At 41.0% G+C, this 129,479-nt stretch overlaps 2 protein-coding genes and 1 pseudogene across 3 annotated transcripts; all 3 read left to right on the forward strand.

Annotated features, from left to right (window-relative positions):
- Positions 1-22,544: 22,544 nt before the first annotated feature.
- Ifgga2l1 (interferon-gamma-inducible GTPase 2 like 1) lies at positions 22,545-31,265 on the forward strand. The gene is made up of 2 exons (NM_001012353.1): positions 22,545-22,644; positions 29,770-31,265. Exon 2 carries the CDS (start codon positions 29,791-29,793, stop codon positions 31,042-31,044), a length of 1,254 nt encoding a protein of 417 aa, NP_001012353.1. The 5' UTR covers positions 22,545-22,644; positions 29,770-29,790; the 3' UTR covers positions 31,045-31,265.
- Positions 31,266-32,926: 1,661 nt separating this feature from the next.
- Ifgga2l-ps2 (interferon-gamma-inducible GTPase 2 like, pseudogene 2) lies at positions 32,927-55,363 on the forward strand (annotated as a pseudogene). Its single transcript, XR_010059854.1, has one exon. The product of XR_010059854.1 is annotated as an interferon-gamma-inducible GTPase 2 like, pseudogene 2 (transcript).
- Positions 55,364-99,509: 44,146 nt separating this feature from the next.
- Ifgga4l (interferon-gamma-inducible GTPase 4 like) lies at positions 99,510-115,940 on the forward strand. The gene is made up of 3 exons (NM_001394984.1): positions 99,510-104,079; positions 104,986-105,047; positions 112,511-115,940. The coding sequence occupies exon 3, from the start codon at positions 112,531-112,533 to the stop codon at positions 113,776-113,778; it is 1,248 nt and encodes a 415-aa protein (NP_001381913.1). The 5' UTR covers positions 99,510-104,079; positions 104,986-105,047; positions 112,511-112,530; the 3' UTR covers positions 113,779-115,940.
- The last annotated feature ends 13,539 nt before the right edge of the window (positions 115,941-129,479 follow it).

The following is a 129,479-nucleotide window of genomic DNA, read 5'->3' on the forward strand; positions in this document are numbered from 1 at the left end:
TACCTTACTGGTTGCTGCCGCTGCAGAGAGCCCGTGGGCAGCACCCCACGAGCGAACTTGAGCCTTGGGACCACAGGTAAGACCAACTTTTCTGCTGCAAGAAAGCTGCCTGGTGAGCTCGGGACACACGGAGGCAGAATTCCTCTAGGACCGGGCATGTCCTGTGTTTACCTGAAGTCCCACACCTGCGGATCCCGGCCTGCAGCAGCTCTCTGCTCCCAGACCCCATGAGAGAGAGACCCAACCGCCTGGTCAGGTGGGCACTCCTGAGGCTGCAGAGCGGAAGAGACCACCAACACTGACCACCCCTGCCCACATCCCTGGCCCAAGAGGAAACTGTATAAGGCCTCTGGGCTTCCGTGGGGGAGGGCCCAGGAGCGCAGGGACCCCTGCCTGAGACACCGCTGGAACCTGAAGGAAACAGACCGAATAAACAGTTCTCTACACCCAAATCCCATGGGAGGGAGAGCTAAACCTTCAGAGAGGCAGACAAGCCTGGGATACCAGAAGAGACTGCTCTCTGCACATACATCTCGGATGCCAGAGGAAAACACCAAAGGCCATCTGGAACCCTGGTGCACTGAAGCTCCCAGAAAGGGCGGCGCAGATCTTCCTGGTTGCTGCCGCCACAGAGAGCCCGAGGGCAGCACCCCGCAAGCGAAATTGAGCCTCAGGACCACAGGCAAGACCAACTTTTCTGCTGCAAGTGACCTGCCTGGTGAACTCAAGACACAGGCCCACAGAAACAGCTGAAGACCTGTAGAGAGTTAAAACTACACGCCCGAAAGCAGAACACTCTGTCCCCATAACTGACTAAAAGAGAGGAAAACAGGTCTACAGCACTCCTGACACACAGGCTTATAGGACAGTCTAGCCACTGTCAGAAATAGCAGAACAAAGTAACACTAGAGATAATCTGATGGCGAGAGGCAAGCGCAGGAACACAAGCAACAGAAACCAAGACTACATGGCATCATCGGAGCCCAATTCTCCCACCAAAACAAACATGGAATATCCAAACACACCAGAAAAGCAAGATCTAGTTTCAAAATCATATTTGATCATGATGCTGGAGGACTTCAAAAAAGACGTGAAGAACTCCCTTAGGGAAACACAGGAAAACATTAATAAACAAGTAGAAGTCTACAGAGAGGAATCGCAAAAATCCCTGAAAGAATCGCAAAAATCCCTGAAAGAATTCCAGGAAAACACAATCAAACAGTTGAAGGAATTAAAAATGGAAATAGAAGCAATCAAGAAAGAACACATGGAAACAACCCTGGATATAGAAAACCAAAAGAAGAGACAAGGAGCTGTAGATACAAGCTTCACCAACAGAATACAAGAGATGGAAGAGAGAATATCAGGAGCAGAAGATTCCATAGAAATCATTGACTCAACTGTCAAAGATAATGTAAAGCGGAAAAAGCTACTGGTCCAAAACATACAGGAAATCCAGAACTCAATGAGAAGATCAAACCTAAGGATAATAGGTATAGAAGAGAGTGAAGACTCCCAGCTCAAAGGACCAGTAAATATCTTCAACAAAATCCTAGAAGAAAACTTCCCTAACCTAAAAAAAGAGATACCCATAGGCATACAAGAAGCCTACAGAACTCCAAATAGATTGGACCAGAAAAGAAACACCTCCCGTCACATAATTGTCAAAACACCAAACGCACAAAATAAAGAAAGAATATTAAAAGCAGTAAGGGAAAAAGGTCAAGTAACATATAAAGGCAGACCTATCAGAATCACACCAGACTTCTCGCCAGAAACTATGAAGGCCAGAAGATCCTGGATGGATGTCATACAGACCCTAAGAGAACACAAATGCCAGCCCAGGTTACTGTATCCTGCAAAACTCTCAATTAACATAGATGGAGAAACCAAGATATTCCATGACAAAACCAAATTTACACAATATCTTGCTACAAATCCAGCACTACAAAGGATAATAAATGGTAAAGCCCAACATAAGGAGGCAAGCTATACCCTAGAAGAAGCAAGAAACTAATCGTCTTGGCAACAAAACAAAGAGAATGAAATCACACAAACATAATCTCACATCCAAATATGAATATAACGGGAAGCAATAATCACTATTCCTTAATATCTCTCAACATCAATGGCCTCGACTCCCCAATAAAAAGACATAGATTAACAAACTGGATACGCAACGAGGACCCTGCATTCTGCTGCCTACAGGAAGCACACCTCAGAGACAAAGACAGACACTACCTCAGAGTGAAAGGCTGGAAAACAACTTTCCAAGCAAATCGTCAGAAGAAGCAAGCTGGAGTAGCCATTCTAATATCAAATAAAATCAATTTTCAACTAAAAGTCATCAAAAAAGATAAGGAAGGACACTTCATATTCATCAAAGGAAAAATCCACCAAGATGAACTCTCAATCCTAAATATCTATGCCCCAAATACAAGGGCACCTACATACGTAAAAGAAACCTTACTAAAGCTCAAAACACACATTGCACCTCACACAATAATAGTGGGAGATTTCAACACCCCACTCTCATCAATGGACAGATCATGGAAACAGAAATTAAACAGAGATGTAGACAGACTAAAAGAAGTCATGAGCCAAATGGACTTAACAGATATTTATAGAACATTCTATCCTAAAGCAAAAGGATATACCTTCTTCTCAGCTCCTCATGGTACTTTCTCCAAAACTGACCATATAATTGGTCAAAGAACAGGCCTCAACAGGTACAGAAAGATAGAAATAATACCATGCGTGCTATCGGACCACCACAGCATAAAACTGGTCTTCAATAACAATAAGGGAAGAATGCCCACATATACGTGGAAATTGAACAATGCTCTACTCAATGATAACCTGGTCAAGGAAGAAATAAAGAAAGAAATTAAAAACTTTTTAGAATTTAATGAAAATGAAGATACAACATACCCAAACTTATGGGACACAATGAAAGCTATGCTAAGAGGAAAACTCATAGCGCTGAGTGCCTGCAGAAAGAAACAGGAAAGAGCATATGTCAGCAGCTTGACAGCACACCTAAAAGCTCTAGAACAAAAAGAAGCAAATACACCCAGGAGGAGTAGAAGGCAGGAAATAATCAAACTCAGAGCTGAAATCAACCAAGTAGAAACAAAAAGGACCATAGAAAGAATCAACAGAACCAAAAGTTGGTTCTTTGAGAAAATCAACAAGATAGATAAACCCTTAGCCAGACTAACGAGAGGACACAGAGAGTGCGTCCAAATTAACAAAATCAGAAATGAAAAGGGAGACATAACTACAGATTCAGAGGAAATTCAAAAAATCATCAGATCTTACTATAAAAACCTATATTCAGCAAAACTTGAAAATCTTCAGGAAATGGACAATTTCCTAGACAGATACCAGGTATCGAAGTTAAATCAGGAACAGATAAACCAGTTAAACAACCCCATAACTCCTAAGGAAATAGAAGCAGTCATTAAAGGTCTCCCAACCAAAAAGAGCCCAGGTCCAGACAGGTTTAGTGCAGAATTCTATCAAACCTTCATAGAAGACCTCATACCAATATGATCCAAACTCTTCCACAAAATTGAAACAGATGGATCACTACCGAATACCTTCTACGAAGTCACAATTACTCATACCTAAACCACACAAAGTCACAACAAAGAAAGAGAACTTCAGACCACTTTCCCTTATGAATATCGACGCAAAAATAATAAAATTCTGGCAAACCGAATTCAAGAGCACATCAAAACAATCATCCACCATGATCAAGTAGGCTTCATCCCAGGCATGCAGGGATGGTTTAATATACGGAAAATCATCAACGTGATCCATTATATAAACAAACTGAAAGAACAGAACCACATAGTCATTTCATTAGATGCTGAGAAAGCATTTGACAAAATTCAACACCCCTTCATGATAAAAGACCTGGAAAGAATAGGAAGTCAAGGCCCATACCTAAACATAGTAAAAGCCATATACAGCAAACCAGTTGCTAACATTAAACTAAATGGAGAGAAACTTGAAGCAATCCCACTAAAATCAGGGACTAGACAAGGCTGCCCACTCTCTCCCTACTTATTCAATATAGTTCTTGAAGTTCTAGCCAAAGCAATCAGACAACAAAAGGAGATCAAGGGGATACAGATCGGAAAAGAAGAGGTCAAAATATCACTATTTGCAGATGATATGATAGTTTATTTAAGTGATCCCAAAAGTTCCACCAGAGAACTACTAAAGCTGATAAACAACTTCAGCAAAGTGGCTGGGTATAAAATTAACTCAAATAAATCAGTTGCCTTCCTCTATACAAAAGAGAAACAAGCCGAGAAAGAAATTAGGGAAACGACACCCTTCATAATAGACCCAAATAATATGAAGTACCTAGGTGTGACGTTAACCAAGCAAGTAAAAGATCTGTACAATAAGAACTTCAAGACACTGAGGAAAGAAATTGAAGAAGACCTCAGAAGATGGAAAGATCTCCCATGCTCATGGATTGGCAGGATTAATATAGCAAAAATGGCCATTTTACCAAAAGCAATCTACAGATTCAATGCAATCCCCATCAAAATACCAATCCAATTCTTCAAAGAGTTAGACAGAACAATTTGCAAATTCATCTGGAATAACAAAAAACCCAGGATAGCTAAAGCTATCCTCAACAATAAAAGGACTTCAGGGGAATCACTATCCCTGAACTCAAGCAGTATTACAGAGCAATAGTGATAAAAACTGCATGGTATTGGTACAGAGACAGACAGATAGACCAATGGAATAGAATTGAAGACCCAGAAATGAACCCACACACCTATGGTCACTTGATTTTTGACAAAGGAGCCAAAACCATCCAATGGAAAAAAGATAGCATTTTCACCAAATGGTGCTGGTTCAACTGGAGGTCAACAGATAGAGGAATGCAGATCGATCCATGCTTATCACCCTGTACAAAGCTTAAGGCCAAGTGGATCAAGGACCTCCACATCAAACCAGACACACTCGAACTAATAGAAGAAGAACTAGGGAAGAAGCATCTGGAACACGTGGGCACTGGAAAAAATTTCCTGAACAAAACACCAATGGCTTACGCTCTAAGATCAAGAATCGAAAAATGGGATCTCATAAAACTGCAAAGCTTCTGTAAGGGAAAGGACACTGTGGTTAGGACAAAACGGCAACCAACAGATTGGGAAAAGATCTTTACCAATCCTACAACAGATAGAGGCCTTATATCCAAAATATACAAAGAACTCAAGAAGTTAGACCACAGGGAGACAAATAACCCTATTAAACAATGGGGTTCAGAGCTAAACAAACAATTCACAGCTGAGGAATGCCAAATGGCTGAGAAACACCTAAAGAAATGTTCAACATCTTTAGTCATAAGGAAATGCAAATCAAAACAACCCTGAGATTTCACCTCACACCAGTGAGAATAGCTAAGATCAAAAACTCAGGTGACAGCAGATGCTGGCGAGGATGTGGAGAAAGAGGAACACTCCTCCATTGTTGGTGGGATTGCAGACTGGTACAACCATTCTGGAAATCAGTCTGGAGGTTCCTCAGAATTTTGGACATTGAACTGCCTGAGGATCCAGCTATACCTCTCTTGGGCATATACCCAAAAGATGCCTCAACATATAAAAGAGACACGTGCTCCACTATGTTCATCACAGCCTTATTTATAATAGCCAGAAACTGGAAAGAACCCAGATGCCCTTCAACAGAGGAATGGATACAGAAAATGTGGTACATCTACACAATGGAATATTACTCAGCTATCAAAAACAACGAGTTTATGAAATTCGTAGGCAAATGGTTGGAACTGGAAAATATCTTCCTGAGTGATCTAACCCAATCACAGAAAGACATACATGGTATGCACTCATTGATAAGTGGCTATTAGCCCAAATGCTTGAATTACCCTAGATCCCGAGAACAAACAAAACTCAAGACGGATGACCAAAATGTGAATGCTTCACTCCTTCTTTAAATGAGGAAAAAGAATACCCTTGGCAGGGAAGGGAGAGGCAAAGATTAAAACAGAGACTGAAGGAACACCCATTCAGAGCCTGCCCACATGTGACCCATACATATACAGCCTCCCAATTAGACAAGATGGATGAAGCAAAGAAGTGCAGACTGACAGGAGCCGGATGTAGATCACTCCTGAGAGACACAGCCAAAATACAGCAAATACAGAGGCGAATGCTAGCAGCAAACCACTGAACTGAGAATAAGACCCCGGTTGAAGGAATCAGAGAAAGAACTGGAAGAACTTGTTGGGGCTCGAGACCCCATATGTACAACAATGCCAAGCAACCAGAGCTTCCAGGGACTAAGCCACTACCTAAAGAATATACATGGACTGACCCTGGACTCTGACCTCATAGGTAGCAATGAATATCCTAGTAAGAGCACCAGTGGAAGGGGAAGCCCTGGGTCCTGCTAAGACTCAACCCCCAGTGAACTAGACTTTGGGGGGGAGGGCTGCAATGGGGGGAGGGTTGGGAGGGGAACACCCATAAGGAAAGGGAGGGGGGAGGGGGATGTTTGCCTGCAAACCAGGAAAGGGAATAACACTCGAAATGTATATAAGAAATACTCAAGTTAATAAAAAAAAAGAGAATGAAAAAAAAAAAGAACTACCTTAAAGAAATGCAGGAAAAAACAAGTAAACAAGTAGAATCCTTTAGAGAGGAAACACAAAAATCCCTGAAAGAATTATAGGAAAACAAAATCAAACTGGTTAAGGAATTGAAAATTGAAATAGAAACAATAAAGAAAACACAAAGGGAGAACAACCCTGGATATAGAAAACCAAAGGAAGAGACAAGGAGCCATAGATACAAGCATCACCAGCAGAATACAAGAGAAAGAAGAGAGAATCTCAGGAGCAGAAGATACTATAGACAACATTGACACAACTATCAAAGATAATGTAAAGTGGAAAAAGCTCCTAGCCCAAAACATACAGGGAATCAAGGCCACAATGAGAAGATTAAACCTAAGGATAATAGGTATAGAAGAGAGTGAAGACTCCCAGCTCAAAGGACCAGTAAATATCTTCAACAAAATCATAGAAGAAAACTTCCCTAACCTAAAGAAAGAGATGCCTATAAACATACAAGAAGCCTACAGAACTCCAAATACATTGGACCAGAAGAGAAATTCCACCCATCACATAATAGTCAAAACACCAAATGTACAAAACAAAGAATGAATATTAAAAGCAGTAAGGGAAAAAGGTCAAGTGACACATAAAGGCAGAGCTATAAGAATTACACCAGACTTCTCACAAGAGACTACGAAAGCCAGACGATTCTGGACAGATGTCATACAGACCCAAGTTACTGTACCAGCAAAACTTTCAATTAACATAGAGGGAGAAACCAAGATATTCCATGACAAAAGCAAATTTATACAATAACTTTCTACAAATCCAGCCCTACAAAGGATAATAGATGGAAAACTCCAACACAAGGAGAGAAACTACACCATACAGAAAGCAAGAATATAATTTCCTTGCAATGAAACCAAAAGAGAGACAAACATAATTCCACCTCTAACAATGAAAATAACAGGAAGTGACAATATTATACCTTAATATGTCTCAACATCAATGGACTCAATTCACCAATAAAAAGATATAGACTAATATATTGGATATGTAAAGAGGACCCAGAATCTTGCTGTATTCGGGAAACACACCTCAGAGAAAAAGACAGACACTACCTCAGAGTAAATGTCTAGAAAACAACCTTACAAGCAAATGGCCCGAAGAAAAAAGCTGGAGTTGCCATTCTAATATCAAATAAAATGGATTTTAAACCAAGAGTCATTAAGGACCTCCACATCAAACCAGATACACTCAAACTAAGAGAAGAAAAAGTGGGGAAGCATCTCGAACACATGGGTACTGGAGAAAATTTCCTGAACAAAACACCAGTGGCTTATGCTCTAAGATCAAGAATCGACAAATGGGACCTCATAAAACTGCAAAGTTTCTGTAAAGCAAAGGACACTGTTGTTAGGACAAAGTGACAACCAACAGATTGGGAAAAGATCTTTACCAATCCTACATCTGATGGAGGGCTAATATCCAAAATATACAAAAAATGCAAGAAGTTAGACCAAAGGGAGACAAATAACCCTATGAAAAAATGGGGTTCAGAACTAAACAAACAATTCACAGCTGAGGAATGCCGAATGGTTGAGAAACACCTAAAGAAATGTTGAACATCTTTAGTCATAAGGAAATGCAAATCAAAACAACCCTGAGATTTCACCTCACACCAGTCAGAATGGCAATGATCACAGACTCAGGTGACAGCAGATGCTGGCGAGGATGTGGAGAGAGAGGAACACTCCTCCATTGTTGGTGGTATTGCAGACTGGTACAACCATTCTGGAAATCAGTCCGGAGGTTCCTCAGAAAATTGGACAATGAACTGCCTGAGGATCCAGCTATACCTCTCTTGGGCATATACTCAAAAGATGCCCCAACATATAACAAAGACACGTGCTCCACTATGTTCATAGCAGCCTTATTTATTATAATAGCCAGAAGCTGGAAAGAACCCAGATGCCCTTCAACAGAGGAATGGATGCAGAAAATATGGTACATCTATACAATGGAATACTAATCAACTATCAAAAACAATGCCTTTATGAAATTCATAGGCAAATGGATGGGACTGGAAAATATCATCCTGAGTGAGGTAACCCAATCACAGAAAAACTCACATGGTATGCACTCATTGATAAGTGGCTATTACCCCAAATGCTTGAATTACCCTAGATGCACAGAACACATAAAACTCAAGAAGGATGACTAAAATGCGAATGCTTCACTCCTTCTTTAAAAGGGGAGCAAGAATACCCTTGGGAGGGAATAGGGAGGCAAATTTAGAACAGAGGCAGAAGGAACACCCATTCAGAGCCTGCCCCACATGTGGCCCATACATATATAGCCACCCAATTAGATAAGATGGATGAAGTAAAGAAGTGCAGGCCAACAGGAACCGGATGTAGATCTCTCCTGAGAGACACAGCAAGAATACAGCAAATAAATAGGCGAATGCCAGCAGCAAACAACTGAACTGAGAACGGGACCCCCGTTGAAGGAATCTTAGAAAGGACTGGAAGAGCTTGAAGGGGCTTGAGACCCCATATGAACAACAATGCCAACCAACCACAGCTTCCAGGACTAAGCCACTAACTGAAGACTATACATGGACTGACCCTGGGCTCCAACCTCATAGGTGGCAATGAATAGCCTAGTAAGATCACCAGTGGAAGGGGAAGCCCTTGGTCCTGCCAAGACTGAACCCCCAGTGAACGGGATTGTGGGGGGAGTGTGGTAATGGGGGGAGGAATGGGAGGGGAACAGCAATATAGCAGGGGATGGGGAGGGGTTAGGGGGATGTTGGCCCAGAAAGTGGGAAGGCAAATAACAATCAAAATGTAAATAAGAAATAGTCAGGTTAATAAAGATGGAAAAAATGAAAAAAGATAAGGAAGGACACTTCATATTCATCAAAGGAAAAATCCACCAAGATGAACTCTCAATCCTAAAAATATATGCTCCAAATGCAAGGGCACCTACATTCATAAAAGAAACCTTACTAGAGCTCAAAACACACATTGCACCTCACAAAATAATAGTAGGAGATTTCAACACCCCACTCTCATCAATGGACAGATCATGGAAACAGAAATTAAACAGAGATGTAGAGAAACTAACAGAAGTTATGAAACAAATGGATTTAACAGATATTTATAGAACATTCCATCCTAAAACAAAAGGTTGTACCTTCTTCTCACCACCTCATGGTACCTTCTCCAAAATTGACCATACAATCGGTCACAAAACAGGCCTTAACACATACAGGAAGATAGAAATAATCTCATGCATCCTATCAGATCACCATGCACTAAGACTGGTTTCCAATAACAACAATAATGACAGAAAGTCCACATATACATGGAAGTTGAACAATGCTCTACTCTATGAAAACTTGGACAAGGAAGAAATAAAGAAAGCAATTGAAGATTTCTTAGAATTTAGTGAAAATGAAGATGCAACACTTATGAGTTCCCAAACTTATGAGACACAATGAAAGTAGTACTAAGAGTAAAACTCATTATCTCTGAGTGCCTGCAAAAAGAAACAGGAGAGAGCATATGTCAGCAGCTTGACAGCACACCTAAACTCTAGAACAGAAAGAAATAAATAAACGCAAGATGAGTAGAGGCAGGAAATAATCAAATTCAGAGCTGAAATCAACCAAGTAGAAAGGAAAAGGACTATACAAAGGATCAATAAAACCAGGGGCTGGTTCTTTGAGAAAATCAACAGGATAGATAAACCTTTAGCCAGAATAAACAGAGGTCACAGAGACTATATCCAAGTTAACTAAATCGAAAAATGAAAATGAAGACATAAAAACAGAATCTGAAGAAATTGAGAAAAATCATCAGATTCTACTACAAAAGCCTATATTCGAGGAAACAGACCGGATAAACAGTTCTCTGCACCCAAATCCCGTGAGAGGGAGAGCTAAACCTTCAGAGAGGCAGACAAGCCTGGGAAACCAGAAGAGACTGCTCTCTGTACATACATCACGGACGCCAGAGGAAAACACCAAAGGCCATCTGGAACCCTGGTGCACTGAAGCTCCCGGAATGGGCGGCACAGGTCTTCCTGGTTGCTGCCGCCGCAGAGAGCCCGTTGGCAGCACCGCACGAGCGAACTTGAGCCTCGGGACCACAGGTAAGACCAACTTGTCTGTTGCAAGAAAGCTGCCTGGTGAAATCGGGACACACAGAGGCAGAATTCCTCTAGGACTAGGCACGTTCTGTGTTTACCGGAAGTCCCACACCCGCGGATCCCGGCCCGCAACAGCTCTCTGCTCCCAGACCCCGTGGGAAAGAGACCTCACCGCCTGGTCAGGTGGGCACTCCTGAGGCTGCACAATGGGAAGAGACCACCAACACTGCCCACCCCTGCCCACATCCCTGGCCCAAGAGGAAACTGTATAAGGCCTCTGGGTTCACGTGGGGGAGAGCCCAGGAGCGGCAGGACCCCTGCCTGAGACACCGCCGGAACCTGAAGGAAACAGACCGAATAAACAGTTCTCTGCACCCAAATTCCGTGGGAGAGAGAGCTAAACCTTCAGAGAGGCAGACAAGCCTGGGAAACCAGAAGAGACTGCTCTCTGCACACACATCTCGGACGCCAGAGGAAAACACCAAAGGCCATCTGGAACCCTGGTGCACTGAAGCTCCCGGGAGGGGCGGTGCATATCTTCCTGGTGGCTGCCGCTGCAGAGAGCCCGTGGGCAGCACCCCATGAGCGAACTTGAGCCTCGGGACCACAGGTAAGACAAATTTTCTGCTGCAAGAAACCTGCCTGGTGAACTCAAGACACAGGCCCACAGGAACAGCTGAAGACCTGTAGAGAGTTAAAACTACACGACCGAAAGCAGAACAACTCTGTCCCCATAACTGACTGAAAGAGAGGAAAACAGGTCTACAGCACTCCTGACACACAGGCTTATAGGACAGTCTAGCCACTGTCAGAAATAGCAGAACAAAGTAACACTAGAGATAATCTGATGGCGAGAGGCAAGCGCAGGAACACAAGCAACAGAAACCAAGACTACATGGCATCATCGGAGCCCAATTCTCCCACCAAAACAAACATGGAATATCCAAACACACCAGAAAAGCAAGATCTAGTTTCAAAATCATATTTGATCATGATGCTGGAGGACTTCAAAAAAGACGTGAAGAACTCCCTTAGGGAAACACAGGAAAACATTAATAAACAAGTAGAAGCCTACAGAGAGGAATCGCAAAAATCCCTGAAAGAATCGCAAAAATCCCTGAAAGAATTCCAGGAAAACACAATCAAACAGTTGAAGGAATTAAAAATGGAAATAGAAGCAATCAAGAAAGAACACATGGAAACAACCCTGGATATAGAAAACCAAAAGAAGAGACAAGGAGCTGTAGATACAAGCTTCACCAACAGAATACAAGAGATGGAAGAGAGAATCTCAGGAGCAGAAGATTCCATAGAAATCATTGACTCAACTGTCAAAGATAATGTAAAGCGGAAAAAGCTACTGGTCCAAAACATACAGGAAATCCAGGACTCAATGAGAAGATCAAACCTAAGGATAATAGGTGTAGAGGAGAGTGAAGACTCCCAGCTCAAAGGACCAGTAAATATCTTCAACAAAATCATAGAAGAAAACTTCCCTAACCTAAAAAAAGAGACACCCATAGACATACAAGAAGCCTACAGAACTCCAAATAGATTGGACAAGAAAAGAAACACCTCCTGTCACATAATTGTCAAAACATCAATCGCACAAAATAAAGAAAGAATATTAAAAGCAGTAAGGGAAAAAGGTCAAGTAACATATAAAGGCAGACCTATCAGAATCACACCAGACTTCTCGCCAGAAACTATGAAGGCCAGAAGATCCTGGACTGATGTCATACAGACCCTAAGAGAACACAAATGCCAGCCCAGGTTACTGTATCCTGCAAAACTCTCAATTAACATAGATGGAGAAACCAAGATATTCCATGACAAAACCAAATTTACACAATATCTTTCTACAAATCCAGCACTACAAAGGATAATAAATGGTAAAGCCCAACATAAGGAGGCAAGCTATACCCTAGAAGAAGCAAGAAACTAATCGTCTTGGCAACAAAACAAAGAGAATGAAAGCACACAAACATAACCTCACATCCAAATATGAATATAACGGGAAGCAATAATCACTATTCCTTAATATCTCTCAACATCAATGGCCTGTTCTCCCCAATAAAAAGACATAGATTAACAAACTGGATACGCAACGAGGACCCTACATTCTGCTGCCTACAGGAAACACACCTCAGAGACAAAGAAAGACACTACCTCAGAGTGAAAGGCTGGAAAACAACTTTCCAAGCAAATGGTCAGAAGAAGCAAGCTGGAGTAGCCATTCTAATATCAAATAAAAGCAATTTCCAACTAAAAGTCATCAAAAAAGATAAGGAAGGACACTTCATATTCATCAAAGGAAAAATCCACCAAGATGAACTCTCAATCCTAAATATCTATGCCCCAAATACAAGGGCACCTACATACGTAAAAGAAACCTTACTAAAGCTCAAAACACACATTGCACCTCACACAATAATAGTGGGAGATTTCAACACCCCACTCTCATCAATGGACAGATCATGGAAACAGACATTAAACAGTGATGTCGACAGACTAAGAGAAGTCATGATCCAAATGGACTTAACGGATATTTATAGAACGTTCTATCCTAAAGCAAAAGGATATACCTTCTTCTCAGCTCCTCATGGTACTTTCTCCAAAATTGACCATATAATTGGTCAAAAAACGGGCCTCAACAGGTACAGAAAGATAGAAATAATCCCATGCGTGCTATCGGACCACCACGGCCTAAAATTGGTCTTCAATAACAATAAGGGAAGAATGCCCACATATACGTGGAAATTGAACAATGCTCTACTCAATGATAACCTGGTCAAGGAAGAAATAAAGAAAGAAATTAAAAACTTTTTAGAATTTAATGAAAATGAAGGTACAACATACCCAAACTTATGGGACACAATGAAAGCTGTGCTAAGAGGAAAACTCATAGCGCTGAGTGCCTGCAGAAAGAAACAGGAAAGAGCATATGTCAGCAGCTTGACAGCACACCTAAAAGCTCTAGGACAAAAAGAAGCAAATACACCCAGGAGGAGTAGAAGGCAGGAAATAATCAAACTCAGAGCTGAAATCAACCAAGTAGAAACAAAGAGGACCATAGAAAGAATCAAAAGAACCAAAAGTTGGTTCTTTGAGAAAATCAACAAGATAGATAAACCCTTAGCCAGACTAACGAGAGGACACAGAGAGTGCGTCCAAATTAACAAAATCAGAAATGAAAAGGGAGACATAACTACAGATTCAGAGGAAATTCAAAAAATCATCAGATCTTACTATAAAAACCTATATTCAGCAAAACTTGAAAATCTTCAGGAAATGGACAATTTCCTAGACAGATACCAGGTATCGAAGTTAAATCAGGAACAGATAAACCAGTTAAACAACCCCATAACTCCTAAGGAAATAGAAGCAGTCATTAAAGGTCTCCCAACCAAAAAGAGCCCAGGTCCAGACAGGTTTAGTGCAGAATTCTATCAAACCTTCATAGAAGACCTCATACCAATATTATCCAAACCATTCCACAAAATTGAAACAGATGGAGCACTACCAAATTCCTTCTACGAAGCCACAATTACTCTTATACCTAAACCACACAAAGACACAACAAAGAAAGAGAACTTCAGACCAATTTCCCTTATGAATATCGACGCAAAAATACTCAATAAAATTCTGGCAAACCAAATTCAAGAGCACATCAAAACAATCATCCACCATGATCAAGTAGGCTTCATCCCAGGCATGCAGGGATGGTTTAATATACGGAAAATCATCAACGTGATCCATTATATAAACAAACTGAAAGAACAGAACCACATGATCATTTCATTAGATGCTGAGAAAGCATTTGACAAAATTCAACACCCCTTCATGATAAAAGTCCTGGAAAGAATAGGAATTCAAGGCCCATACCTAAACATAGTAAAAGCCATATACAGCAAACCAGTTGCTAACATTAAACTAAATGGAGAGAAACTTGAAGCAATCCCACTAAAATCTGGGACTAGACAAGGCTGCCCACTCTCTCCCTACTTATTCAATATAGTTCTTGAAGTTCTAGCCAGAGCAATCAGACAACAAAAGGAGATCAAGGGGATACAGATCGGAAAAGAAGAGGTCAAAATATCACTATTTGCAGATGACATGATAGTATATTTAAGTGATCCCAAAAGTTCCACCCGAGAACTACTAAAGCTGATAAACAACTTCAGCAAAGTGGCTGGGTATAAAATTAAGTCAAATAAATCAGTTGCCTTCCTCTATGCAAAAGAGAAACAAGCCGAGAAAGAAATTAGGGAAACGACACCCTTCATAATAGACCCAAATAATATAAAGTACCTCGGTGTGACTTTAACCAAGCAAGTAAAAGATCTGTACAATAAGAACTTCAAGACACTGAGGAAAGAAATTGAAGAAGACCTCAGAAGATGGAAAGATCTCCCATGCTCATGGATTGGCAGGATTAATATAGTAAAAATGGCCATTTTACCAAAAGCAATCTACAGATTCAATGCAATCCCCATCAAACTACCAATCCAATTCTTCAAAGAGTTAGACAGAGCAATTTGCAAATTCATCTGGAATAACAAAAAACCCAGGATAGCTAAAGCTATCCTCAACAATAAAAGGACTTCAGGGGGAATCACTATCCCTGAACTCAAGCAGTATTACAGAGCAATAGTGATAAAAACTGCATGGTATTGGTACAGAGACAGACAGATAGACCAATGGAATAGAATTGAAGACCCAGAAATGAACCCACACACCTATGGTCACTTGATTTTTGACAAAGGAGCCAAAACCATCCAATGGAAAAAAGATAGCATTTTCAGCAAATGGTGCTGGTTCAACTGGAGGACAACATGTAGAAGAATGCAGATCGATCCATGCTTATCACCCTGTACAAAGCTTAAGTCCAAGTGGATCAAGGACCTCCACATCAAACCAGACACACTCAAACTAATAGAAGAAAAATTAGGGAAGCATCTGGAACATATGGGCACTGGAAAAAATTTCCTGAACAAAACACCAATGGCTTATGCTCTAAGATCAAGAATCAACAAATGGGATCTCATAAAACTGCAAAGCTTCTGTAAGGCAAAGGACACTGTGGTTAGGACAAAACGGCAACCAACAGATTGGGAAAAGATCTTTACCAATCCTACAACAGATAGAGGCCTTATATCAAAAATATACAAAGAACTCAAGAGGTTAGACCACAGGGAAACAAATAACCCTATTAAAAAATGGGGTTCAGAGCTAAACAAAGAATTCACAGCTAAGGAATGCCGAATGGCTGAGAAACACCTAAAGAAATGTTCAACATCTTTAGTCATAAGGGAAATGCAAATCAAAACAACCCTGAGATTTCACCTCACACCAGTGAGAATGGCTAAGATCAAAAACTCAGGGGACAACAGATGCTGGCGAGGATGTGGAGAAAGAGGAACACTCCTCCATTGTTGGTGGGATTGCAAACTGGTACAACCATTCTGGAAATCAGTCTGGAGGTTCCTCAGAAAATTGGACATTGAACTGCCTGAGGATCCAGCTATACCTCTCTTGGGCATATACCCAAAAGATGCCCCAACATATAAAAGAGACACGTGCTCCACTATGTTCATTGCAGCCTTATTTATAATAGCCAGAAGCTGGAAAGAACCCAGATGCCCTTCAACAGAGGAATGGATACAGAAAATGTGGTACATCTACACAATGGAATATTACTCAGCTATCAAAAACAACGAGTTTATGAAATTCGTAGGCAAATGGTTGGAACTGGAAAACATCATCCTGAGTGAGCTAACCCAATCACAGAAAGACATACATGGTATGCACTCATTGACAAGTGGCTATTACCCCAAATGCTTGAATTACCCTAGATGCCTAGAACAAATGAAACTCAAGACGGATGATCAAAATGTGAATGCTTCACTCCTTCTTTAAAAGGGGAACAAGAATACCCTTGGCAGGGAAGAGAGAGGCAAAGATTAAAACAGAGACTGAAGGAACACCCATTCAGAGCCTGCCCCATATGTGGCCCATACATATACAGCCACCCAATTAGACAAGATGGATGAAGCAAAGAAGTGCAGACCGACAGGAGCCGGACGTAGATCTCTCCAGAGAGACACAGCCAGAATACAGCAAATACAGAGGCGAATGCCAGCAGCAAACCAATGAACTGAGAATAGGTCCCCCGTTGAAGGAATCAGAGAAAGAACTGGAAGAGCTTGAAGGGGCTCGAGACCCCAAAAGTACAACAATGTCAAGCAACCAGAGTTTCCAGGGACTAAGCCACTACCTAAAGACTATACATGGACTGACCCTGGACTCTGACCCCATAGGTAGCAATGAATATCCTAGTAAGAGCACCAGTGGAAGGGGAAGCCCTGGGTCCTGCTAAGACTGAACCCCCAGTGAACTAGACTATGGGGGGAGGGCGGCAATGGTGGGAGGGTTGGGAGAGGAACACCCATAAGGAAGGGGAGGGGGGAGGGGGATGTTTGCTCGGAAACCGGGAAAGGGAATAACACTTGAAATGTATATAAGAAATACTCAAGTTAATAAAAAAAAATTGTCTTGAACCACAGGCCTTTCAAGTAATAAATGGATGGAGTGGACCACCCAAAAAAAAAAAAAACTGCATGGTATTGGTACAGAGACAGACAGATAACCAATGGAATAGAATTGCAGACCCAGAAATGAACCCACACACCTATGGTCACTTGATTTTTGACAAAGGAGCCAAAACCATCCAATGTAAAAAAGGTAGCATTTTCAGCAAATGGTGCTGGTTCAACTGGAGGTCAACATGTAGAAGAATGCAGATCGATCCATGCTTATCACCCTGTACAAAGCTTAAGTCCAAGTGGATCAAGGACCTCCACATCAAACCAGACACACTCAAACTAATAGAAGAAAAACTAGGGAAGCATCTGGAACACATGGGTACAGGAAAAAATTTCCTGAACAAAGCACCAATGGCTTATGCTCTAAGATCAAGAATCAACAAATGGGATCTCATAAAACTGCAAAGCTTCTGTAAGGCAAAGGACACTGTGGCTAGGACAAAACGGCAACCAACAGATTGGAAAAAGATCTTTACCAATCCTACAACAGATAGAGGCCTTATATCCAAAATATACAAAGAACTCAAGAAGTTAGACCACAGGGAGACAAATAACCCTATTAAAAAATGGGGTTCAAACAGATTGGGAAAAGATCTTTACCAATCCTACAACAGATAGAGGCCTTATATCCAAAATATACAAAGAACTCAAGAAGTTAGACCACAGGGAAACAAATAACCCTATTATAAAATGGGGCTCAGAGCTAAACAAAGAATTCACAGCTGAGGAATGCCGAATGGCGGAGAAACACCTAAAGAAATGTTCAACATCTTTAGTCATAAGGGAAATGCAAATCAAAACAACCCTGAGATTTCACCTCACACCAGTGAGAATGGCTAAGATCAAAAACTCAGGGGACAACAGATGCTGGCGAGGATGTGGAGAAAGAGGAACACTCCTCCATTGTTGGTGGGATTGCAAACTGGTACAACCATTCTGGAAATCAGTCTGGAGGTTCCTCAGAAAATTGGACATTGAACTGTCTGAGGATCCAGCTATACCTCTCTTGGGCATATACCCAAAAGATGCCCCAACATATAAAAAAGACACGTGCTCCACTATGTTCATTGCAGCCTTATTTATAATAGCCAGAAAATGGAAAGAACCCAGATGCCCTTCAACAGAGGAATGGATACAGAAAATGTGGTACATCTACACAATGGAATATTACTCAGCTATCAAAAACAACGACTTTATGAAATTCGTAGGCAAATGGCTGGAACTGGAAAATATCATCCTGAGTGAGCTAACCCAAACACAGAAAGACATACATGGTATGCACTCACTGATAAGTGGCTATTAGCCCAAATGCTTGAATTACCCTAGATGCCTAGAACAAATGAAACTCAAGACGGATGATCAAAATGTGAATGCTTCACTCCTTCTTTAAAAGGGGAACAAGAATACCCTTGGCAGGGAATAGAGAGGCAAAGATTAAAACAGAGACTGAAGGAACACCCATTCAGAGCCTGCCCCACGTGTGGCCCATACATATACAGCCACCCAATTAGACAAGATGGATGTAGCAAAAAGTGCAGACCGACAGGAGCCGGATGTAGATTGCTCCTGAGAGTCACAGCCAAAATACAGCAAACACAGAGGTGAATGCCAGCAGCAAACCACTGAACTGAGAATAGGACCCCTGTTGAAGGAATCAGAGAAAGAACTGGAAGAGCTTGAAGGGACTCGAGACCCCATATGTACAACAATGCCAAGCAACCAGAGCTTCCAGGGACTAAGCCACTACCTAAAGAATATACATGGACTGACCCTGGACTCTGACCTCATAGGTAGCAAGGAATATCCTAGTAAGAGCACCAGTGGAAGGGGAAGCCCTGGGTCCTGCTAAGACTGAACCCCCAGTGAACTAGACTGTGGTTGGGAGGGCGGCAATGGGGGGAGGGTTGGGAGGGGAACACCCATAAGGAAGGGGAGGGGGGAGGGGGATGTTTGCCGGGAAACCGGGAAAGGGAATAGCACTTGAAATGTATATAAGAAATACTCAAGTTAATAAAAAAAAGACAAATAATAAATTAAAAAAAAAGAGTTCAATTTACCTAATCAGAATAGCAAAGCTAAAAAAAAAAAACCAACCGACAAATGCTGGAGGTGGGTATAGGAAAGGCTGAGAAACCCTCAGCCACTGCTGGTGGGATTGTAAACTGGCACCACCACTCTGGAAATCGGTGTGGGGAATTCTCAAAAATAAAAAACTAATTATCACATAATCTACCTGTACCGCTCCTTGGCCCATGCCCAAAGGACTCCACATCGTGGTCCACAGACGCTTGCTCAGCCTTGTTCATTGCTGCTCTCTTCACAACAGCTAGGGAATGGAAACAGCATAGATACCTTTCAACCAATTAGTGGATGATGAGTGTGTATTCACTGTGGAATACTATTGATCTGTGAAGAAAAATGAAATCATGAACACTGCAGGTAAATAGATGGAACTAGAAAAGGTCGTATTGAATGAAGTAACACAGACCCAGAAAGAAAAACCGCTAGATGTTCTGTCTCTCATTTGGGGACCATTATCAGTTTAGTTGTCTGAATGAAAATCACCCCCGCCCCAGACTCAGAGGCATTGTTGAAGGCATGGCCTTGTTGGAGAAGGTATGGCCTTGTTGGAGAAGGTATGGCCTTGTTGGAAAAAGTGTGTTATGGAGGGGGGTGGGGGCTTTAAGGTTTCAGATACTCAAGCCAGGCAGGCCCAGTAACTCACTCTCTTCCTGCCACCTGCTAATCCAGATGTAGAAGTCTCAGCTACCTCTCCAGCTCTCTGTCTGCCTGTGTCATGCTGTTTCCCGCAATGTTTCCCACCATGACAATAATGAACTGAGTCCCTGAATTGTAAGCCAGCACCAGCTAAATGTTTCCTTATAGAGTTGCCATGGTCATGGTGTCTATTCACAGCAATAGAACCCCTAACTCAGACAGGCTGTCTTCCTCATATTGGCTATAGCACCGCTGAGAGATGACTGAAGGTTTGCAGGTGTAACAAAGCAGAAGAATATTTTTCCCAGCAGGGAGCAGGGCCTTCATTTCATTCCTGGACATCACCAGAAGAAGGAGAAGAAGGAAGAAAAGGAAGGACAGAAAAGAGACAGTTGAGCTCCTCATACTACCAGAATAATCCTCACTAGCACATTCTGAGTTAAAGGAACCATCCCAATTACAAGGCACTGAGCTTTAATGCCCCCAAATAAAAATGTGAAGTGTGTGTGTGTGTGTGTGTGTGTGTGTGTGTGTGTGTGTGTGCACGTGCGCACATGTACGTGCACACACTCGCTCACACACATGTACCTTTGTAAGTCTATTGCCACCATGTGGGTACATGGGACTGCAGAAGCCAGAAAGAATCAAATTCTATGAAACGAGTTAACTGATAGTGTTGCTGGAAACCGCAGCCCGGGGTCCTCTGCAACAACAGGAAATGCTCTTTATGACTGCGCCATCTCTCCAGTGCCCATAACATATGCTTTTATTGGTGTTTGGCTCATAGCCTGACCTTACTTGCTATCTACTCAGGAGATCTTTCTTGAGGTGCCCATTAGACAACAGACTGGATTATCGTTAATCACAGACGTTGTCCCTCACTCGATTCCATGCAAGGAAAACCAGTGTTTGCTGGTTTTGTTTCCCTCTGGCTCTCCACCCACAAAGGTTGGTTTTATCAGACAGAGAGCTTCAATTAATAATTTTTAAATGATGGAAAATTCTTCCTCTGTGCTGGCTAGTTTTATGTCAACTTGTCACAAGCTCTAGTTATCTGGGAAAGGGGGAACCTTGGTTGGGGAAGTGCCTCCAGAACCTCTAGCTATAAGCAGACAAGCCTACATTTTCTTAATTAGTGATTGAAGGGGGAGGGCCCAGCCCATTGTGGGTGGGGCTACTCCTGCACTGCTAGTCCTGGCTAGTCCTGGCTTCAGGGATGAACAGTGATGAGCAAGTGTAAGCCGATTAACCCTTTCCTCCTCAGGGCTCTTTGCTCATAGTGTTTCATCACAGCAGTGATCAGCCTAAGACACCATCCTATGTGATTTAGGGTAAATGACTCAATTGTTAAAGAGACTCAGTTACTTTTGCTGAAGTATTAAACACCACCCACTCCTGGGTTTATAAGGAATTGTAGAGAAGGGACAGGAGTGCGGAACTCCATGTGTGCAGTCCTGATGAGATGCGTATCTTCAGCCACACTGACTTTCCAACCCTGACTGTCTTCTCATCCCCAAATTCTAAGCCCATGGTCCAGTTCTCCCTCCCATCTGCTAGAGTAGTGCTAACAAGTAAAGAATATGACACCATGATGGTGAGAAAATAGGGTTATAGTCAGAGGGCCAAATAGGATCATAGTCTGAGGGTCAAAATGGGGTGGGGGTGGTGAGATTGGCAGTTGCACAGGACCCAGGAATTGTGCTATGTAACTTCAACTCAGGATGTGTTTGTGGAATCAGGGGCTGTCTTAGTTAAGGTTGCTGTCGCTGTGACGAAACACCAAAACCACCTTGAGGAGGGAAAAGAGTCCAAGAGAAGATTTGCACTTCCACATCTCATATCTCTGTTCATCATTGAAAGAAGACAGCACAGGCATTCAAGCAGGGCAGGAACCTGGAGAAGGAGCTGATGCAGAGGTCGTGAAGGAGTGCTGCTTGCTGGTTGCTCAGCCTGCTATATTATAGACCCCAGACCACCAGCCGAAAGATGACGCCACCCACAACAATGTGCACCCCTCCCTCCCCAATCACCAATTTTAAAATGTCCCACAAGCTTGCCTGCAGCCTGATATTAGGAAGACATCCCTTAACTGAGGTTCCCTCCTCTCAAATGACTTTAGCTTATGTCAAGTTGACATAAAACCATTAGCACAGGGGTACGAAGGAAATGAATTCTAAAGGGCCATGGAGGATCTTCCAACCTAGGTAGTAAGTTGCTTCTGCAGCTACTACCGCTCGCTAACCTGTGTTAATACAGCTTTGTTAGGACAGCACAGTTTCTACTTCCTAGAATCCCTTTAGAGCAAAGAAAACTAGTTTAGTTTCACTTTCCTGTTCTTAGAAATGCAGGGTCTCCTGAGTCTAGATACACCCTCCCCTGTGATTGGCTAGCACACTCTGAAGGGGAGACAAAAGCCAGAAGAGTGTAGGAGCCCTGCCCAACTTCCTTTTTTCTCTGAAGAAGCAGAGTAGACCTCAAGCCTAGAGCACACCGGAGAGCTAGAGGGCTATTCCTTTCCGGAGCAGTGAGCACGCCCACTGGACACAGGATTTTCTGGTAACTCAGCACTCAGATCTGGTTTTTCACTATCATCATCTCTTTCCTAAGGAGCTTGTGGGTGACAAGGCATCTAGAGATCTAGCCTGAGAGCTGGGCTCCTCAGGTTGAAAGCCACTGGGCTTTGGGGGCTTTGTTTGCAGGTACTGAGGACTTGTTTATAGATGTTCTTCAGAGAGGCCTAACTAAATGACCTGAGTATTATTTAAAACTTACACAGTTTTTTTTTGGGGGGGGGGGCGCGTGGGGGTGTTGTTCCTTTGTTCTCTACTTCCTGTAAGAGTTGAAAATGAACCTTGCAGGGTATGTGTTATGAAGTATCACTACAGAATATATGAAAACTGTTTTTTTCTCAATCCTACCGCTTCCTACTACTATTTTCTTGCCTCTTTCCACCCAGCTCAGCATATTTATTCTAAAGTCCAGTGGAAGTTAGACTGCAGTAAAAAAAAAAAAAAAAAAATGGCCACTGTGCAGTGCTTCTGCCAGAACATGCTGGGGAGAAATTCTAGGATTTGTTCGTTTTGCTTAAAAATATTTTTTATTTATTTTACAAAGATTTCATATGTGTATATAACATTTTGACCATCTTCCCCCATCATTCCTCTCTCTTTTCTCACCCATATTTTCTCTGGTATTCTTCCCCTTCCCAATGACTGCTGCACTGTTCTCTTTTCTTCCTTTTTGTTTTTTGTTTTGTTTTGTTTTGTTTTTTTGTTTTTTAATACACTGATTTTAGGGTCTCTTGCATGTTCTGGGTGTAGAGTCATTTACTGGATTCTGGGCAATTTTCTAGTAGCTACATCTCTAAAAAGAAAAAAAAAGATACTCCCTCCCCCACTAGTCAATCTAATATTAAGCTAAGGATAAAGCCTCCTGTACCCCTAGTCTCAGGAATGCTAAAATGTTGACAGGCCAGATCTCATGTAATTCTGCTGCAGCTGCCATGAGTCCAAATTCCACATGACATTAATAAGACTTCAAGTCACACCACCCCTCGGGCCTCCTCCCCTGACTCCTCCACTGTTTCCTGAGCCTGACTAAGGTGGGGGTTGATCTAGATGTCTCTCCCAGTTCTATTTAGAACAAGCACTCAACAGTCTCCTCTTTTCGGCCCTTTGACTAGTTATGAGACTACGAATTTAAATCCTCCCCACTGCAAAAATGAAACAAATGGGACACAAAGTACAGCAACAAAACCCTTGTCTAACTAAGGCTGAGATATCACTAATCTCTGGCATAATCAGAAATATGCAGAAGGGCAACTTGAAAACAAGTCGTGCTGGGAACATTTTTAGCTGGGCAATCCTCTTTAACTTCGTGGTTTTTAGTTTAGAGTTGGAGTGCTAATGAAGAAATGTGTCCTTCTGCAATGATTGATGGTTCCTTTCACTGTCATTTGCTGTGGTCATACGCAACGCAATGACATTGAAGACCACTTTTTGCTGTGATTTATTTTTCTCTTTATCATTCTAGCAATTCTTTGAGAATTTTGTACAATGCATTTTACTTATTTTCATTACATTTATTTATTCATTTTGTGGATATTCGTGGACTGGGACTGGGTGCTCTCATGCCACAGTGTGCACAAGCTGTGGTAGTCACTTCTCTCTCCCCACTGTGTGACTCTCGGGACGAGAACTCAGATCACCTAGCTTAGCAACAAGCACTCTTATCTATCCAGCCATCTTGCTGGCCCAAGACAAACGTTAGTGTGTAATGGGAACAGAGGATGGGTTCTAAAAGAATGGAAAGCTTTGGTGGAACAATCCTCTGCATCTTTTGTCTTCCTTCCTCCCCTCAGACTAAATACAGTGTGTCCAGGCTCATGGTTGCACTGATAGATATAATTGTGCTCAATTCCATCAGGGTCCAGTTAGCTTTTGTGATTGGCCAAATTTATTATCCAATAATTAATTTCAGTAACTATGAGGAAAGCTTCAATCTGCCCATCGATGCATCCTCCTCCCCATTAGTTTTATCTAAAGCTGAGTGATTCAAAGGGGAATAGATTATGGAGTCTCTTGAAGTTATCCTGAAAATGTAGCAGGAATTACCAAGCCAGGAGGCTATGGGCTTAGCAACCCCCTACCTGTGCATGATGTGTTATTTCTCTGTAAGGACACCCCTTTTTTCTGAATATGGGGAGCAGAGCTCTGGTTTTGTCACCACTGTTGCTTGGCACTTTGTTGTGTTGCTAACAACAGCGCTGGGGCAGAGGGCCTGTGCTTGTCAGCAGTCACATGTCAGGAGAAAATGCAAATAGTTACCTTAAGGAAGCATCAAGCTCAGATAATTTTACAAGAACGGTATATATGAATTTAGGTATTAGGATATTGTATCCCATAACATTAAATAAAAATGTATGCTCTACTAGCCCCATGAATTGCTGGTCAAATACAGTTTATTTTGTAACTCCTCACAATCTTTACATTATGGCTGTGGTGAATGATATTCTACTTTTGTAAGTGAAACCAAAACCATATCGATATCTCAATGGAACCACGTTGATATAAAGAAGACTAGATTTCTAGATTTGTTTCAGTGAATTTGACCTTGGGAACTTTTAAAAACCTTTTATTATAGCCAACTGAGTCATACCCATGGACTTTTTAGCTTTTACAAAACAGTTATGGCAGGTTATATTTTGGGGTTTTAGTGTGTTTCATCTGTCACCCTGGAGCCATCCTCTTAGAACAAAACCAATTTAAAAGCTAAAATTTCTTCTCTACAACATTTTCTTTAAAAATGTATCTGCATACTTATGACCTCTGAAACACCTTTTCATCTACTTATTGGATCCTGTTTTTATTTTTAATACTGTAAAGCATATTGAAACGCACACACACACACACACACACACACACACATACATACACACACACATACATACATACATACATACACACACACATACATACACACATACATGCATACACACACATACACATACAAACATACACACATACACACATACACACATACACACATACACACATACATACATACACACACACATACATACATACATACATACACACACATGCATACACACACACATACATACATACATACATACACACACATACATACACACATACATGCATACACACACATACACATAAACACATACACACATACATACATACATACATACACACACATACATACACACATACATGCATACACACACATACACATAAACACATACACACATACACACATACACACATACACACATACACACATACATACATACATACATACATACATAATGTATTTGTTGCCCCAAAGAACTCTCGGGGTTGAAATGATTGCTTTATCATAGGGTCATAAGCATCATTAGACCAATTTGTCAGAACAGGCCCCGTGGAGTTACTATCAAAATCAGACTATGTCCCCCATTGCAACAGTCAGGACTCTGGAAGGAAGCAGAAAACAGAACACATGGATACCTCACAAAGGCCACACAACTGTATCCTCGGAGACAAAACAGAATAGATGTGTGCATTTAAATTAGAAGTCAGATAAGTTTTAACTGGATACATTCATAAACCTTAAGAAACATGAACAAAACAGTGGATGTCATTCTGGGCCGTGTCTGTGCTCAGTTTCATTGCTTATGCTATTGTTCTGTGGCAGGGCAGGCTCAGAGAAGAGCCTCCATTGTCTCTGGGCAGGAACTTTATCTTAGAGGGAATTAATCATAATAGTTCTAGCTGCAGTCTGTCTCAGGGAAGCAAAGAGCATTATAGCATTTAATAGACAATTATTAACCCAATCGGCCAGCACCCCGGGAAGAATACACATTAGCAATTCTGAAGGCAGCCTCACCTTTTACCAGCAAATCTAAGTTATTTCTCAAAGATTTATTTAAGTTATGTGAACTAGAAGGCATTTATGTTAATCTACCACTTATAATTTAGATTAATGCCCACTACAAGGCAATTTGGTGCCACATAAGCAATACATGAGCATAGGCATACATGTAGATGTGACACAACATACACATGCATGAAAACATACATCAAACACATTTTAAGAAAACCACAAGAATTGTTTTGCTAAATTTATCACGTCAGGATTTTTTTTTAAAGTCTTCTTCTCTGGTTATTTTTCTCTAAGTCTCTAAGTAAGCTTCAATCTTAAATCTGTTCTTTAAAAGTTCTCAGTTCCAGTAGGAGAAAATTAGGAAACTTGTATCCCAGTATGTAGCCTTTACCTTAAACAGGATAACTAAACAGGAAGTGGTGTGACCCTGGGGGCTTGGGGGGCAGGGAAGGCTAGTCAACATGCAAACTCTTTTCTTTACTCAGTTGAAATTTGATTTTGGTGTTTACAGGACTGAATTGCAAAAATCATGTACCTGGACAATCTGGAGCATGAAAATGAAACCAACCTACTAACACACACACACACACACACACACAGAGAGAGAGAGAGAGAGAGAGAGAGAGAGAGAGAGAGAGAGAGAGAATGGCTTTACCTTGATGCAGATGTATAGGATGAGATATTCCACCTCCTTATCATCAGAAAAAATCCCAAGTCTGAGGTTCAAGAAGCACACTGGGGTAGATAAGGGATTGTGTACGCCATAGAGGAACAGGCAGACAGCAACACAGCGGAGGATCTGAGATCAGGCCCACGTGGAAGAGTGGGAAATCCCTTCTTAGGCTCTCAGGGGAAGAGGGGATTTCTAGCTTGGTGAGGAGGACTCAAGCAGTCTACAAGAGTGTGGACAGCAAAAATCTGGATTGGGTTTTTCATTGAGTTGTTTGGATTTTTGATGGTAAACTTCTTGAATTCTTTATATATTTTGAATATTAGCCCTCTATTGGATGTGACGGTTACTGAAGGTTTTTTCCCCAATCTGTAGGATGCCCCTTTGTTTATTGACTATGTCCTTTGCCTTACAGAAGCTTTCCACTTTTATGAGGTCCCATTTATCAATTCTTGATCTTAGAGTGTAAACCATTGGAGTTCTGTTTAGTTCTTATTTTAGTCATGGAGACCTATCGTACCTGAAATTATAACAATTCAACATGAATGTGGTTGCTTTACAAAATGATTTGGCCCTGGCTAACATTTTAAATTGCTAGAAGTTAAACCCAGAATCTCTTCCAATCTTCCCAGAACTCCTTTGAGGCTTTCACAGTCAAGTTTCCCTGACTAGACTCCCCATTCCAGATGCAGCAGACTCCTGTTAGTCTCCCTGGAGCCTGTAAGGACAAGAATATCTCTCAGTTCTCCAGACCCCAAACTCAAGATGCAGTCTAAAACCTGTGGCTGAGCCCTGCATGCTTCTCTGATCCATCTGGTCTTTTTCCCTCTATCACAGAACTGTTAGCTGGCTCAAGGGTCCTACAACATTAGCAAGATTGAAACAATTTCTGAAGATTCTGAGAAGCTACAAAGCTTTCTCAGGACCACCTGGCTGTGCCTGAGCTGAAATCCAGGTCCCTGACCTGCTTCCCTTACCTGTTTTATATCCAGCAGTACAGAGAGGTCTTTCCTGAAAGGGGTTCTTTAATGTAACCAGCAATTCAAAGCTTCCCTGGGGTAACACCAATGAGTAACCTGATCCAGCAAGTCTAACTCAGAGCCAAAATAAACAAGGAAATAGGACACCAGTGGAGAGATACTTAGTGCCTGAATCAGGCAAAGCTGGTACAGGAGTCATTTCCAAAGCAGAGCTCTGACTCCCTCCCCAACAGAGGAAGCATAGGAATTTTATGTAAGGTGCATACATCTCCATAGAGAGGGGTGTGAACTTTCACTCATGAGCATGTTAGGATCACATTCCCTGAGCATGCTCACTTTAAAGTGAGGTACAGAACTGCCTCCCGGAGTCCTCAGCTTTCATGATATTTTAGTTGGCAATAAAAGAAAGGATAGGTTGAAGGTGCTGAGTGAAGGGATCTGTCCATGAAGGTGCCTGCCTCGATTGATCAGTAACAGATTGACACATCTTGTTGTCCTTGGTGGCTTTTTTGTTTTGTTATTTTTTTGTTTTCTTTTGTGGTGACCCACTTTTTTATTTATTTATCCCCACCTGCCCCCTTTTAATTTATTTTTCACCTCCTGGTCCATACCCCTACCCCTGAGAGTTCCACATCCTATAACTCCTCCCTGCCCCACCCCACCCACCCCACCAGACGTCTAAATTTCCTTCTGCTGTGAATGTTGGAGACTTCATCTCACCTGGTATATGCTGCCTTCCTGGTGATCCAGTATCTGAGAGATTTCAGAGGTCCAGGTTAATTGAGACTGCTGGTCGGCCTACAGGGTTGCTCTCCTCCTTAGCTTCATACAGCTTTTCCCCAATTCAACCAGAGGGGCCAGGAGTTTCTGTTCATTACTTGGGTACACATTTCTTTTTTTTTTCTTTTTTTCGGAGCTGGGGACTGAACCCAGGGCCTTGCGCTTCCTAGGCAAGCGCTCTACCACTGAGCTAAATTCCCAACCCGGGTGCACATTTCTATATCTGACTCTATGAGCTGATTGTTGGGTCTTTTGGAGAGCAGTCATGGTAGACCCCTTTTTGTAACTAAGGAAGTAACTTCCTTTAAAATACCGTAAGAACTGAATACTTCATAAAGGCCAAATAGCATAGATTATAAAGAATGATGGACACAGTTACAGACATACAACCCAAGTAGGGCAATTGAGAGTCCATGACCAGATACAGATGAATAACACTGGAAGCTGGAAGGGGAGGGACCTCTGCTGGCATGGTCTACATGTCACAGAGACACAGAGGGGTTTGAAAGGTAAAGTAGACCTGTGGAGAGACAGTGGAGAATAAACCATTCAAATCTCATGTGCTAGTCTCAGCTATCTGCAGAAGGAATGGTCCTACACTGTTACTCATGGGTGAAATCTAAAGTATCCAAACTCAAAGAAGTGGAAAGCAGGGTGGTGGTCTGTCACGCAATGAGATGAGAGAAATGGGATAATGGTAGTCAAAGGACTCAAAGACCCAATTGTGTGAAAGGAACATCTGGGAGATTGAATGCACAATTACAACCACTAAAAATAGTGTATGTGCCAATGTGCTTGAAATTGGCTACAATTAAGATCTTAAATTTCATGCATACTCTCTTGGCTCTCCTTTCATTCTTCCAGTGGCTTTATTTGCTTGAAGTCATGGGTCAATGGTTCTCTTCGAAGAATGAACAGCACCAAGATTTGGCCTCCAGTTTTAAAGAATATTTTAAGAAATTTAAGACGGGACACAAAATCATTTCTGAGGAAATCATCACTTCAGTTGAATTAAGCATGACAAAAGGGAACATTCAAATGGCAAACTCTACAATCAGTGAGGCATTAAGAGATATCGATGGTACACCGCTCAATGTTGCTGTCACCGGGGAGTCTGGAGCAGGAAAGTCCAGCTTCATCAATGCCCTGAGAGGCATTGGGCATGAAGAGGAAGGTGCAGCTGAAATTGGGGTGGTGGAGACAACCGCGGAGAGATGGCCGTACAAACACCCCAGTATGCCTAATGTGGTCATTTGGGACCTGCCTGGGATTGGAACCACAAATTTTCCACCAAAAACGTATCTAGAAAAGATGAAATTCTATGAATATGACTTCTTCATTATTATTTCAGCCACCCGCTTTAAGAAAACTGATACAGACCTCGCCAAAGCAATCAGTATGATGAAGAAGGATTTCTACTTTGTGAGAACCAAGGTGGACTCTGACTTACGAAATGAAGAGAACACCAAACCACGATCCTTTGACAGAGAAAAAGTACTGCAGAACATCCGCCTTAACTGTGTGAAACACTTCAAGGAGAATGGCATGGATGAGCCACCAATCTTCTTGATCTCTAACATAGATCTTTCTGACTATGATTTCCCAATCCTGATGGACAAGCTGATAAGTGATCTCCCTGTATACAAGCGACACACTTTCATGCTCTCCTTACCCAATATTACAGATTCAACCATTGAAATGAAGAGACAATGTTTGAAGCAGAGGATTTGGCTCGAAGCCTTTGCAGCTGACCTACTGAGAATCCTCCCTTCACTGACCTTCCTCTTGGACAGTGATTTGGAGACTCTGAAGAAATGCCTGAAGTTCTATCGCACTGTGTTTGGGGTGGATGATGCAGCTTTGCAGAGTTTAGCTAAGGACTGGCAAATGCCGTTGGTTGAGCTCGAGGCCATGATGAAATCTCCGATCGTGTTCAAACCTACAGATGAAGAAACAATACATGAAAGGCTTTCAAGATATTATCATGATTACTGTTCGGCTAATGGACATTTATTTACTGATGATCGTGATCTTAGAGAAATATCTTACCTGAAATATTATTTCCTTGACATAGTGACTGAGGATGCTAAAACTCTTCTCAAAGAGATATGTGTAAGAAACAAGTTGGTTTCTAATTAGCATGAAGTTGTGTGGCTGTAAAAAAAATCAGGATCGATGACAGAAAAGTAGGATGGCGATATTAGAAAACAATATACTGTGTTTATTCAAGCTATTCAGACTTTATCCATATTTAGTGATTACATATCCACACTAGCTGTAGCAAGGGGATCAGATTTGTATAAATAAGGTGATAACTAAAAACTGTCTCCTCACTTTAAGTAAACTCTCAGATCAAGTAATTCTACTTGCATTTTAATTTGTTAAGTACAAATTGACATCCACATTCAGGGTTAGCATTGTGGTGGTTAGTATTGTCAACTGGACAGACTCTAGAATCACCTGAAAGATTAATCTCTGACCTTGCATTAGGGAAGTTATTTTACTTAAGTTAACTGAGGTAGGAAGCTCTGCCCACTCTGGGAGGCACCATTCCCTAGCTTGCATTCTTTGTGTATATGGAGAGGGGGCTAAGCATCAGCATAGTAGCATTCTTTAATAGCTCTTCAGTTGCTTTTTATTTAAACTGTGCACAAGTGACACTAGCTGCTTCAAGGCACTGCAGGGACTTCTTGATAGTAATGGGCTGTATAAACTTGCACATGATAATGTAGGTGCTCTTTACAGAGATGTTAAAGGAGAAACCATAACCAGGCTGGAGAGATGACTCCGTCAACAAAGTAGACCATGCAAGTCTGAAGACCTGAGCTCAAATTCCCAGATTCCACATAAAGCCAGCATCTGTCATTCATGCACTTGTTTTTTTTTTTTTTTTTTTTTTTGGTTCTTTTTTTCGGAGCTGGGGACTGAACCCAGGGCCTTGCGCTTCCTAGGCAAGCGCTCTACCACTGAGCTAAATTCCCAACCACCATTCATGTACTTCTATGGTGAGAGGGGAGGCAGAAAGAAAAAAGTTTTGGAAGATCACGGGGCCAGCTATCCTGCCACATGCAGGAGTGAATAAGAAGCCCTGAAACAAGCAAGTGAAAGGTAAAAGCCAACACACAAGCTTGTTCTCTGATCTCTGCATACATGCCATGTAATAATGTTCATGCCTGTATCACACATAGAAATACACACACACACACACACACACACACACACACACACACACACACACAAAGATTTTTCGTTAAAAAAAGAAGGAAGATTTGAGGCACTACTAGCTCAGTGGTATAATATATGCCTCACATTCATAAGGCCTCAAAGTCAATCCTAGCACTCAAGGAAAAGGCAAAAAGTGTGTCCAGGGATGGCTCCGAGGTTAAGATAGATGGATCAGAGTTTAAGAATACTGGTTGTTCTTCCTGAGGACCAGGATTCAATTGCTAGAACACATACAGTAGCTCAATGTTACCGGCACCTCCCATCCCAGGGAATCTGATATCATCTCTTGATCTCCACAAGATTAGGCATACGTGCAAGGCAAACATTCACACAATAATGGTAAATACAGGAAAAAATTTAGATATGTGGTTGAATTAAAAGGGTAGAGAAAAACGATAACCTAGAAATCAAAATAGCCTTAATAACGACTAAGAATTTTTAAAAAAAATCTATTTAGTCAGAATCCTTGAGAAAATAAAGAAGCTCTCTAATTCTATACCAGAACTAGAGGAGAAGAGGAAATTTCTCTGCTTTATACTGATCGGTGTTTGGGATGCTGTGATAGAAAATGGTTGCTCTACTCCACATCAATACCAAAAGTCATTTAATAAATTCTTCCTGAAAAAATACAAAAAAAACAAAAAAACAAAAACAAAAAAAAATGCGTATCTACTTGACATCTCCAGAAGCCCATAATAGCTTCAGAGTGATCTGGCCTTAGTATTACTGTTGGATGCTGATTGTCTTGTTGCACATTCGCTCATCTCTATCATATCTTCCTTAAAATAAAGCACAAATAAACAGCATGTGTAAGTAAGCAGTAAGACAGAAAGGCAAACACAGAAGGAAGGGAAAATTTATTCATGGTGGGGAATGATTTCTTAAATAGTTTGAGCTGCTATACGCCTATGAACTAGGTGGCTTAAAGAATAGAATTTTTTTTCACACTTCTAATGACTGATGTCTGAGATCTGGGAACCAGTGTGGCCAAATCCTGAGTGAAAGTGTCCTTCCTGGTAATACCTTCACTTGGTCTTCCACAGTATGCAGAGAATGAGTACCTGTCGATCACATCATTTGGAATCCATTTTCATGACCTAATCTGAGCATAGATGCCTCCCAAAGGCATTCCTCCTAACATTTTCCCACAGAGGGTATGGGTTATTAACATATGACTAACATATTAACATTCAGACAAAAACAATCAGTCCTGAACAGGCTATGAAAATTATGCTGGTGATTCAGCTGCTTTCTTATTAGAAGCTATGTCACTCACAAACACATTGCTCCAAAGTATTTTTGCCATAAATGGAGATACAAAATTGCCAGAAAGATAGCTAATGAGAATCACCAGACAACCCCTGCTTCATTTAAGAAATAAAACCAGGGTCCAAACACCACCCAGACATGAAGGAACCTGGTCAACAGTTCTCTGCACCCAAATCCCATAAGAGGGAGAGCTAAACCTTCAGAGGGGCAGACACGCCTGAAGGAAGCAGAGAAAGGACTGGAAGAGCTTGAAGGGGCTCAAGACTCCATATGAACCACAATGCCAACCTACCAGAGCTTCCAGGGACTAAGCCACTACCCAAAGACCATACATGGACTGACCCTGAGCTCCAACCTCATAGGTAGCAATGAATAGCCTAGTAAGGGCACCAGTGGAAGGGAAAGCCCTTGGTCCTGCCAAGACTGAACCCCACAGTGAACGTGATTGTTGGGGGGAGGGCAGTAATGGGGGGAGGATGGGGAAGGGAACACCCATATAGTAGGGGAGGTTTAGGGGTTAGAGGGATGTTGGCCCAGAAACCGGGAAGGGGAATAATAATCGAAATGTAAATAAGAAATTCTCAAGTTAATAGAGATGGAAAAAATAAAATAGAAAAAACAAAAACAAAGAAATAAAACCAAAGAACATGTACACAATGTCTACTGATAATATTTAGATACTACTAGAATACAATGCACGTGAAAGAGAATTACGGCAAATAGTAACTCCAGGTTGTAAGGTCAAGAAAAGGAAAAAGCACCCTGCATAGAAGGTGCTCTTGATTCCCAGCCTGGATTTGTCTGAATGCGGAAAGTCATCTCACAACTCAGGAACTATAAATGGTAGAGCCTAAACTGACCACATCAGCACCATAGAGACAAGGCATTTTTTTTCTTTAAAGCAACACTGCAGCCATCAATGGTTTATAGCTCTGCAAGGAGTTGGAATGGAATACACACCATCGCACTGTTTCACATGGATACCTCTACTTACATAGTTCCCTCCCCTATGTAAGCTATTACTGCATGGTGGCATTGTAAGACTGAATATAACCACACCTCAACCTGACTTCCATGTGTGGTGTACCCTAAGAGGCTGCTTAAGTGGCTCAATCTTGGTACCACAAATTGTACTTAGCACTTTGGCTGTTAGAATGTCATCACCCTGTGCCAGCTGCTGCAGATCAGGGCCTCTAACCTTGTTATCACATTCATCAAGTCCTGAGACTCATCAGTTATAATTGTGGAGACACCAATGATGTCCAAATAGAATCAAAGCCAATGCAGCCTCTATAATAACCCAATATCTTCAGGAGAAAAGCAGATCCTGCTTAATTCTCCTACTCAATTAGTAAGACACAGACACACCTTACTGTAATGGTGGTTTAGACTCTGATAATGATGGTATAAGTTGAACAAAGACCTGCCTGGAGACAGAGCTTTTTACAATGCTCTATACCTTGGGCTAGCACAAAGAAGGTGGGGGATACCAAGAGAAATGACAAATTGGCCTGAAGTGGAAAGTTCAGTGATAATGCCAAGCAAACCCCAACAGATTGATTGAACAAACACCTCAATGGTCATGCAAGCAACAGCATGGAGTTCACCTTCTCACAAACTCACAGGAGCAAGCATGGTGGTGGAACAAAAGCAACCCAACCCTGACAAAATGAGGGGATCCAGCTGCAAAAGTCTATATATACATTTGTCTTAGATACTGAAATGTATGCCTGCATCCAGCCAGTACCCAAAAAATTAGCTGTTAAAAGCACATCCCACCCACACCCCACATCTCCTAAACCCTGCCCCAGAAACTGAAGATAATCTGACATAGCTAGCTATACGGCTATCTGACAAAATTAACTTCCAGCCAGAACTTGTCGGAAGAGATAATGATGACTGCTGTACACTAATAAATTAGAATACATCAAGGACACCTAATGATTATAAATATGCATTCAACAACCTTTGGGGACACCAATGAAGAAAATATTTGTTTTATCAAAATGATAAACAAAATTGACAGACCTTAGGCCAAAATAACCAAAAGAAATAGAGAAGATACAAATTAATAAGATTATAAATGAAAACCTTGTAACAACATAATGAAAGAGAGCTAGGTCATTGAGAAATACTTTGAAAATCTATATTCCAAAAAATCTGGAAAATTAGAGATGTCTAAATATATATGACTTACCAAGAAACTATAAAACACCAAAACAGATCTCTAATGGGAAAACTGGGCCTAGAGTTTTGCTAGTGAATTTCTTTATTATCCAAAAGGCTATACAGGTAGTCTATTTCCTTGAGTCATGCAAATGGACACCATTCAAAGGACTACTCATTTTATCAAGTGGTCCAATATGTTGTCAGGTATGAACTATACATTTAACTATATCATCCTATTGTGGTAGGAATGCTAAAAGAACTATGCCAATATTTTTGATCTGGGAAACTAGTTAAGATACTCAGTCAAATGAAAAACCCTTAAGGTGACCATGGAATTCAATGTGTTAAGCAGTTGCCTTTAAATAAGCAAATTAAGACTGAACGTGATTGTTGGGGGGAGGGCAGCAATGGGGGGAGGATGGGGAGGGGAACACCCATAAGGAAGGGGAGGAGGAGGGGTTAGGGAGATGTTGGCCCTTAAACCGGGAAGGGGAATAACACTCGAAATGTAAATAAGAAATACTCAAGTTAAAAAAAATAAAATAAAAAATAAAAAAAATAAGCAAATTACTCTGGATTATAATACTATAAACCAAGAGGCCTTGTGTTAGTTAACTTAGTATTACTGTAATAAATATCACAGAAAATCATCATATGCAGAAAAAATGTTTATATTTGGCTTATAGTTTCAGTGTCTGTGGGCTGTGATTAGATAGACCCAGTGTGATGGACCTGCAGTAAAACCTCAGCTTGGAGAACACATGAAATCTGATCATTGGTGAGGAGTAGTCCCAATGTCCCCTCCACAGTATACCACTAATGACATCAAACCTTCTTAATAGGCCCCATTACTTAAAGGTTCTACTACATCACATGCTGGTGACCAATGGACCTTGCTTTGGGGACACTTTAACCCCAACTGAAGCATGTCACTACTTTCAGAAAAGGGAAACAGAAGAAGGGATCTGAGTGGGGCTTGAATACTAAACAGTGCTCATGTAGTTACAGCACTCACAGATTGAAGATGATGGAAGAACCACGATTCTGAAACCATGAGGAACTCTGAAAAATGGTGAAACAAGCTAATGGACTCTCCCGAAAGAGAATGTCCAAAGAGAATCTTGCTAACACTTGACTTTAGAGATCCTTGAGTCATACTTTTTTCATATATTTATTTATTTACTTTACATCCAACATCTGCCCCCTCAGCTCCCAGGCCTACCCCTCACATAGCTCCTTGCTCCCTCACCCTCCTCCTCTGAGAAGGAGGGAGTCCCCCCAGTATTACCCCACTCTAGCACATCAAGTCACTGCAGGACTAGGAGCTTCCTATCACACTGAGGCCAAACAAAGCATCCCAGTTAGGAGTACAAGAGCCACAGGCAGGCAGGCAACTTGTTCAGGGACAACCCCAACTCCAGTTGTTGGGGACACACATCAAGACCAATCTGCACATCTTCTCCATATGTGCAAGGGACCTAGGTCTAGTCCATGAAGCTCTTTGGTTCATGGTTCAGTCCCCAGGAGCCCTAAGTGTCCAGGTTAGTTGACTCTGTTGGTCTTCCTATACTGTCCCTATGCCAGTCAAGGCCCTTAATACTCCCCCAAAGTCTTCCATAAGGTTCCCAGGGCCTCATTTAATGTTTGGTTGTCCACTCTGCATCTTTTTCCATGAACTGCTGGGTGGACCCTTCACCCAGCCCTCAGGGCAGTCAGGGGAGGTTAGGGACCACCTAGGAGAAAATGGGGGACAAGAGAAGTGAAGAAGGATGCCAAGACAAGAGTCTGATCAAGGCAACAAATTTTATCTTTTCCCAAGATTGAATTTATAACATAGCAGGGGTAACAGAGGGAGAGGGGAAGCAAGAAACATATACGCAAGCCAAGGACACCGTGTTCTCATGGTCCGCTGATGTCAACAAGATATTGGTTTCTCAGAAAGGTCACAAATTTATCATATCATTAGACAACCTGACCACCAGATATACTTCTCTAAAAGGTCACAAGTTTGTCATATCATTAGGCATCCTGACCACCAGATTTGTATTAGCCTTCTACAGCTGGCTGGGGAATTTTCTCCATCTCCTCTTGGTTGTCCACCCTGCTTCCATCACCTTTGGGCCCCCTAGTAGGCCTTCTTTTGCTTATATCTTTTGGCCTTTGGGCATTTAATAGTTTAACCAGCTTAATGAACCTAGTCATACTTAACTCTAACTATAATATTGACATCAGTAGCCGTGCTGTCCTGGAATGAGCCCCTTGGAAACTGTGTCTGTCTTAGGTTGGAGCAATGTTTGTCACATGGACAAGAGAATCTCATGGCCAGGTATAAAGCAGCAGCTAATAATGTCCCTCCTGTCTTAGACCCTTTATTCATGAGTATATAGCTCTCTTACCCATCATTAACAGTCCACCTCAGCACACAGGGGTGACAATTCATTGATGTTTCAGCAAGATCTGCCCCTGCTCTATATTCTCCCGGACTGTCTCACAGTGGGTACCTTGGCATTGTATTCTGCCAAAGTCACTCTCTGGTGCTTCTGTAATGAACTATAGGCCTATACTTCCCTAGTGAGCATTGTTCTCTCCTCTGCAACACTAGTAAGCCTCACGTCTGGGTGCCAGTTTGCCCTGGCACACAAAGCAGACAGAAGAGGTTGGGGACCATCTAGGAGAAAATGGGGGACAAGAGATGCAAAGAAGGATGCTAAGAGTCTGATCAAGGCAACAAATTTTATTTTTTCCCAAGAATTTATATGATAGCAGGGATAACAGGGGATGGAGGGGCAAGAAACGTGTACACAAACCAAGGACACAGTGCTCTCATGGTCAGCTGATGTCAACAGGATGTTGGTTTCTCAGAAAGGTCACAAATTTGTCATATCATTAGGCATCCTGACCACCAGATTTGTATTAGCCTTCTGCAGCTGGCTGGGGATTGTCCATCATCCTGACCTCTTAATGAACCCAGTCATACTTATCTCTAGCATAATATTAACATCAATAATGGAGGGTTTTGAGGGCATAGCCTGCAACAGAGCCTTTCAGAGTACAGATATGCAGCCCCCCCCATCTGCAAGCATAACACAGTATTATTAATAGTGCCTTAATGGGATGGTTTCTTGCCCATATCCCCCACTACTACAAGTCCTAGCTACACTGCCCCTATAGACTCCCTGGGGCCTCCCCTTCCCCACCACATCCCAGGTCTCAGGCACATCGTAAAGATCCCTGCCTTCCCACTGACTATTTGCTTTCTTTCTCCCATGCTCTCCCTACACCCGATACCCACACCCAACTACCCTCCATCCCCCCTCTTTCACCCAGTTCCCTCCTTCCATCAACCTCCAAATCTACTTTATTTCCCCTTCTGAGAAAGACTCACCCATCCTCCCTTGTGCCCTTCCTGTTATTTGGCTTCTATGTAGCTGTGGATTATATCATGGTTATCCTTTAGTTTATGGCTAATATCCAATTATAAGGGAATATATATACCATGCATATCCTTTGGGGATTGGGTTACCTCACTCAGGATGATATTCTCAAGTTCCATTCTTTTGCCTGTAAAATTCATGATCTCCTTGTTTTTAATAACTGAATAGTATTCCATTGTGTGAATGAACCATATTTTCTGTATCCATTCTTCAGTTGAGGAGCATCTGGGTTGTTTCCAGTTTCTGGCTATTGCAAATAAAACTGCTGTGAACATAGTTGAGCAAGTGTTTTTGTGGGATTGTGAAGCATCTTTTTGGTATATGCCCAGGAGTGGTACAGCTTGGTGTTGAGGTAGAACTATCCCCAGTTCTCTGAGAAACCACCAAATTGATTTCCAAAGTAGTTATACAAGTTTGCACTCCCACCAGCAATGAAGGAGTGTTCACTGTATTCCACATCCTTGCCAGCATGTGCTATCCCTTGAGTTATTAGCCATTCTCATAGGTGTAGGGTAGAATCTCAGAGTCATTTAGCAATAAGTTTTTTCTTTATTATGTTTCAATAAAATGGACATTTTAATTGGGCCTCTTAAAACTTTTACATTTTATCTATGTATTGATATGGTCATACTTAAGTCCAATTTGCTGTTTTTTATTTTCTTGCCTCTTTGTTTTCTTTTTTCCTTGCATATTTTAAGTTAAACAGGGACACACTACTTTTGATTTCTCCCTTATTATTTCTTCATTATGTGTTTACAAAAGGGTACTCAGGTTTGCAATACACATTCATTGTTTACCATAGTCTGCAAATAAAAAGAATATATAACAACTTGGTTCTCTACTTTCACCATGTAGGTTCTGGGTTAAGGCTCAGGACTTCAGGCAGAGAGGCAAGTGGTTTTTTCTACTGAGACTTCTTGGCCTCCTTCCCATTTCCTTTCTCTCACTGCTTTTCTTATCATAGTAATTTATCTCTCAATAACTCACATGGTTGAAGTAATAATAGCATTTTATTGTTGTTATTGTTAAGTCCCTCAGATAACTCAGGAGCTGAGCTGGAGAAATGGCTTAGAGTGCTTGACACAAAATAATGAGGATCTGAGTGCAAAGAAAATGTGCATTAAGGTAAAAGGTTGGCATGCCACACTGCAGAGAGGGTGAAGATATGGGCCATGCCAAGGCTTTCTGGCCTGCCACCAGCAGGGCCCTAGATTCAGTGAGAGACCCTCACTGAGAGAACTAATAGGACATCTAGCATATTCCTTTGACTTCTGTGTACCCATAGTTACACACACACACACATACATGCACATATACAACATACATACAACATACATACAGGTATACAAGCACACAGGCACACATGCCACACAAAAACAGGGACTATCTCAAACTTACTTGTAGATTTTGGCTGAAAATCAGTGCCTTAAAACCACTGCTTCACAGATTCATTTCTCCTTTTCAACTACCTTGGGGAATCCATTTCTTACTAGAGCACATGCCTCACAGATAGATTTCCACTGTGTGTTTTAACAATTGTGGCTAAGGTTTCTAGAATGTATCTTTGTTTCACCAAGTCTTTAAAGTCCCCTATTTTCATATGTATTCTAACATTGTAACAGGCCCCCAGACCTTAGCACAGATGCTGTCATATGATAGAAGTGCCATTCAGTGCATAAAAGTCCACACATGGACTACACTACATACATGAAAACAAAGGCCTAATTCACCAAAATCCATAATGCTAGGAAAACCCCTTGTTTTTTGGCTTCTGTAGTTCTACTTGTGGCTAATTGCTTTTGCTAATTGAAGCATGTCAACTAAGGATGTGACTTTTGTGCTTAAAAGCTCACCCTGAGTCCTGAACACCGAGTGCAGTTAGATACCAAGCCAGCTAATAAAGACTTTTTATTGGTTTCAATCCAGATAATCATCTCTGCTGGATATCCCAGAACAACATGGATGTCATCTATTTTTAAAATCATTTCTAAGTTGATATGCTAACATTGGCTTTTCTTGCAGCCGTGGAGTTCCACCTTACCCTACCTCCAGAAATGCTCTGACAAAGGCAGACTTTTCTAAGGTTTGGGTAATCTTTGGTTACTGAAGCAAGTTTAAGGGAATATTTGGGTATCAGGCTGCCTTACTGAGTGAAATCTTCCTTCAAAGTCTACTTTTGCAGATAGTGAGGCATTTGGGAAACCTCTATCTAAGTTCTGATCCAATGAGACCTAGGTGAAGCATTAGGATACAAATGGAGTTTTCAGCTCAGTTTCCATTCCATGCCCTTCTCTAGGGAACAATATTCATACCATGTTTCTCTGATATTCTGGTTGATTGTGCTTTCAACGTATGGCTTGCCCTGTTGGAAGCAGGTGGGGAATGCTGCTGTTCAGATCCTGAAATGTGAACATTACAATTTTCTACCAAAAGATGGTGGAATTTGCCAGACACTTGCTCTCTAGCTTCTCAGTCAGATTCTGTCTGATCTGGACTATGGGGTATGTGGGATGAGTTCTCCAAATATCATGGGGAATGTTCAGGAGTCTTCATTCTCTTACCATCTTAGAAATATAGGATGTTCTAGCCTGAGGTTTTACTGATGCTGTTTCCCTTCTTTTCTTTTTCCTGTTTGGTTTTCAAAATCTATTTCATCTTTGAGCTTAACAATAGAGTAAGTCCTTCAGTCTTTGGCTCATGTTACTAGTAAGAATGATCACACATGCTTTTTCTATGAATAAGGAATTCAAAAATAATTGACTGAGGCAACCAAAGCCAAAAACTTGGGGCAAATAATGAAATTGTATTAATTAAAATATGTTTTATATAAAAAAGAGTATTACAATTAATGTTGATATAGAATTTGTCTTGCTAATATTTGAGCAATGTACTTGAAAGTGATTGAAATAGTAATGGATTCTTTACTTTCTTAGCTTCTTCCTCCTCAATGAAAGACTTCACAATTTAAATATGGTGGTGAGTTTGAATGGAGTGACTCAACATGTCTCTAAGCCTATGACCACTCTTACTTTAGTTCCCACTGTATCTTCCAATCTTGCAGAGGTTTGTTTTGTTTTCTTTTTTAGTGGAAAGAGATTGTATTGGACAAGGAAACCCAATAGGAAGAGAGGATCCTTAAAGCAGGCAAAAGAGTAAGAGAAAGCTCCTACTACCAGACACATCCTGGACAGCCAGAACCCAAAGACTAGGAAGCCCAGAAACAAGGATGAAAAAATTATTCCTAATAATATTCTGCTATATACATAGATTAATGCCTATCCCAATTGTCACCAAAGAAGCTTCATGCAGAACTGATGGAAACAGATACAGGGACCCACAGCCAAGAATTAGGCAGAGCTCTGGAACCATGCAGCATTCTTATCCATCAGGGAATGCAAATCAAAACTACTCTGACATTTCATCTCACACCAGTTACACTGGCTAGAAACAAGAATACAAACAGCAACAAATTCTGCTGTGGGTGTAGGGAAAGGAGAACACGTTGTACCTGCCGGTGGGAGTGCCAACTGGTGCAGCCACCAAGGTAATTTGTGTGGAAATTCCACAAAAAGGAAAAATAGCTTTACTATATCATTCCAATTGAACCACCCTGGGAAACCTTCCCAAACTACTCTGTCTCCTCCTACACAGCTATTTGCTCACTCATCATTCCTGCTTTATTCACAATAGCCAAGAACTGCAAAGAATTTAGATTCCCATCAGCTGAGGAATGCATAATGAGATACGCTATTGTACAGAATGGAATATTACTAATCTGTGAAGCAAACTGAAACTATCGAATTCATGTGGAAATGGATAGAGGTGGAATCATCATTCTGAATGAGGTAGCACAGACCCAGAAAGATAATCATTTCATTTTTCTCTCTGTGGACGTGAGCCTTCACATCCATATGCGTGCTCCATTTGGAATACTCACAGAGGTTTTGAAATTACTGTGGCACCATGGAGTGGGATTCTCAAGAGAGGGGAGATGGCAGAAAAAGTTAAAAGAGAATTACAGAACAGTAAGATTTAAATTGGGGGGGATGTGATAGAAGAAGGAGATGTGGGAGGCAGTAAATCTCTTCAAAATAGAAATCGACTACTGCAGAAGATTCTAAAAATACACACACAATAATCACACACATGCTCGTAGGCACACACTCATACAAACACATATGTGCACGTGCACACAGACATATGGACTGGGACTTTCAAGAGAGGGAAGATAAGATTTAAAAGAGAAAACCCAATGGCTAGAGACAAGCGCAGGAACCTAAACAACAGAAACCAAGACTACTTGGTGTCATCAGAGACCAGTTCTCCCACCAAAAATATACTGGATATCCAAACACACAAGAAAAGCACGATTTAGATTTAAAATCACATTTTTCATAATGATGGTGAACTTTAAGAAAGATATAAAGAACTACCTTAAAGAAATGCAGGAAAAAACAAGTAAACAAGTAGAATCCTTTAGAGAGGAAACACAAAAATCCCTGAAAGAATTATAGGAAAACAAAATCAAACTGGTGAAGGAATTGAAAATTGAAATAGAAACAATGAAGAAAGCACAAAGGGAGACAACCCTGGATATAGAAAACCAAAGGAAGAGACAAGGAGCCATAGATACAAGGATCACGAGCAGAATACAAGAGAAAGAAGAGAGAATCTCAGAAGCAGAAGATACTATAGAAAACATTGACACAACTATCAAAGATAATGTAAAAAGGAAAAAGCTCCTAGCCCAAAACATACAGGGAATCAAGGACACAATGAGAAGATTAAACCTAAGGATAATAGGTATAGAAGAGAGTGAAGACTCCCAGCTCAAAGGACCAGTAAATATCTTCAACAAAATCATAGAAGAAAACTTCCCTAACCTAAAGAAAGAGATGCCTATAAACATATAAGAACTCCAAATAGATTGGACCAGAAGAGAAATTCCACCCATCACATAATAGTCAAAACACCAAATGTACAAAACAAAGAAAGAATATTAAAAGCAGTAAGGGAAAAAGGTCAAGTGACACATAAAGGCAGAGCTATAAGAATTACACCAGACTTCTCACAAGAGACTATGAAAGCCAGACGATCCTGGACAGATGTCATACAGACCCAAGTTATTGTACCAGCAAAACTTTCAATTAACATAGAGGGAGAAACCAAGATATTCCATGTCAAAACCAAATTTATACAATAACTTTCTACAAATCCAGCCCTACAAAGGATAATAGATGGAAAACTCCAACACAAGGAGAGAAACTACACCATACAGAAAGCAAGAATATAATTTCCTTGCAATAAAACCAAAAGAGAGACAAACATAATTCCACCTCTAACAATGAAAATAACAGGAAGTGACAATATTATACCTTAATATGTCTCAACATCAATGGATTCAATTCACCAATAAAAAGATTTAAACTAATATATTGGATATGTAAAGAGGACCCAGAATCATGCTGTATTCAGGAAACACACCTCAGAGAAAAAAACAGACACTACCTCAGAGTAAATGTCTAGAAAACAACCTTACAAGCAAATGGCCCGAAGAAAAAAAGCTGGAGTTGCCATTCTAATATCAAATAAAATGGATTTTAAACCAAGAGTCATTAAGGACCTCCACATCAAACCAGATACACTCAAACTAAGAGAAGAAAAAGTGAGGAGGCATCTTGAACACATGGGCACTGGAGAAAATTTCCTGAAAAAAACACCAGTGGCTTATGCTCTAAGATCAAGAATCGAAAAATGGGATCTAATAAAATTGCAAAGTTTCTGTAAAGCAAAGGACACTATTGTTAGGACAAAGCGACAACCAACAGATTGAGAAAAGATCTTTACCAATCCTACATCTGATAGAGGGCTAATATCCAAAATATACAAAAAACTCAAGAAGTTAGACCACAGGGAAACAAATAACCCTATTAAACAATGGGGTTCAGAGCTAAACAAAGAATTCACAGCTGAGGAATGCCGAATGGCTGAGAAACACCTAAAGAGATGTTCAACATCTTTAGTCATAAGGAAATGCAAATCAAAACAACCCTGAGATTTCACCTCACACCAGTCAGAATGGCTATGATCACAAACTCAGGTGACAGCAAATGCTGGCGAGGATGTGGAGAAAGAGGAACACTTCTCCATTGTTGGTGGGATTGAAGACTGGTACAACCATTCTGGAAATCAGTCTGGAGGTTCCTCAGAAAATTGGACATTGAACTACCTGAGGATCCAGCTATACCTCTCTTGGGCATATACCCAAAATATGCCCCAACATATAAAAAAGACACGTGCTCCACTATGTTCATAGCAGCCTTATTTATTATAATAGCCAGAAGCTGGAAAGAACCCAGATGCCCTTCAACAGAGAAATGGATACAGAAAATATGGTACATCTATACAATGGAATACTACTCAGCTATCAAAAACAATGCCTTTCTGAAATTCATAGGCAAATGAATGGAACTGGAAAATATCATCGTGAGTGAGGTAACCCAATCACAGAAAAACACACATGGTATGCACTCATTGATAAGTGGCTATTAGCCAAAATGCTTGAATTACCCTAGATGCACAGAACACATAAAACTCAAGAATGATGACAAAAATGTGAATGCTTCACTCCTTCTTTAAAAGGGGAGCAAGAATACCCTTGGGAGGGAATATGGAGGCAAAGTTTAGAACAGAGGCAGAAAGAGCACCCATTCAGAGCCTGCCCCACATGTGGCCCATACATATATAGCCACCCAATTAGATAAGATGGATGAAGTAAAGAAGTGAAGGCCAACAGGAACCGGATGTAGATCTCTCCTGAGAGACACAGCAAGAATACAGCAAATACATAGGTGAATGCCAGCAGCAAACCACTGAACTGAGAACGGGACCCCCGTTGAAGGAATCTTAGAAAGGACTGGAAGAGCTTGAAGGGGCTTGAGACCCCATATGAACAACAATGCCAACCAACCACAGCTTCCAGGACAAAGCCACTACCTAAAGACTATACATGGACTGACCCTGGACTCTGACCTCATAGGTAGCAATGAATATCCTAGTAAGATCACCAGTGGAAGGGGAAGCCCTTGGTCCTTCCAAGACTGAACCCCCAGTGAACGGGATTGTGGGGGGGAGGATGGTAATGGGGGGAGGATGGGGAGAGGAACACCCATATAACAGGGGATGGGGAGGGGTTAGGGGGATGTTGGCCCAGAAAGTGGGAAGGCAAATAACAATCAAAATGTAAATAAGAAATAGTCAAGTTAATAAAGATGGAAAAAATGAAAAAAAGACAAGGAAGGACACTTCATATTCATCAAAGGAAAAATCCACCAAGATGAACTCTCAATCCTAAAAATGTATGCTCCAAATGCAAGGGCACCTACATTCATAAAAGAAACCTTACTAAAGCTCAAAACACACATTGCACCTCACAAAATAATAGTAGGAGATTTCAACACCCCACTCTCATCAATGGAAAGATCATGGAAACAGAAATTAAACAGAGATGTAGAGAAACTAACAGAAGTTATGAAACAAATGGATTTAACAGATAGTTATAGAACATTCCATCCTAAAACAAAAGGATGTACTTTCTTCTCACCACCTCATGGTACCTTCTCCAAAATTGACCATACAATCGGTCACAAAACAGGCCTTAACACATACAGGAAGATAGAAATAATCTCATGCATCCTATCAGATCACCATGCACTAAGACTGGTCTCCAATAACAACAATAATGACAGAAAGTCCACATATACATGGAAGTTGAACAATGCTCTACTCAATGAAAACTTGGACAAGGAATAAATAAAGAAAGCAATTGAAGATTTCTTAGAATTTAGTGAAAATGAAGATGCAACATTCCCAAACTTATGAAACACAATGAAAGTGGTACTAAGAGTAAAACTCATTATCTCTGAGTGCCTGCAAAAAGAAACAGGAGAGAGCATATGTCAGCAGCTTGACAGCACACCTAAACTCTAGAACAGAAAGAAATAAATAAAGGCAAGATGAGCAGAGACAGGAAATAATCAACTTCAGAGCTGAAATCAACCAAGTAGAAAGGGAAAGGACTATACAAAGAATCAATAAAACCAGGGGCTGGTTCTTTGAGAAAATCAACAAGATAGATAAACCTTTAGCCAGAATAAACAGAGGTCACAGAGACTATATCCAAATTAACAAAATCAAAAATGAAAATGAAGACATAAAAACAGAATCTGAAGAAATTGAAAAAAATCATCAGATCCTACTACAAAAGCCTATATTCAACAAAACTGGAAAGTTTGGGGGAAATGGACAATTTTCTAGATACCAGGTAACAAAGTTAAATCAGGAACAAATAAGACATCTAAACAACCCCATAACTCCTAAAGAAATAGAAGCAGTTAAAAGTCTCCCAACGAAAAATAGCCCAGGTCCAGACAGGTTCAGTGCAGAATTCTATCAGACCTTCATAGAAGACCTAATACCAATACTGTCCAAACTATTCCACAACATTCAAGCAGACAGAACATTACCAAATTCCTTCTATGAAGCCACAATTACTCTTATACCAAAACCACACAAAGACCCAACAAAGAAAGAGAACTTCAGACCAATTTCCCTTATGAATATTGATGCAAAAACACGCAATAAAATTCTTGCAAACCGAATCCAAGAACACATCAAAACAATCACCCATCATGATCAAGTAGGCTTCATCCCAGGGATACACAGATGGTTAAATATACAAAAATCCATCAATGTAATCCACTGGATAAACAAACTCAAAGATAAGAACCACATGATCGTTTCATTACATACTGAGAAACCATTTGACAAAATTCAACAACACTTCATGATAAAAGTCCTGGAAAAATCAGGAATTCAAGGCCCATATCTAAACATAGTAAAAGCAATATACAGCAAACCAGTAGCTAACATCAAACTTAATAGAGACAAACTTGAAGCAATCCGACTAAAATCAGGGGCTAGACAAGGCTGCCCACTCTCTCCCTACTTATTCAGTGTAGTACTTGAAGTCCTAGCCAGAGCAATCAGACAGTGAAACGAGGTCAAAGGGATACAAATTGGAAAGGAAGAAACCAAAATATCACTACTTGCAGATGATATGATACTGTATTAAGTGACCCCAAAAGTTCCACCAGAGAACTATTTAATGTGATAAACAACTTCAGCAATGTGTCTGGGTGTAAAATTAACTCAAATAAATCAGTGGCCTTCCCCTACTCAAAGGATAAACAGGCTGAGAAAGAAATTAGGGAAATTACACCTGTTATAATAGCCCCAAATAATATAAAATATCTTGGTGTGACTTTAACCAAGCAAGTGGAAGATCTGTATGACAAGAACTTCATGTCTCTGAAGAAAGAAATTGAGGAAGATCTCAGAAGATGGAAAGATCTTCCATGCTCATGGATTAGCAGGATTAATATGGCAAAGATGGCCATTTTGCCAAAAGCAATCTATAGTTTCAATGCAATCCCCATCAAAACTCCTACTCAATTCTTTATAGAGATAGAAAGAGCAATTTGCAAATTCATTTGGTATAACAAAAAACCAAGAATAGCAAAAACTATACTCAATGATAAAGAATTTCTGGGGGAATCACCAGCCCTGACTTTAAGTAGTATTACAGAACAATAGTCATAAAAAATGTTTGGTTTTGGTACAGAGACAGGCAGAAAGATCAGTGGAACAGAATTGAAGACCCAGAAATGAACCCACACACATATGGTCATTTGATCTTTGACAAAGGAGCTAAAACCATCCAATGGAAGAAAGACATCACTTTCTACAAATGGTGCTGGTTCAACTAGAGGTCAGCATGTAGAAGAATGCAGATCGATCCATGATTATCACCCTGTACAAAGCTTACGTCCAAGTAGATCAAGGACCTCCACATCAAACCAGATACACTCAAACTAATAGAAGAAAAAGTGGGGAAGCATCTCGAACACATGGGCACTGGAGAAAATTTCCTGAATAAAACACCAATTGCTCATGCACTAAGATCAAGAATCGACAAATGGGACCTCATAAAACTGCAAAGCTTCTGTAAGGCAAAAGACACTGTCATTAGGAAAAAACAGCAACCATCAGATTGAAGAAGGATCATAACACCAGTCAGAATGGCTAAGATAAAAACCTCAGGTGACAGCAGATGCTGGTGAGGATGTGGAGAAAGAGGAACACTCCTCCATTGTTCATGGGATTGCAAACTGGTACAACCACTCTGGAAATCAGTCTGGATGTTCCTCAGAAAATTGGACATTGCACTACCTGAGGATCCAGCTATACCTCTCTTGGGCATATACCCAAAAGATGCTCCAACATACAACAAAGACACATGCTCCACTATGTTCATAGCAACCTTATTTATAATAGCCAGAAGCTGGAAAGAACCCATATGCCCTTCAACAGAGGAATGGATTCAAAAAATGTAGTGCATCTACACAATGGAATACCTCTCAGATATCAAAAACAATGACTTCATGAAATTCATAGGCAAATAGAATGAACTGGAAAATATCATCCTGAGTGAGGTTACTCAATCACAGAAAAGCACACTTGGTATGCATTCATTCATAAATGTATATTAGCCAAAAAGCTTGAATTACCCAAGATGCAATCCACAGACCAGAGGAAGCTCAAGAATAAGGATGACCAATATGTGGATGCTCCCACTCCTTCTTAAAAGGGGAAAAAATAACCATAGAAGGGGATATGGAAGCCATGTTTAGAGCAGTGACTCAAGGAATGGCCATTCAGAGCCTCACCCACATGTGGACCATATATATATACATATATATACATATACACATATATATACATATATACATATACATATATATATACAGCCGCCATGTGGAATATATATATATATATATATATATATATATATATATATATATATATATATCTCCGCCAAAACTAGATAAGATTGATGAAGCTAAAAAATCCATGCTGAAAAGGACTGGATATAGATTTCTCCTGAGAGACACATCCCAGCAAATCATTGAACGGAGAACAGGACCCTGTTTAGGGGAATTAGAGGAAGGATTGAAAGAGCTGAAGGGGCTTGTAACCCCCTAAGAACAACAATGCCAACCAACTAGAGCTTCGAGGGATTAAACCACTACCGAAAGACTATACATGGAGTGACCCAGGGCCAACTGCATATGTAGCAGAGAATAGCCTTGTTGGGGCACCAGTAGAAGGGGAAGCCCTTGGTCCTGTCGAGGTTGGATCCCCCAGTGCAGGGGAATATTGAGGGGAGGCAATAAGGGGTATGTATACTGGTAATACCCATATGGTGGAGGGGGAGGGGAGGGAATGGGGGCTTGTGGGCAAGAAACCAGGAAGGGGAATAACATTTGAAATGTAAGTAAAGAAATATATCTAATAAAAAATTTTAAAAAGAAAAGGAAAAAAAGAAAAATATTTGAAGTAGAGAAAAATAAAAGAGAATTACATGTAAAGACAGGTTAGATTAGGTAGAAAAGAAAAATAGAGGAGGGGAAGGAAAGTAAATAGTATCAGGTTTTCATAATGTCATACATAAACTATTAATGTAGAAGCTTCCTAAAAATATACTGATATACATATTTTAAAAAAGATGGAGTCACCCTCTACTGCGGCAACAATGCTTGCTTATGCTAGACACCATGGGATAACTAATGCAGAGCCCATACCCAGGAATTACTGAGCCTGTTTTGGACCTGTTGGCCAGTGAGGCCATCCCTGGCCATTACAAGACACTATCAGTGTTCTTGGATACCTTCCAGAACTTATTGGTAAGACCCTGCTATGTGCCTGAGTAGAACATGAAGAAATCAAGCTGATACTGACCCACTGATACTGGCTTTATCCATACTTGTTAGAATTCATACTGCTGGAAAGTTCTAGCCACACTACCACAAGTGAAAATGAACCATAAATACTCAGGTATGAACTCTGTGAGAAACAATAATGACGGGCCAGATAACACATAACCACTGTGATGGTTTGTATATGCTTGGCCCAGGATGGCACTATTAGAGAGTGTGGCCTTGTTGGAAGAGGTGTGTCATTGTGGGTGAATGCGGTCTTCCACTAGCAGCCTTCAGATGAAGATGTAGAACTCTCAGCTCCTTCTATACAATGCCTGCTTAGATGCTGCCATATTTTGACCTTGATGATAATGGACTGAACCTTTGAACCTGTAAGACAATTCCAATTAAATGTTGTCCTTTATAAGACTTACCTTGGTCATGATGTCTATTCACAGCAGTAAAACCCTAACTAAGACAACCACTGATGTAGTATTGGGGCAGGAAACTAAAACTATACTAGTCTTATACCCTAGGTGAGAATCTAATACTATTTATTCTGCTAAATGGATTCAATAGTAAACCAGCTCCTAATGATTTGCCATTGTACCCATAGATCAAGACATCGAAAAACCCTTATGGAAGCTCATATATACAGTAAATGATAATCAATACAGATACCCACAACTGGCCAAGGTGCAGAGAATTAGACATCAATAAATGTCCAGCGCTAAATAAAATATGCATAGATCTTCTTCCAAAGGCACTGGAATGGCTGTGGAAGAGGGGGTCAAAGGACTGTAAGAACCAGAGTTGGTGGAAATACAAGAAAACAGTGTATTTTGCATACTGCAGGAAAGCTACATGTATAAGCTCACAGTGATTATGACAGCATATTTAAGGCCTGTCAAGCTCTAGCCAGACCAAATCCCAACAGGACAGGGGAGATGACAACAAGAATTAAGGAACATGGGTCTACAAAAGTAGAGAAATACGGTTGTAGTCAAAGGGAAGGAGACAGATTGTGTCTTGAGTGAGACTAAAATTAGCATCTGCACAGACTCCCAGACAATGTGTTGTGTGACTTTAGTTTAACGTGCATTTGTGGAGTCAGGTATCAGAAAAAATCACGAGTTTGGTTCAAGCCTAGTTAGGAAACTGTTTCCTATGCCCCATCAGCTTCCAAGTTCCCCACTCCTATGTTAGAACTCTCCAGCTTTCTCTGCCAAGAAAGTAAGTGTTTCTGGCATGGAAAACAGCTCTTTGTTTCGTTTCACTTTCGTCTTCATGGAAATGCAGGAGATTCTGGAAAGCAACTAGATCTCTGCTCCTCCATGATTGGCCATCACACACTGAGAGGGGAGAAACATGAGCCAGAAAAATGTGTAAGTCCTATATAACCGAGTAGAACCTGCTGCCTTCCATAGAGGAAGCAGGTGTGGGTTTCATGTGAAGAGGCTGGAGCACAGTGAGGGGGGATTTCCTGTAGCTAAACTACAGCAAACAAATCCACTGGACATAGGAATTTCTGGTAAGTGGGCAGGAGTATTCAGATCTAACTTCTAACCTGCACTATTTGTTTTCTCTGAAGATCTTATAGGTAAGAAAGTGTTCAGGAACACACCCAGACAATGGAGATCCTCAACATGGAAATAGAGGGACTTTGGTGCGAGGTGGGCAGAACTGGCTGTGAATAGGTGTAGCCTATCTTTCAAGTTGAGGTAGACCTAAGGGAGATGACATAGATGTTGTTTTTGGTAATAACTTATTCAATTGATTTGCTTGGCTCTTACTCCTCTCCCTAAGATGGTTGCAATGCATGTGTCAGGTAACAGAAAATGTCTTCAGTGTGTATGAAGTTTATTGTGTCCTAGGTTCATCTTGTTTCCCAGTTAATTATTTAACTACTTCAACTAATTCCTAATATTCTTGAGGACCCTGGCCTATAGAGAAGAGGTTCATCTTGATGCTGCTTCTGCCGGAGGTGGCTGTGAAAATCTGTGCCCCAAGAGTTGTGTAGGCAAATTAAAAATGATTTAAGTGAAATACAGATAGTTGGACTCAGTGAAATCTTTTAATAACAAAAATAAAACAGAAAAAAACAGACTTATATGATCATTAAATATTTGGCATTGATTAAACACTGATTTCAATTATTATTCAATTTTGTTTGCATTTAGTTTGAAAAACTAGAAGTATATTGATTAAGTTCCCACACATTTGAAGGGACACACTGAAGGAAGTGTGCACACCATGAGAAGACATTTTATTTCATATAAAATACTCTAGTATGGTTAGATGTAACACAGTTCTTGTGTTTTTATAGTTGTTGATGCTGGCTTTGGGACACATGCAGATTTTCATGTTATTTTCCCTTATTTTGCTTAGTTTTAATTTCTCCATAATTAACTGAGAGCTAGTAGAAATTGTTTCTAGTTTCCTTTTTATTCCCATTATAAACACCATGAACAAAGCATTTTGAAAAGAAAACCATTTGGGGGTTTACATATTGTGATCACAGGCAACCATCACAAAGCAAAATCAAGGTAGAAATTCAAGCAGGGGCAGAAATAAGAACAGTGAGAGAATGTTGCTTAATAACTTGCTCCCTTGATTTGATCATGCTTTCTTAAATTACCTAGGACAGCCTACCCAGGGGGGATACTAACCCACATTGGGCTGAGACCTTCCACATTAATCCTTAATCAAAAAAAAAAAATCCCATAGCCATGCCTCCAATTCAAAGTGATGGATGTAATTCTTCAAATGAGGTTTTCTCACCTGAAAGGACTCTCTAGTTTGTATTTGTTGATAAAAAAAAAAAGAAAGGAAGGAATGAAAGAAGAAAGCAAGGAAGGACGGACGGACGGACAGAAGGAAGGAAGACAGAAAGAAAGAAAAGAGATAGAGAGAGGGAGGGAGGAAGGAAAGAAGGAAGGAAGGAAGAAAGAAAGAAAGAAAGAAAGAAAGAAAGAAAGAAAGAAAGAAAGAAAGAAAGAAAGAAAGAAAGGAAGGAAGGAAGGAAGAAAGAAGAGACAGACAAACAGAGATTACTCAATAAGAAGGTAACTAAGGCTACAGCATGGGGGAAAAACACATTGCTAAGCGCAAAGGATCTTCAATCTCTTGCAACTTACTGTCCCTTCCTTCTTTCAGTGACTTTATAAATCACCGACATGGGTCAGCTCTTCTCTGATACATCTAAGAATGAAGACAATGAAGGAGATTTGGTGTCCAGCTTCAAAGCATATTTTAAAAAATTAATACAGAAACAAAAATCATTTCTCCAGAAACTATCCATTTAATAGAGTTACACCTGAGCAAAGGAGACTTTCTTGGGGCAAATGATTTAATTAGTGATGCATTAAAAAATATTGATAACATCCCAATAAATATTGCTGTGACAGGAGAGTCAGGAGCAGGAAAATCCAGCTTCATCAATGCACTGATAGGGATTAGACCTGAAGAGGAAGGTGCAGCTGCAGTTGGGGTAGTAGAGACAACTATGAAGAGAACTCCTTACCAACATCCCAAAATTAAAACTTTAACCTTATGGGACCTGCCTGGTATTGGAACTCAGAAATTCCCACCAAAGACTTATTTGGAGAAAGTGAAATTCAAAGAATATGATTTCTTCATTATTGCTTCTGCCACACGTTTTACAAAACTTGAATTAGACCTCGCCATAGCAATCAGAATTTTGAAAAAGAATTACTACTTTGTGAGAACCAAAGTAGACATTGATTTAAACCACGCACTTTTGACAGAGAAAAGACCCTGAAGCAGATCCGAAGCTATTCTGTGAATACCTTTAGTAACAATTACATGGATGTACCACAGATTTTCTTGATCTCTAACTATGATTTATCTGACTATGATTTTCCAATCCTGGTGGACACCCTGAATAAGAATCTCCCTGCTCAAAAACGCTACAATTTTATGCTTTCCCTGCCAAAAATTACAGAGGCAGCAATTGACAGAAAGCACAAGGCTTCGCAACAGTTTATCTGGCTAGAAGCCTTCAAGGTTGGAATTTTGGCAACATTTCCTGTAGTGGGCATCCTCAGGGATAATGATGTTGAGAAACTAACGGAGAGTTTAAACCACTATCGACAACTCTTTGGAGTGGACGATGAATCTCTGGAGTTAATGGCTAGGGATTTCCAAGTGCCTGTTGGACAACTAAAAGAAAAAATTAAGTCTCCTCATTTGTTGAAGACTAACAGAGAGGAAACATTAGGAAAAAAGCTTTTAAAATATTTAGAGAAATTTGCATCAGCTAATGGTGGGCTCCTTGCTACAGGTCTTTACTTCAGGAAAACTTTTTATTTACAGCTTCATTTCCTTGACACAGTGGCTGAAGATGCCAAGGTTCTCCTTCAATGGACATACTCAAAACAGTAGTTCAAACTCAACTTATCCACAGCTTCTGACTCTGACAACATCAAGTGGTCAATATCAGGAAGTCACTAGGGAAATTCTCCGTCTGATTGCTTTTCTTTTCAGCCAATCCACTACCACCATGGAAAAGCTGACGATAAAGTCCATATGTCTTAATTTGCCAGAACGTGGCAATTCCCAATTTTTTTTCAGTTCTTTAATTTCCCTCATATCCTTTTCTCTCTCCAGTACACATGCATACTTGAATACATACACAAATGCACACATACACACACATGTACACACACAAAAAAAAACATGCCAGCAAACATGCAAGTGCATACACACAAAAGATGCAACAGGAGTTTTGTAGCCATTTTCTCCTAATCAAAACATCCTAACAAAGACTCAGGAAGCTGGGGTCTCTATGCTGAGTACAAAAAACACTTGACATGTGTGCTGGTTTGAACACATATGGCTCCATAGACTCAATTATCTTAATGTTTCACTCATAGGTAGAGGCCCTATTAGAAGGTATGGCCTTGTTAGAATAATTGTTGCCATGTTGGGGGCAGTAGGTATATTTGGGTCTCATATATGTTCAACCTAACCCAGTTTTTTTTTTAATTTATTTAATACTTAATAATAATTCTTTGGTTTCCAGGCAAACATCCCCTTCACCCCTCCCCTTCCTTATGGGTGTTCCCCTCCCAACCCTCCCCCCATTGCCGCCCTCCCCCCCATAGTCTAGTTCACTGGGGGTTCAGTCTTAGCAGGACCCAGGGCTTCCCCTTCCACTGGTGCTCTTACTAGGATATTCATTGCTACCTATGAGGTCAGAGTCCAGGGTCAGTCCATGTATAGTCTTTAGGTAGTGGCTTAGTCCCTGGAAGCTCTGGTTGCTTGGCATTGTTGTACATATGGGGTCTCGAGTCCCTTCAAGCTCTTCCAGTTCTTTCTCTGATTCCTTCAACAGGGGTCCTATTCTCAGTTCAGTGGTTTGCTGCTGGCATTCGCCTATGTATTTGCTGTATTCTGGCTATGTCTCTCAGGAGCGATCTACATCCGGCTCCTGTCGGTCTGCACTTCTTTGCTTCATCCATCTTGTCTAATTGGGTGGCTGTATATGTATGGGCCACATGTGGGGCAGGCTCTGAATGGGAGTTCCTTCAGTCTCTGTTTTAATCTTTGCCTCTCTCTTCCCTGCCAAGGGTATTCTTGTTCCCCTTTTAGAGAAGGAGTGAAGCATTCACATTTTGATCATCCGTCTTGAGTTTCATTTGTTCTAGGCATCTAGGGTAATTCAAGCATTTGGGCTAATAGCCACTTATCAATGAGTGCATACCATGTATGTCTTTCTGTGATTGGGTTAGCTCACTCAGGATGGTATTTTCCAGTTCCAACCATTTGCCTACGAATTTCATAAAGCCATTGTTTTTGATAGCTGAGTAATATTCCATTGTGTAGATGTACCACATTTTCTGTATCCATTCCTCTGTTGAAGGGCATCTGGGTTCTTTCCAGCTTCTGGCTATTATAAATAAGGCTGCGATAAACATAGTGGAGCACGTGTCTTTTTTACATGTTGGGGCATCTTTTGGGTATATACCCAAGAGAGGTATAGCTGGATCCTCAGGCAGTTCAATGTCCAATTTTCTGAGGAACCTCCAGACTGATTTCCAGAATGGTAGTACCAGTCTGCAATCCCACCAACAATGGAGGAGTGTTCCTCTTTCTCCGCATCCTCGCCAGGATCTGCTGTCACCTGAGTTTTTGATCTTAGCCATTCTCACTGGTGTGAGGTGAAATCTCAGGGTTGTTTTGATTTGCATTTCCCTTATGACTAAAGATATTGAACATTTCTTTAGGTGTTTCTCAGCCATTCGGCATTCCTCAGCTGTGAATTCTTTGTTTAGCTCTGAACCCCATTTTTAATAGGGTTATTTGTCTCCCTGCGGTCTAACTTCTTGAGTTCTTTGTATATTTTGGATATAAGGCCTCTATCTGTTGTAAGATTGGTAAAGATCTTTTCCCAATCTGTTGGTTGCCGTTTTGTCCTAACCACAGCGTCCTTTGCCTTACAGAAGCTTTGCAGTTTTATGAGATCCCATTTTTCGATTCTTGATCTTAGAGCATAAGCCATTGGTGTTTTGTTCAGGAAATTTTTTCCAGTGCCCATGTGTTCCAGATGCTTCCCTAGTTTTTCTTCTATTAGTTTGAGTGTATCAGGTTTGATGTGGAGGTCCTTGATCCACTTGGACTTAAGCTTTGAACAAAGTTGATAAGCATGGATCAATCTGCATTCTTCTACATGTTGACCTCCAGTTGAACCAGCACCATTTGCTGAAATTGCTATCTTTTTTCCATTGGATGGTTTTGGCTCCTTTGTCAAAAATCAAGTGACCATAGGTATGTGGGTTCATTTCTGGGTCTTCAATTCTATTCCATTGCTCTATCTGTCTGTCTCTGTACCAATACCATGCAGTTTTTATCACTATTGCTCTGTAATACTGCTTGAGTTCAGGGATAGTGATTCACCCTGAAGTCCTCGTATTGTTGAAGATAGTTTTAGCTATCCTGGGTTTTTTGTTATTCCAGATGAATTTGCAAATTGTTCTGTCTAACTCTTTGAAGAATTGGATTGGTATTTTGATGGGGATTGCATTGAATCTGTAGATCGCTTTTGGTAAAATGGCCATTTTTACTATATTAATCCTGCCAATCCATGAGCATGGGAGATCTTTCCATCTTCTGAGGTCTTCTTCAATTTCTTTCTTCAGTGTCTTGAAGTTCTTATTGTACAGATCTTTTACTTGCTTGGTTAAAGTCACACCAAGGTACTTTATATTATTTGGGTCTATTATGAAGGGTGTCGTTTCCCTAATTTCTTTCTCGGCTTCTTTCTCTTTTGTGTAGAGGAAGGCTACTGATTTATTTGAGTTAATTTTATACCCAGCCACTTTGCTGAAGTTGTTTATCAGCATTAGTAGTTCTCTGGTGGAACTTTTGGGATCACTTAAATAAACTATCATATCATCTGCAAATAGTGATATTTTGACTTCTTCTTTTCTGATCTGTATCCCCTTGACCTCCTTTTGTTGTCTGATTGCTCTGGCTAGAACTTCAAGAACTATATTGAATAAGTAGGGAGAGAGTGGGCAGCCTTGTCTAGTCCCTGATTTTAGTGGGATTGCTTCAAGTTTCTCTCCATTTAGTTTAATGTTAGCAACTGGTTTGCTGTATATGGCTTTTACTATGTTTAGGTATGGGCCTTGAATTCCTATTCTTTCCAGGACTTTTATCATGAAGGGGTGTTGAATTTTGTCAAATGCTTTCTCAGCATCTAATGAAATGATCATGTGGTTTTGTTCTTTCAGTTTGTTTATATAATGGATCACGTTGATGGTTTTCCGTACATTAAACCATCCCTGCATGCCTGGGATGAAGCCTACTTGATCATGGTGGATGATTGTTTTGATGTGCTCTTAGATTCGGTTTGCCAGAATTTTATTGAGTATTTTTGCGTCGATATTCATAAGGGAAATTGGTCTGAAGTTCTCTTTCTTTGTTGGGTCTTTGTGTGGTTTAGGTATAAGAGTAATTGTGGCTTCATAGAAGGAATTCGGTAGTGCTCCATCTGTTTCAATTTTGTGGAATAGTTTGGATAATATTGGTATGAGGTCTTCTATGAAGGTTTGATAGAATTCTGCACTAAACCCGTCTGGACCTGGGCTCTTTTTGGTTGGGAGACCTTTAATGACTGCTTCTATTTCCTTAGGAGTTATGGGGTTGTTTAACTGGTTTATCTGTTCCTGATTTAACTTCGGTACCTGATATTTGTCTAGGAAATTGTCCATTTCCTGTAGATTTTCAAGTTTTGTTGAATATAGGCTTTTATACTAAGATCTGATGATTTTTTGAATTTCCTCTGAATCTGTAGTTATGTCTCCCTCTTCATTTCTGATTTTGTTAATTTGGACACACTCTCTGGGTCCTCTCCTTAGTCTGGCTAAGGGTTTATCTATCTTGTTGATTTGCTCAAAGAACCAACTTTTGGTTCTGTTGATTCTTTCTATGGTCCTTTTTGTTTCTACTTGGTTGATTTCAGCTCTGAGTTTGATTATTTCCTGCCTTCTACTCCTCCTAGGTGTATTTGCTTCTTTTTGCTCTAGAGGTTTTAAGTGTGCTGTCAAGCTCCTGACATATGCTCTTTCCTGTTTCTTTCTGCAGGCACTCAGCGCTATGAGTTTTCCTCTTAGCACAGCTTTCATTGTGTCCCATAAGTTTGGGTATGTTGTACCTTCATTTTCATTAAATTCTAAAAAGTTTTTAATTTCTTTCTTTATTTCTTCCTTGACCAGGTTATCATTGAGTAGAGCATTGTTCAATTTCCACGTATATGTGGGCATTCTTCCCTTATTGTTATTGAAGACCAGTTTTAGGCCGTGGTGGTCCAATAGCACGCATGGGATTATTTCTATCTTTCTGTACCTGTTGAGGCCCGTTTTTTAACCAACTATATGGTCAATTTTGGAGAAAGTACCGTGAGGAGTTGAGAAGAAGGTATATCCTTTTGCTTTAGGATAGAATGTTCTATAAATATCTGTTAAGTCCATTTGGCTCATGACTTCTCTTAGTCTGTCTACGTCTCTGTGTAATTTCTGTTTCCATGATCTGTCCATTGATGAGAGTGGGGTGTTGAAATCTCCCACTATTATTGTGTGAAGTGCAATGTGTGTTTTGAGCTTTAGTAAGGTTTCTTTTACGTATGTAGGTGCCCTTGTATTTGGGGCATAGATATTTAAGATTGAGAGTTCATCTTGGTGGATTTTTCCTTTGATGAATATGAAGTGTCCTTCCTTATCTTTTTTGATGACTTTTAATTGATTGATTTTATTTGATATTAGAATGGCTACTCCAGCTTGCTTCTTCTGACCATTTGCTTGGAAAGTTGTTTTCCAGCCTTTCCACTCTGAGGTAGTGTCTGTCTTTGTCTCTGAGGTGTGTTTCCTGTAGGCAGCAGAATGCAGGGTCCTCGTTGCGTACCCAGTTTGTTAATCTGTGTCTTTTTATTGGGGAGTTGAGGCCACTGATATTGAGAGATATTAAGGAATAGTGATTATTGCTTCCTGTTATATTCATATTTGGATGTGAGGTTATGTTTGAGTGCTTTTCTTCTCTTTGTTTTGTTGCCAAGATGATTAGTTTCTTGCTTCTTCTAGGGTATAGCTTGCCTCCTTATGTTGGGCTTTACCATTTATTATCCTTTGTAGTGCTGGATTTGTAGAAAATATTGTGTAAATTTGGTTTTGTCATGGAATATCTTGGTTTCTCCATCTATGTTAATTGAGAGTTTTGCAGGATACAGTAGCCTGGGCTGGCACTTGTGTTCTCTTAGGGTCTGTATGACATCTGTCCAGGATCTTCTGGCCTTCATAGTTTCTGGCGAAAAGTCTGGTGTGATTCTGATAGGTCTGCCTTTATATGTTACTTGACCTTTTTCCCTTACTGCTTTTAATATTCTTTCTTTATTTTGTGCGTTTGGTGTTTTGACTATTATGTGACGGGAGGTGTTTCTTTTCTGGTCCAATCTATTTGGAGTTCTGTAGGCTTCTTGTATGCCTATGGGTATCTCTTTTTTTAGGTTAGGGAAGTTTTCTCCTATGATTTTGTTGAAGATATTTACTGGTCCTTTGAGCTGGGAGTCTTCACTCTCTTCTATACCTATTATCCTTAGGTTTGATCTTCTCATTGAGTCCTGGATTTCCTGTATGTTTTGGACCAGTAGCTTTTTCTGCTTTACATTATCTTTGACAGTTGAGTCAATGATTTCTATGGAATCTTCTGCTCCCGAGATTCTCTCTTCCATCTCTTGTATTCTGTTGGTGAAGCTTGTATCTACAGCTCCTTGTCTCTTCTTTTGATTTTCTATATCCAGGGTTGTTTCCATGTGTTCTTTCTTGATTGCTTCTATTTCCATTTTTAATTCCTTCAACTGTTTGATTGTGTTTTCCTGTTATTCTTTCAGGGATTTTTGTGTCTCCTCTCTATGGGTTTCTATTTGTTTATTTATGTTTTCCTGGAATTCTTTCAGGCATTTTTGCGATTCCTCTCTGTAGGCTTCTACTTGTTCTCTAATGGAGTTCTTCACGTCTTTCTTGAAGTCCTACAGCATCATGATCAAATATGATTTTGAAACTAGATCTTGCTTTTCTGGTGTGTTTGGATATTCCATGTGTATTTTGGTGGGAGAATTGGGCTCCGATGATGCCATGTAGTCTTGGTTTCTGTTGCTTGGGTTCCTGCGCTTGCCTCTCGCCATCAGATTATCTCTAGTGTTACTTTGTTTTGCTATTTCTGACAGTGGCTAGACTGTCCTATAAGCCTGTGTGTCAGGAGTGCTGTAGACCTGTTTTCCTGTTTTCTTTCAGCCAGTTATGGGGACAGAGTGTTCTGCTTTCGGGCGTGTAGTTTTTCCTCTCTACAGGTCTTCAGCTGTTCCTGTGGGCCTGTGTCTTGAGTTCACCAGGCAGGTCACCCGCAGTAGAAAATTTGGTCCTACCTGTGTCCCGAGGCCCAAGTTTGCTCACGGGGTGCTGCCCACGATCTCTCTGCAGCGGCAGCAACCAGGAAGATATGCGCCGCCCTTTTCGGGAGCCTCCGTGCACTAGGGTTCCAGATGGGGTTTGGTGTTCTCCTCTGGCGTCCGAGATGTGTGTGCAGAGTGCAGTCTCTTCTGGTTTCCCAGGCGTGTCTGCCTCTCCGTAGGTCTAGCTCTCCCTCCCATGGGATTTGGGTGCAGAGAACTGTTTATCTGGTCTGTTTCCTTCAGGTTCCGGCGGTGTCTCAGGTGCAGGGGTCCTGCCGCTCCTGGGCCCTCCCCTACGGGAACCCAGAGGCCTTATACAGTTTCCTCTTGGGCCAGGGATGTGGGCAGCGGTGGGCAGTGTTGGTGGTCTCCTCCGCTCCGCAGCCTCAGGAGTGCCCACCTGACCAGGCGGTGAGGTCTCTCTCCCAAGGGGCTTGGGAGCAGAGAGCTGCTGCGGGCCGGGATCCTCGGGTGTGGGACTTCCGGTAAACACAGGAAGTGCCCGGTCCCAGAGGAATTTTGCCTCTGTGTGTCCTGAGTTCACCAGGCAGGCCTCTTGCAGGGGAAAAGTTGGTCCTACCTGAGGTTCCGAGGCTCAAGTGTGCTCGTGGGGTACTGCCCAAGTCCTCTCTGCGGCGGCAGCAACCGAGAAGATCTGCGCCACTCTTTCCGGGAGCCTCTGTGCACCAGGGTTCCAGATGGCGTTTGGTGCTTTCCTCTGGCATCTGGATGTGCGCAGAGTGCAGTCTCCTCTGGTTTCCCAGGCGTGTCTGCCTCTCTGTAGGTTCAGCTCTCCCTCCCACGGGATTTGGGTGCAGAGAACTGTTTATCCGGTCTGCCTCCTTCAGGTTCCGGCGGTGTCTCAGGCGCAGGGGTCCTGCCGCTCCTGGGCCCTCCCCTACGGGAACCCAGAGGCCCTACACAGTTTCCTCTTGGGCCAGGGATGTGGGCAGGGGTGGGCAGTGTTGGTGGTCTCCTCCGCTCCGCAGCCTCAGGAGTGCCCACCTGACCAGGCGGTGAGGTCTCTCTCCCACGGGGTTTGGGAGCAGAGAGCTGCTGCGGGCCGGGATCCGCGGGTGTGGGACTTTATTGATATCTTAAGGAGGAAGCCCGCAATCTTTGTGTTTACCAGATCTGACCATTAACCTGAAATTTTTGTGATTTTATTCTTCTTCACAGATAAATAGAATTCTACTGTGTGTGTGTGTTTGTGTGTGTGTGTGTGTGTGTGTGTGTGTGTGTGTGTGTGTGTGTGATGTTTTCATTGAACATTCTTCGGTTCATGGGCATTCAGACTGCTTCCATATTCAGCAATTGGGAGTAGAGTTGGAATGGACATGAATGAGCAGGTATCCATATGGTAAAATATAGAGTCCTTGTGGTATATGCCTAGGGTTGATATAGCTGGGTATATAGTGTATCAATTCATAATTGATGTTTCGTTTTTTGTTTGAGAAACATCCACACTGATTTTCAGAAAGGCCGCACCAGTTTGTACTTACACCAACCATGAATAAGAATTTCTATTATCCTACATACTAGCCAGAGCTTATTAATATTTGTTTTCTTTTTCTCCTTTTCCCCTTTTTTTGAAAATAGATTTTCTTTTTCTCACACTTTATATCCTGGTAACAGATTCCCTCCCTCAACTCCTCACAATTCCTTCTCTTTTATGTCCCATAAAGATTCAATCCCTTTCTATTACTCACTAAAAAACAGATTACTAACAGATAACAATATAACATATAATATATAATTCATCATACATCATATATCATATAACATGTAAACGTATAACATAATGTGTATAATATACAATATAAAATTAAAATATAATGTAATAGAATGAAAACTAATACATTGAAATTGGACAAAACAAACAAAAACAGGAGAAAAAACAAGAGAAGGCACAGAAAACAGAGTTCCACTCATTCCCATATTCAAGAATCCCATAAAAGCTGGAAGCCATAAGATGTACATAAAGAGCATTGTGTTGATGTGTGCATGCTCTATGCATGCTGCCTGCTTCTGTGAGTTCATATGATGTATCTATCCTGTTAATTTAGAGGGTCTAGTTCCTTGGTGTTCTCCATTCCTTTTGTCTCTTATACTCTTTTTTCCACTCTTCTGAATGATACCCAGAATCCTGAGGGGAGGCATTTAATGGATACACACCATTTAAAACCGGATGTTCCAAGGTTTTTTACTTTCTGCATAATTCTCTCTGTGGGTCTCTGTTCCTATCTGCTTCAAAAGGAAACTTCTTTAATTATGCCTGAGCAGGGAACTGACCCATGTGTTCAGAAGAATGTCATTAGGATGTTTTATTCTAAAAAAATGTAGAGTTGAAAAAGAGAATAAGAGACAGAAGGGAGGAAGAACACCAAGGAATTAGACTTTCCAAGCATGCCTTCTTCAAGTTCTTGGTTTGTTTTTTTATTTTTGTTTTTGTTTCTTTTTTCATTTTCAGACTTTCCTCTTTATTGATTCATTTCTACTATCAGGTCTGGAATGTTTTATTCGTTTGCTTCTACTTTTTTATGTTTTTATAGAGTTTTTTAAGGAATTTATTTATTTCCTCTTTAAGGACCTCTATCATGTTCATAAAGGCTATTTTAAATCTTGTTCCTGTGGTTCAGGTTATATTGCAATACTCAGGAACTGTTCTGGTAGGGTTGCTGGGCTCAGAGACATAACGTGTTTTGTTGAAGTGGAAATTTCTAGCTTCTTTACTAACTCTGTTGTGTCACGTGATCTTTGTCTAGAAGCTGTCTTGTAAGAAGACCTGTGATGTTTTGCTGAACACACATACTTCAAAGAGCATCTGAAGTTTGGGCAGAATATTATTGGAATCCCACAAAGAATGAGAGGATGCCATTGCATCACTACACTGCAATGCTTCACTTCTTCACTGTTCTTCACTGGTCATTTCTGGTCTTTGCTGGTCTTCATTGGTCTTCACTGGTCTTCATAGAAACATGCCAAAGTCCCTCTCCTGGTATTCCAGCTGATTCTGGCTATTTCTGCGGACTCCTGACAATTTGGCAGGGCCTTTTGGTTTCTCCTAGATCATGCCACTGCTTCTGATTCATACTGGCTGTTGCTCTGGAAAGCTGATATACCGATCGTGCTTTGATCTTTGGTTTCTATTGCCCTTTCTAACTTTCAGGAGAGTGTGGTGGCTGTGTGTTGCCTTGTAGGAAATTCTCCTGGTGTCCCTAGGTGTGGCCAATAAGGTTCCAATCAAAGTGTGTTTCTGGGTATTGAGTACTGACACTTAGAAATGGGAATGTGCTGGGAGGGTGCTAAGGGGGTCCAAATAACTCAGGGAAGCAAAGTGTTCTACCAGGATCTCGTCCAGGAATGGGGACAGAGGAGGAGAGGCCAAAGCAGGTGGTCAGCAATAGATCTGTGGATAACACTCAGGGATTGATTTGGGGGAAATAAAGGAGGTATAATAATCTACAGTTAACCTATGTGCTGCCCTAGCTGGAGGAGTCTGAGAGTTCCCAGGGATTCCCTGCTAGAATTGGGGCTTGAGATAAATCAATGAGTAGGAGGAGAAAATTTTGAAAAGGAACATCTATGAGATCCATTGGAGATGAGGGCAGGGGTACATAGGAGGCCTCAGAAGTTGGTGGGCTGCAAACCTGGGCATGAGACTTGGGGATTGGATTTAAAGGAGAACAGAGGTAGGTGAAAATCTGCAGATTGCCTATCTGTCTGTTTCCCTGGCAAGAGTGGTGTGTGTGTTCCTGGCGAGTGCCTGCTGGCATTGGGAGTTTGGATAAGGAAGTAGGTTAGAGAAGACACTAAGGATGTGAAATTCTCTATGGTCATTTGGAGATGGGGGCATGTGGTAAAGGAGGATGCTGCATCAGGTAGTCTGATTCATAGCTGGTCATGAGACAATTGGATTTAGAGGATATAGGGGAAAGAAAAAGATCTGCATGTAGCCTCCCCTGGGCAGAGTCTTGTTGGTTTTCTTAATCTTAAACATCTGAGTGGGGTTGGATGAAAGCTCAAAGTAATTTTAATTAAAAGTACCTTGATGGCTAGGAATTTGAATGCTCTTTTTGATATTTTTTATCACTTCTGTTTCTTCTATAACTCATTTTTATTGAGTAGCTTATTTTCTAAGTGACTACTTTTTCAACTCTTTGCATATTCTATATATCAATCCTCTATCTGATTGACTGCTAGTGAAGATTGTTTCCTATTCTGAAGGCTGCCTACAATAGATTACCAGTTTCAGAATATTGAAGCAATTTATCTTCATAAGTCCACTTGTTTATTGATGGCTCATTTCCTGTGTGAAACAGGGTCTATTCAGAAAGTACATCCTAAACCTGAACATTCTGAAATGTACTCCCAATATAGTCTCATGGAAGTTTCAGAATTTTAAGGGTAACCTTGAAGCCTTTGGTTAATGTGGAATTTATTTTTGGACAGAAAGAGAAAATAGCAATCAAGTTGTATTATGCTACATGTCTACTATCCAGGTTTTCCAAGCACAGTTTTTTAAAGATGCTCCATTTACTCTAGTATGTATCTTTGACAGCTGTGTCAAAAATCAAGAAAATATATGGATTTATACCTGGGTCCCTGATCTTAGTTTATTAATTACTATGTGTTTTCATATGTATGTGTAATAGAAACATGATAGTTTTACTACAAAAACTTGAAATGAGTGCTATAGTTTCTTTTCTATTATTGTGCAGAGACACCACTGCCAAGGCAAATCATAAAAGATTTAATGGGTACTTGTTCAGAGTTGAAAAAAGTGAGTCCATCAGAAAGGGATAAAATATAATTATGGAATAGGAAGATTTAAATTGGGTAGAAGAAGGAGGATATCATAGAAGAAGGAAAGGATTTAAAGGTGATAAATAACACTAAAGTGTTTCCAAGATGGAAATCTACCACTGCAGAGGCTTCCAAAACTACACACACACACACACACACACACACACACACACACACTCACACACTTGCATACACATAGACACATGCATACATACATACATACACACACATACATATATACATGCAAACATATACATATATCTTGCACATACATATTAAGATAGAGTAGGCCACTACTTTGGAATTGTTGAATAGTGAGGTCTGTGACCATTACAGTTTATTGTCAGTGTTCTTGCAGAATTTGATGGTAAGAACGAAGTAATGAAAACAACACACTTAAGTTATACAACATGGAAAAATCAAGCTGACCCTGAGAAGCTACAGCATTAATGGCTAGCTTTCAAAGTGCTGGAAAGGTCCATCTACACTAAAAAGTAATAAAAAATAACCATTAATCTGTGAATTCTGTGATCTTCAATAATAACTTGTCAGACAAAATATACCCACCAGTGTAATAGTAGCAAGAAAGTCATCCATGTAACCAATTGCTTCCTAATTAGATTTCATAGTTTCTCGATATCTGAGCAAAAACTTAAGGCTAAAAATTATAGACCTGACGTGAGAATTGCTATTATTGTCCTGTTAAATGGACATAATATTAAACCAGTTCCTAATGATTTATCATTATTCCTATGGGTATAGTTGCATCTCTCACACTTTCTTATGTATGCTCATATTTGCAATAACCAATAGTAACAACAGTAATAACCAATACATAGAACTGCAACTAGCTCTCGGACAGAAAACTTGTATGCAGAGAGCGGGTCTGCCAGAAGCACTCTTTCACCTAAGACCAGAGCCCACAGGTGGGACCCCACTTTCTCTCTACTGAATGTCCAAAGAGAGACAAACCAGTGCACAGGGCTGAGGAGCCTGAAAAGGGACCTTTCCAGTCTCCTCCTGTGCTTAGAGCTGGAACTGATCCACAGACCTGGGGCACAAAACCTGCCTACGGAAACCTGGTCTGCCAGAAGCCCTCTCCCCCCTAAGCCCACAGCCCACAGATAGGACCCCACTTTCTCCCCATTCACTGACCAAGGGCAGACACACCAGGAACACATGGGACACAGGAGCTGCTAGATGATTAATAAAGGAGTTTTCAGGCTCTTGGACATCAAATAAGCTGTCTCCACCAAGAGACCAGGGGAGCAAAGCATTTGAGCCTCTAGAGTGTTGAAGGGAGACTTTCCCAGGGGACAGGGGTGTGATCTGATTGAAGCCTCAGGTATAAGAGAGTAAGCTACAGTCAGAGATAACTGGCTCACCTGGATCTATATGGACTCTTCCCACTGCCATACCGACAACAGGAGTCACAGTTGAGCTGGGCATCCTGACTCTTACATCCAATAAAGAGATTATTAACACTGGAGTACTGATCTTTAATAGAACGACAGCCCTCCTCATGCCTCTGAATTCCATGACCCCAGGAGCAGTTCCCAGCCCTTCACCAATCTGTCTCACTAGGTTAGAGGCCCATGGAAAAGAAAACATTGCTCCTGACCTTGGCCACAGCCTCCAGTTGGAGTAAGCTGAAGAGCCAGTGCCAAGACTTCCTCTTGATATAATCCTAGGGTAAACCCAGCCAAAGCCTATTCCAAATTCTGTTTGTCAAAACATAGTTCCTCTGAGTCTCCTGCAGACTTTTTCTGGAACTACCTTAGGGGCTCCCATGTCCCCTAACCTGGGGCATTTTGACCACAGGGGCAGGAACTGACTGCTGCAGGAATAGAATCAGAGGAACTCTCCATATCAATGATGAATGACAGAGAAGGTGACTTAATGCCAGAGACAGACTCCTCTCCTAGAATAGGGTCAGTGGACAAGGGAAGGGAGGCAGGCTACCTCAAAAAATGTTCTCTTAATGAACGTTCTCCTTCTGTGTCCAAGTGTTGAAGTTCTGGCCACTCAGGGGTTTGTCCTAAGGATATCATTAATAAGAGACCAGCAACTGAAGGCAGATACTGGAATTTTTCCAGGGCCAAAAATCTCATAATAGTCTTTAACACAATCACCAACTCTGTGCCATCTTTTTGCATCAACTGTTGCCTCCTGGGGGAAACATGCACAAATATTTCTCACAAAGTCTAAGAATTTCTTTAGATTTCTTTTTTTTTCTTAAGCCTATTCCTCACATCTTCAGTGACTCCTTGAGTCCTGTCACAAAAGGTAACTGTTAAAATGCTTGTCCCATCACTTAAACTTACCTTAAGATATGTGCCTGTTCTATAATCTCCTGGACTGTCTCACAGTAGGTACCATGGCATCATATCACCAAAAGTCACTCTCTGGCTTCTGTAATGAACAGATAGGCCTATCCTTCCCAGGTGAGCAGTGTTCTCTCCTCTGCAACACCCAAAAGCCTCATGTCTCTGCAACAGTTTGCCTTGGCCTTCAGGGCAGTTAGTGGAGGTTGGGGACCACCTAGGAGATAATAGGGGACCAGAGACGTGAAGGACACCAAGACAAGAGTCTGATCAAGGTGACAAATTTTATTTTTCCCCAATACTGAATTTATACAATAGCAAGGGTAACAGAGGGAGGGGAAAGCAGAAAACATCTATGCAAGCCAAGGACACAGTGCTCTTCTGGTCAGCTGTTGTCAGCAGGATGTTGGTTTCTCAGAAAGGTCACAAGATTGGCATATCATTAGGCAACCCGACCACCAGATGTATTTCTCTGATAGGTCACAAGTTTGTCATATCATTAGGCATCCTGACCACCAGATTTCTATTTGCCTTCTACAGTTGGCTGGGGATTTTCCATTGTCTTGACCTCTTAATGAACCCAGTCATACTTAACTGTAACAATAATATTAACATCAATAATGGAGGGTTTTAAGGTCATAGCTCCCAACAGAGACTTTCAGAGTACAATTATGCTGCCCCCCATCTGCAAGCATAACAGAGTATTATTAATAGTGTCAGGGATGGTCTCTTGCCCATGGGATAGGTCTCAATTTGGGCGTCATTCGTGAGCCATTCCCTCTGTCTCTGCGCATCTTTTGTCCCTGCACATCTTGTAAACAAGACACATTTTGGGTGGTGGTGGCCATTTCAGGGGTCATATCCCCCACTGCTGGGAGTCCCAGATAGATCTGCCCCTATAGACTCCCTGGGGCCTTCCCTGTCCCCACCACGTCCCAGGTCTCTAACACATCCTAGATATCCTTCCCTTCCCACTGCCAATTTGCTTTCTTTCTCCCATGCTCTCCATACACCTGATATATCCACCCAACACCCCTCCTTCTCCCCTCTCCCACCCAGTTCCCTCCTTCCATCAACCTCCAATATCTACTTTATTTCCCCTTCTGAGAAAGATTCACCCATCCTCTCTTGGGCCCTCCTTGTTATTTCACTTCTATATGTCTGTGGATTGTAGCATGTTTATCCTCTACTTTATGGATAATATCCACTTATAAGGGAATATATATCATGCATATCCTTTGGGGATTGGTTCACTTCACTCAGGATGATATTCTCAAGTTCCATTCTTTTGACTGTAAAATTCATGATGTCCTTGTTTTTAATGACTGAATAGTATTCCATTGTGTGAATGAACCATATTTTCTGTATCCATTCTTCACTTGAGGAGCATCTGGGTTGTTTCCAGTTTCTGGCTTTTGCAAATAAAACTGCTATGAACATAGTTGAGCAACTGTCTTTGTGGGATTGTGAAGCATCTTTTGGGTATATGCCCAGGAGTGGTACAGCTAGATCTTGAGGTAAAACTATCCCCAGTTCTCTGAGAAACCAACAAAATGATTTCCAAAGTGGTTGTGCAAGTTTGCACTCCCACCAGAAATAAAGGAGTGTTCACATTATTCCACATGCTTCCCAGCATGTGCTATCCCTTGAGTTATTAGCCATTCTCATAGGCGTAAGGTAGAATCTCAGAGTCATTCAACACTAATTTTTTTCTTTACTATGTTTCGATAAAATTGACGTTTTATTAGGCCTCAAATCATTTTTATTTTATATGCGTGTTGATATGGTCATACTTAAGTCTGTCAATTTGCTGGTTTTTATTTTCTTGCCTCTTCATTTTCATTTTTCCTTGTATAATTTCAATTAAACAGGGATACACTACTTTTGATTTCTGGCTTATTATTTCTTCACTATGTGTTTACATAAGAGTCCTCAGGTTTACAATGCACACTCATTGTTTACCATAGTCTGCAAATAAAAGAATGCATAGCAAGTTGGTTCTTCCTCTCACCATATGGTTTCTGGGACAAGGCTCAGGACTTCAGGCAGAGAGGCAAGGGTTTTTTTCTACTGGGCCTTCTTGGCCTCCTTCCCATTTCCTTCCTCTCACCACTTTTGTTATTGTTGTAATTTTTCTCTCAATAACTCACATGGTTGATGTAATAATAACATTTTATTGTTGTTGTTAGATCCCTCAGATATCTCAGAAGCTGAGCTGGAGAAATGGCTTAGAGAGCTTGACACAAAATAATAAGGATCTGAGTGCAAAGAGAATGGGCAATGAGGTAAAATACTGGCATGCCACACTGCAGAGAAGGTCTTCACAGGGGCCATGCCAAGGCTTTCTGGCCTGCCACCAGCATAGCCTTAGACTCAGTGAGAGACCCGCTCTCAAATGAATAAGGTGGAGCATGAACTAAAGGAACATCTAGCATCTTCCTTTGACTTCTGTGTACCCATAGTTACACGCACACACATATATACCACATACATACATACAACATATACACAGGTATATAAGCACTCAGGCACACATGCCACACAGAACAGGGACTATCTCAAATGTACTTGTAGATTTCGGCTGAAAATCAGTTCCTTAAAACTACTGCTTCATAGATTCATTTCTCCTTTTCAACTAAGTTGGGAGAATGCATTTCTCACTAGAGCACATACCTCACAGATAGATTTCCACTGTGCATTTTAACATTTGCTGCTTACTTTTCCAGAATTTATATTTGTTTATCCAAGTCTTTAAACACCCCTCTCTTCATATGTATTGTAAGACTGTAACAGGCCCCCAGACCTTAGCACAGATGATGTCATATGATGGAGGTACCATTCAGCCCATAAAAGTCCACACATGGACTACGCTACATACATGAAAACAAAGGCCTAATTCACCAAAATCCATAATGCTAGGAAAATCCCCTGTTTTTTGCCTTCTGTTGTTCTACTTCTACTCCCAAGTCTTCTACTTTTGCAGATAGTGAGCCTTTTGGTAGACCTCTATCTAACTTCAGAGCCAATGAGGCCCGGGTGAGGCATGAGGCTACAAATGGGGTTTTCAGCTCCATTTTTTTTAATTAACTTGAGTATTTCTAATTTACATTTCGAGTGTTATTCCCTTTCCCGGTTTCCGGGCAAACATCCCCCTCCCGCCTCCCCTGCTTTTTTTTTTTAATTTTTATTTTTATTTTTTTAACTTGAGTATTTCTTATTTACATTTCGAGTGTTATTCCCCTTCCCGGTTTACGGGCCAACATCCCCCTAATCCCTCCCCCTCCCCTTCTTTATGGGTGTTCCCCCCCATCCTCCCCCCATTGCCACCCTCCCCCCAACAATCACGTTCAGTCTTAGCAGGACCTAGGGCTTCCCCTTCCACTGGTGCTCTTACTAGGATATTCATTGCTACCTATGAGGTCAGAGTCCAGGGTCAGTCCATGTATAGTCTTTAGGTAATGGCTTAGTCCCTGGAAGCTCTGGTTGCTTGGCATTGTTGTTCATAAGGGGTCTCGAGCCCCTCCCCCTCCCCTTCCTTATGGGTGTTCCCCTCCCCATCCTCCCCCCATTGCGGCCCTCCCCCCAACAATCTAGTTCACTGGGGGTTCAGTCTTAGCAGGACCCAGGGCTTCCCCTTCCACTGGTGCTCTTACTAGAATATTCATTGCTACCTATGAGGTCAGAGTCCAGGGTCAGTCCATGTATAGTCTTTAGGTAGTGGCTTAGTCCCTGGAAGCTCTGGTTGCTTGGCATTGTTGTACATATGGGGTCTCGAGCCCCTCAAGCTCTTCCTGTTTTTTCTTTGATTCCTTCAACAGGGGTCCTATTCTCAATTCAGTGGTTTGCTGCTGGCATACGCCTCTGTGTTTGCTGTATTCTGGCTGTGTCTCTCGGGAGAGATCTACATCCGGCTCCTGTTGGCCTGCACTACTTTGCTTCATCCATCTTGTCTAATTGGATGGCTGTATATGCATGGGCCACATATGGGGCAGGCTCTGAATGGGTGTTCCTTCTGTGTCTGTTTTAATCTTTGCCTCTCTACTCCCTGCCAATGGTATTCTCGTTCCCCTTTTAAAGAAGGAGTGAAGCATTCACATTTTGATCATCCGTCTTGAGTTTCATTTGTTCTAGGCATCTAGGGTAATTCAAGCATTTGGGCTAATAGCCACTTATCAATGAGTGCATACCATGTGTGTTTTTCTGTGATTGGGTTACCTCACTCAGGATGATATTTTCCAGTTCCAAACATTTGCCTATGAATTTCATAAAGGCATTGTTTTGGATAGCTGAGTAATATTCCATTGTGTAGATGTACCACATTTTCTGTATCCATTCCTCTGTTGAAGGGCATCTGGGTTCTTTCCAGCTTCTGGCTATTATAAATAAGGCTGCTATGAACATAGTGGAGCATGTGTCTTTTTTTATATGTTGGGGCATCCTTTGGGTATATGCCCAAGAGAGGTATAGCTGGGTCCTCAGGCAGTTCAATGTCCAATTTCTGAGGAACCTCCAGACTGATTTCCAGAATGGTTGTACCAGTCTGCAATCTCACCAACAATGGAGGAGTGTTCCTCTTTCTCCGCATCCTCGCCAGGATCTGCTGTCACCTGAGTTTTTGATCTTAGCCATTCTCACTGGTGTGAGGTGAAATCTCAGGGTTGTTTTGATTTGCATTTCCCTTATGACTAAAGATGTTGAACATTTCTTTAGGTGTTTCTCAGCCATTCGGCATTCCTCATTCAGCTCCATTTTCTTTCCTTGTCTCTTCTCTGGGGAACAATATTCACACCACGTTTCTCTGATATTCTGGGTGATTGTGCTTTCAACACATGGCTTGCCCAGTTGGAAGCAGGTGGGGAATGCTGCTGGAGGTTCTCCTCCTGTTCAGACCCTGAAATGTGAGCAATACAATTTTTCCCCAAAAGATGGTTGAATTTGCCAGACACTTGCTCTCTGGCTTCTGAGGCAGGTTCCATCTGATCTGGACTGTGGGGTACGTGGGAGGTGTCCTCAAAAGTATCATGAGGAATGTTCAGGAGTCTTCATTGTCTTACCATCTTAGAGATATAGGATGTTCTAGCCTGAGATTGTGCTGATGTTGTTTCCCTTTCTTAAAATGATTATATGTAGGAGGTTGGGCATCTGTGGTGGCTATTTTTGGTTGTCAACTTGACTACATCTAACTGAAACCTAAGTGTCTAGATACACTGGTAAGGGATTTTTTTAATTAAATAAATCGTTTGAAGCATGAAAGACAACGTTTAATCTGAATTGTGTAAAGTGGGAAGATATATGCTTAATTTGGGCCACACCTGCTGATAGCCTATATAAAGCACATGGAAGAAGGAAGTTTCTGGATTTTCCCTTCTTGCTCTCACTCCCTCTGGCTAGACCATTTCATCATTGCCAATTAGAGCCTACTTTTTCAGGATTCCAGTGTATACTGAAGACAAGATTGGACATCCAGCTGGATTCTTGACCCTTCTACTGGAAGACAGCCATTGTTGGACTAGCTGGACTACAGTCTATACACCATTCTAATAACCCCATATATACATCCATGTTTGAGGAATGCCTTCAAAAGGGCAAGTGATGTAGGTAGGGATATAACACAATTCTTTCAACTTTAGAAACCCAGACACCATTGATTGATAGGACTCACTATGCTTGTCTATCGTAGCATATCCTAAAGTAGGGGAGGACAGAAAAGAAGGGGACAGTAGCAAAAGTTTGTAAAGACATAAAGAAATACTGGGAGACACCGCCGGAACCTGAAGGAAACAGACCGGATAAACAGTTCTCTGCACCCAAATCCCGTGGGAGGGAGAGCTAAACCTTCTGAGAGGCAGACACGCCTGGGAAACCAGAAGAGACTGCACTCTGTGCACATCCAGACGCCAGAGGAAAACACCAAACGCCATCTGGAACCCTGGTGCACGGAGGCTCCCGGAAGGAGCGGCGCAGATCTTCCCGGTTGCTGCCGCCGCGGAGAGGACTTGGGCAGTACCCCACGAGCAAACTTGAGCCTTGGAACCTCAGGTAGGACCAACTTTTCCCCTGCAAGAAACCTGCCTGGTGAACTCAAGACACAGGCCCACAGGAACAGCTGAAGACCTGTAGAGAGGAAAAACTACACGCCCGAAAGCAGAACACTCTGTCCCCATAACTGGCTGAAAGAAAACAGGAAAACAGGTCTACAGCACTCCTGACACACAGGCTTATAGGACAGTCTAGCCACGGTCAGAAATAGCAGAACAAAGTAACACTAGAGATGATCTGATGGCGAGAGGCAAGCGCAGGAACCCAAGCAACAGAAACCAAGACTACATGGCATCATCGGAGCCCAATTCTCCCACCAAAGCAAACACGGAATATCCAAACACACCAGAAAAGCAAGATCTAGTTTCAAAATCATATTTGATCATGATGCTGGAGGACTTCAAGAAAGACATAAAGAACTCCCTTAGAGAACAAGTAGAAGCCTACAGAGAGGAATTGCAAAAATCCCTGAAAGAATTCCAGGAAAACACAATCAAACAGTTGAAGGAATTAAAAATGGAAATAGAAGCAATCAAGAAAGAACACATGGAAACAACCCTGGACATAGAAAATCAAAAGAAAAGACAAGGAGCTGTAGATACAAGCTTCATCAACAGAATACAAGAGATGGAAGAGAGAATCTCGGGAGCAGAAGATTCCATAGAAATCATTGACTCAACTGTCAAAGATAATGTAAAGCAGAAAAAGCTACTGGTCCAAAACATACAGGAAATCCAGGACTCAATGAGAAGATCAAACCTAAGGATAATAGGTATAGAAGAGAGTGAAGACTCCCAGCTCAAAGGACCAGTAAATATCTTCAACAAAATCATAGAAGAAAACTTCCCTAACCTAAAAAAAGAGATACCCATAGGCATACAAGAAGCCTACAGAACTCCAAATAGATTGGACCAGAAAAGAAACACCTCCCGTCACATAATAGTCAAAACACCAAACGCACAAAATAAAGAAAGAATATTAAAAGCAGTAAGGGAAAAAGGTCAAGTAACATATACAGGCAGACCTATCAGAATCACACCAGACTTCTCGCCAGAAACTATGAAGGCCAGAAGATCCTGGACGGATGTCATACAGACCCTAAGAGAACACAAATGCCAGCCCAGGTTACTGTATCCAGCAAAACTCTCAATTAACATTGATGGAGAAACCAAGATATTCCATGACAAAACCAAATTTACACAATATCTTTCTACAAATCCAGCACTACAAAGGATAATAAATGGTAAAACCCAACATAAGGAGGCAAGCTATACCCTAGAAGAAGCAAGAAACTAATCGTCTTGGCAACAAAACAAAGAGAATGAAAGCACACAAACATAACCTCACATCGAAATATGAATATAACGGGAAGCAATAATCACTATTCCTTAATATCTCTCAATATCAGTGGCCTCAACTCCCCAATAAAAAGACATAGATTAACAAACTGGATACGCAATGAGGACCCTGCATTCTGCTGCCTACAGGAAACACACCTCAGAGACAAAGACAGACACTACCTCAGAGTGAAAGGCTGGAAAACAACTTTCCAAGCAAATGGTCAGAAGAAGCAAGCTGGAGTAGCCATTCTAATATCAAATAAAATCAATTTTCAATTAAAAGTCATCAAAAAAGATAAGGAAGGACACTTCATATTCATCAAAGGAAAAATCCACCAAGATGAACTCTCAATCCTCATCTTCGATTGGTTTATATACAAGTGTGCAATTTCTAGGCTTGAAAGTAAAATGATGCTATCTGGTGCTGGATAGAGGAGCCTTATTTTTTATTATGGCAGCTTGCTATTTTTGTAACATGGTGATTTGGTTGAACACATTAAAGTACAGTAGTAACTGATCTCCCCCTCTTCCTGGATGAGTGAGGAGATGATTAAATGTTGATGTCAGCATCCATGAGCATATTCAGATGAGCTTCTGCTTCTGTTGAAAAGGATGCTGTGTTTGATTGTGGTCCGAAGCTTTGAAGCACCACTTGGCATCTCCTTCCTTGGCGGTCTCACTGTTTAAACATAACAGATTTGATAGCTTGTTGGTAAGGTGAGGTCCAGCTTGTCTCCACTAGGTCATCTTCATGTGAATCCGGTGGTTATACGGTTTTGTTCTAGGGATATTTCATTTTTTTAATAACGGTTTTAGCTGACATTCATGGAGAGAATGAATCCTTAGAAGTGTGCCACTAGTGAAAGGAAATCCTGTCTAGAGTATGTTTCTTTACAAAGCTGTGTCACACCATCCTTTGGGCCCTCTGCTGGAAAAGTAGAATCAAGTCTCAAATAATGCCTTTTAAATTGTATCCTCTAGTATTATAGATGTAGGACAGTACTGTATCATACCTCTGTGGATGTAAAATAGCTTGTACCTGCTTTATGATACGTAGTAGTGACCGTGCTTTATCAGAGCTGTTTTTAATGATGTTGCTCAGAATGTTTTCTTTCCAGATGATGATTGAGAAGCTAATTTAAAAAAAAATGGTGCCAGGTACCACAAGAGTAACAGAACTGTGCTGTTTTCTCAGGTTTTGTTTTTTTACTTTTTTTTTTTTAATGGAGTGTGCTGGATGTCTCTACAGTTTTGTTCAGATGACTGCAGAACCTGGAAAAGCTGTTGCTGCTGTTGATGCATAACACACTGCTATTATTGGTCTTTTTATATAAATATAAATATATATATACAGATATATAATTTGAATTTTTTGAAACTTTACCTGTGCTGTCAACTTTCGAAAAAAGTATCCCCGTTTACTGTGTTGAGTTGGCACTGTACAGAAATTAACAGCCATATTGGTCTAGAAATGTTGAACTTAAGTTTTTTCCATTGTACAGGGGTAACACACTGTATTAAATATGTAAGGTATTATATACGTGGGTTTGATTACAAAAACTAATAAAGTATTCTCTAAATAAAAAAAAGAAATACTGATGGCTTAAGTTATAGGATATTCATGCTCAAACTGACTGTAGAGAAATGACATAGCATAACTGCTTACTCTTAGAATTACTATCATCTGCCCCAGTGGTAACACAAAATGACAGCACTCCTAAAAGTAATTGACTCAGAGGAATGTGCATCATTTCCATTTTGAGCCACTGATGCTGTTTCAAAATCTCTTCTTAAAAAACACCAGAGGAAATAGAAAAATGTATACCTGCAGGGAATGGGTTTGACGTTCAGCAGTATAAACTTTTTTAAAGATTTATTTTATTTTTAATCATATATATGTATTATGGGGATTAAAGAATATGTATGTAAGTGCAGGGACTCTCAGAATTCAGAGACATCAGAAGCTAGAATTATAGGCAGTTGTGAGCTACCTGACATGGTTACTGGTAACAAACTCAGGTCCACTTTCAGAGCTCTTAACCTCTGAGCCATTTCTCCAACACAGACATATAACGTTGAGAATACAGTTACTTCCATGTCCAAGACAGATTTCTCTATAGAATAGATGTACAGGTAGATTTGTTTATGACACACAGAGAGGTCAATCTCTGCATCTGTCTATACCTATTTTGGAATGGCACTGAACTTTCTACTGTAGTAGCACATCATGTATAAGATGTGCCGGGCCTGGTCAATATTTTACAATAAAATATGATTCCCTTCCCTGGTTTAAATTTTCTATGTCAGAAACCACAGGTTCCTTTCCATTAAGCACTACATCTCCCCAATATATTTCCACTATATGCTGATACATGCCAGCATTATACAGCTTCATAAGTCATTCACTACAATCATCTATGCCTAGAATCAGGTCAGTCAGCTTTGTCTCCTACTGGTCATTAAAGTGCAGTGCAGTGTGTCTCTTCTGAAACTCTTCATGGCCTTCTAGTCTAAGAGAAGGGATGATAGCCAGGATCTTACTGTGGTCATTGTATTTCTTTGTATTCATGATTAGGATTGCTATGCCAAACAGCTAATGAAGGTTTATATGTCCTGAGGCCAGATGTCCTATTATAATAAACTGATTATATTTAAGCCCTCAAAAGGCTAACAAAGAAACTAAGCAAGTATACCATTGTGTTAAGTAAATGTTGATCTTATGGAAGGCAATTGGCTTTTGAGGTCACTATAGTCCCAAAGAGGTTGTCACTGGTCCTGTGTCCAGATATTTCTTATAAACATTCAGGCCAGGCTTCAGAAGCTTCCCTGCCACCTACCTAAGGCAAGGACAATGGGGCAGCAGCAGTTTCCAGACTTCCCAAGCTACTTAAGGAGACAATCACAGGCTGAGAAAAGATACCAGAATGGGCTTGAAAAATTAAAAGGCCTAGTAAAAGCTTTCTCAGTAAAGCATAGGCAACTACCATGACATCCTGACCAAGTGACCTCCTGATCTCTTGACCTCCTGACCTCCTGACCTCCTGATAACCTGACCTCCTGACCTCCTGACCTCCTGATAACCTGACCTCCTGACCTCCTGATAGCCTGACATCTTGACATCCTGATCCAGTTTTCTCAAAATATCAAAGCCCCAGGACCTAGCAATCCTTTAAGGACTCCCCATCATTCAGTCTACCACTAACTCCAACTATCCATCATGGACTCCTCAGAGGGACATCAGTCCATATATTGTTTTACCCCTCACAACCATTCTGGGTGCCAGAGATAGCCATGAACCCACCACTACTGAACTTCTCACGAGTGTCTCATTGTATATTTCCAACCCTCAGATAAGCTCACTGGTATTCCTAAATAGAAGGAACTGTGTTGTCTCTCTTGGAAAAGGTGCATGAATAGTCCATGAATGGCCTTTTCCAGGCAAGGCCCTTAGAGGTTCTCTCTCCTTAGAGGCAAGGATCAGTGGAAATGAAATCCAGAATGACTGAATCAATCTTTGGAAGAGGGGGACTTGATTCCTGATTACTTAAAATGTTAAGTAAAGACATGATTGATCAAACCTTTGAAAAAGATTCCTTATTGGATGATCTCAATGGTTACTAGATGAGCACCACTGCTTATTGTCTGTGAACATCATAGGTTTCTGAGCTTAAGCTGGTCCATATGGGATGCTTTGTTCAACAGGAAACATGGCTGCTCCCTGTATGGTTTCCAAAGGGAGTTGCCCTCTTGAACTGTGTTTTCATTCAAAACACAGAAACCCAACTGTCAAAGGGGAAGAAACAGGAAGAACTACGGTACAAACTTGGAGAGAGATTGTGGCAACTTGGTCCACAAATATTTATACAGACTCAAACATGGCCCTGATGAAAGCCTAAACTAGAAATTCACCAGAGCCTGCTCATATCGGTCTGTTCCTACAGCCATTGAGTCTCCAGGTTCACCTTTTCCCACAGAGTACAAACTCCATGCAGATTGAAGGAAAAGAAGAAATTAGATAGAGACAAAAGATAGGAATAGACAGAGACAATGGAAAGAAGAGAACTTTGCCAACCCAGAGGCAACAAGAAAGATAGACTGGTGGGGAAAATGAGAAACAGAGGACAGTAGGAAGGTGCAAGATGGGTCATGGGAGACAGAGAAAAAAGGGAAAAGAAAAAAAGGAAAAAAGTTTTTTAAAAAGTGAAAAATGAAACCTCGCTGATCCTGGCCCACAGCTCCCTGCTCCCAAACCCCATGGGAAAGAGAGCACATCGCCCAAGCATGTGGGCACTCTTGAGACTGCAGGGCAGGAGAGACCACCACTACTGCCCACCTTTGCACACAGCCCTGACTGAAGAGGAAACTTTAGAGGGCCTCTGGGAACAGGAAGATAGGGGCACTCAAGCTGCAGGAGCCCTGCAGGCCAGACTGCACCTGGATCTGAAGGGACCTGGTCAAAGAGCTTCCTGCTCCCAAATCCCATGGGAGGGAGAGCTAGACTTTCAGAGGGGCAGATACGCCTGGGAATCCAGAGGAGACTAATCTCTGCCCACATTTTTGACTCTAGAGGAAAATGCCTAGCGCCATCTGGGCCCCAGTGCACAGGAACCTGGGAGGAAGAGGGGCAGGCCCTTCTGGTTGCTGCCCTCATGGAGAGCTGAAAACAAGACCCAAGGAGGGACTACAGGCCTGAGACCTAAGGTAAGACCAACTTTTCTGCTCCAAGTAACCTGCCTGGTGGACTAAGGACACACACCCACAGGAACAGCTCAATGCCAGTAGACAGGAATGACTACATGCCTGAAACCAGAACACTCTGTTCCCATAACTGGCTGAAAGAAAACAGGAAAACAGGTCTACAGCACTCCTGACACACAGGCTTATAGGACACTCTAGCCACTGTCAGAAATAGCAGAACAAGATAACACCAGAGACAACCTGATGGCGAGAGGCAAGCACAGGAACCCAAGCAACAGAAACCAAGACTACATCACATCATCAGAGCCCAATTCACCCACCAAGGCGAACACTGAATATCCAAACACACCAGAAAAGCAAGATCTAGATTTAAAATCACATTTGATCATGATGATGGATGACTTTAAGAAAGACATAAAGAAATCCTTAAGAGAAATGAAGGAAAACACAAATAAACATATAGAAGCCCTTACAGAGGAAACACAAAAATCCCTAAAAGAATTCCAGGAAAACACAATATAACAGGTGAAGGAAGTAAAAATGGAAATAGAAACAATAAAGAAAGCACAAAGAGAGACAAACCTGGATGTAGAAAACCAAAAGAAGAGACAAGGAACAGTAGATACAAACACCACCAACAGAAAACAAGAGATAGAAGAGAGGATCTCAGGAGCAGAAGATACCATAGAAATCGACACAACTGTCAAAGATAATGTAAAACGGAAAAAGTTACTGGCCCAAAACATACAGGAAATCCAGGAAAAAATAAAGAGAATATCAAACATAAGGATAATAGGTATAGAAGAGAGTGAAGACTCCCAACTCAAAGGACCAGTAAATATCTTCAACAAAATCATAGAAAACTGCCCTAACCTAAAGAAAGAGATACCCATAGGCATACAAGAAGCCTAAAGAACTCCAAATACATTGGAAGAGGAAAAGAAACTCTTCCCATCAAATTATACTCAAAACATCAAATGCACAAAACAAAGAAAGAATAGTAGAAGCAGTAAGGGAAAAAGGTCAAGTAACATATGAAGTCAGACCTATTCGAATTACACCAGATTTCTCACCGGAGACTATGCAAGCCAGAAGATCCTGGACAGATGTCATATAGACCCTGAGATAACACAAATGCCAGCCCAGGTTATCGTATCCAGCAAAACTCTCAATTAACATAGATGGAGAAACAAAGATTATTCCATGACAAAACCAAATTTACACAATATCTTTCTACAAACCCAGGCCCACAAAGGATAATAAATGGTAAAGCCCAACATAAGGAGGCAAGCTACACCCTAGAAAAAGCAAGAAACTAATCATTTTGCAACAATACAAAGAGAAGAAAGCACACAAACATAATCTCACATCCAAATACGAATATAACAGGAGGCAAAAATCACTATTCCTTAACATCTTTCAACATCAATGGTCTCAATTACCCAATAAAAAGACACAGATTAAAAAACTGGATATGCACCCAGGAGCGGCAGGACCCCTGCCAGAGACACCGCCGGACCCTGAAGGAAACAGACCGGATAAACAGTTCTCTGCACCCAAATCCCGTGGGAGGGAGAGCTAAACCTTCAGAGAGGCAGACAAGCCTGGGAAACCAGAAGAGACTGCTCCCTGCACACACATCTCGGACGCCAGAGGAAAAAGCCAAAGACCATCTGGAACCCTGGTGCACTGAAGCTCCCGGAAGGGGCGGCACAGGTCTTCCTGGTTGCTGCCGCTGCAGAGAGCCCCTGGACAGCACCCCACGAGCAAACCTGAGCCTCGGGACCACAGGTAAGACCAAATTTTCTGCTGCAAGAAAGCTGCCTGGTGAACTCAAGACACAGGCCCACAGGAACAGCTGAAGACCTGTAGAGAGGAAAAACTACACGCCCGAAAGCAGAACACTCTGTCCCCATAACTGACTGAAAGAGAGGAAAACAGGTCTACAGCACTCCTGACACACAGGCTTATAGGACAGTCTAGCCACTGTCAGAAATAGCAGAACAAAGTAACACTAGAGATAATCTGATGGCGAGAGGCAAGCGCAGGAACCCAAGCAACAGAAACCAAGACTACATGCCATCATCGGAGCCCAATTCTCCCACCAAAACAAACATGGAATATCCAAACACACCAGAAAAGCAAGATCTAGTTTCAAAATCATATTTGATCATGATGCTGGAGGACTTCAAGAAAGACCTGAACACACTTAGGGAAGCACAGGAAAACATTAATAAACAAGTAGAAGCCTACAGAGAGGAATCGCAAAAATCCCTGAAAGAATTCCAGGAAAACACAATCAAACAGTTGAAGGAATTAAAAATGGAAATAGAAGCAATCAAGAAAGAACACATGGAAACAACCCTGGATATAGAAAACCAAAACAAGAGACAAGGAGCTGTAGATACAAGCTTCACCAACAGAATACAAGAGATGGAAGAGAGAATCTCAGGAGCAGAAGATTCCATAGAAATCATTGACTCAACTGTCAAAGATAATGTAAAGCGGAAAAAGCTACTGGTCCAAAACATACAGGAAATCCAGGACACAATGAGAAGATCAAACCTAAGGATAATAGGTATAGAAGAGAGTGAAGACTCCCAGCTCAAAGGACCAGTAAATATCTTCAACAAAATCATAGAAGAAAACTTCCCTAACCTAAAAAAAGAGATACCCATAGACATACAAGAAGCCTACAGAACTCCAAATAGATTGGGCCAGAAAAGAAACACCTCCCGTCACATAATTGTCAAAACACCAAACGCACAAAATAAAGAAAGAATATTAAAAGCAGTAAGGGAAAAAGGTCAAGTAACATATAAAGGGAGACCTATCAGAATCACACCAGACTTCTCGCCAGAAACTATGAAGGCCAGAAGATCCTGGACGGATGTCATACAGACCCTAAGAGAACACAAATGCCAGCCCAGGTTACTGTATCCAGCAAAACTCTCAATTAACATTGATGGAGAAACCAAGATATTCCATGACAAAACCAAATTTACACAATATCTTTCTACAAATCCAGCACTACAAAGGATAATAAATGGTAAAGCCCAACATAAGGAGGCAAGCTATACCCTAGAAGGAGCAAGAAACTAATCGTCTTGGCAACAAAACAAAGAGAATGAAAGCACACAAACATAACCTCACATCCAAATATGAATATAACGGGAAGCAATAATCACTATTCCTTAATATCTCTCAATATCAATGGCCTCAACTCCCCAATAAAAAGACATAGATTAACAAACTGGATACGCAACGAGGACCCTGCATTCTGCTGCCTACAGGAAACACACCTCAGAGACAAAGACAGACACTACCTCAGAGTGAAAGGCTGGAAAACAACTTTCCAAGCAAATGGTCAGAAGAAGCAAGCAGGAGTAGCCATTCTAATATCAAATAAAATCAATTTCCAACTAAAAGTCATCAAAAAAGATAAGGAAGGACACTTCATATTCATCAAAGGAAAAATCAACCAAGATGAACTCTCAATCCTAAATATCTATGCCCCAAATACAAGGGCACCTACATACGTAAAAGAAACCTTACTAAAGCTCAAAACACACATTGCACCTCACACAATAATAGTGGGAGATTTCAACACCCCACTCTCATCAATGGACAGATCATGGAAACAGAAATTAAACAATGATGTAGACAGACTAAGAGAAGTCATGAGCCCAATGGACTTAACGGATATTTATAGAACATTCTATCCTAAAGCAAAAGGATATACCTTCTTCTCAGCTCCTCATGGTACTTTCTCCAAAATTGACCATATAATTGGTCAAAAAACAGGCCTCAACAGGTACAGAAAGATAGAAATAATCCCATGCGTACTATCGGACCACCACGGCCTAAAACTGGTCTTCAATAACAATAAGGGAAGAATGCCCACATATACGTGGAAATTGAACAATGCTCTACTCAATGATAACCTGGTCAAGGAAGAAATAAAGAAAGAAATTAAAAACTTTTTAGAATTTAATGAAAATGAAGATACAACATACTCAAACTTATGGGACACAATGAAAGCTGTGCTAAGAGGAAAACTCATAGCGCTGAGTGCCTGCAGAAAGAAACAGGAAAGAGCATATGTCAGCAGCTTGACAACACACCTAAAAGCTCTAGAACAAAAAGAAGCAAATACACCCAGGAGGAGTAGAAGGCAGGAAATAATCAAACTCAGAGCTGAAATCAACCAAGTAGAAACAAAAAGGACCATAGAAAGAATCAACAGAACCAAAAGTTGGTTCTTTGAGAAAAACAAGATAGATAAACCCTTAGCCAGACTAACGAGAGGACACAGAGAGTGTGTCCAAATTAACAAAATCAGAAATGAAAAGGGAGACATAACTACAGATTCGGAGGAAATTCAAAAAATCATCAGATCTTACTATAAAAACCTATATTCAACAAAATTTGAAAATCTTCAGGAAATGGACAATTTCCTAGACAGATACCAGGTATTGAAGTTAAATCAGGAACAGATAAACCAGTTAAACAACCCCATAACTCCTAAGGAAATAGAAGCAGTCATTAAAGGTCTCCCAACCAAAAAGAGCCCAGGTCCAGACGGGTTTAGTGCAGAATTCTATCAAACCTTCATAGAAGACCTCATACCAATATTATCCAAACTATTCCACAAAATTGAAACAGATGGAGCCCTACCGAATTCCTTCTACGAAGCCACAATTACTCTTATACCTAAACCACACAAAGACACAACAAAGAAAGAGAACTTCAGACCAATTTCCCTTATGAATATCGACGCAAAAATACTCAATAAAATTCTGGCAAACCGAATTCAAGAGCACATCAAAACAATCATCCACCATGATCAAGTAGGCTTCATCCCAGGCATGCAGGGATGGTTTAATATACGGAAAACCATCAACGTGATCCATTATATAAACAAACTGAAAGAACAGAACCACATGATCATTTCATTAGATGCTGAGAAAGCATTTGACAAAATTCAACACCCCTTCATGATAAAAGTCCTGGAAAGAATAGGAATTCAAGGCCCATACCTAAACATAGTAAAAGCCATATACAGCAAACCAGTTGCTAACATTAAACTAAATGGAGAGAAACTTGAAGCAATCCCACTAAAATCAGGGACTAGACAAGGCTGCCCACTCTCTCCCTACTTATTCAATATAGTTCTTGAAGTTCTAGCCAGAGCAATCAGACAACAAAAGGAGATCAAAGGGATACAGATCGGAAAAGAAGAGGTCAAAATATCACTATTTGCAGATGACATGATAGTATATTTAAGTGATCCCAAAAGTTCCACCAGAGAACTACTAAAGCTGATAAACAACTTCAGCAAAGTGGCTGGGTATAAAATTAACTCAAATAAATCAGTTGCCTTCCTCTATACAAAAGAGAAACAAGCCGAGAAAGAAATTAGGGAAACGACACCCTTCATAATAGACCCAAATAATATAAAGTACCTCGGTGTGACTTTAACCAAGCAAGTAAAAGATCTGTACAATAAGAACTTCAAGACACTGAGGAAAGAAATTGAAGAAGACCTCAGAAGATGGAAAGATCTCCCATGCTCATGGATTGGCAGGATTAATATAGTAAAAATGGCCATTTTACCAAAAGCAATCTACAGATTCAATGCAATCCCCATCAAAATACCAATCCAATTCTTCAAAGAGTTAGACAGAACAATTTGCAAATTCATCTGGAATAACAAAAAACCCAGGATAGCTAAAGCTATCCTCAACAATAAAAGGACTTCAGGGGGAATCACTATCCCTGAATTCAAGCAGTATTACAGAGCAATAGTGATAAAAACTGCATGGTATTGGTACAGAGACAGACAGATAGACCAATGGAATAGAATTGAAGACCCAGAAATGAACCCACACACCTATGATCACTTGATTTTTGACAAAGGAGCCAAAACCATCCAATGGAAAAAAGATAGCATTTTCAGCAAATGGTGCTGGTTCAACTGTAGGGCAACATGTAGAAGAATGCAGATCGATCCATCCTTATCACCCTGTACAAAGCTTAAGTCCAAGTGGATCAAGGACCTCCACATCAAACCAGACACACTCAAACTAATAGAAGAAAAACTAGGGAAGCATCTGGAACACATGGGCACTGGAAAAAATTTCCTGAACAAAACACCAATGGCTTATGCTCTAAGATCAAGAATCGACAAATGGGATCTCATAAAACTGCAAAGCTTCTGTAAGGCAAAGGACACTGTGGTTAGGACAAAACGGCAACCAACAGATTGGGAAAAGATCTTTACCAATCCTACAACAGATAGAGGCCTTATATCCAAAATATACAAAGAACTCAAGAAGTTAGACCGCAGGGAAACAAATAACCCTATTAAAAAATGGGGTTCAGAGCTAAACAAAGAATTCACAGCTGAGGAATGCCAAATGGCGGAGAAACACCTAAAGAAATGTTCAACATCTTTAGTCATAAGGGAAATGCAAATCAAAACAACCCTGAGATTTCACCTCACACCAGTGCGATTGGCTAAGATCAAAAACTCAGGTGACAGCAGATGCTGGCGAGGATGTGGAGAAAGAGGAACACTCCTCCATTGTTGGTGGGATTGCAGACTGGTAAAACCATTCTGGAAATCAGTGTGGAGGTTCCTCAGAAAATTGGACATTGAACTGCCTGAGGATCCAGCTATACCTCTCTTGGGCATATACCCAAAAGATGCCTCAACATATAAAAGAGACACGTGCTCCACTATGTTCATCGCAGCCTTATTTATAATAGCCAGAAAATGGAAAGAACCCAGATGCCCTTCAACAGAGGAATGGATACAGAAAATGTGGTACATCTACACAATGGAATATTACTCAGCTATCAAAAACAACGAGTTTATGAAATTCGTAGGCAAATGGTTGGAACTGGAAAATATCATCCTGAGTGAGCTAACCCAATCACAGAAAGACATACATGGTATGCACTCATTGATAAGTGGCTATTAGCCCAAATGCTTGAATTACCCTAGATCCCTAGAACAAACGAAACTCAAGACGGATGATCAAAATGTGAATGCTTCACTCCTTCTTTAAATGAGGAAAAAGAATACCCTTGGCAGGGATGGGAGAGGCAAAGATTAAAACAGAGACTGAAGGAACACCCATTCAGAGCCTGCCCCACATGTGGCCCATACATATACAGCCACCCAATTAGACAAGATGGATGAAGCAAAGAAGTGCAGACCGACAGGAGCCGGATGTAGATCGCTCCTGAGAGACACAGCCAGAATACAGCAAATATAGAGGCGAATGCCAGCAGCAAACCACTGAACTGAGAATAGGTCCCCTATTGAAGGAATCAGAGAAAGAACTGGAAGAGCTTGAAGGGGCTCGAGACCCCAAAAGTACAACAATGCCAAGCAACCAGAGCTTCCAGGGACTAAGCCACTACCTAAAGACTATACATGGACTGACCCTGGACTCTGACCCCATAGGTAGCAATGAATATCCTAGTAAGAGCACCAGTGGAAGGGGAAGCCCTGGGTCCTGCTAAGACTGAACCCCCAGTGAACTAGTCTATGGGGGGAGGGCGGCAATGGGGGGAGGGTTGGGAGGGGAACACCCATAAGGAAGGGGAGGGGGGAGGGGGATGTTTGCCCGGAAACCGGGAAAGGGAATAACACTCGAAATGTATATAAGAAATACTCAAGTTAATAAAAAAAAAAAAAACTGGATATGCAATGAGGACCCAGCATTTTACTACCTACAGGAAACATATCTCAGAGACCAAGAGAGACACTACCACAGAGTAAAAGGCTGAAAAACAATTTTCCAAGGAAATGGTCTGAAGAAGCAAACTGGAGAAGCAATTCTAATATTGAATAAAATTGATTTTCAACCAAAAGTCATCAAAAAAGATGACGAAGGACACTCGATTTTCATCAAAGGAAAAATCCACCAAGATGAACTCTCAATCCTAAATATCTATGCTCCAAATACAAGGGCAACTACATACGTAAAAGAAACCTTACTAAAGCTCAAACCAGACACTGCACCTCAAACAATAATAGTAGGAGGTTTCAACACCCCACTCTCATCAATGGACAGATCATGGAAACAGAAATTAAACAGAGACATAGACAGACTAAGAGACATCATGAACCAAATGGTTTAATCAGATATTTATAGAACATTCTATCCTAAAACAAAAAGATATACCTTCTTCTCAGCACCTCATGGTACTTTCTCCAAAATTGACCATATTCATTGTTTATTGGTCATAAAACAGGCCTCAACAGATACAGAAAGATAGAAATAATCCCATGCATCATATCAGACCACCATGGGCAAAAGCTGGTCTTCAATAGCAATAAGGAGAGAATGCCCACATATACATGGAAGTGGAACAATGCTCTACTCAATGATAACCTGGTCAAGAAAGAAGTAAAGAAAGATATTAAAGACTTCTTAGAATTTAACAAAAATGAAGGGACAACATAACCAAACTTATGAGACACATTGAAAGCTGTGCTAAGAAGAAAACTCAGAGCTTTAAATGCATGCAGAAAGAAACAGGAGAGAGCATACATCAACAGCTTGACAGCACTCCTAAAAGCTCTTGAACAAAAAGAAGCAAACATACCCAGGAGGAGTAGAAGACAGGAAATAATCAAACTCAGAGCTGAAATAAACCAAGTACAAACAAAAAGGACTATACAAAGAATCAACAGAACCAAAACCTGGTTCTTTGCGAAAATCAACAAGATATATAAACTATTAGCCAGGCTAACAAGAGGACACAGAGAGTGTGTCCAAATTAACAAAATCAGAAATGAAAAGGGAGACATAACAGCAGAATCAGAGGGAATTCAAAATATCATCAGATCCTACTACAAAAGCCTATACTCAACCAAACTTGAAAATCTGGAGGAGATCCCTAAAACAGGACAAACATACTACAGCAGGAGAAGTGGAATTCTGCAACCGTGCACTGCTCCTAAACATCTTTGCACGGAAGCTGGCAGCAAGAGCTACCTCAGCCCACACTGGAAAAAGAAGAGAGGCACTCAAGCAGCAGGTCTCCTGCAGTCCAGACACCAACCAGATTTGAAGGGACCCGGTAAACAGCTCCCTGCACCCAAATCCCATGGGAGGGAGAGCTAAACCTTCAGTGGGGCAGACATGCCTGGGAAGCCACAAGAGAATACACTCTGCCCACATTTCTGATTCCAGAGGAAAACACCTAACGCCATCTGGGAGCCCTGTGCACAGGGGCCAGGGGAAAGGAGGGGGGGGAGACGGGGCAAGCACTTCTGGTTGCTGCCCTCATGGAGAGCTCAAAAGCAGCCCCACAGGAGCAACTTGAGCCCTGGGACCAGAGGTAAGACCAACTTTTCTGCTCCAAGCGACCTGCCTAGTGGACTCAGGACCACGCCCACGGGAACAGCAGAAGACCAGTAGATAGGAAAGACTACACGCCCAAAAGCAGAACACTCTGTTCCCATAACTGGCAGAAAGAAAACAGGAAAACAGGTCTACAGCACTCCTGACACAAAGGCCTATAGGACGGTCTAGCCACTATCTGAAAGAGCAAAACAAGGTAACACCAGAGACAACCTGATGTCTAGAGGCAAGCGCAGAAACCCAAGCAGCAGAAATGAAGACTACATGGCATCATCAGAGCCCAATTCTCCCACTACAGCAAATACTGAATATCCAAACACACCAGAAAAGCAACATCTTGATTTTAAATCACATTTGATCATGATGATGGAGGACTTCAAGAAAGACATAAAGAACTCCCTTAGAGAAATGCAGGAAAACATAAGTAAACAAGTAGAAGCCTATAGAGAGGAATCACAAAAATCCCTGAAAGAATTCTAGGAAAACACAATCAAACAATTGAAGAAATTAAAAATGGAAACAGAAGCAATGAAGAAAGAACACAGGTAAACAACCCTGGATATAGAAAACCAAAGGAAGAGACAAGGAGCTGTAGATACAAGCTTCACCAACAGAATACAAGAGATAGAAGGGAGAATCTCAGGAGCAGAAGATTCCATAGAAATCATCAACACAATTGTCAAAGATAATGTAAAACGGGAAAAGCTACTGGTCCAAAACATACAGGAAATCCAGGACTCAATGAGAAGATCAAACCTAAGGATAATAGGTATAGAAGAGGGTGAAAACTCCCAACGCAAAGGACCAGTAAATATCTTCAACAAAATCATAGAAGAAAACTCCCCGAACCTAAAGAAACAAATGCCCATGAACATACAAGAAGCCTACAGAACTCCAAATATATTGGACCAGAAAAGAAAATCCTCCCATCACATAATAGTCAAAACACCAAATACACAAAATAAAGAAAGAATATTAAAAGCAGCAAGGGAAAAATGTCAAGTAACATATAAAGGCAGACAAATAACCCTATTAAAAAATGGAGCTCAGACCTAAACAAAGAATTCACAGCTGAGGAATGCCAAATGACTGAGAAACGCCTAAAAAAATGTTCAACATCTTTAGTCATAAGGGAAATGCAAATCAAAACAACCCTGAGATTTCACCTCACACCAGTGAGAATGGCTAAGATCAAAAACTCAGGGGACAGCAAATGCTGGCAAGGATGTGGAGAAAGAGGAACACTCCTCCTTTGTTGGTGGGACTGAAGACTGGAACAACCATTCTGGAAATCAGTCTGGAGGTTCCTCAGAAAGTTGGACATTGAACTACCTGAGGACCCAGCTATACCTCTCTTGGGCATATACCCAAAAGATGCCCCAACATATAACAAAGACACGTGCTCCACTATGTTCATAGCAGCCTTATTTATAATAGCCAGAAGCTGGAAAGAACCCAGATGCCCTTCAACAGAGGAATGGATACAGAAAATGTGGTACTTCTACAGAATGGAATCCTACTCAGCTATCAAAAACAATGACTTTATGAAATTGATAGACAAATGGATGGAACTGGAAAATACCATCCTGAGTGAGGTAACCCAATCACAGAAAACCACACATGGTATGTACTCATTGATAAGTGGCTATTAGCCAAAATGCTTGAATTACCCTAGATGCACAGAACACATGAAACTTAAGAAGGATGACCAAAATGTGAATGATTCACTCCTTCTTTAAAAGGGGAGCAAGAATACCCTTGGGAGGGAATATCGAGGCAAAGTTTAGAACAGAGGCAGAAGGAACACCCATTCAGAGCCTGCCCCACATGTGGCCCATACATATATAGCCACCCAATTAGATAAGATGGATGAAGCAAAGAAGTGCAGGCCTACAGGAACCAGATGTAGATCTCTCCTGAGAGGCACAGCCAGAATACAGCATAGGCGAATGCCAGCAGCAAACCACTGAACTGAGATCGGGACCCCCGTTGAAGGAATCAGAGAAAGGACTGGAAGAGCTTGAAGGGGCTCAAGACCCCATATGAACAACAATGCCAACCAACCAGAGCTTCCAGGGACTAAGCCACTACCCAAAGACTATACATGGACTGACCCTCGGCTCCAACCTCATAGGTAGCAATGAATGGCCTAGTAGGAGCACCAGTGGAAGGGGAAGCCCGTGGTCCTGCCAAGACTGAACCCCGAGTGAATGTGATTGTTGGGGGAGGGCGGTAATGGGGGGAGGAAGGGGAGGGGAACACCCATATAGAAGGGAAGGGGGAGGGTTTAGGGGGATGTTGGCCCGGAAACCAGGAAAGGGAATAACAATCGAAATGTAAATAAGAAATTCTCAAGTTAATAAAGATGGGAAAGAAAAACAAAGAATTACAGGAAAACAGAATGAAACAGGTGAGGGAATTGAACAAAATAGTCCAGGATCTAGAAATGAAAATAGATACAATAAATAAATCAAAAAGGGAGACAACCCTGGAGACAGAAAACCTAGGAAAGAGATCAGGAGTCATAGACACAAGCATTACCAACAGAATACAAGAGATAGAAGACAAAATCTGAGGGGCAGAAGATGCCATAAAAAACATTGACACAACAGTCAAAGAAAATGCAAAACACAAAAAGCTCTTAACCCCAAACATCCAGGACACATTGAGAATATCAAACCTAAGGACAATAGTTAGGAAAGAGCCAAAGATTCCCAAATTAAAGGGCCAATAAATATTTTCAACAAATTTGTAGAAGAAAACTTCCCTAACCTAAAGAAGGAGATGCCCATAAACATACAAGACGCCTAGAGAACTCCAAATAGATTGGAACAGAAAAGAAATTCTTCCCATCACATGATAGTCAAAACACCTGTGATGCTTTGCATATGCTTGGCGCAGAGAATGGCACTATTAGAAGCTGTGGCCTTATTGGAGGAAGTGTGTCACTGTGGGGATGGGCTTGGAGAGCTTCCTCCTAGCTGCCTGAGGATGCTCAGTCTGTTCCCACCTTCCTTCTGGTGAAGATGTAGAACTCAGTGACTTCTGCACCATTCCTGCCTGGATGCTATGATACTGCTGCACTCCCACCTTGATGATAATGGACTGAACTTCTGAACCTGTAAGTCAGCCCCAATTAAATGTTGTCCTTTCTAAAACTTACATTGGTCTGGTGTCTGTTCACAGCAGTAAAGCCCTAACTAAGACAAGACCAAATGCGCAAAACAAAGAAAAATATTAAAAGCAGTAAGGGAAAAAGGTCAAGTAACATATAAGGGCAGACCTATCAGAATTGCACTAGACTTGTCACCAGAGACTATGAGAGCCAGAAGATCCTAGACTCATGTCATACAGGTCCTAAGAGAACACAAATGCCAGCACAGGCTACTGGCAAATTTACAAAATATCTTTCCACAGATCCAGCCCTACAAAGGATAATAGATAGAAAATTCCAATACAAGGAGGAAAACTACACCCTAGAAAAAGACAGAAAGTAATCTTCTTGCAACAAACCCAAAAGAAGAGAGCCACACAAACATAATTCCACCTCTAGCAACAAAAATAACAGGAAACAACAATCACTATTCTTTAACAGCTCTCAACCTCAGTGGACTCAATTCCCCAATAAAAAGACATAGGCTAAGAGACTGGATACATAAACAGGGCCCAACATTTTGCTTCAGACAAGAAACACAACTCAGGGACAAAGACAGACACTACGTCAGAGTAAAAGGCTGGAAAATAATTTTCCAAGTTAATGGTCCCAAGAAACAAGCTGAAGTAGCCATTCTAATATCAAATAAAATCAACTTTCAAACAAAATTTATTTTAGAAAGATAAGAAGGACACTTCATATCTATCAAAGGAAAAATCCACCAAGATGAATTCTGAATTCTGAATTCTGAATATCTATGCTCCAAATGCAAGGGCACCTACAATCAAAAGAGAAACCTTACTAAAAAGCTCAAATCACCCATTGCACCTCGCACAATAATAGCGGGAGATTTCAACACCCCACTCTCAGCAATGGTCAGGTCATGGAAACAGAAACTAAACAGAGACACAGAGAAACTAACAGAAGTTATGAACCAATGGACTTGATCAATATCTATAGAACATTTTATCCTAAAACAGAATACAACTATCCAGCCTCCTTCAGATAGAGGCTACATAAACCATGACAAACATGGACAAATCCAAAGGAATATTGATCTCTGGTGGACTGGCCTTTAGAAGCCATTAGAGACCCTTGGTCACCACAGGATGGGGTCACCATGAATATCAGGAAGACCGCAAAAGACAAATGCCACAGAGTAAACTGCGTATGAGCCAATATTTAATGCCCAGATAGAACGGTATTAGAAGAGCTAGGATGACACCATCAGTTAAGTGCTTGCTGTGCATGAGGACCTCAGTAGGGAACCGCAGCACCCAAATAAAACTCCAGGTGTGTCACACATGCCTGACACCCAACGCTGGGAACCCAGAGAGGGAAAGATCCCTGGAGCTTGCTGGGGCCCATATAACTGAGTTAGAGAGCTGCAGGCTCAGGGAGAGACCCTGCTCAAAAATATGATGGAGGACCAATTGAAAAGACATTAAATGGGCTGGAGAGATGGCTCAGCAGTTAAGAGCACTGACTGCTCTTCCAGAGATCCTTCCCCAGCAACCACATGATGGCTCACAACCATCTGTAATGGGATCTGATGCCCTCTGCTGGTGTGTCTGAAGACAGCTACAGTGTACATACATAAAATAAATAAATAAATAAATATGTAAAAGAAAAAAGAAAAGACAGTAAATATGTTCTTCCTATACAACCTATTTCTACCTTTTTATGCTTTTACCTTTAATAATAATATATGTACTTGGTTATATTATAATTAGAGTTTTAATTTTACTTTGCATTTGTTAAAGATGAATTAAATTTATCTATCTATTTCTTTTGGTTTTTTGAGACAAGGTTTCTCTGTATAGAACTGGCTTTTCTGGAACAAGGTGTACTTTTTTTAAAAAAATGTACAGTATTTTGATTTTAATAATGTTCAAAAACTGAGAGACCAAACACTTTAAGTTCAGACTCGAATTTAAGGAACTTGAATTCAAGTGAACTAACAGGCTAGCGCCTAGCATTAGTTTCCAACTTACTCCCTTCCCCCAACAAACTAGAGCCTAGCTCCAGTTCCTAGGCTAACCCCTACAAGACCTGCCTCTCCAGGTTAATCTCCCCCAACAAATCCAGCATTTCCAGGTTAATCCTCAACAAGCCCACTCCTTGCTTAACAACCACGAATGCAGAAGGAAGCAAAAGTGAAGTTTATGGTTTGACCCCCAGCACCAGCCAATTATGCTAAAGGCCATAGTAGCTCTCCAATTAGATGCTTCTCAGACTTGAAACACTCACCCTCCCTTGTTGCTCTCTATAAAAACTTACCCCCATAGATGTTCTGGCTCCTCTCCACCAAAACCATCCTGTGTGTGGGTGGTGGGCTAAGGGGCCTCAGCTACCTTGAACAAAGTCTCTGGTGTGATTGCCTCAGTATGAAGCAGCCATATACCTCTTTTCTCACTAGTTTTGGTATGAAGTCTATTTCTTCAGATATTAGAACAGCTACATCTGCTTGTTTCTAAGTCCATTGGCTTGGACACCTTTTCCTCAGTCCATGACCCTAAAAGAGTGCCAATCTTTTGTGGTACAGTGAATATTGGAGACAACAACCTGTGTTTTCATGCAGAATACTGTTTTTTTTAAGTAGGAAATCGAGACTAATAACATTTAGAATTACTGTTGAAACTTATGTATTGATTCCAGAGGGTTTGCTGATATTTTAGGGATGGGTTTGGGGTTTGTTTGTTCTTTGTTTCTTGCTTAGTTTTATTCTAGCATGCTTTATCCTTTCCTCTGGCTTGCCCTGTGCTGGGATTTTTTCTCTTCAGTCCATAGACTTCCTTCCAGTATCTTCTATGGAGCTGCCTCTGTCATCACAGATTTGTGTTTTATCTATTTTCATCATAGAAAGTTCTTTCTCCCTCAGCTATGACAGATAACTTGGCTTAGTGTTCTGGATGGACAGTTGTATTTATTCAAAACTTGAAATGCTTTATTCTGGTCAAGCTTTACTTGAGGAATCAGTGTCATTTGATGGCCCTGCTATATATTTGACTTGATAGTGCTTCCTTTATTCTGTGTATTTACTGCTGTACTTACGTTAGAGAAGTTCTTTGCAGGCCTTGTCTGTTTGGAGTCCTAAATGACTCCTGCACCTGGAACCTCTTTCTCTAACTCTAGGAAATTTTCTTTTATAATTCATTTGAATAAAATGGGTCTTTTTAGATTGTTCTAAGGGGCTGGGGATTTAGCTCAGTGGTAGAGCACTTACCTAGGAAGTGCAAGGTCCTGGGTTCGGTCCCCAGCTCCGAAAAAAAAGAACCAAAAAAAAAAATAGATTGTTCTATACATGTTGGAATTCCCACTGGTGCCTTATTATTTTATATTTGTTCTTAGACTGTTCAAGTTCCTTACTTGTCTGAAACTCAAGTAATCCTTTGTCACTTGGGCCTAAATTGAAGACTCCCCAGAGGTATTTGACTTTCTGGGTTTGTTGTTGTTTGGTTTTTTGTTTGTTTTTCATTTCATATATTTAGCTAGGTATGTCTTCAAGTATTTGTTAAAATCCTCTTTCATGTAATCCATTGCCTTCTTCATTGACTGCGTTTATGTTTGAACTCATTTGTAATCATTTTTATTGGTGTGGGTTGGGTTGGGTTTTTTGGTCTTTGGTTTTTGGTTTTTTTTTTAAGTTCTCAGTCTGAAACTTCATCCAACTCATTCTTCCTAAATGACACTGCTGTAGGAATAATAATAATATTTTGAAGGGTTATAGCTTTGTTGTTTGTTTCTTTCTTGTCCCTACATGGGAGTTAAGTGTATGGAGTCATTTTTATCACCTGTGTTCTTTCCATTGAACATAGTTCAGGTGGGACATAGATGTGGTATTGTTCAATGTGTACTTTAGAAAATAACTCCTCTGACCAAGAGCTCTGGGCACCTTGAATAAGCCCTACATTATTCCTGAGTAGAATATTAACTGGGAGAGCAACCACAGCTGTCTGAAACTGCAACTACGCATTTGTCATCCAGCCAATCATAACAGATTCATAACAGGCCGCTTGGACTTCAGTGATGGTTGGAGAGTAAACTAAGGAGAGTATAGAGTCTATTGGGACTATAATTCATGAGATCAGGAGAACGGGGAAAGTGGGAGAAATTAAAATAAGATTAAACATTAAGGGAACTTGTAATGATAGCATGGGTAAAGATAGACTTTGAAAGGTAGGGTAAGGATGGACTTTGAAAGGTATGGTGGGTAAAGATAGACTTTGAGTGATATAGTAGATACATGACTTACTTTACTCTCTGTTTCTGTGACAAACATTGTGTTGGTTTCTACATGAAAGCCTTTCGTAGGCTTGTGTATTTGAATGATTAGTCCCCAGCTGTTGAAAATATTTGGGAAGGATTCAGATATGTGGCCTTGTTAGAGGAGGTATGTTACTGATGACAGACTTTAAAGTTTCAAATCCCACATCATTTCCAATTTGCTCTCTCTACCTCATACTTGTAGATGGAGATGTAAGCCTTTAGCTACTGCTCCAGCACCATGCCTCCCTGCTACCCTGCTCCCAACCTTGATAGCCTCAGACACACCCTCTGAAACTGCAAGTGCCAAATGAATTCTATTTCCATAAGTTGCGTTGGTTTCGATGTCTGATCACAGCAATAGAAAAGTAAGATAATGACTGAAAGCAACTGCAGGAGCAAAGTATTCCTCTTACCTTACACCTCCCACGTCACAATCCATCACTGAGAAAACTTAGGACAGAAACTCAAGGCTGGCACCTGAAAAAGAAACCATTAAGGAAGGCCATTTGCTGGCCTGCTCTCTGGCTCAGGCTGAGTTGGACTTTTCATCCCAGGATCACTTAGCTATAGATATTGTTGTTGGCAGTAGACTGAGCCCCACACACTAATCATCAATCAAGAAACTTTCTCAGGGATGAAAAGATGGCTCAGAAGTTAAAAGCATTTGGGTGCTTTTCCAGAGGACATGAGTTTGGTTTCCATGAATCACATAGTGGCTCACAGATGTCTGTAAGGCTAGTCCCCAGGGATCAGATGCTTTCTTCTGGCTTCTAAAGACACCAGACCACAAGCAGTACATAGATACAGACAAAACAGCCATAGGTATTGAATTAATTATTTTCTTTAGTCACTCACAGACATGACTTTGTGTGCTTATTGAATATTGACAGTTATTTGCATTAGGAGGAGGTGAGGAGGGTCTTGGGATCCTTACCTGGGCATCCATCCGCATCTCTCAGGTGTATGCAATTTTGCCCCAGTTATATATGACTGCACAGTCTTAAGGAGAGGTTGAAATACAAAGGCTGGGAAAGACTAGGGGGAAAGGCCTCTATCTGTGCAACATGGGGAAGCCATTACCCATGCTTGGTACAGACTGACCAGTGCAGCTGCTTTGGGGTCATCAAGCCTCTACCTATAACCCTCACCTATGCTCTATAAATCAGTCTAATAAACTCATTGTTTCTCTTGGAGTAAACATTGGAGGAATCAAAGTTTAGTTTGTCATTGGGACCTTATGAGGAGGTGAAGAACCAGCCTGACACCATTTTGAAGGTAGGAGACATCAAGCTATATAGTTAAAAATAAGTTTCTGTCTCTGGTAGTTATTGAGTTGACCTCTTGCCTTATGCCCTTGTAGGGTCAACTATACCCATACTAACAAAAGCTTACCCGTCAAATAGTCTATGTGTGACCACCTCCCATGATCTCTGAGATACATGCTGGATTATTATCAGATTGCCCCACTCCAATCTCTAAAGTCCTTAAAGGGTATACAATTAACCTTGTCTAAGATTTTTTTCCCTCAGGTAAAGGCTGCTCAAACGGTTCTGTACCACCCATACTAGCCTGTTCACCCATTCCAACCCAGAGATGCTATATTGTTCTACTGCTTCAAAACCAACAGGATTGACCCTAGGTGGAAAGGAGTCACATCATGATTCTCTTGATGCCTACTGCTGTTAAGGTTGCAAGGTTTCCTGCCTGTTGGAATTTGCACCATGACGGTCTGTTGGCTAGCAATTTTATTGTTTGTTTTCAACCTAGGCAAAAATATTAGCCAGAATTGATCAAGAAATGAGAGAAATGAGAACAGTGGTTCTGCAAAATAGAACTACTATAAACTACCCGTTACTTAAACATAATCCTCATTATCAGCAATTTACTGGAATACACTGTTTAATATCTCTAGTTTTTGACATATTATTGATGAACAAGTTGATAATTGAAGTGAAGAAATAGATGAAACCTCCTCAAACAAATTTTGACTGGCGAATATGACTAAAATGGTTCTCCCACTTCATTGGCTCTCTAATATTATTTCCACTAGTTATCATAATCAGGCCCTACATGCTCTCTAATGTATTACAAACTTGATCATCCTTTAGATAAACAGTGCTAGAATTATTGTTACTCTTTGCTAGAATCATAACTAGAATAGTTGCTGGCATTACTAAACACAGTCCCTTATCAAGAATTTGACAGGAACCCATTTCTAAAGGGAGAACGAAGAATGGCTTGACTCCATTTGGAAGGCAGGAGCCATTATGCTGTCTAGTTAATAATAAGTTTCTTTCACTGTTTCCTTGATGTATCCCAACCCATGGCCTTGACTTGTTTTGAGGAACACCCAAGTTAGGAGGGAACACGTTCCCGAGTTACAAGCCAGCCATGTGGTAATGGCTGCTAGTTTTGGTTTGGTTTTTTAAGACTTTTCTGTACTTCCTTACTGTTACATTGTCTTTGGTAAAACTGCTTTGCAAATATTCCAGAAGGAATGCATCCAATGTCGCAAAACTATCTTTTGAAAAAGACATGATCACAAAGTAAAGGGGTAGTGTTCAGGAATTTCCTTTGCAAATTTACTCCTCAAAAGGGACCTGTCTTAGTTAGGGTATTCATGGTTGTGAAGAGAAACCACGACAAAGGCAACTCTCATAAAGAGCAGATCGATCCATGCTTATCACCCTGTACAAAGCTTAAGTCCAAGTGGATCAAGGACCTCCACATCAAACCAGACACACTCAAACTAATAGAAACCGGGAAAGGGAATAACACTCGAAATGTATATAAGAAATACTCAAGTTAATAAAAATAAATAAATAAATAAAAATTAAAAAAGAGCAACATTTAAATGGGGATGCTTTACAACAGGGAGAAGAAAAGAGTTGGAGGGATAAATAACACTAGAGTATTTGTAAAAGTCATATGAAAATCTATCACTGTAGAGGCTTCCAAAAATAAATCTATACACATCTATGCAAAGAGTTAAGATAGAGTTGCCCTCAACTTAGGCAGCAGTGCCCCATTAGACACCACAGGGCAACAAGAAGCCCACTTCCAGGAGCTAGTTTGATTTTTACAGTTGCTAGACAGAGTGGTCTCTAACCCTTATAGGCCATTGTGCCTGCTCTTCTTTAGTTTCCCAAATTTGGAACTTCCAATAAGTGTTGATAAGACAGACACATACTTGAGTTATAAAACATGGCAAAAATCAAGCTAATACTGATTCAGAAGCTTCATCTCTACTGGACAGCGTTCATAGTGCTAGAAGGAACTGTCTTTAATACCAGAGGAGAAAAGGAATCATTAACCAGCCCCAGATGTGAGATACAATAATGACTGAATGGGAAAGACATACCCACTTATGTCTTTAGCAAGCACTAAATAAAGCTAAAGACACATAAAGTGTAGTAGTGGTAAGAATGTCATCTAAGTAACCAACTGCTTCCTGGTTGGGTTTAATAGCCTCTCCATAAGATGAAACCCATACCTGGCAAAGAACTAAACGCTAGACAGATCATTTACCTTAGGTGAGAATGACTACTATTTTACGGTTAAATGGGCACAGTGTTAAGCCACCTTAAATGATTTATCACTTTTCCCATAGATTAAGGTATCCCTCAACTTTTACCATGGATGCTAGTGTTTTTCAGAAGATGATAATCAACACAGATACCCACAATGGCCATGAGGCAGAGAATAAGACAGTGAGGAATGTCTAACCCTTGATGTAACATGAATACTTCTACCTCAAAGGCACAGGGGTGGGTGTGGAAGAGGGGGTAAAAGACAGTAAGAGCCAGAGTTGGAAGATCACTACAAGGAAAGAAACAGTGTCTTCTGGACACAGCAGGGCAGCTCTACAGATGAAGAATGATTGTGAAAGCACATGTAAGACCTGTCTGACCCAAGCCAGACCAAACCCCAGCCAGACAGGGAAAATCAGGAATTGCAAGGTATGTGAATCTTGTGAGGAAATAAGATTGAAGGCAGAGGGGTGAGATGGTTGTCCAACGTTGATTGACATCTGTACAGGAGCCCAGACAATGGCCTGTGTAAATTCAGTTCGAGCTGCACTTGTGGAGTCAGGCATCAGGAAAATTACCTTTCAAGGCTGTGCTTCAACCTACTTAGTAAGCTGGTTGTCCATGTTCCGCCTCAGTTTCCTAGTCCCACATTCTACATACTTTATCATTTTAGGACCGTGTAGGTTCTTCTGCCAAGAAATGAAAGGTTAATAGGTCGAAAGACAGCTAAGTAGCTTGATATTTCACTTTCAGCTTCTTGGAAATAAAGGTGCTTCTGAAAAACAATCTTATCCACTTATATCTTGGCCAGCATATACCTAGAGACAAGGAGAAGCCAGAAGTATTCTGCCTAACCACCTTGAACCTGACATTTTCCTCATAGGAAGCAGGACGAGGGTTCATGTAAAAAGCTTGGAGCAGAATTGAGGAGTACCTGCAGCTGAACTATAGCGTGTGAATCCAGGGGACATGGGCATTTCCACTAAGTGAGCAGGAGTGTTCAGATCTAACCTCTTACCCTCACCATCTCTTTTCTCTAAAGAGCTAATATGTAGCAAGACATTTAGCAAGATGCCTAGACACTGGGGGTCCTCAGCTAGGAAGCTAGGGGGATTTGATGGGAGGTGGGCAGATCTGGCTTGTGGATGGTCTTTGCTCACATCATTCAAGATGAGAGGCTTTAAAGAAATGATCTGGATGTTGGATTTGGTAAAATATATCCAATTAATTTGCTTGCCTCTTATTCCCGTCCTTAAAATGGTTGCAATGGATGTCAGGTAACAGACTATCTCTGCAGTGTGTCTGAGGTTTGTTGTCTCTCAGGCTCAAATTGCTTCCCAATTCAGGGTCAAATAATTAATCCCTAACATCCCTGGGGACACTGAACTGTGGAGAAGAGGTCTCTCTACAGGCTGCTTCTGCTGGAGCTGGCTGTAGAAATCTGTGTCCCAAGAGTTGTGTTCAAACCCTTCAAAAATAATTGTATTTATTGCAAAGCAGGAGAGCTAAGGATCTTCTCGGCATCGGTGAGGAACATGCGCTGTGTCAGGACATGATGGCAGCTGGCCTTTAGGCAGGCCTCCTTTTGTAATGGCGGCAGCTGTGCCATAGCCTTCGTCTGCTATGTTCCTCTTCCTTGGGAAGAACTTGCAGATGCCTAGTACTGTGGAGTCTGCGTCACAAAACCAGGAGTAGGAATAGAAAGAAAGGGAAGAGGGAACTGAAGAGTTGAGAACAGGTTGTGTTCTTTTCCTATACTGGCCATACACCCTAGGTGAGAATCTAATACTATTTATTCTGCTAAATGGATTCAATAGTAAACCAGCTCCTACTGATTTGCCATTGTACCCATAGATTAAGGCATCGATAAACCCTTATGGAAGCTCATATATGTGGTAGGTGATAATCAATAGAGATATCCACAACTGGCCAAGGTACAAAACATAAGACATCTATAAATGTCCAACACTAAGTGAAATATATATAGAACTCCCTCCAAAGGCGCGGGAATGACTGCGGAAGAGGGCGTGGAAGGACTGTAAGAGCCAGAGTTGGTGGAAATACAAGAAAACAGTGTATTTACCACACTACAGGGAAGCCACATGTAAAACCTCACAGTGATTGTGACAGCATGTGTAAGACTCCTCAAGCCCTAGACAGACCAAATCCCAAGAAGACAGGAGAGTTGACAAGAATTAAGGAACATGGCTCTACAGTGGTAGGGAAATAAGGTTGTAGTCAAAGAGGAGACAGATTGTGTCTTGAGTGATACTAAAATTAGCATCTGCACAGACTCCCAGACAATGTGTTGTGTGACTGTAGTTTAGGCTGCATTTGTGAAGTCAGGTTTCAGAAAAACTCACGGGTTCAGGTCAAGCCTAGTTAGTAAACTGTTTCTTCATGCCCCATAAATTTCCAAGTTCCCCGCTGTTATGTTAGAACTGTCCAGGTTTCTCTGCCAAAAAGTTAAGTGTTTCTGGCATGAAAAATAACTGTTCTGTTTCACTTTCATCTTCTTGAAAATACAGTAGATTCTGAAAAGCAATTAGACCTATGCTCCCCCATGATTGGCCAACACACAATGAGATAGGAGAGGCATAAGCCAGAAGGATGTGTAAGTCCTATATAACTGAGTTGAACCTGCTGCCTTCCACAGAGGTTTTCATGTGTAGAGGAGGGAGCACGCTGAAGGGGATTTCCTGTAGCTAAACTACAGCAAACAAATCCACTGGATCAGGATTTTCTGGTAAGAGGGCAGATGCATTCAGATCTAACTTCTAATCCTCACTATTTGTTTTCTCTGAAGATCGTACAGGTAAGAAAGCATTCAGGAACACGCCCAGACAATGGAGATCCACATCTTGGAAGCTAGAGGGGCTTAGGTGGGATGGGAGGTGGTCAGGACTGGCTGTTAACAGGTGTAGCCTATCATTCAGGTTGAAGTAGACCTAAAGGAGATGATATGGATGCTGTTTTTGGTAGAAACTTACCCAATTGATTTGCTTGCCTCTTACTTCTCTCCCCGAGATTGTTATAATGGATGTGTCAGGTAGCAGAATATATCTTCAGTGTGTATAAGGTTTGTTGCATCTCAGGTTTATCTTGTTTCCTAGTTAATTATTTAACTAGTAAACTAATTCCTAAAATTCCTGAGGACCCTGTCCTGTGGAGAAGAGGTCTCTATACATGGCTGCTGCTGCTGGAGCTGGCTGTGGAAATCTGTGCCCCAAGAGTTGTGTTCAAACCCTTCAAAAATAATTTTATTTATTTCAAAGCAAGAGAGCTAAGGATCTTCTCTGCACTGGGGAGGAACATGCACTGTGTCAGGGTGGGATGGTGGCTATCGTTTAGGCAGGCCTTCTTTTGTAATGGTGGCAGCTGTGCCACAGCTTTGTCTGCTGTGTTCCTCTTCCTTGGGAAGACCTTGCAGACAGCTATGTCATTGGAGTCTGCAGCACAAAACCAGGAGCTAGACCTGAAAGAATGAGACAGGAAAACTGAAGAGACGAGAACAGCTTGTGGGCCTTCTCTCCGTGCCCTGTGGGTGAAAGGTCCCTTCAATACTAAATTGGTCTATGGAGTTTGTTTAACTAGATTTGATTTCCTTTTAAGTCATTCTGTTTACTTACCCCTTCTGGGTTTGTATCTGCAGTTCATTTGAACAAACTTCTGTATCTCGGGATTCCTGCACAGCTGTCCCAATTTCTCCTGAAGGTAAGAGTGGGTCTTCCTGAGCAGTGTGGGGTGTGTGTGTGTGTGTGTGTGTGTGTGTGTGTGTGTGTGTGTGTGTGTTCATAAATACAGCATGATTCTAAGGAGATCCATGTTTTCTATTAGACTGTTTGTGTGCTCTCCCCAGAGTCTTCGCAGACACTCCCTTGACTACAATAGGACTTCAGTTTCCAAACACATCAGTTAGTATTCCAGAACCGACAGAAATGTTCACAAGGAAGTCCAAACAGATTGCTCATATTCCCCATCCATTCCCTGATGAGAAAGCACCATATACCTGTGCATATGGTGGTGAGAAACTGATCAAAACAAAAGCACATTCTGCTCCCTGAGCTTCATTATATGAGGGAAGATGGTCGCAAGGGAACCCAAACAAGTACACATCATAAGGCAGTGAGTGCTGTGGGGAAACGGAAGCATAATGAATGGATGATGAATGATGGAGGAAGGAACATCCCAAAGGGGATCTAAATGCTAAAGCCTGCCTGATTGGAACACACCATAGTGAATGTGATTAAGGCCACAGCCATATGGCTACTGGAGGAGAGCATCAAGGAAAGTACAAGGTCCTGAGATGAGAAGACAGCCAACGATAACAGGGTAGCTGGAGGTCTGACACAAGCAGCTCCAGAGGTGTAATAATTAAACCCAAAGGTTGGGTTGTTTGTAGCATGTACACTGTACACCTAATGAAGGTTCGCTTAGTGGAATGGGGATCCTAGCAGTGCCTCTTGGGATTGCTTTGACATGACAGGACTTCAGTGTCAATAGGATAACTCTGGCCATTTGATAATCCATGTTGCTGCAAGAATGGTCATAGGAAATACAGCAACATATGTAACATAAATACAGTAATATTATACCTAGGACACAATCAAGGACAGGACTGAGGAGGTCTAGCTGAGGATAATATAGGAGCAATGATCAGTTGGGGATGGATTTGGAAATAGAACTTAAGTCTCCATACTGATTTGATATGGGTGGGACAGAAAGAGCAAGAGCAGGCCCCAGGGTGACAGCAGGGGTTTGGTGTTTCCTCAGCAGATAGTGAGGTCCATTATGCTACCACAGGAGGTATTGTAGGGAAATTTGTGGAGAATAAAGGAAAAAATAGGCATTCTGAGCTAATTGCCCAACAATCACTTCCAGCTCCTTAGGCCTGACTGCAAGTTTGCTGGAGCTGGTATATATTCTTTGGAGACAGAAGTTTCAAGTAGCCCAGGATAGCCTGGAACACACTATGTATCAAAGATGACCTTGAAGTCCCAACCTTCTTTCTTTTTTCTCCATCTTTATTAAATTGGGTATTTCTTATTTACATTTCAATTGTTATTCCCTTTCCCAGTTTCCAGGACAACATCCCCCTAACCCCTCCCCATCCCTTTCTATACAGGTGTTCCTCTCCCAATCCTCACCTCATTATCGCCCTACCCCCAAAATCACATTCACTGGGGGTTCAGTCTTGGCAGGACAAAGGGCTTCCCCTTCCACTGGTGCTCTTACTAGGCTATTCATTGCTACCTATGAGGTTGGAGCCCAGGGTCAATCCAGGTATGGTCGTTGGGTAGTGGCTTTGCCTTGGAAGTTCTGGTTGGTTGGCATTGTTGTTCATATGGGGTCTCAAGTCCCTTCAAGATCTTTCAGACCTTTCTCTGATTCCTTCAACAGGGATCCCTTTCTCAGTTCAGTGGTTTGCTGCTGGTATTCGCCTATGTATTTGCTGTATTCTGGATGTGTCTCATAGGGAGAGATCTACATCTGGTCCCTGTCGGCCTGCACTTCTTTGCTTCATCCATCTTATCTAGTTTGGTGGCTGTATATGTATGGGCCACATGTGGGGCAGGCTCTGAATGGGTGTTCCTTCAGTCTCTGTTCTAACATTTGCCTCCCTATTCCCTCCTAAGGGTATTCTTGTTCCCCTTTAAAGAAGGAGTGAAGCATTCGCATTTTGGTCATCCTTCTTGAGTTTCATGTGTTCTGTGCATTTAGGGTAATTTGAGCATTTGGGCTAATATCCATTTATCAATGAGTGCATACCATGTGTGTTTTTCTGTGATTGAGTTACCTCACTCAGGATGATATTTTCTAGTTCCAACCATTTGCCTATCAATTTCATAAAGTCATTGGTTTTGATAGCTGAGTAGTAATCCATTCTGTAGAAGTACCATTTTTCTGTATCCATTCCTCCGTTGAAGGGCATCTGGGTTCTTTCCAGCTTCTGGCTATTATAAATAAGGCTGCGATGAACATAGTGGAGCACGTGTCTTTGTTATATGTTGGGGCATCTTTTGGATATATGCCCAAGAGAGGTATAGCTGGGTCCTCAGGCAGTTCAATGTCCAATTTTCTGAGGAACCTCCAGACTGATTTCCAGAATGGTTGTACCAGTCTGCAATCCCACCAACAATGGAGGACTGTTCCTCTTTCTCCGCATCCTCGCCAGCATTTGCTGTCACCTGAGTTTTTGATCTTAGCCATTCTCACTGGTGTGAGGTGAAATCTCAGGGTTGTTTTGATTTGCATTTCCCTTATGACTAAAGATGTTGAACATTTCTTTAGGTGTTTCTCAGCCATTCGGCATTCCTCAGCTGTGAATTCTTTGTTTAGCTCTGAACCCTGTTTTTAATAGGGTTATTTGTCTCCCTGCAGTCTAACTTCGGGAGTTCTTTGTATATTTTGGATATAAGCCCTCTATCAGTTGTGGGATTGGTAAAGATCTTTTCCCAATCTGTTGGTTGCTGTTTTGTTATAACAACACTGTCCTTTGCCTTACAGAAGCTTTGAAATTTTATAAGATCCCATTTGTTGATTCTTGATCTTAGAGCATAAGTCATTGGTGTTCTGTTCAGGAAATTTTCTCCAGTGCCCAAGTGTTCAAGACTCTTCTCCACTAGTTCTTCTATTAGTTTGAGTGTATCTTGTTTGATGTGGAGGTCCTTGATCCACTTGGACTTAAGCTTTGTACAGGGTCATAAGCATGGATCGATCTGCATTCTTCTACATGCTGACTTCCAGTTAAAATAGCACCATTTGCAGAAAATGCTATCTTTTTTCCAGTGGATGGTTTTAGCTCCTTTGTCAAAAATCAAGTAACCATGGGTGTGAGGGTTCATTTCTGGGTCTTCGATTCTATTTCATTGGTCTTTATGTCTGTCTCTGTACCAATACCATACAGTTTTGATCACTATTGCTCTGTAATACTGCATGAGTTCAGGGTTAGAGATTTCCCCCCGGAAGTCCTCTTATTGTTGAGGATAGTTTTAGCTATCCTGGGTTTTTTGTTATTCCAGATGAATTGGCAAATTGTTCTGTCTAACTCTTTGAAGAATTGGATTGGTATTTTGATGGGGATTGCATTGAATCTGTAGATCGCTTTTGGTAAAATGGCCATTTTCACTATATTAATCCTGCCAATCCATGAGCATGGGAGATCTTTCCATCTTCTGAGATCTTCTTCAATTTCTTTCTTCAGAGGCTTGAAGTTCTTATTGTACAGATCTTTTACTTGCTTGGTTAAAGTCACACCAAGCTACTTTATATTATTTGGGTCTATTATGAAGGGTGTCGTTTCCCTAATTTCTTTCTCGGCTTGTTTCTCTTTTGAGTAGAGGAAGGCTACTGATTTATTTGAGTTAATTTTATACCCAGCTACTTTGCTGAAGTTGTTTATCAGCTTTAGTAGTTCTCTGGTGTAACTTTTGGGATCACTTAAATATACTATCATATCATCTGCAAATAGTGATATTTTGACTTCTTCTTTTCCAATCTGTATCCCCTTGATCTCCTTTTGTTGTCTAATTGCTCTGGCTAGAACTTCAAGAACTATATTGAATAAGTAGGGAGAGAGTGAGCAGCCTTGTCGAGTCCCTGATTTTAGTAGGATTGCTTCAAGTTTCTCTCCATTTAGTTTAATATTTGCTACTGGTTTGCTGTATATGGCTTTTACAATGTTTAGCTATGGGCCTTGAATTCCTGTTCTTTCCAGGACTTTTTTCATGGAGGGGTGTTGAATTTTGTCAAATGCTTTCTAAGTTTCTAATGAAATTATCATTTGCTTTTTATCTTTCAATTTGTTTATATAGTGGATTACGTTGATGGTTTTTCCATATATTAAACCATCCCTGCATCCCTGGAATGAAGCCTACTTGATCATGATGGATGATTGTTTTGATGTACTCTTGGATTCGGTTTGCAAGAATTTTATTGAGTATCTTTGTGTCGATATTCATAAGGGAAATTGGTCTGAAGTTCTCTTTCTTTGTTGGGTCTTTGTGTGGTTTAGGTATAGGAGTAATTGTGGCTTCATAGAAGGAATTCGGTAGTGCTCCATCTGCTTCAATTTTGTGGAATAGTTTGAATAGTATTGGTATGAGGTCTTCTATGTAGGTCTGATAGAATTCTGCACTGAACCCATCTAGATATGGGCTCTTTTTGGCTGGAGACTTTTAATGACTGCTTCTATTTCTTTAGGAGTTATGGGTTGTTTAAATGGTTTATTTGTTCATGATTTAACTTTGGTAACTGGTTTCTGTCTAGGAAATTGTCCATTTCCTCTAGATTTTCAGGTTTTGTTGAATATAAGCTTTTGTAGTAGGATCGGATAATTTTTTTTTAATTTCCTCTTGTATGCTTATGGGCATCTCTTTCTTTAGGTTATGGAAGTTTTCTTCTATGATTTTGTTGAAGATATTTACTGGTCCTTTGATCTCGTAGTCTTCACTCTCTTCTATACCTATTATCCTTAGGTTCGATCTTCTTATTGAGTCCTGTATTTCCTGTAGGTTTTGGACCAGTAGCTTTTTCAGTTTTACATTATCTTTGACAGTTGTGTCTATGATTTCTATGGAATATTCTGCTCCTGAGATTCTTCTATCTCTTGCATTTTGTTGGTGATGCTTATATCTATGGCTCCTTGTCTCTTCCTTTGGTTTTCTATATCCAGGGTTGTCTCCCTTTGTGCTTTCTTTATTGCTTCTATTTCCATTTTTAATTCCTTCACCTGTTTCATTGTGTTTTCCTGGAATTCTTTCAGCGATTTTTGTGATTCCTCTCTATAGGCTTCTGCTTGTTTTTTTGTGATTTCCTGCATTTCTCTAAGGGAGTTCTTTATGTCTTTCTTGAAGTCCTCCACCATCATGATCAAATGTGATGTTAAATCTAGATCTTGCTTTTCTTGTGTGTTTGGATATTTAGTGTTTGCTTTGGTGGGAGAATTGGGCTCTGATGATGGCGTGTAGTCTTGGGTTCTGTTCTTGGGTTCCTGTGCTTGCCTCTTACCATCACGTTGTCTCTGGTGTTGTCTTGTTCTGCCATTTCTGACAGTTGTTAGACTGTTCTATAGGCCTGTGTGTCAGAAGTGCTGTAGACCTGTTTTCCTGTTCTCTTTCAGCTAATTATGGAGACAGAGTGTTCTGCTTTCAGGCATGTAGTCGTTCTTGTCTACTGGTCTTCAGGTGTTCCTGTGGGCATGTGTCCTGAGTCCAACAGGCAGATCACTTGGAGCTGAAAAATTGGTCTTACCTCTGGTCTCAGGCCTGAAGTCGCTCCTCAGAGCAGGGTTTCAGCTCTCCATGAGGGCAGCAACTAGAAAGTCCTGCCCCACCTTCTCTCAGGACCCTGTGCACACGGAGCCCAGATGGCGCTAGGCATTTTCCTCTAGAGTCAGAAATGTGGGCAGATAGTAATCTCCTCTGGCTTGCCAGGCATATCTGCCACTCTGAAGGTCTAGCTCTCCATCCCACGAGATTTGGGTGCAGGGAGCTATATGACCAGGTCCCTTCAGATCCAGGCAGAGTCTGGATCTCAGCATTGATTGCCCCTATCTTACTGTTCCCAGAGGCCCTATACAGTTTCCTCTTGGGCCAGGAATGTGGGCAAGGGTGGGCAGTACTGGCAGTCTCTCCTGCCCTGCAGTCTCAGGAGTGCCCACCTGTTAGTGCAATGAGCTCTCTCTCCCATGGGGTTTGGGAGCAGGGAGCTGTGGGCCCGGATCAGCTGGATTCAGGCCCCAGCTAGAAACGGGAAGTGCCCAGTCCCGGAGGACTTTTGCCTTTGTGTGTCCTGAGTCCACCAGGCAGGTCACTTGGAGCAGAAAAGTTGATCTTACCTCTGGTCTCGGGCCTGGAGTCACTTCTCAGACCCGGTTTCAGCTCTCCATGAGGGCAGGAACCAGAAGGGACTGCCCCGCCTTCACCAAGTCCCAACCTTCTTACCTCTTCTTACTTAGTACTTGAATTATACGGATCCACATGCATTTAATGAGGTATTGGGGATTGAATCCTAGGCCTCGTTCATGCTGGGAAAGTCCTCTAACAACTGAGCTATATCAAATTGCTTTTTTTTTCATTTTTTATTTTAGTTCAGTGTTTATAATTTTTTAATAGTGGCAAAATGGTAACATAGGATTCACCGATTTACATTGTTATGTGTATAATTCAATAATGCTGCACTTACTCACATTGTTTGTACAACAAATCACAAATCATTTGCATAATGCAAAACAGAAACTCTAAACTGATTTAAAACTCCTCCTTTATACCCATAGCCACTCCCTGTAGCCAACATTCTATTTCCTATCCCTGTGAATTTGATTACTTTAGATACTTCAGGTAAATGGAATCTGGATTATCTGTCTTTCGGTGACTGGCTTAGTTTTTTAAACTCTGTAATGATTCTTTGTGAATTCTATATCATGCACCCCAAACCCACTCATCTCTCCATTCCCCTCACATGTGCCCTTGCCCATGCAACACCCTCCCCAAAGAATATAAAATGGGAAATTTTTTAATTAAAAAAACAAACAAAAAGCCTCATCATGGTAGCTGTGTTCTGTCACAGTGTTAAACACACTACACTCTTTTGTCCATACATCTTTACATGCAGACTTACTTGCATTGAGTCATTAGTCTGGGTTGAGGTCTCTGGCTTCTGCAGTACGATAAACATGGGATGCTTACTGAGACTCCTCTAGGATATCCTGTTGTTTCCAGGATCATACAGATCCTGTGACTTCAGAACTACAGGAATCTCCCCCATCACACACCAGGAGGGCCACTGGAATCTTCTGCCCAAGGGCACTTCATAGTCACAGCCAAGCTAGATTTCTTTCATAAGATATATATTAAGATATATATAGATATATATAGATATAGATATATAGATATATACATATCCAATAGCCATGCCTCCAGTCCAGTCTGATGGAGGTAATTCCTTAAATAAGGTTTTCTCATCCAAAAGGACTCTCTAGTTTGTATCTTGTGGATAAAAAAGGGAAGGAAAGAAGGAAGGGAGGGAGGGAGAGAGAGAGAGAGAAGACAAGACAGAAAAGCATAGAGATTACTCAATAAGAAGGTAACTAAGGCTACAGCATAGGGGAAAAACATATTGTTCAGCTTAAAGGCATCTTCAATCTCTTGCAACTTACTCTCCCTTCCTTCTTTCAGTGACCTTTTAAATCATCGACATGGGTCAGCTCTTCTCTGACACATCTAAGAGTGAAGACAATGGCGGAGATTTGGTGTCTAGCTCCAATGCCTATTTTAAAAAGATTAATACAAAAACCAAAATTATTTCTCCGGAAACTATCCGTTTAATAGAGTTACACCTGAGCAAAGGAAACATTCTTGGGGCAAGTGATTTAATCAGTGATGCATTAAAAAATATTGAGAGTATCCCAATAAATATTGCTGTGACAGGGGAGTCAGGAGCAGGGAAATCCAGCTTCATCAATGCACTGAGAGGGATTAGACCTGAAGAGGAAGGTGCAGCTGAAGTTGGGGTAGTAGAGACAACTATGGAGAGAACTCCTTACCAACATCCCAAAATTAAAACTTTGACCTTATGGGACCTGCCTGGTATTGGAACTCAGAAATTCCCACCAAAGACTTATTTGGAGAAAGTGAAATTCGAAGAATATGATTTCTTCATTATTGCTTCTGCCACACGTTTTACAAAACTTGAATTAGACCTCGCCAAAGCAATCAGAATTATGAAAAAGAATTACTACTTTGTGAGAACCAAGGTGGATTTTGATTTAGAAAATGAAAAGAGATCCAAACCACGTACTTTTGACAGAGAAAAGACCCTGAAGAAGATCCGAGGCTGTACTATGAAGACCTTTAGAGAAAATAATATGGATGTACCACAAATTTTCTTGATCTCTAGCTATAATTTATCTGACTATGATTTTCCAGTCCTGATGGACACCCTGATTAAGGATATCCCTGCTCAAAAGCGCTACAATTTTATGCTTTCCCTGCCTAAAATTACAGAAGCAGCCATTGACAGAAAGCACAAAGCTATGCAGGAGTTTGTCTGGCTAGAAGCCTTCAAAACTGGAGCTTTGGCAACTATTCCTGCACTGGGCATCCTCAGGGATAATGATGTGGAGAAGCTAAGGCAGAAGTTAAACAACTACCGACAACTCTTTGGAGTAGATGATGAATCTCTGGAGTTTATGGCTAAGGATTTCCAAGTGCCTGTTGCACAACTGAAAGAAATACTTAAGTCTCCTCATTTGTTGAAGACTGACAGAGAGGAAACATTACAAGACAAGCTATTGAAATATTTAGAGATATTTGCATCAGCTAATGGTGGGCTCCTTGCTACAGGTCTTTACTTCAGGAAAACTTATTATTTACAACTTCATTTCCTTGACACAGTGGCTGAAGATGCCAAAGTTCTCCTTCAATGGAAATATTCAAAACACTAGTTCAAATTCAACTTATCCACAACTTCTTACCCTGACAACATCAAGTGATCAATATCAGGAAGTCACTAGGGAAATTCCCCCTCTGATAGCTTTTCTTTACAGCCAATCCACTACCACCATGGAAAAGCTGAGGATAAAGACCATGTGTCTTAATATGCCAGAACCTGACAATCCCCAATCCTTCTTCAGTTTTTAATTTCTCTCATATCATTTTCTCTTTACACTACACATACATACTTGAATACATACACACATGCACACACATGCACATGCACACACAAAAACATGCCAGTGAACATGCAAATGCATACACACAAAAGATACAATAGGTGTTTTGTAGCCATTTGCCCCTAATCAAAGCATCCTAACAAAGATTCAAGAAACTCAGGTCTCTATGCTGAGTACATAAAACACTTGGCATGTGTATTGGTTTGAACACATATGGCTCCATTGACTCAATTGTTTTAAGGCTTCACCCATAGGTAGAGGCAATATTAGAAAGTATGGCCTTGTTAGAATAATTGTTGCCATGTTGGGGGCAGTAGGTGTATTCGAAGTCTTATAGATGTTCACGTATCCCAGTTTTGTAGTTATTTTCTGCTGCCTTGGAATCAAGATGTAGACCTCTTTGCTCCTGCAGACCCATATCTGCCTGCACATGGCCATGCTTCCCACATGATGAAAACGGAATAAACCTCTGAACTGTGAGCCAGCCCCAATTAAATATTTTCCTTTATAAGAGTTGCCTTGGTCATGGTGTCTCTACACAGCAATAGAAACCCAAAGACAGAAATAGTTCCCAGGGACTTGGGTGTTGCTGTGATGGGCCTGATAATGTTTTCATTTGGAGGAATTTGGACTTTGGGACTTTGTGTTAGGAAAGCACTAGAGGACTCTAAGAGCTAATTAATGGGCCATATTAGTAAGAGCATGAAAGACAGTATTTATTGCCGGGGTGATGTAACATTTGAGTCCTAGATTAGGAGCTTTCAGAGGACAAGCATATTAGCATGTTGCCTAGACATCATCCTTGTATTATTTTGGTGAAGAATGTGGCTGATTTCTGCGCTTATCCAAAAACTCAGCCTAAAACTAAAGTGAAAAGATTTCAATTAATTGCATTGGCAGAGGAAATCTCAAAGCAACCTAACATAGACACTGCCCTGTTGTTCATTCTTTTTGAAGATGATTTTGTTGAAACAGTACAAACTTAGAAAGGAAAAAAATGCATGGTTTAAGGATTAAAGTGGTACCAGAAATTGGAAAGGAGCTAAATTCTGTGTTCAGAAAGATAAACAGATTGAAGATATTTAATGGAATTAAGGGAGAGGTAACCTCAGGGCAAGATCCCACCCAGGTAAGCTTCTATTTTATAAAAAGGAATTAAAGAAAAGCTTAGGTCCAGCTTTTAATCTTAGAACTAAGCTGAGAGGGGCATGTAGGTCTCTTTTTGGTTTAAGGTCAGTCAGTCTACAGAGCAACTTCCAGGAGAGCCAAGTGGCAGACGCCATGAAGGAAAACTGCTGTGGAGAAGCGGGCGTCCTGGAGACTGCCCACTGTTTTGCTCAGATACTGTGGTACACACTGGAGTAGCACAGTGCCAGGGCTTGATTTCAGGATTGCTACTTGTCTTCTCATGTCTGTCACTGCTATATTCCTCACATATCTCTAGCTTGATGTGATTGGGAATGAGGAGGACCTCACTGCCTAGAGCCTGGTGTGATTCCTCCCTGGGTGATAGCCCACTCTACTGAGCAATTTTCCTGCAGATCAGCATGAAGATGAACATTTATGAGATAACATTATTTAGATTAACTAATGGTTTTACAGAGTTCTTGGATTGATTTAAATAGTTAAAATAACTAGAAAGTGTAAGGAGGTGGTTTAAGTTGTTTTGCCAGAAATATATGAAAAAGTAAAAAACCAGACTACAATATGCCCTTTCCCTGTAGGTATGTGTTTCAAAGACTTAAACATAATCAACAATACCATTGCAATTACCTGCTATGCCATCATTTTATCTGTTTGTGAAGAATATGTTGTGGTGGTAATTGATTTTAATTAATATGTAATTGTGCCTATGTAGCAATCTTTCTTACATAAAGAACTTTGTCTTAGGTGGTATAAAATTGCTAAGAAAAAAATAAAGTTGTTAAAATCAACTCATTGCTGCTTGTTCCATACACCAATATGTATATGTGTATATATGTATATGTGTATATATGTATATGTGTATATATGTATATGTGTATATATGTATATGTGTATATATGTATATGTGTATATATGTATATATGTGAAGTTTGTTGGAGTCTGCTCATTGGAACTTTGCTCCATCCATCCATAAATCTTATGTATGTGTATATATGTAAACTTGGAGTCTCCTCATATGAACATTGCTCCAATTACCCAGTGTGTGTGTGTGTGTGTGTGTGTGTGTGTGTGTGTGTGTGTGTGTGTGTGTGTGTGAAGCCAGATATGTAGCATGGGTGTCCCTGCATGGAAGCCCAGAAAGGCCATTATATGAGTGGAATCTCCCTCCTTAATCAAGGAAAGGCACTGGGGCCAGTTGTCTGGCAGTGATGTGCCTGCATGGAAGCCGAGAAAGGTCATTGTGTAAAGTTGTGAAGGTGAATGAAACCTGTATTGCCTTAAAGACTCCATGATGTTAGAGATTCCAGTGCTGTGGGATAAGGTGATGTGCTAACAGGGAATAGAACCAGTCCAAGATGCCTTGGGCCAGCTCCAACAAGTGGGGGGTTGGGAGGGGGTCTTCTTTCTTGTCATTTCATCTTGAGGCAGCAGAGGGGGAAGAGCATAGGCAGAAGTTATCATCTTACAAGATATTTAGCAATAATATATAATAAATAATTATAATATATTATAAAAAGCTTACTTAGCTGAGTCTAAGTTACATTGCTCCTGTAGCTGTTCTGCTGTCTGTGATCCTCTGAGGTCAAAAACTGCAGTTTCTGGCATTTAGCACTTCTTCCTCAAACAGGGAAGGATTAAGTAAATGGCCTTTGCACTGTCTCAGAAGGAACTGTGCAGCTCTAACTTTCAGCCTGCTAATCGGAAGTCTCAGGAAGAAAAGGGGACACTTTGAAATGTGATTATAGACTTTATTACTAAGTTGTAAAATGTTCCCTATGAAAGCTATACAAGAGGAAAAGCAAAAAGATCCTAAGCAGGGAAAGGGAACTAATTCTTCTGGGGGAAGAAATTTGTCTAGGTGGGAAAAGAAAAAAATTCTCCTCTCTTCTCTTTGTCCTCAGTATTTATACATCTTTCAGAACATGACCACATGTTTAAAAGGTCATTACAAATTCACACAAAAAAAATCAAATCATAAATTGAAAAGTTTCAACAAAGAATGTTTGCGTGCATATCTATTAGGAGTAATTTGACTAAACATCCATCACCTGTAACAGCTCCACAGATTCACAGAAGGTTCAAAACCTTAACTAAGTTATTAGTGAAGTTCTGTATAGCTAAACCCAGTCAATATTTTATCTTCTGCCCTAGAATCTATAATAAATCATTAGTTCCCATTTTATGATCTTTGGTTAAAAGTTTTACAACCTCTTGGAAACTGCTATGAGTACGAGAAAGTCTGGTTACTAATAGCAATTAACTGGTGACACATGGAAGGCTGGTAGAGTTCTCATTGCAGTTTTGACTATCATAAAAGAACCTAATAGCAGTCCTACTATAAAAGAGCTTAATTATCACTTATATAATTTTAGGAATTCTTATAGAATCATCATTAAGACTTAAGCCATCTATTTGTCTATATAGCATCACTACAAAGCAGTACATCTTCATAGATCTGCTCAAAAGTGGTGGGCTAATACCTAGTTATTGTTATATATGTGTAATGATAACAGAAAAAGCATATTAATACAAGGAATCTTTCCTAAAATGAATTCTTTTACAGCCTTGCCAGCACGGAGTGAATCTGTTCAGATTATATTATAATCTGAGGCAGACCATCTCTGGAAGATCACCTGCTAATTATTAGCTTTTCCTAGTATGGCTCCTGATACTGCTAACAGAGAATGGAACCAATTCAAGAGAAAGAAATATATTCCAGTCAACAAAGCTGAAAGAAGTTGGAGATCAGAAGAGACGAAGTTAGAGATTGCCCAGCTAGATTTTACTCTTGCTTTAGTCCAATATTTCCTTACTATCCTGCCTTTCCTCCATTTAAAATGGTAATATATGTGATCAGATTCTTTTTATTTTGATTGGGTTGTAAACGACCTCATGGTGCCAAAGTTGGTCTTTGATAGCTGAGCTTAGGCAGTGAAGGAAATCTTTGAACACAGAAAACTGATGAAGATATGAAAGCAAAAGAGTGCTACATCCACCCTTTAAGAGATTGCAGGAAATCTCAGACAAGACTTTGAATTTTAAACTTTTAACGGTTCATAAATTGTACTGAACTTTAGATATTTAAACATTGTTTCCCCAGTGTAGGGGAATGCCAGGGTGTTGAAGTAGGAGTGGGTGGGTGGGTGGGACCATCTTCATAGAAGCAAGGGGATTGGAGGGGGATTTGAGGGAGGAGGGGAGAGAGGGCAAAGGGTATAACATTTGAAATGTAAATACATAAAATATCCAATAAAAATAAATAAATTCTCAGCTCACAAAATGCCCACGCAATAAATTCAGAGCCAAATGATAATGATAGGAGCTGCCCACCGAGATTACACAAGTTGTCCTAGTCAGTCTATTCTTTCTATGATAACCATGGCTACCTGTGGCTATATAAAGTCATGTGGATAAGGTTCGTCCTCTTCTCCATCCATTTTTTCTCATCTTCCTCTTCCTCCTCTGGCTTTCTGTCTCTGAAACTCTTAGTTCAGCCTTCTTTTTCCCTGTCCAATTACTGGTTTCTTGAGTTTAATATGTAAATCAACTAGGCGAAAATTCTGCGACATACACCTAACTTTAATGCAAATCTTGAGTCAGGAAGATATACCTTTAATGTGGGCCATAGTTTCTGCTGAAAGTCTATATAGAGACACAGAAGAAGGAGGCTTTTGCTCGTTGTTTGCTTGCCCTCCCTCACTGTGCTATCCATCACTGGCATTGGACCCTACTTCTTTTGGATACCAGCACATATAGAAGTCCCACCCAGCCTTGTGAAAATGAGCAACTACTAGACTCTTGGACTTTCCATTCAATATAGCCATTGTTGGATTAACTGGACTGCAACCTGTGGATCATTCCAATAAATCCCTGAGTTTGGGTTTGATAAGCTATATCTTCTTGAATGAGCATTACACCCTCACTCCTACATCCAGTAATTCCAGTTAAAACTCCTTATGCATGCATAAAATAGAAAGGTTCAGTTCAGTGTTTTCAGACGTCACTATTTTGTGATTCCTTCCTCTACTCCATCCTCCTCTGCCCTGTCCTTCCACACTCCTCCCTTCTTAACCTCATCCCCATTACACACCTCTCCCTATTATTTCACATCCTACATGTTCCAGTAACTCCTGAGGTATTAGGATTCGCTGGATGAACAAAATCGAAGGGATGAACACATATATTATACACAATATGTAATAATAATTTATTAAGACAGTTTACATTGAAGTAATATCAACAGCTGAATCCTGGCTAAGATGCCAAAACTTACTGGTTCCTCCATTCTTCAGGTAAGGTGCCTCAGTACTTAGAATAACTAGGCAGGCCAACAACCATATATTTGCTTAGCCTACAAGGGGGGGGGGGTACCTAAGAAGTAACAAACTGGCACAAAAAATGCTGGAAGCTTCCTGGAGAGTCACTGATCCAGAGACCAGGATAGATTTCCAGAAATTCCTGTTCTGATGTCAGTGATGGAGGCAGCAATCGTGACAGGGTAAATCAACCTGCAGTTAAGAGGGAAGGCCAAGCCAGCACAAGGTAAGAGATCATCCCTGCCTCACCCTTTGCATCTGGGTGGGTCTTCCAGCAGGCTCAAGGCAGTCAGGACACTTCTTCAGGTGAGGTTCCCTACAAGTGATTCTAATCTGTGGCCAGTTGACACTAAAATCAACCACAAGATCTTCCTTTAAGATCTCTCTTCCCTTTCTACAGTGACCCCTTTCTACTTTCCTGGTTTCTCTGCTTATTCCAAGTGAATGACACAAATCTAAAGATTCAATCTCATTCAGTGAAAAAGAACATGTGTTTGTCTTTCTGGCTATAAGATACACCAATCGTTGTGTTTGCCAGATCTGACCATTTACCTGAAATTTTTGTGATTTTATTCTCCTTCAGAGATGAATAGAATTCTACCGTGTGTGTGTGTGTGTGTGTGTGTGTGTGTGTGTGTGTGATGTTTTCATTGCCCATTCTTCAGTTGATGGGCATTCAGACTGCTTCCATATTCAGCAATTGGAAGTAGAGTTAGAACAGATATGAATGAGCAAGTATCTGTATGGTAAAATATAGAGTCCCTGGGGTATATGCCTAGCGTTGATATAGCTGAGTATATAGTGTATCAAGTCATAATTGTTTCATTTTTTGTTTGAGAAACATCCACAGTGATTTCCAGAAAGAATGCAACAGTTTGTACATACTCCAACCATGAATAAGAATTTCTATTATCCTACATATTGCCAGAGCTTATTAATATTTGTTTTCTCTTTCTCTTTTCGCCTTTTTTCTGAGAATACATTTTCTTTTTCTCACACTTTATGTCCTGGTAACAGATGCCTCCCTCAACTCCTCACAATTCCTTCTCTTTTCATGTCCCATGCAGACTCAATCCCTTTCTATCTCTCACTAAAAAAGACTTCTAACAGACAACAATATAACATATATTATATAATTTATCATAGGTCATATAACAATAATCACCTAACATGTGTAGTAATGTATAATATACAATATAAATTAGTATATAATATAATGGTTTGAAATATATTAAAATATATTAAATATATTAAATATATTAATTTAATTAAATATATTAAAATTGGACAAAACAAACAAAAACAGGAAAAAAAGCAAGAGATAGCACAAAACAACAGAGTTCCTCTCATTCCCATACTCAAGAATCCCACAAAAAAGCCGGAAGCCATAAGGTGTACATAAAGGACATGGTGTTGATGTATGCGTGCCCTATGCATGTTGCCTGTGTCTGTGAGATCATATAATGTATCCATCCTATTAATATGGGGGGTCTAGTTCCTTGGCATTCTCCATCCCTTAGGTCTCCTATATTCTTTTTCCCACTATACTGAATGATACCCAGAGTCCTGAAGGGAGGCATTTAATGGAGACACACCATTTAAAACTGGATGTCCCAGACAGATAGACCAGTGGAATAGAACTGAAGACCCAGAAATGAACCCACACACCTATGGTCACTTGATTTTTGATGAAGGAGCCAAAACCATCCAATGGAAAAAAGATAACATTTTCAGCAAATAGTGCTGGTTCAACTGGAGGTCAGCATGTAGAAGAATGCAGATCGATCCATGCTTATGACCCTGTTCAAAGCTTAAGTCCAAGAGGATCAAGGACCTCCACATCAAACCAGATACACGCAAACTAATAGAAGAAAAGGTGGGGAAGCATCTCGAACATATGGGCACTGGAGAAAATTTCCTGAACAAAACATCAATGGCTTATGCTCTAAGATCAAGAATCAACAAATGGGATCTCATAAAACTGCAAAGCTTCTGTAAGGCAAAGGACACTATTGTTAGGACAAAACGGCAACCAACAGATTGGGAAAAGATCTTTACCAATCCTACAACAGATAGAGGGCTTATATCCAAAATATACAAAGAACTCAAGAAGTTAGACCACATGGAGACAAATAACTCTATTTAAAAAATGGGGTTCAGAGCTAAACAAAGAATTCACAGATGAGGAATGCCGAATGGCTGAGAAACACCTAAAGAAATGTTCAACATCTTTAGTCATAAGGGAAATGCAAATCAAAACAATCCTGAGATTCCTCCTCACACCAGTGAGAATGGCTAAGATCAAAAACTCTGGCAACGGGGAGGGAGAGCTAAACCTTCAGAGAGGCAGACAAGCCTGGGAAACCAGAAGAGACTGCTCTCTGCACACACATCTCGGACGCCAGAGGAAAACACCAAAGGCCATCTGGAACCCTGGTGCGCTGAAGCTCCCGGAAGGGGCGGCACAGGTCTTCCTGGTTGCTGCCGCCACAGAGAGCCTGTGGGCAGCACCCCACGAGGGAACTTGAGCCTCAGGACCACAGGTAAGACCAACTCATCTGCTGCAAGAAAGCTGCCTGGTGAAATCGGGACACACAGAGGCAGAATTCCTCTAGGACCGGGCACGTCCTGTGCTTACCGGAAGTCCCACACCCGCGGATCCCGGCCCACAGCAGCTCTCTGCTCCCAGACCCCGTGGGAAAGAGACCTCACCGCCTGGTCAGGTGGGCACTCCTGAGGCTGCAGACCGGAAGAGACCACCAACACTGCCCACCCCTGCCCACATCCCTGGCCCAAGAGGAAACTGTATAAGGCCTCTGGGCTCCCGTGGGGGAGGGCCCAGGAGCGGCAGGACCCCTGCCTGAGACACCACCAGAACCTGAAGGAAACAGACTGGATAAACAGTTCTCTGCACCCAAATCCCATGGGAGGGAGAGCTAAACCTTCAGAGAGGCAGACAAGCCTGGGAAACCAGAAGAGACTGCTCTCTGCACACACATCTCGGACGCCAGAGGAAAACACCAAAGGCCATCTGGAACCCTGGTGCGCTGAAGCTCCCGGAAGGGGCGGCACAGGTCTTCCTGGTTGCTGCCGCTGCAGAGAGCCCGTGGGCAGCACCCCACGAGGGAACTTGAGCCTCAGGACCACAGGTAAGACCAACTTTTCTGCTGCAAGAAAGCTGCCTGGTGAACTCAAGACACAGGCCCACAGGAACAGCTGAAGACCTGTACAGAGGAAAAACTACATGCCCGAAAGCAGAACACTCTGTCCCCATAACTGACTGAAAGAGAGGAAAACAGGTCTACAGTACTCCTGACACACAGGCTTATAGGACAGTCTAGCCACTGTCAGAAATAGCAGAACAAAGTAACACTAGAGATAATCTGATGGCGAGAGGCAAGCACAGGAACCCAAGCAACAGAAACCAAGACTACATGTCATCATCGGAGCCCAATTCTCCCACCAAAACAAACATGGAATATCCAAACACACCAGAAAAGCAAGATCTAGTATCAAAATCATATTTGATCATGATGCTGGAGGACTTCAAGAAATACGTGAAGAACTCCCTTAGGGAAACACAGGAAAACATTAATAAACAAGTAGAAGCCTACAGGAGGAATCGCAAAAATCCCTGAAAGAATCGCAAAAAATCCCTGAAAGAATTCCAGGAAAACACAATCAAACAGTTGAAGGAATTAAAAATGGAAATAGAAGCAACCAAGAAAGAACACATGGAAACAACCCTGGATATAGAAAACCAAGAGAAGAGACAAGGAGCTGTAGATACAAGCTTCACCAACAGAATACAAGAGATGGAAGAGAGAATCTCAGGAGCAGAAGATTCCATAGAAATCATTGACTCAACTGTCAAAGATAATGTAAAGCGGAAAAAGCTACTGGTCCAAAACATACAGGAAATCCAGGACTCAATGAGAAGATCAAACCTAAGGATAATAGGTATAGAAGAGAGTGAAGACTCCCAGCTCAAAGGACCAGTAAATATCTTCAACAAAATCATAGAAGAAAACTTCCCTAACCTAAAAAAAGAGATACCCATAGGCATACTAGAAGCCTACAGAACTCCAAATAGATTGGACCAGAAAAGAAACACCTCCCGTCACATAATAGTCAAAACACCAAACGCACAAAATAAAGAAAGAATATTAAAAGCAGTAAGGGGAAAAGGTCAAGTAACATATAAAGGCAGACCTGTCAGAATCACACCAGACTTCTCGCCAGAAACTATGAAGGCCAGAAGATCCTGGACTGATGTCATACAGACCCTAAGAGAACACAAATGCCAGCCCAGGTTACTGTATCCTGCAAAACTCTCAATTAACATAGATGGAGAAACCAAGATATTCCATGACAAAACCAAATTTACACAATATCTTTCTACAAATCCAGCACTACAAAGGATAATAAATGGTAAAGCCCAACATAAGGAGGCAAGCTATACCCTAGAAGAAGCAAGAAACTAATCGTCTTGGCAACAAACCAAAGAGAATGAAAGCACACAAACATAACCTCACATCCAAATATGAATATAACGGGAAGCAATAATCACTATTCCTTAATATCTCTCAACATCAATGGCCTCAACTCCCCAATAAAAAGACATAGATTAACAAACTGGATACGCAACGAGGACCCTGCATTCTGCTGCCTACAGGAAAGACACCTCAGAGACAAAGACAGACATTACCTCAGAGTGAAAGGCTGGAAAACAATTTTCCAAGCAAATGGTCAGAAGAAGCAAGCTGGAATAGCCATTCTAATAACAATTAAAATCAATTTCCAACTAAAAGTCATCAAAAAAGATAAGGAAGTACTCTTCATATTCATCAAAAGAAAAATCCACCAAGATGAACTCTCAATCCTAAATATCTATGCCCCAAATACAAGGGCACCTACATATGTAAAAGAAACCTTACTAAAGCTCAAAACACACACTGCACCTCACACAATAATAGTGGGAGATTTCAATACCCCACTCTCATCAATGGACAGATCATGGAAACAGAAATTAAACAGAGATGTAGACAGACTAAGAGAAGTCATGAGCCAAATGGACTTAACAGATATTTATAGAACATTCTATCCTAAAGCAAAAGGATATACCTTCTTCTCAGCTCCTCCTGGTACTTTCTCCAAAATTGACCATATAATTGGTCAAAAAACGGGCCTCAACAGGTACAGAAAGATAGAAATAATCCCATGCGTGCTATCGGACCACCACGGCATAAAACTGGTCTTCAATAAAAATCAAGGAAGAATGCCCACATATACTTGGAAATTGAACAATGCTCTACTCAATGATAACCTGGTCAAGGAAGAAATAAAGAATGAAATTAAAAACTTTTTAGAATTTAATGAAAATGAAGGTACAACATACCCAAACTTATGGGACACAATGAAAGCTGTGCTAAGAGGAAAACTCATAGCGCTGAGTGCCTGCAGAAAGAAACAGGAAAGAGCATATGTCAGCAGCTTGACAACACACCTAAAAGCTCTAGAACAAAAAGAAGCAAATACACCCAGGAGGAGTAGAAGGCAGGAAATAATCAAACTCAGAGCTGAAATCAACCAAGTAGAAACAAAAAGGACCATAGAAAGAATCAACAGAACCAAAAGTTGGTTCTTTGAGAAAATCAACAAGATAGATAAACCCTTAGCCAGACTAATGAGAGGACACAGAGAGTGCGTCCAAATTAACAAAATCAGAAATGAAAAGGGAGACATAACTACAGATTCAGAGGAAATGAAAAAAATCATCAGATATTACTATAAAAGTGTATATACAACAAAACTTGAAAATCTGCAGGAAATGGACAATTTCCTAGACAGATACCAGGTACCGAAGTTAAATCAGGAACAGATAAACCAGTTAAACAACCCCATAACTCCTAAGGAAATAGAAGCAGTCATTAAAGGTCTCCCAACAAAAAAGAGCCCAGGTCCAGATGGCTTTAGTGCAGAATTCTATCAAACCTTCATAGAAGACCTCATACCAATATTATCCAAACTATTCCACAAAATTGAAACAGATGGATCACTACCGAATACCTTCTACGAAGCCACAATTACTCTTATACCTAAACCACACAAAGACACAACAAAGAAAGAGAACTTCAGACCAATTTCCCTTATGAATATCGACGCAAAAATACTCAACAAAATTCTGGCAAACCGAATCCAAGAGCATATCAAAACAATCATCCACCATGACCAAGTAGGCTTCATCCCAGGCATGCAGGGATGGTTTAATATACGGAAAACCATCAACGTGATACATTATATAAACAAACTGAAAGAACAAAACCACATGATCATTTCATTAGACGCTGAGAAAGCATTTGACAAAATTCAACACTCCTTCATGATAAAAGTCCTGGAAAGAATAGGAATTCAAGGCCCATACCTAAACATAGTAAAAGCCATATACAGCAAACCAGTTGCTAACATTAAACTAAATGGAGAGAAACTGGAAGCAATCCAACTAAAATCAGGGACTAGACAAGGCTGCCCACTCTCTCCCTACTTATTCAATATAGTTCTTGAAGTTCTAGCCAGAGCAATCAGACAACAAAAGGAGGTCAAGGGGATACAGATCGGAAAAGAAGAAGTCAAAATATCACTATTTGCAGATGATATGATAGTATATTTAAGTGATCCCAAAAGTTCCACCAGAGAACTACTAAAGCTGATAAACAACTTCAGCAAAGTGGCTGGGTATAAAATTAACTCAAATAAATCAGTTGCCTTCCTCTATACAAAAGAGAAACAAGCCGAGAAAGAAATTAGGGAAACGACACCCTTCATAATACACCCAAATAATATAAAGTACCTTGGTGTGACTTTAACAAAGCAAGTAAAAGATCTGTACAATAAGAACTTCAAGACACTGAAGAAGGAAATTGAAGAAGACCTCAGAAGATGGAAAGATCTCCCATGCTCATGGATTGGCAGGATTAATATAGTAAAAATGGCCATTTTACCAAAAGCAATCTACAGACTCAATGCAATCCCCATCAAAATACCAATCCAATTCTTCAAAGAGTTAGACAGAACAATTTGCAAATTCATCTGGAATAACAAAAAACCCAGGATAGCTAAAGCTATCCTCAACAATAAAAGGAATTCAGGGGGAATCACTATCCCTGAACTCAAGCAGTATTACAGAGCAATAGTGATAAAAACTGCATGGTATTGGTACAGAGACAGACAGATAGACCAATGGAATAGAATTGAATACCCAGAAATGAACCCACACACCTATGGTCACTTGATTTTTGACGAAGGAGCCAAAACCATCAAATGGAAAAAAGATAGCATTTTCAGCAAATGGTGCTGGTTCAACTGGAGGTCAACATGTAGAAGAATGCAGATCGATCCATGCTTATCACCCTGTACAAAGCTTAAGTCCAAGTGGATCAAGGACCTCCACATCAAACCAGACACACTCAAACTAATAGAAGAAAAACTAGGGAAGCATCTGGAACACGTGGGCACTGGAAAAAATTTCCTAAACAAAACACCAATGGCTTACGCTCTAAGATCAAGAATCGACAAATGGGATCTCATAAAACTGCAAAGCTTCTGTAAGGCAAAGGACACTGTGGTTAGGACAAAACGGCAACCAACAGATTGGGAAAAGATCTTTACCAATCCTACAACAGATAGAGGCCTTATATCCAAAATATACAAAGAACTCAAGAAGTTAGACCGCAGGGAAACAAATAACCCTATTAAAAAATGGGGTTCAGAGCTAAACAAAGAATTCACAGCTGAGGAATGCCGAATGGCTGAGAAACACCTAAAGAAATGTTCAACGTCTTTAGTCATAAGGGAAATGCAAATCAAAACAACCCTCAGATTTCACCTCACACCAGTGAGAATGGCTAAGATCAAAAACTCAGGGGACAACAGATGCTGGCGAGGATGTGGAGAAAGAGGAACACTCCTCCATTGTTGGTGGGATTGCAAACTGGTACAACCATTCTGGAAATCAGTCTGGAGGATCCTCAGAAAATTGGACATTGAACTGCCTGAGGATCCAGCTATACCTCTCTTGGGCATATACCCAAAAGATGCCCCAACATATAAAAGAGACACGTGCTCGATTATGTTCATTGCAGCCTTATTTGTAATAGCCAGAAGCTGTAAAGAACCCAGATGCCCTTCAACAGAGGAATGGATACAGAAAATGTGGTACATCTACACAATGGAATATTACTCAGCTATCAAAAACAACGAGTTTATGAAATTCGTAGGCAAATGGTTGGAACTGGAAAACATCATCCTGAGTGAGCTAACCCAATCACAGAAAGACATACATGGTATGCACTCATTGATAAGTGGCTATTAGCCCAAATGCTTGAATTACCCTAGATGCCTAGAACAAACGAAACTCAAGACGGATGATCAAAATGTAAATGCTTCACTCCTTCTTTAAAAGGGGAACAAGAATACCCTTGGCAGGGAAGAGAGAGGCAAAGATTAAAACAGAGACTGAAGGAACACCCATTCAGAGCCTGCCCCACATGTGGCCCATACATATACAGCCACCCAATTAGACAAGATGGATGAAGCAAAGAAGTGCAGACTGACAGGAGCCGGATGTAGATCGCTCCTGAGAGACACAGCCAGAATACAGCAAATACAGAGGCGAATGCCAGCAGCAAACCACTGAACTGAGAATAGAACCCCCGTTGAAGGAATCAGAGAAAGAACTGAAAGAGCTTGAAGGGGCTCGAGACCCCATATGTACAACAATGCCAAGCAACCAGAGCTTCCAGGGACTAAGCCACTACCTAAAGACTATACATGGACTGACCCTGGACTCTGACCTCATAGGTAGCAATGAATATCCTAGTAAGAGCACCAGTGGAAGGGGAAGCCCTGGGTCCTGCTCAGACTGAACCCCCAGTGAACTAGACTGGTGGGGGGAGGGCGGCAATGGGGGGAGGGTTGGGAGGGGAACACCCATAAGGAAGGGGAGGGGGGGGATGTTTGCCCGGATACCGGGAAAGGGAATAACACTCGAAGTGTATATAAGAAATACTCAAGTTGGCTGGGGATTTAGCTCAGTGGTAGATCGCTTACCTAGGAAGCGCAAGGCCCTGGGTTCGGTCCCCAGCTCCGAAAAAAAGAACCAAAAAAAAAAAAAAAAAGAAATACTCAAGTTAATAAAAAAAAAATTAAAAAAAAAAAAACTCTGGCAACAACAGATGCTGGCGAGGATGTGGAGAAAGAGGAACACTCCTCCATTTTCCTCAGAAAATTGAACATTGAACTACTGAGGAGCCAGCTATACCCCTCTTAGGCATATACCCAAAAGATGCCCCAACATATAACAAAGACACATGCTCCACTATGTTCATACCAGCCTTATTTATAATAGCCAGAAGCTGGGAAAAACCCAGATGCCTTTCAACAGAGGAATGGATACAGACAATGTGGTACATCTACACAATGGAATATTACTCAGCTATCAAAAACAATGACTTTATGAAATTCATAGGCAAATGGATGGATCTGGGAAATATCATCGTGAGTGAGGTAACCCAATCACAGAAGAACACACACGGTATGCACTCATTGATAAGTGGCTATTAGCCCAAATGCTTGAATTACCCTAAATGCACCAAACACATAAAACTCAAGACGGATGATCAAAATGCGAATGCTTCACTCCTTCTTTAAAAGGGGAACAAGAATACCCTTGGCAGGGAATAGGGAGGCAAAGATTAAAGCAGAGGCAGAAGGAACACCCATTCAAGACCTGTCCCACATGTGGCCCATACATATACAGCCACCCAATTAGACAAGATGGATGAAGCAAAGAAGTGCAGACTGACAGGAGCCGGATGTAGATCGCTCCTGAGAGACACAGCCAGAATACAGCAAATACAGAGAGAGGCGAATGCCAGCAGCAAACCACTGAACTGAGAATAGAACCCCCGTTGAAGGAATCAGAGAAAGAACTAGAAGAGCTTGAAGGGGCTC

The sequence above is a fragment of the Rattus norvegicus genome, chromosome 18 (genome assembly GCF_036323735.1).
Source record: "Rattus norvegicus strain BN/NHsdMcwi chromosome 18, GRCr8, whole genome shotgun sequence".
Classification (NCBI taxonomy): domain Eukaryota; kingdom Metazoa; phylum Chordata; class Mammalia; order Rodentia; family Muridae; genus Rattus; species Rattus norvegicus.

Bases quoted from the DNA above. Each gene is read 5' to 3' on its own strand.
- Ifgga2l1 (NM_001012353.1), top strand. From the start codon at position 29,791: ATGGGTCAATGGTTCTCTTCGAAGAATGAACAGCACCAAGATTTGGCC.
- Ifgga4l (NM_001394984.1), top strand. From the start codon at position 112,531: ATGGGTCAGCTCTTCTCTGACACATCTAAGAGTGAAGACAATGGCGGA.